General features: G+C 43.6%; 3 protein-coding genes and 3 pseudogenes across 32 annotated transcripts; 3 read left to right on the forward strand and 3 right to left on the reverse strand.

Annotated features, from left to right (window-relative positions):
- The first annotated feature begins 5,445 nt into the window (after positions 1-5,445).
- On the forward strand, positions 5,446-20,247 carry RD3 (RD3 regulator of GUCY2D). Of its 6 annotated transcripts, XM_035281293.3 has the most exons (5): positions 5,446-5,727; positions 8,435-8,669; positions 9,024-9,139; positions 17,215-17,521; positions 19,301-20,247. In XM_035281293.3, the coding sequence occupies exons 4-5, from the start codon at positions 17,226-17,228 to the stop codon at positions 19,590-19,592; spliced, it is 588 nt and encodes a 195-aa protein (XP_035137184.1). In that variant the 5' UTR covers positions 5,446-5,727; positions 8,435-8,669; positions 9,024-9,139; positions 17,215-17,225; the 3' UTR covers positions 19,593-20,247. The 6 variants fall into 6 exon arrangements, with proteins under 6 accessions (XP_035137184.1, XP_017822016.1, XP_035137186.1 ...); XM_017966527.4 differs by lacking the exon at positions 9,024-9,139; XM_035281295.3 differs by lacking the exons at positions 8,435-8,669; positions 9,024-9,139 and having other exon boundaries at positions 17,212-17,521.
- A 5,647-nt stretch (positions 20,248-25,894) lies between these two features.
- On the reverse strand, positions 25,895-43,344 carry LOC103787243 (HHIP-like protein 2). The gene is given in 10 exon segments (XM_078357346.1): positions 25,895-26,238; positions 28,250-28,376; positions 29,463-29,482; positions 29,484-29,792; positions 32,705-32,848; positions 34,211-34,281; positions 34,283-34,899; positions 34,973-35,021; positions 38,695-38,907; positions 43,240-43,344. Coding segments are annotated over 10 exon segments (1,866 nt in total). The 3' UTR covers positions 25,895-26,027.
- On the reverse strand, positions 30,265-32,316 carry LOC144580360 (M-phase phosphoprotein 6-like; annotated as a pseudogene). Its single transcript, XR_013529741.1, has 3 exons — positions 32,266-32,316; positions 31,965-32,104; positions 30,265-31,073 (listed from the first exon to the last, which is right to left on the reverse strand). The product of XR_013529741.1 is annotated as an M-phase phosphoprotein 6-like (transcript).
- Positions 43,345-48,600: 5,256 nt separating the features above from the next.
- On the reverse strand, positions 48,601-89,397 carry LOC100388062 (TATA box-binding protein-associated factor RNA polymerase I subunit A). 24 transcript variants are annotated; one of them, XM_078356648.1, is made up of 14 exons: positions 89,256-89,397; positions 87,644-87,764; positions 82,898-83,084; positions 82,601-82,796; positions 81,309-81,431; positions 76,954-77,123; positions 73,033-73,146; positions 69,834-70,032; positions 61,593-61,723; positions 60,268-60,426; positions 54,590-54,656; positions 53,715-53,838; positions 51,876-52,030; positions 48,601-49,052 (listed from the first exon to the last, which is right to left on the reverse strand). In XM_078356648.1, exons 5-14 carry the CDS (start codon positions 81,427-81,429, stop codon positions 48,940-48,942), a joined length of 1,353 nt encoding a protein of 450 aa, XP_078212774.1. In that variant the 5' UTR covers positions 81,430-81,431; positions 82,601-82,796; positions 82,898-83,084; positions 87,644-87,764; positions 89,256-89,397; the 3' UTR covers positions 48,601-48,939. The 24 variants fall into 24 exon arrangements, with proteins under 24 accessions (XP_078212774.1, XP_078212775.1, XP_078212768.1 ...); XM_078356649.1 differs by having other exon boundaries at positions 82,898-83,087; XM_078356642.1 differs by having other exon boundaries at positions 81,309-81,441; positions 82,898-83,087.
- LOC144580455 (transmembrane protein 65 pseudogene) lies at positions 62,880-63,714 on the forward strand (annotated as a pseudogene).
- A 708-nt stretch (positions 89,398-90,105) lies between the features above and the next one.
- Positions 90,106-98,715, forward strand: LOC118149474 (uncharacterized; annotated as a pseudogene).
- Positions 98,716-118,789: the final 20,074 nt, after the last annotated feature.

A 118,789-nucleotide genomic window follows, 5' to 3' on the forward strand; every position in this document is an offset into this window, starting at 1 on the left:
TCCGTGATGCTCTCTCAGGGTAAGACCATGTTGTCCAGGATGGTCTCGATCTCTTGACCTCGTGATCCACCGACCTCGGCCTCCCAAAGTGCTGGGATTACAGGCGTGAGCCACCATGCTCAGCCTTGTGTGCGTTTCTATTGAAAGACGCCTTACTTACTCCATATTGTTGATTCGTTAGCATTGAACTCCAGGCCAGCAGTGCTAAGTCAGGCTTGAAGGAAGCTGCTCTAACTCATGTAGTGAAGTGTGTCCTGCCTCCCTGCGTTTATGAACACTAGACGGCCCCTCAGCACTATGCTTAGGGCCATCGTCAACATCAAAATCACCAAAGAAAAGCACAAAGTCTAAAAAGTGGGGCAGTAAACAGACTGTGAAGAGGACACGTACGATCATGAGAGCTGAAGCAAGAAGGTAGAGCATGCCTCGTTCAAGCTCAGCAGGAAACGCGTCGTCAGGTCACTACCATTTTTCTAGTGTCTAGAATGACCACAAAAGTATTAGGTTGTTGCAAAAGTAATTACTTTTAATGCCAAAAACTGTAAATACTCTTACAGCAACCTAATACTATGAGGAGGCCGGGTGCGGTGGCTCACGCCTGTAATCCCAGCACTTTGGGAGGCTGAGGCAGGGGATCACTTGAATTTAGGAGTTGGAGACAAGCCTGGCCTACATGGCCAAACCCTGTCTCTACTAAAAAAATACAAAAATTAGCTGGGTCTGGTGGCCCACACCTGTAATTCCAGCTACTTGGGAGGCTGAGGTGAGAGAGTTGCTTGAACCTGGGAGGCAGAGGCTGCAGCGAGCTAAGAGCACACCATTTTACTCCAGCCTGGGAAACAGAACGAGACTCTGTATCAAAAAAAAGGTCTGAGTGTTGATTTTGGGATTACAGATAAATGTCAGTGAGTAAGTACATTTGCCAGTGCTTTAGTGAGTAATGAGGATCAACTCTGTGTACAGCAGTAAGAATGAGGCTTCAGGCCAGGCACAGTGGCTCACGCCTATAATCCTAGCACTTTAGAAGGCCAAGGTGGGTGGATCCCCTGAGGTCAGGAGTTCAAGACCAGCCTGGCCAACATGGGGAAACCTCGGCTCTACTAAAAATATAAAAGTTAGCTGGGTGTGGTGGCACATGCCTGTAATGCCAGCTACTTGGGAGGCTGAGGCAGAATTGCTTGAACCTGGGAGGTGGTTGCAGTGACCCAAAACCATGTCATTGCACTCCAGCCTGGCCAACAAGAGCAAAAGTCATCTCAACAAACAAACAAAAAGAATGAGGCTTCAGAGTGGAGAGGAGGGAGCCATAGACAAAGGAAAATTTACAAAGGTGTCACAGGAAGCTAAACTTTGAGGGATAAGTCAATTCCCCAGGTAGGAGGGGACTCTGGGTGGAGAGGGCACCATGCACAGAGGCATGAGACAACAGGGGATGAAGTGATGTCTTTAAGGCAATAATGAGAAAACCAGACGTGAACATGTCGAAGAGCCCTGACATCCAGGAACCTGGGAAAGGCAGTGCTTCCACACCCACCCCTTCTCACAGGGCTGGCGTGTGCTGGGTGGTGCCAACTGCTGTTACAGAGAACCCCCAACTCAGTGCTTTGATCCAATAAGCACATGATTTTTTGCACATATTAGAGTTCAACATGAATGATCAGTGAGTAGCTTTTCAGAAGTGATTTAGGGACCTAGACTCCTTCAAAACTGTATCTCCTCCATCCCCGAGGGCCTCAGAGTTTTGGCTGATGACCAATAAAGGGGAAAGGTGGAAGGTGGACAGTTGCACAGGGGTGTCTACATGCTGCACCTAGAATTGGCCCACGTCCCTTCCATCTACACCCTATCATCACATGGCCCCACCTAGATGGGAGAGGGGATGGGGAAGGAAGTCCCGGCTGGACAGCTGCTTCCCAGCAGCATATTTACTACATGTTCATGTACTCTGGAGGAGAAACGTGACTGTTGGTGGACAGCTAGCCCTTTCTGCCACAGGCCCTCGGATTAGTCCGTCAGACCACAGGGCAGAACTGAAAAGAAGTGGTGGTGAGTGATTCTATGGAAATGGAGTGTCAAGGTGCCGTCTAGAGAGTCGATAGCCAATGAATGCCTGGTGAGTGAATGAGAAATGCATTATGCCTCATTCCCAGCCAGCTGGCAGGGAAGGAACATTCTCGTTTTTCCTGCAGTCAGACACATTGCACTTGGGCTGCTACAACAGAATACCATGAACTGGTGGCTTATAAATGACAGAAATTTATTTCTCACAGCTCTCGAGGCTGGGAAATCCAAGATCAAGATGCCAGTAGAGTCAGTGTCTGCTGACTTCCTAGTTCATGGAGCCATCTTCTCACAGTGTCCTCACTTGGTGGAAAGGCCAAGGAGCTCTCTAAACCATTTCATAAGGGCAGCAATCTCATTCCTGAGGGCTCCCTTCACCCCAAAAGGGTCCCACCTCCTGACCATCACCTTGGGAGATTCAACGTCGAATTTTGGGGAGGACATATGTTCAATTCATAGCACCTGAAGAGGAAACATGGCCACAGGAATAGAAAGAGGGATGCCCAGAGTGACGAGGTCTAGATAACTGCAAGTCTGGGCTGTACCTATGAATATTCTGTCCATTTATTTCAACTTCATTTGGGATTTGGGCTACACAGAGCTTCTGCAGGACTTGGAAAACCCAGTGCATGACTGAGTGGTTAGAAATGGAGGCCGGGTGCGGTGGCTCACACCTGTAATCTCAGCACTTTGGGAGGCTGAGGTGGGTAGATCACAAGGTTAGGAGATTGAGACCATCCTGGCCAACACAGTGAAACCAAATCTCTACTAAAAATACAAAAAATTAGCCGGGCATGGTGACACGCATCTGTAGTCCCAGCTACTCAGGAGGCTGAGGCAGGAGAATCTCTTGAACCCAGGAGGCAGAGGCTGCAATGAGCCGAGATCACGTCACTGCACTCCAGCCTGGGTGACAAGAGCAAGACTATCTCAAAAGAAAAGGAAAAAAAAAAAAGAAGAAATGGTTTGAAATAGCCTGGAAAGACTCCAGGGAGGAGAGAACAGGAGTGCACATGCACGTGCATGCACACACACACACGCACGGGCACACACACGCACTGCACACACACACACACACACAGCCAGGACTCTTCTTTAGTTTCCATGCGGATTTCAATCCAGCCTTGCCTGCAATCGCCTCGTAACTCCACATTTCCGAGGTATTAATCAAATGCCATCTATGAGGCAATGTTGCAGGCCCCACTGGTGCTTTTACATTTGATGGTTGCTGAATATCTAACTATGCTTCAGCAACTTCCATCCATGCCAAATGAGAAAAAAACAACCACCACCTTTTCTCCCCAGAGCAAATTCACACTCAGCAAGGATAATCACAAACCCTCCACAGGTGAACACATCAGAATAAATGAGCAGTCAACACACCCACCAAGGCATGTGAGTTACGGTGTCAAAGCAGCTGTCGGGGACAGTCCTGGGGTAGGGGATGCCTCCGTCTCCTGATCACAGGCACTACTTGAAAAATGCAGGAGAGGGGCTGGGGGGGAAATTGCTGTAATGTGGATCATCTGTGTGCCTGTTCCCTGGTGTCCCAGGGTCAGGAGTCCTGAAGCTCATCTGGCCTCGGCAGCTGCTGCGACAGAATCTTTCCCGTGGCTCAAAACATTGGCCTCTATGACCTCATTTACATTTATTGTGTGTGCCTTAGACGGGGAGAGATGAACACCAAAGCATGACTGTAGAAAAGGGAGGAATGGTTTTTACTCAAACACAGAATGGTCGGTAGCAGACCCAAGGTTGTACTACTTGGAGACAAAAGTCTTTAACTCTGGGCCCTAATGGCGTCCCTGCTCCTCACCTGCCTGCCAGACTTCCACCTCCTCCTCGCCTGATCCAGCACACACAGGCTTGGCTGGGACATGTGCAGGGGAAGAGCCAGGCTCAGCCAGCTCCTAGCCCCTGTAGAATGGTGCTTTAGAAATCTGTGCTGCACAGATGAGCATGTGACTTGGTCCCTGGCCCATCTCCTCATTGCCTCCAGCAACTTTCCTAAAGGGAAGGTGAAGTCTTGTCATCCCCTGCTCCCTCCCCTACAGTGTGGAAATGCCTCGAATTTCTGCCCTCGGACCTCCAAGCCACGCCCCTTGGGAAAGTGCCAGGAGAGTGTTGGGAGTATTCAGAGGTGGGGACTCCCAGTTACCTGCTTTGGATGACTCTGGCCTTAGCTGGTCCTGAGGTGGAGGCCGCCTGGGAACTGTGGGTCAGAGGAGGTCAGCTTCAGCTCCCCCAAATGTGGGGATCTTCCACCCCCAAGTGACCCTCTCAATCTTTGGGACTGTCGTGCCGTGAACTGATCAAGAGAAGTATATGATTCAGCTCCTGACCAAGATCCCTGCCTGCATGATGAATGGGGAGGGAAGGTGGACGGAACCAGCCATGAATGACAACTCACCCTGGGTCGAGATCATGCAGGCAGGCAGGTGGGCAAAAAATGAGTCTGTTTCATCAGGCATTGTTTAATTTATTCTTAGCTTACTTTCTGCTTTATTTCCAACACAAGCAAAACCAGATGTGTGCAAAAGTCACTCCATACCCAGCTCTATTATGATGCAGCTTCATGCCCATTAAGGTATTCCCATGCCCCTCACAGGGCAGCGTGCATCTGTTGTGGTGCCATCTAATGTCTGTTAGGTGCAAGCTGGCCCACACGTGGCTCCTAGCCAGAACAGTCTACAAGCGACAGCGTGGCCAGAGAGCAGAGACAGGAAGGAGGCCCAGACCTGAGTGTGGGAAGCACAGAACCACAGCAGGATGCTTCTGCTGGCCCCAAATACCTCCACATCAATGCTTTGTGCTCCCTGTTTTCTCTTTTCCTGGATAGCCCCTCCCACCGAAAGTCACAACTGTCTGCTCTTGAGCTTGCATTGAGGGAAGGAAATAATTTAGATAAGCAGAGGGGAAGACAGGCGATGGATCTGGTGGGGCTAAGGCGGAATCCCCCCTCTCCTCTAGAAGGGAGTTGATGGAAAGGGGATCACCATCCAGGAGCCCCCTGCCCCCCAGACAGGAAACATGTGCCAGTAGCAGGCACACCTAGGGCTCTGCAGAGGGTTGGGGAGCATGTCGCCCAGTTTACGCTGCACTGAGCACCGGCTGGAGGAGGAAGGGACCCAGAATGCCATCTGGACACAAGTGCTCCCTTACCACCGGGGCCTGGTCGTCTCAGGCTTTTGTGTCGGCTCAGCCACTCCCTCTACAGATTATGCTGCTCAAGGCAAAGAGGCTTAGGTGGGTCTCCAGGGCAACCGCAGCTCAGGAGCTGGCCCGCCTCCGTGGTTCATCAGGGAAGCTGTGGCTCCAGCCTCCTGGGACACACACACACATACGCGCGCGCGCGCACACACACACACACACACACACACACACGCACACCCCACAAACAACAGCCCAGGCTGGATCTTTCCTCCGGTCTCTTCTCTTGGTAAAACTTCTCGGAGACCCAAAGAGAGGACCCAAAATCCTGAGGCCAGCTGGCAGCAGCAGAGAAGCCGAGGGAGACTAGAGGATGTAGTCTGCCCTGCCCTGCTGTGGCTGCTGAACTTTCTTCTTTTTCCTGAAAACATCCAGACTCTCTCTTCTCCCAGACTGGGAAGCAGAACACAGGCCCCCTGCTGCGACACTGCCCCTGAGCCGAGGCTGACCTCAGAGGTAAGAGGGAGGTCTCCCCAGAAGACACTGTCTTTCCCACCCGCACCCTGGCACAGCTGCACCTTTGGAAGTTAGGGCCGAGGCCTGGAGCTGGGTGGGGTGGCCTCAGAGGGTGTGGCAGACTGGAGAGCATAGAAAGCCATCCACCACCAGGGCCCAGATGGCCACAGGGAGGCCCCTTCAGCCCTCACCAGTTCCACAGGAATTGGCAGCCCCTGCAGCATCCTCGGGGCTATAGCCTGCTCCTTGTGTAAGCCTGTGGGAGGCCTTCGCCTCTGTCTCTTCTGGAACTACAAGTCCCTCGGGGAGGACTCAGTTCCAGCAGGTTCCCTTCTGCCTTTATAGAGCGGACACAGGCCGGGGGGAAGGAAAGCGAAACCCAGATCAGAGACTCTTGCATCGGTTTGTGAACTGTGATTCAAGCACCTCCTAAGTCCAAGGCACAGAGTCAGGCTCTGGGGATGCAGCTGCGCCCAGCGCCTGAGGGTGATGGATGCGCCTCAGTCCCCTCGACCACAGAACAGTCTGTGCGTCCCCGGTAACATGCCCAGGAGAGCCGGGCCGGGCAGATGGGTTCAGGGTGTGGCGCCAGCGAGAAGATCAGGCTTGGAAGGAAAGTCTGGCTGCAGCCAAGGCATGAGGGTCGGTCCCTTCCCACTGTGATCATTCAGACCTGTGTTCACGCCCTCTCCAGGCTGCACCTCTGCCTCAGAATGGGGAGGACTGACTGACATTCACTCATTCACTCAGGAACCGCTTATCTAGGGCCACTGTGTGCAGAAGATTCAACCAGCACAGCTCCCGCCCTTGCAGAGTTCATAGCTGGGTGCGGGAGAGAGAAACACAACCAAAAATGTGAGAAATGTGTTTGCTGGATGCTGTGGTGCTGGGCCCCTGTGCCAGGCCCTGGTGGTCGGGATCAGTGCTCCATGGGTGGGGGCGGTGAGGGGCCGGCTACAGAGAGGAGTTGTTTCTTGAGGGGTTCCTGACAAGTGAGCAGATGTCTGTCAGGTGGGCAGAGGATCCACAGGTCAGGCCCCCTCACACCTGGCTTGGTGGATTACAGGTTATTTTTCTATGATGCCAAAGAGAAATAAGATCAATTTGCAATATGTAAAGTTGGACTTGGGCCTTATCAAACATGGGGCTGGTAGGAAGATTAGCCAGAGAAGCACCTACTCTCTGCCCCTACTGAGAAGTTTCTGTCCAGCCTGAGGTTCTGGGGTCAGCAGAGTCAGCCTGCTGGTGCAGTGAAGCAGCCAGTGCTTTGGGACAGCCTGGCTCAGGTGATGCTCTGTCCCGGGGCCTGCAGATACCCAGCTCAGCTTGAGAGGTGGAGGACCTGGGTGGGATCCCCTGGCCATGGCTCCCTTTGCACTGAGAAATCAGCCTTCCTGGACAAGGTCTGCACGCCCTCACTGGTTGGCTGGAGCCAGCGCGGGGCCTCGGTTCTCACTAGAGGTGAGAGCACTCTCATCCCTGCCACAGGAGATCAGAGCCCTGTTTCTAGCTCCAAGGGCACACCCCACATGGATCCACCATTGAGACATCCCTGGTCCCCCTCTGAGTGCCAACTGCATGGAACCAGAGACTCCTCTTGCCCTTCGGGCACCACGGAGGGTTCTTCTAGCACAGCTAACAAGCCACAGCTGGCAGTGGCGCCTCCCAGGGAGCGCAGGAAAGACTTTATCCTCAGGGGTGTGCAAAATAGGCTGAAAGGAAGGCCCGAGACTGTGTGCGCAGGGGAGGGGGCAAGGAGGAGGAAAGGAGAGAGGAAAGAGAACATCAGAGAAAGGAAGGCCCGAGACTGTGCGCAGGGGAGGGGGCAAGGAGGAGGAAAGGAGAGAGGAAAGAGAACATCAGAGAATGGAAGATAAGGGCCGTGGGTCCGTGATGCCAAGGACAGACACAGAACACACGAGGGCTTCCCTATCATCCGCTCTGCTCTGTAAACCCGAGGCCGCACCACCTGGGCCTCTTGAAACAGGGAGGCTCAGCTCTCCTAGCGCGGTGACCAGAAGCCAGGGCTGGGGAAGGCCAGGAACCAAATTGGGGTCAAGATTACACGAAGCCAGGTGGTCCTTTACTTTGTGTGCCCTGGGCCCCTTTGGGAGTCTGTGAAGCCTGTGAACAATTCTCAGAAAAATGCTTCTAAATGCATAACAGCAAGTTGATTGGGTTACAAAGGAAACAAACTCTATTGAAATGCAGCTCTCCAAAAAAAAAAAAAAACTCAAGGCCGGGCGCAGCGGCGCAAGCCTGTAATCCCAGCACTTTGGGAGGCCAAGGCGGGTGGATCACGAGGTCAAGAGATCGAGACCATCCTGGTCAACAAGGTGAAACCCCGTCTCTACTAAAAATACAAAAAAATTAGCTGGTCATGGTGGCACATGCCTGTAATCCCAGCTACTCAGGAGGCTGAGGCAGAAGAATTGCCTGAACCCAGGAGGCGGAGGTTGCGATGAGCCAAGATCGTTCCATTGCACTCCAGCCTGGGTAACAAGAGCGAAACTCCGTCTCAAAAAAAAAAACAAAAAAACCTCAACAATTTGTGATACAGTAATACGTGTGCTTCCCTATCAACATGTGAAGTAATAAGCCTAGTAGCAAGTCTAATACATGTCACGATTTCACAGTAGTGATGAGCATACCTGATAATTCAAGAATAACGACTTTAAAGTGTGTGAAAAATCTCTGACTTCTGCAGGAGATAAAGCCACTGGGCTACTGATACTGTGATCCATAGCCCTCATTCCCAACTGAAGGAAAGACCAACTTCTGCAGGAGATAAAGCCACTGGGCTACTGATGCTGTGGTCCATAGCCCTCATTCCCAACTGCAGGAAAGACCAACTTCTGCAGGAGATAAAGCCACTGGGCTACTGATACTGTGATCCATAGCCCTCATTCCCAACTGAAGGAAAGACCACATTTCGGTTAAAGGTTAGTGGAAATAAAATGACTTTTTTCCCCATCCAAGTTCATAAATCTCTTAATCTTCCCTAGGACCCCAGGGTAAGAATCTGCACTAAGCCACAATGGTAGCCACTGATCCAGGTGAACCAGCTTCTTGTTAGCTTATAAAAATAAAACAGTTACACAGACGTGACATCACTGGATTTTCGCAGTAACTTGAAGTAACTGAGAAATGTCTGCCCAGACTGAGAGTCTTTATTATTCCCTTATAGACTGGGGAAGCTGGGGCTTGGGCCAATGAATGTGACTTGGACACAGGCAGCATACACGCTAAGGGAAGGGAAGGGTGTAGGGACTGAATTCCGGTTTTCTGTGCTGAAGGCTGCGCCGTCTCCTGAAGCCCAGCCTGCTCCACCTGAGCTGGTGATGAAGTGAAGGCGGAGTGGGGGCGCAGCCAGGCCTCCAGCATGCATCTGAGGTCAACAGCAGTGGAGGCGGTGAGTGGGGGTGAGAGTGGGGAGGGCCCTCCAGCATGCATCTGAGGTCTACAGCAGTGGAGGCGGTGAGTGGGGGTGAGAGTGGGGAGGGCCCCCCAGCATGCATCTGAGGTCAAAAGCAGTGGAGGCGGTGAGTGGGGGTGAGAGTGGGGAGGGCGCTGGACCCCAGGCCCCAGACTCTGTGGAGGGAATATGGGGAGAGGGAACGGAAGGCATCTGTTGAGGGACAGCAGCAACCGTGTCCCCACCCAGGCTCCCAGAGGGAGGAGGGCAACAGCCCAAAGATTCTCACTGCGGACCCCGAGGTGGATGGAGGTCTTAGCAAGCAGGGCCCAGCCCATGCTCCTAGCTGGCTTTCATTCCTTTTCTTCTCGCTTTGTGTCATCATTGGATTTGGTCATCTGTCTCCTCTCCACAGGGTCTTCACCTCTTTCCAGGTGGGCTTTTTGTTTTTGTTTTTGTTCTTGAGACAGTTTTGCTATGTCGCCCAGGCTAGAGTGCAGTGGCGCTGCCTTGGGTCACTGCAGCCTCCACCTCCCGAGTTCAAGCAGTTCTCATTCCTCAGCCTCCCGAGTAGCTGGGATTACAGGCGCCCGCCACCACACCTGGCTAATTTTTGTATTTTTAGCAGAGATGGGGTTTTACTATATTGGCCAGGCTGGTCTCAAATTCCTGGCCTCAAGTGATCCACCTGCCTCGGCCTCCCAAAGTGCTGGGATTACAGGTGGGAGCCACCACTCCTGGCCTTCGGTGAACTTTTTAGCCACTTGATTGTGTCATAAAAATTACAACCCCTGCTTACTGCACAGGATTTTTATAGTTTACTGAATGTTTCCACATACTGTCTTTCACCCAAGTCTCAGAGGAACCCTGGGGAGTGGGCTGAGCTGGTGTCTTTTTTTTTTTTTTTTTTTTTTGAGATGGAGTTTCGCTCTTTTTACCCAGGCTGGAGTGCAATGGCTTGATCTTGGCTCACCGCAACCTCCACCTCCTGGGTTCAGGCAATTCTCCTGCCTCAGCCTCCTGAGTAGCTGGGATTACAGGCACATGCCACCATGCCCAGCTAATTTTTGTATTTTTAGTAGAGACGGGGTTTCACCTTGTTGACCAGGATGGTCTCAATCTCTTGACCTCGTGATCCACCCGCCTTGGCCTCCCAAAGTGCTGGGATTACAGGCCTGAGTCACCGCGCTGGGCTGAGCTGGTGTCTTAACACCACTGTTTAAATGCAGAAACCAAGGCCTCGCTGGTTAATGAGCTGTAATGTTATGCAGAGAATAGTGGGCAGGCACTTCCTGGGCACACCCTGCATGGACTGTGCAGCCAAAGCCCAGGAGTGCCCTTCTGCTCAGGACACCTGTGCCTTTGGCGGCATGGCAATAGCTTGTCTGCTTGTTTTCCTCCCTCTCTTGAGTGTATACTCCTGAGGGAGTCCCAGCACCTAGCACAGCAACAGGCGTACCCGCCCTGTGTTTGCTGAACGAGTGAGTGGATGAGGACTCAGCCCCACTTCAGTCTCCAGACCCTAGATGCCCCACACGCTCCACTGTGCCAGCCCTTGATGCCCAGGCTCGTGGGTGGAGAAAGGCACAGCAGCGGAAATCAGCAGAACCGGAACTGCAGGCAGGGGTCCCAGGGAACAAAGCAGGCCGTCAGGTAGAGCAAATCAGGAAGGCTTCCTGCACAAGTGAGTTTTGAGGTAGGGTCTTTCCAACTTTTAGACTATGAATATGCATAAACATGCAGAAAAGTGCAATAAATATCCATCAACGCCCCCCAGATACAACAATTGCTAGTATTTTGTCATATTTGCCCTTGAAGGGGCCAAGGGCTTGGCCCTCTGAAGATTCACTGAAAAATCGACTCCAGAAAGGCTGATAAATTGGAGAAAAGGCATACAAATTTATAATGAATGTGTACATGGGGAGAATCACAGAGGAACTGCTCACCCCACACTGGGGATCGGAAGCTTCTATACCATCCTGGCAAAGCAGGTTATGGGAGGGGAGGAAGAGCAGTTCTGGCGAGAGGATTACTGGGGAGAATGAATGGGTCAGGGAACAGGAATGAGCCATTGTACCTGTGAGAGGGTCTGTTCAGGTGGGGTCATTCTCGGTCTTCAGGAAGGGAAGAGGCCGTGATTGTATAGTGGGTAGTTCTCTGCGTTGTGGCCACAGCAACCTCAGTTCGTATCCGAGTCACGGCACCAAAAAAAAAAGGAAGGGAAGAAAAAAACCATTGTTCCCTTTGGTGGGTCTGGATCTTAGACAGATACAGGTTTTTGGAGGGACAGTGGTCCCGGGGAGGGCCAGAGAGACCATGAGGCTTCTTCAGTTCAGCGTGTCCAAATGCCGTATCTTGGTATATTGGTTTCTGAGCCCCAACACCCTATTTATTGGGTGTGTGTATATATATTTATGTAATGTTTTCTGAACTATTTGAATCTAAGATGCTGTAGACACCCATAAACACTTTAGCACCTCCTAAGACTGAGCTATTGGCCAATATTCCACACGGATCCTTTTCTTTGGAGATGGAGTTTTGCTCTTGTCGCCCAGGCTGTAGTGCAGTGGTGCAATCTCAGCTCACTGTAACCTCCGCCTCTTAGGTTCAAGTCATTCTCTTGCCTCAGTCTCCCAAGTAGCTGGGATTACAGGCACATGCCATCACTCCTGGCTAATTTTTGTATTATTAGTAGAGATGGGGTTTCACCATGTTGGCCAGGTTAGTCTCAAACTCCTGACCTCAGGTGATCCACCCACCTCACCCTCCCAAAGTGCTGGGATTACAGACATCAGCCACTGCCCCCCGCCCCATGGATCGTTTTCTAACATCCAGCTCATATTCAAATTTCCTTAATTATCCTAATTTTGTTTTTTTAGTTGGAGTCTCATTCTGTCACCCAGGCTGGAGTACAGTGTGGCACGATCTCAGCTCACTGCAACCTCTGCCTCCTGGGTTCAAGCAATTCTCCCACCTGAGCCTCTCAAGTAACTTGGATTACAGGTGCCCGCCACCATGCCTGGCTAATTTTTGTATTATTTGTAGAGACAGGGTTTCACTGTGTCGGCAAGGCTGGTCTCGAACTCCTGACCTCAAGTAATCTACCCTCCTCAGCCTCCTAAAGTGCTGTGATTACAGGTGTGAGCCACCACACCCAGCCCTTTTTTCTTAAAAAAATAAATAAGTAAAAATAAAATAAAATAAATATAAAGGAGGGGCTCTTTCCTGACTTGATAAAGGGTCTTTCCACTTTTTTTTCTAGATGGGGGTCTCACTCTGTCACCCGGGCTGGAGTGCAGGGTCATGATCTCAGCTCACTGCCACCTTTACCTCCCAGGCTCAAGTTATCCTCTAACCTCACATTCCCAGATAGTTGAGACTACAGGCACGTGCCGCCACATCCAACTAGTTTTTTATATTTTTGGTAGAGATGGAATTTCACTATGTTGCCCAGGCTGGTCTTGAACTCCTGAACTCAGGCCTCGCAAAGTGCTGGGATGAGCCATCATGCCTGGCCTATCCTAATTTTTAAAAACAAGGATTCAATCAGCGCTCATGCATTTGAGGCAGGTGTAAGTGCCGTTGACTGAGTAGGAAGCGTTTGTCACGGGAAGCTCTGAGGTCACTATGGCACCGCCACTCTCCAGGTGGTGAGCCAAGTTTGGGGGCCTCGAGGCTTCAACTGAGGAGTTGGCTCTGCCACAGTGGTGAATTAGAGCCAGGCGGTATAGAAAATTGTGCCAGACACTCAGCGAAGGTCGCTTTTGCTGTAATTTAACAGACTCCCTGCAGGCACCGCGTCCTTCCCAGTCTCAGCTGTGGGTCAGGTTCTGGGGATACCCTTGGATGAGGCAGCCCCTCTGGAGTCTGTCTGGCTTGCCCACCTGCCTCTCTGTTCCCATTTTTCCTCCCTCTGTCTCTCCCTCCCTCCTTTGCCCTTAAGAACTTAATCAGACCCACTGAAGAGCCTCCTGGGGGAGCAGCTGGCACCAGGACAGAAATAGCACCAGCAGAAATCTTGTCTCTGCCAAAGCCTCCAGTCCTGGCCAGAGTTGCAGGGAGTGAGGGGTTGGGGAAGAGATGACTCAGAACACCTTCCTCCCCTGTGAGACCCTACATCTGGGCCAAAGAGGCTCAGAGCCCACAGAATTTAGGACTCAGGAGGGATTTCCCCACTCAGCCCCTGCCATCTGAAGCTGGGGGAGGCGGGTGACAAAGCACCTTCTCTAGAGGCCAGCTCAGGTGAGGAGCCGTAAGCCTAGGGAAGCAGGACCCCACACAGGCTGCACCCGGGCTTGCTTCTGGTCTCACTCTGCCTCAAGGTGAGGAGTCTAGGGGTTCAGGAGACATGCCACCCTGTGGGCACTCCCCTTCCAGGTCGGGCTTAGGGACTGAAATCAGAATTCCTTGCCAGACAGTCACCCGCCCACTTCCCCACAGAAGGGGCCACTGAGCAGGGCAGGTGGCAGTGCCAGCGAGCAATGCTAATTCACAGGGTGGCAAAGAGGTGGCTGGTTGTGGGGGTGTGGTTGGGCCTTGGAGGTGGAGACTGGGGTGTCCCCATGCATGTTTGCAAGGCCCCTTACCATGTGAGTGAAGCAGAGGTGGGAAGAGAGGCAGGCAGGCTGGGGGCCAGGAGCTGTCCCTACCCGACTCTATGTGCCAGAAAAGAACTCTGAGGAGTCCAAGAATGCTGTCTGAATCTCACCCTCCATGTTGTCAGGAAGGTGTAGTTGACAAGGAAGGAAATGGCACATGCTTTATTTCACAGTTCGTTAGCTTACGTGGCCATGGCATGGATATTCTGAAGTCCATTTAACCTGGAGGCAAAAGTTATCTTCAGTGTCTCCCATTATCTTCAGTGTCCCACATTTCTCTTGGCCACAGGAGAGCCCTCCATTCCCAAGCCACTCTCTTGCAATCTTCTTTCAGCTCAAATGCAAAACCAGATTAAGAAGAAAAAAAGCTCCTAAGGAGCTTGGAAAAATGCCCTCATGTTCAGGGTCAGGTCAGGTCAGGTCTGTGGGGCTTGTTCCTTGATCCAGCCATATGGCTTCTCCATCACTGATTCATTCCTTTCTTCGGGCACTCATTCATTCATTTGCTATTATTAAGTGCCTACTGACTACGTGCCCAGCAGCAGGGATGGAAAGGTGAATAAGGCACAGGCCCTGTCCACATACCACACCAGGGTCAGGGAGGTAGGCAGTCACACTCCGTAAAGTGCTCTTGAGCTATGAAAAACACCTCTGCAGCCAGGTGTGGTGGCTCATGCCTGTAATCCCAGCACTTTGGGAAGCCAAGGCGGGTGGATCACGAGGTCAGGAGTTTAAGACCAACCTGACCAACACGGTGAAACCCCATCTCTACTAAAAATACAAAATATTAGCTGGGTGTGGTGGTGCACACCTGTAATCCCAGCTACTCAGGAGGCTGAGGCAAGAGGCAGGAGAATGGCTTGAACCCAGGAGGTGGAGGTTACAGTGAGCCCATATTGCACCACTGCACTCCAGCGTGGGTGACAGAGCGAGACTCCATCTCAAAAAAAATAAAATAAAAAAGAAAATGAAAAACATCTGTGCAGAATGCAGTCAAGGGTCAAGGTAGAGAGTGGCCACATCTACCTGGGAGGTGAGAAGGTCAGGAAAAGCTTCCGAGGGTGCTGACCCTAGACCTGGTCTCCACGAAGAATGGGCAGGCATTTCAGGCAGAGGGAGGAACACTGACAAAGGCATGGAGCTGTGAAATGGTCCCGCACGTTGAGTAGCTCTTGCAGGAACGAGTGACTAAGCCTGCTTGTAGTACTTTTCAGTGGCTACACTATTCACTCTTTTGGTGCTGAGCATCGACCTAAGCCATATACTTTTAAAAAGACTCCAGGGAAAGTGACATATTAAGTTACAGTTACAGCCCTTGTGCCTGATGGAATCCTTTAGCCTTAGGCAGAGGCTCCTGGTGCTCACGGCTCTCTAGCCATAACACCCCCAACCCTGCGCTCCTACCCCACAGTATGCACAGCACTGCCCAGCTCCTTTATTCTGGACACATAAAGCAGGTAAGGGCTGAAAAGTAAACCTCTAGCTGCTATTGACCCCAGGAGCAGGGTCTAATGGTCCATTCTTCCATCCCAACCTCCCAGGGAGGGGTCAGCTGTGTAATCTGAACCCTCCATTGGTGATAGGCTTAGGTTGAGTGGAGAATGAAAGTTTTCAGATTTTTTTCTTTTTTTTTTTTTTGAGATGGAGTCTTGTTCCGTCACCCAGGCTGGAATGCACTGGCACCGTCTCAGCTCACTGAAACCTCCGCCTCCCCAGTTCAAGTGATTCTCCTGTCTCAGCCTCCTGAGTAGCTGGGACTACAGGCATGTGCCACCACGCCCAGCTAATTTTTGTATTTTTAGTAGTGATGGGGTTTTACCGTGTTGGCCAGGCGGGCCTCAAACTGCTGATCTCAGATGATCCGCCCACCTTGGCCTCCCAAAGTAGCTGGGATTACAGGCATGAGCCACCATGCCTGGCCTGTTTTCAGATTTCTTAATTCCGATGGTTGCTAAAGGAGTTGGTCATTCAAATCTCCAATGGGAAGTAGGGATTTAGCTGTGGCCTTCCAGAAAGCTGCTGCTACCCCATCGTAATGTTCCCTCTGTGCCTGATTCTCTACCTTAAAAATTCATTTCTCTGGGTTATGCATTGGGGTGCAGGGTGGTGGTGGGAGAGTGGCCTAAAAATGCATGTGTCCTCCAGAGGTGACACCTACGTCATCACCATGCTGTTGAGACTGAGCTCATCTGACCTCTTTCTCTGCATCCGAAGGGTCTAAGCAGGGACAGGATCATTGGTGCATGGAAGTGGGGGCTTCTTGGAGGGAGGAAGGTGCAGAAAGGGAAGTGGGGTACCTTGAAGACCCACTTCAGGCTTTAGCTCGGGAATGTCATTTCCCTTCACTGTTGTTAGAAGCACAGACCACATCTGACAGGTCACAGAGTAGATAATTCACCCATTCATTCATTCATTCATTCATCTATTCAGTCAGTCCTTTATCAAATCTGTATTGAGCAGGCCCGTTTGGGGGCTCCATGATGAGTTAGGGTAGCTGCTGTCATACCTCCTGCTCCACTTAGCTGTCTCACCTTGTGCTATGGCTGAATCCTCCCTCCACCTGGGACCCCTTCTCCATCAGACCATGAGTCTGAAGCTCACAGTCACCTCTCAGCCTGTTCTGGCCCCTTTCACCATCTAGGATCACTCCTTCCCCTCTTACATCAGTGCTGACTCTATGCTTCACCAGAATTCCCTCTCTCCATTGATGTCAACGCATTTACTCATCAAATCTTGCATCTTCTGGAGAGCAGGATCCTGGGATCCTTTCATGTTTGTGTCCCTCCACAGATGTGTACACAGTGCTTGATTAATGCTGAATGGGTGAATGAATGAATGGTGGGTATGTTGGATTTCTTCAGGTTAATGTCAACCCCATATGGTTCCAAGTGTCCTTCATCAATAAGCTGGAGGCATTTAGAAACTGAGAGTGTTTTCCTGGTACACTGACACAGGATGCATCTGTCCTGAGTGTATGTGTGTGTGTTCTTTTAGATTAACATAGGATGTATCTGTTCTGAGTGTGTGTGTGTGTGTGTGTGTGTATGAGAGAGAGAGAGAGAGAGAGAGAGTGTGTGTGTGTGTGTTCCCCTTAAATCATAGGGAAAGCTTGTGCTTGGCCGTAGTCAGTATGTTTCCTGCTTTGTTGGGAGTTAGTGGGGATTCAGAAGGCCATTTCTCTGGGCACAGTCCTGGGGATGCTTTAAGGATTGTTATAACTGTTAGAGTCTCTGACTTTTACATGATCTTACAGTATACCAAGTTTATTCACAACTGCTTCTCACAACAGCCCTATCTTGTCTTACAGAATTAGAAATGATTGTCCACACCTACTTGAGGCCACTCAGCTGTGAGGGCAGAGCAGGTCTTTTCCCCTGGGTCTCAGCTCTCCTCCCTCCCCCTTGGGTTCCCAGGTTCCCCACCCTAACTAACAGAGGGGCCCAGGAAAGGCACACACCTGTTCTGTCTCAGCAGGACCAGGGGCCATGTCCCTCATCTCATGGCTTCGGTGGAACGAGGCCCCATCCCGGCTGTCCTCCAGGAGCCCTGCTGAGATGGTGCTGGAGACACTTATGATGGAGCTGACGGGGCAGATGCGAGAGGCTGAGAGGCAGCAGCGGGAGCGCAGCAATGTGGTCAGGAAGGTCTGCACTGGTGTGGACTACAGCTGGCTGGCCAGCACACCCCGACCCACCTATGACCTCAGCCCCAGTGAACGGCTGCAGCTGGAGGATGTCTGCATCAAGATCCACCCATCCTACTGTGGGCCTGCCATCCTCAGGTGAGCGTTGGGAGGGGGAACCCTGTTGGGCTGCAGGCTCCAGGAAAGCTGCAGTGGCAGGGGCCTGAGGCCACCATGACTAGAGCCAGAAAGCCTGGATGACCTAGTTATCTGTTAGAAGGAGCAAGAGGGGAAAAGGAATCTGAAAGAGACCAGGAATGCTGGGCTAGGGTTAGAGTCCAGCAGGAGGCAGGAGGCAGCTCCTGGAGGCGTGTGAGTTTTGATTCATGAGAACACAATGCCTTTGAGTTTCTCTTCTCGTGCCCAAATTGTCATTGTCCTGGATTTTAATTTACCTGGCTTCTTTTCTTTCATTAGTTATTATCTTCTTGGAGAAATTTTCCCAGATGTCTCTCCAAAATCGGATTCTTAATTATCCTAGCTTATGTTAGCTTTCACACTAGTCTGCCCACAGGTGAGTGAGCGTGCGTGTGTGTGTGAGAGAGAGGGAGAGAGTGTGTGTGTATATAGGAAAAGTTCAGACAGAACCCTGGGGCACTGCTTGGGTACAACAGTGTTCCTGAATGTAAACGTGACCTTACTGAAGTTGTGACCACATGGTCCTGTCTCAGAAGGATTGGTGCTGATGTCAAAGAAGCATTGGATAATTTCCAAATCATTCAAGTTCTTCATCTACACTTCTTTCTGTAAAGGAATATGAATCAAAACATCTTAAAATTCCTGTTAGTCTCCCAAAATCTTCCCTCACCAACATATGCATTAATTGTACACCTTTTTCTTTGAAATTGCCTTTAAAGCTCCTCTCCTTCAGCCCTGTTCACCTTCTTCAGCCCCATCCACATTCCTTGTTTTTCATAGTTGCTTTCACCACCCCTCCCCTTTCTTCATCCGGGCGGAGAACCTCACCCTCCTCCAGTTTTCTGATTCTGCACTGCAGAAGCCTCCCAAAGTGTATCTATTCCAGAAGCACCTGGGGACAGGGGTGGGTCATGGGATGGAGCTGCTGATGAGGGAATCTGGGCTAGCAAATCAATCCTCAAAAGTGAGCGGGAAGGCTGGGTATACATAGGTCATGATTTTCCTGGCTCATTTCCCATCTCATGTCACTGCTGAGAAGACTGAGAAGTCCTGACTCTCAATCTGGTGGAGGAAGTCTGGTATTAAATAGACTTGCTGACCTAACTCATGAGCTCTAAGCAGAGCTAGCCTAGGCAGAGCAAACAGCTTGGGAAAACACACAGCCCCCGGGAGAACCTGGGACATGTGGGGGCCACAAGTGATTCTTCCCAGCTGATGTGCAGGGTCTTCTGGGGAAGTATCAGGGGACCCCTGTGCATGGCAAACAGCTCACCTGGAAGGAATATCACAGGGGCAGTGACATCATCAGATATATGTTTCAGAAAGATCATGCTGGCCAGTGGGTAAAGAGACAGGAGAGGCTTAGCCAGAAGGCCTCGCATCAGTAAGGCTGCCACAGCAAAGGACTCCCCTTAACGCTCTGTCATCAACAACCTTAGGTAAGTGTCAGGATCTTTACACACCTTAGTTCATTATAGCTCACAAAAAGGCCGCTATCATCTCAGATTACAGACGAGGAGGCTGAGGCCCACGGAGGCCAGAAGTGGCAGAGCTGGGTTTTGAACTCAGGATTGGTTGAAGCAGTAGCAACGTGGGGTGGTTCCTGATGCGCTTCAGGAGCAGGGTAGAGTGGGCAAACTGGCCACCAGGATGTACGGGCAGCCCCTGGGGTTAGACACCCGGGGTGCCAGGCTCGCTGTTGCGGGTGAATGGTCCCACGCGCCCTCCCCTCCCGCCCAGGTTCCGGCAGCTGCTGGAGGAGCAGGAGCCAGAGGTGCAGGAGGTGTCCGGGCTTTTCCGCTCGGTGCTGCAGGAGGTCCTGGAGAGGATGAAGCAGGAGGAGGAGGCCCATAAGCTGACGCGCCAGTGGAGCCTGCGGCCCCGCGGCAGCCTGGCCACCTTTAAGACCCGCGCGCGCATCTCCCCCTTCGCCAGCGACATCCGGACCATCTCCGAGGACGTGGAGAGGGACACGCCGCCGCCGCTGCGGTCCTGGAGCATGCCCGAATTCCGGGCTCCCAAAGCTGACTGACCCCTGCCGCTCCCCTGCCCAGAAGTGGAGCCGTCTACAGGGGCATGATAGGCTGGTGACCGGGGCGCCGGGCCCTGGAACCTCCCCACCTAGCCCTGACGAGGAGACGGAAACCCCAGGCGGCCCCATACCAAGACGCTGCTGTACAATGAAGCAATTCCCCGGCCCACCCTCTTCCTCTGGCCACAAAGCCGAGTTAGGTCCTAGAGCAGCACCGCCCTCGCCCTCGCCCTCGCCCTCTCCTGTAGCCTGCAGGAGCACCCCTTCCCAAACTGGCAGATTCAAGACCTTGGAAGACAGACCATTGCCCCGTCCTCATCTCCTGCTTCTGCCTAAAAGGGGAGAGTTGCCCTACCTTTTTACAAGACCTAGAGTCTTACCCCAGTTTCAGGGATGTCCCATTCACTCCCCTACCCCCATCCCCAATGATCAGGGACCTGTTTAATGGTATCCATTCTCGCTAGTGACTGGCTGAGCTCACCACTGCAGGTGGGTCACAGCCTCACGGACAGGTACAGCTGGAAGCGACCAGAGAGACAATTAGATCCACTCTCTTTAGCTAGTAAATTCGGAAATTGAGGCTCAGAGAGGAACACTTCTTCCACCTTTAACTGTAGCCAGCTCCTCATGAACAGTGAGATTGTTCCTGCATGAATAGTGTCTGTTCCTGAGTCTGGAATCCTGGGCTGGGATGGGACAGGTCCAAAGGATACATCTCTACCTACCTGTGGCCTGATCTATCTCTTACCTTGGCACTGGGATGAGGGTCTAAGCTGCTCTCCAGAAGTGTAGCTAGGGGTGGAGGCAGGTTACTCATTACCCCATGCCACAGTGTCATCAGATGGGCTATGGCCAGTGCCTAGCAGCTTCTTCCAGAGGCCTTCAGACGCTGCTCTAAAGAGCCCAGATTTTTCAATTCCAGGATTCCCCCTTCTGCAGCTGGTCACACTTGCTCTCTGACTTTCTCCAGGAAGTGATGCCCAAAGCCCTGACTGACCATGAGGCACCTGAGTGAAATGTTCTAGAAGAGCTTCCTGCAGACTTCACTGTCCTTCCCTTTTCTAACATGGTTAGGCCTTGAGGATGGGCATGTGAATTACCCAATGTGTGGATCACTCGTGGAAAATCTGGAAGGCCAGGAGGCCTTCCCGCCTTCCCATACACTCAGGGGTTGAAGTGGAGTATAAAGGGGATGGGTGGGGAAAGTGTCTACCCTCAACTACCAGTGCACATGCAGAAAATGCAAGTGGATCTTAATAGTAGCCTAAATAAAATGCCAGGAGGAGATATAATCAACAGAGAGTTGGGCGGGGCCAGAATCTCTGTATTCCCTCAGTGGAAAAAGGTTTTTTTTGAATGATTTGGTTTTGAATGATTTTCACTGGAATCTGGACAGAGAATCATAGGATGGTGGAAAACCTCTGATCCAACACTATCAAGGTGGAAGAGTTGATTGGCTTATTAATATAATTGGTAGAGGTTGAGAATCATTTAAAATATACATGTTAAACATCTTACATATTTTATTTGAAGACATAAAAAGTTCACTTGATTGCCAAACTTTTTTTTTTTTTGAGATGGAGTCTTGCTCTGTCACCCAGGCTGGAGTGCAGTGGCACAATCTTGGCTCATTACAACCTCCACCTCCTGGGTTCAAGCGATTCTCCTGCCTCAGCCTCCCAAGTAGTTGGAACTACAGGTGTGCGTCACCATGGCTGGCTAATTTTTGTATTTTTAGTAGAGATGGGGTTTCGCTATGTCGGCCAGGCTGGTCTCAAACTCCTGACATTGTGATCCACTCTCCTTGGCCTCCCAAAGTGCTGGAATTATAGGCGTGAGCCACCAGGCCCAGCCACCAAACTTTTGATTAGGTGCAAGCTGTGCTTTTTTGTGACCTGTATGTTTTGTCTGGTGGGAGTCCTACACTTACGTTTTCTTGGTTTGTACTTCAATCATAACAGTAAGAACAACTGGCATAAAAGAATTCTGGAACAAGCAGAAGTGACCCTTGGTAAGCAGACAGCTCAGCTGGTAGGGGCAAAAGTGTTGGGGAGAATTAGAAAAAGGTCTCCATACTGTGGGCTTTCTGGGTGCCCTGGATGTGGGTCAGCAGATGTTTTAGAGGAAATGGTTAACCTGGAGGGAGATTCAAAGGCGGCTGGATAAGAGAATATCTATTTTTCTTCCCTATCACCCTACACATACGTATTCTCTCCAAAGAAAGGGAAGACCTGAGGCTTTCAACGTGGTGTTCTTTTTTGAGTTTAAGTAACTGGCTGCCAATGAAAACCTTTCCTGCCGACTGCAGGCATGTGGACAGAACCCACCAGCCCCCTCGACACTGGTTGTCCTACTACAGGTAATCCCAGCTGGTGGCTCTCAAAGTCATGAGGGTCCAGAAGTTGTTCCTCTGGATTCAGGTTGTTAAAGGGACTAATGATGTCTGCCTCCATTTCTATTTTTAAAAACTCACTAACCACAAATGAAAGAACAAAAAGTTTGAGAGTGTCCTTGTAAGTATTTGATGAGTGGCTGGTGGTATTTTGGAGGGGACAAGTTGAGCATGTTTAAGACTGCCACAGACAGCCTGTTTGCACCCAGATCACCACCTCTAGCCACTAGAGGGAGTGGGTGAGAGGCTTGGACTACTTGGTGACTACAATTTTTTTTTTTTAGCTTATTATGAAAATTTTCAAACACACGAAAAAGTAGAGGGAAAGTTTAAGAAGCCCCATAAGGTTTAATGGTTACTAACATTTGGCCATATTTTATTTTTGTGTGTGGAGTATTTTAAGATAAATCCCAAGATGTTGTGGCACTTCATCTCTGAATACTTCAGTATGCACTACATAGGCATAAGAACTTCCTATAAGACTATACGGCCGGGGTCCAAAGTGGCTCCCGCCGGAGGTCGTGGTCCTTGCGAAGGCGAGGTCATGAGTTCAAGGCTAACCTGAGCAACCTTATAAGCTCAAACTGATTGGCAAAAAAAAAAAAAAAGACTATACGGCCGGGCATGGTGGCTCAAGCCTGTAATCCCAGCACTTTGGGAGGCCGAGGCGGGTGGATCACGAGGTCGAGAGATCGAGACCAACCTGGTCAACATGGTGAAACCCTGTCTCTACTAAAAATACAAAAAATTAGCTGGGCATGGTGGTGCGTGCCTGTAATCCCAGCTACTCAGGAGGCTGAGGCAGGAGAATTGCCTGAACCCAGGAGGCGGAGGTTGCAGTGAGCCGAGATCGCGCCATTGCACTCCAGCCTGGGTAACAAGAGCAAAACTCCGTCTGAAAAATAAAATAATAAAATAAAGACTATACTACCATAATCACTCATAACAAAATTAACAGTAATTTCTTAATATTATCTAATGTCCTGTCCATATTCAAATTTCCCTGTTCTCAAGAAATGATTCTTGCAGTTTATTTCTTTGAACAAGGATCTAATCAAGCCGCACACGTTGACAAGAAAGTTGAAGTTTATTTTTGTTGTTATTTTATTTGCGGCTTGTTTTAAAGTGGTTATATAGTATTATGTCATTCCACAGTTAAGCATTGTTTAATGATAGAGCGCTTATAGAGCACTCATGTTAACATGCAATAAGTTAATGACTGAACGAACTCAAATGATAAAAATTCTGCAATTTAGCCTAATGATTCTCTTACTCAGATTTTTATTGTGTCATTTGATTAAAATTCTTCCACAGTTGCAACCAAGATTCCTTCATATTTTGAAAAGAAATGTTAAAAATTGAGAGTAGACTGGGCATGGTGGCTCAGACCTGCAATCCCACATTTTGGGAGGCCAAGATGGGCAGATCACTTGAAGTCAGGAGTTCAAGACCAGCCTGGCCAATATGGTGAAACCCTGTCTCTACTAAAAATACAAAAATTATCCAGGCATGGAGACACATGCCTGTAATCCCAGCTACTCAGGAAGCTGAGGCAGGAGAATCATTTGATCCCAGCCGGGAGGTGGAGGTTGCAGTCAGCTGGGATGGCACCACTGCACTCCAGCTGGGCAACAGAGCCAGACTCCATCTAAAAAAAAAAAAATTGATAGTGACAGTATATTTAATATGACTTTCCATTTGATGAAAATACTTGTCACATCATATGTTTTCTTTTCTAGGACATGCTTGCAAATAGCAACCTAAAACCTTCTCCCTTTTTCTTGCCACTTAGAAACAAAACACTAAAATTTATCAAAATAACTCAAGGGAAATCTTAAGAATTCCAGTAACAGATAATGAAAAAATTTTGTCTATTTTTGATGCCATCGTTTATCATGTAGTTAAATTTCAGTCTATGTCTTAATATTCATGTGATCTCCCAACAAAGCACAAAGTTACTTCAAAATGTATTCATAGACAAATTATTTTTATTGATTTGTCACCTTGACTCATTTGTTAAAAAAGGAAATTGGCATCTGTCTCCTTTTACGAATATTATTACATATTGCATCAAATTAGCATTATTAAAGACTTAAACATAAGACCTAACACCATAAAAACCCTAGAAGAAAACCTAGGCAAAACCATTCAGGACATAGGCCCAGGCAAGGACTTCATGGCTAAAACACCAAAAGCATTGGCAACAAAAGCCAAAATAGACAAATGGGACTTAATTAAACTCCAGAGCTTCTGCACGGCAAAAGAAACAATCATTAGAGTGAATTGGCAACCAACAGAATGGGAAAAAACTTTTGCAATCTACGCATCAGACAAAGGGCTAATATCTACAAAGAACTAAAAATCTACAGAATCTACAAAGAACTAAAACAGATTTATAAGAAAAAAACAAACAAACCCATTCAAAAGTGGGCAAAAGATATGAACAGACACTTTACAAAAGAAGACATATATGAGGCCAATAAACATATGAAAAAAATGCCTATTATCCCTGGTCATTAGAGAAATGCAAATCAAAACTACATTGAGATACCATTTCACACCAGTTAGAATGGTGATCATTAAAAAATCTGGAGACAACAGATGCTGGAGAGGATGTGGAGAAATAGGAACACTTTGACACTGTTGGTGGGAGTGTAAATTAGTTCAACCATCGTGGAAGACAGTGTGGTGATTCCTCAAGGACCTAGAAATAGAAATTCCATTTGACCCAGCAATCCCATTACTAGGTATGTATCCAAAGGATTATAAATCATTCTATCATAATGACACATGCACATGAATGTTCATTGCAGCACTGTTTACAATAGCAAAGACGTGGGAACCAACCCAAATGCCCATTGATGATAGACTGGACAGGGAAAATGTGGCACATATACACCATGGAATACTATGCAGCCATCAAAAACGATGTTTCTTTCCTTTGTAGGGACATGGATGAAACTGGAAACCATCATTCTCAGCCAACTGACACAACAACAGAAAACACCACATGTTCTCACTCATAGGTGGGTGTTGAACAATGAGAACACATGGACACAGGGAGGGGAGCATCACACCACACTGGGGTCTGTGTGGGGGAACTAGGGGAGGAGAGACAGCGGTAGGTAGGGAGTTGGGGAGGGATAATATGGGGAGAAATGCCAGATATAGGTGATGGGGAGGAAGGCAGCAAACCACATGTATGTACCTATGCTACAACCTTGCATGTTCTTCACATGTACCCCAAAACCTAAAATGCCATAAAATATATATTTTTTTTAAATTAGCATTATAATACTAAGGTGCTAAAGACAAAAACAAAAATTATTTCTTTATCGTATTCAAGGCAAAAATAATAATTTAAGTTTCTAAAAATGTGCAAGTTTTTATATAACTGAAAAAGGTGTTCACAAGCCAATAGAGGTTGGGAAGTGTTTTCTAGAACATTTGTTGTATTGCATGCCAGTTACAATTCTTTTGCTGGCACAAATATAACATTCTTAAAGCCCTGCAGTAAAACTTGGAAGTTTTTCAACTCAGGCTCCCGTCTCAGCTAGGATTTGATTCAGGGAAAACGACATTCCAGAAACAAGCTGTTCTATCTGTGCGAACTGAGCACTGCCGCTAACTGCTTCCAAGGCACTTCTGGCACCTGCTCAAGGCCATGGGACTTTCTAGAATCCAGAGCAAAGGGTGATACAGTTGAGGTTAGCCTCTCCTTAGTAGAAAAGAAATCAAGCCACTAGGCAAAAGAAAAAAAAAAAGGCTCCAAATTCCAAACGGAATGGGAGAAATATGTACTTTATCCAAATAAGCCATCCGAATAATACTGCTATAAATGGAAAAGACTTTGTTGTCAAGAAATTCCTTTATTAGGCCGGGCGCGGTGGCTCAAGCCTGTAATCCCAGCACTTTGGGAGGCTGAGGCGGGTGGATCATGAGGTCGAGAGATCGAGACCATCCTGGTCGACATGGTGAAACCCCATCTCTACTAAAAATACAAAAAATTAGCTGGGCATGGTGGCGTGTGCCTGTAATCCCAGCTACTCAGGAGGCTGAGGCAGGAGAATTGCCTGAACCCAGGAGGCGGAGGTTGCGGTGAGCCCATATCGTGCCATTGCACTCCAGCCTGGGTAACAAGAGCGAAACTCCGTCTCAAAATAAAAAAAAAGAAAAGAAATTAAATTTGCAATTAAAAGTCTTTTCACATAGAAAACTTCAGGCCCAGATGGTTTTCCTTGGAAGGAAGAACACCTAAGGAAGAAATAATACCTATTTTACACAAACTCTTGCAGATAATTGAACAGGAATACTTATTCTATAAAGCCTGTCTACCCTGATTCCAAACTCTGACAAACACATTACAAAAAAGAAAAACTATAGTTCACTATTCATTCATGAACACAGATTTTAAAACTTCAAACAACACGTCAGCAAATCAAATCCTACCATATATAAAAAAAAAATGGGGCCAGGGGGCAGTGGCTCATGCCTGTAATCCCAGCACTTTGGGAGGCAAGGTGGGAGGATAGCTTGAAGCCAGGAGATCAAGGCCAGCCTGGGCAACACAGTAAGACTCCATCTCTACAAAAATAAATTTTTTTTTAGTTAGCTGGGTGCCATTAGCTACTTGGGAGGCTGAGATGGGAGGATCACTTGAGCCCAGGAGAGCAAAAGCTTGTTTCAAAACATAGTAAGATAATGCATTATGACCCCGTGGTATTCACCCGCACAATGCAAGACTTCTCTAACAATTTTACAATCAATTAATAAAATTCACCATATTAAGAAACTAAAATTTTTTAAACCCACATGATTCAGCAGAAGATGAAAAGAAGCATTTGACAAAACCCAACATCAATATAGAATAGAAATTCTCCAAGGAGTAGAAATAGAAGAAAACATCCCCAGCCTGACAACGGGTGTGTAGAAAACACCTGCAGCTGACGTCACATTGGTGTGATGTCACACAGTGACATCACACTAATACGATGGTGAAAATGAATGCTTTCCCCATTTCTATTTGACACTGAACTGAGATTAAGATAGAGCAGTAAGCCAGTTAAAAAATAAGAACTGGCTTTCAGTTTTTAAAAAAGAAAGTAAAAGTGTCTATATTTATAGACCTTCTAATAAAATGACCTTTCATATAGAAAATCCAGTAGAATCTACAAAAAAGCAATCAGAATGAACAAGGAGTTCAGGAAGGTTGCCAGATATAAGCTCAATATAAAAACATTCTATATACTATGAATTAACAATCAGAAACTGAAATTTTACAAACTAACATTTACCATAACGTCAAACACTATGAGACAGGTAAATATTCAAGATCTCTACACTGAAAACTATAAAACACAGTTGCCATGTTATTCACAACATGGCTATAACTGGGAATAGCCAAAAAGTTCATCAGTAGCACAGAGAACAGATGAATAAATTGTGCTGTATTCATACAACTGAATATTACAAAGAAATAAAACAGACAAATTACTGATACCTGGAACAATATTGAGGAATCCCACAGACATTACTGAATCTAAAAAACCAAGCACGAAAAGGAGAATACATACTATAATGATTCCATTGATATATGAAGTCCCAGAAGGAAAATAAGCTGTGGTGTGCTTATCTCTGGCTGGTGTGTGTGTGTGTGTGTGTGCGTGCGTGCGTGTGTGACTTCTTTTTGGCCTGGATGGCTGGTGTGTGTGTGTGTGCGTGCGTGCGTGTGTGACTTCTTCTTGGCCTGGATGGCTGGTGTGTGTGTGTGTGCGTGCGTGCGTGCGTGTGTGACTTCTTTTTGGCCTGGATGGCTGGTGTGTGTGTGTGTGCGTGCGTGCGTGTGTGACTTTTTTGGCCTGGATGGCTGGTGTGTGTGTGTGTGCGTGTGTGCGTGCGTGCGTGTGTGACTTCTTTTTGGCCTGGATGGCTATGTACATGCTCACTGGAAATGGGGGACAGGCTGGAGATCCCTTTGGCATGTTTGGAAATGCTTAGAACAAGTGAGCTGGATAGAAGCTGGGCCCCTGCTCCTTTAAAGTGAGCCCTTGGTATGTGAGAGGGAGACAGAGAGGGGGCAATAGGCAAGAAGAAGCCTTCTAGGGTGATGGAAGTGTTCTACATCTTGATATGGTTGGTGACAATATGAGTGCATACATTTGTAAAACATCATACAACTGTGCTCTCACGTGATTGTATTTCACCATATGTAAGTTATACCTCAGTCAAATAAAAAGAGGGAGAAGGGACATCGGTCCTTCCTTACCCACTCATGAAGTCTCCAAAGATATACAGGCCATTGAGGTTTGGGAATTCACAACCCCGACAGACATAACCTCCAGTGACCGACTTCCCCACTGCGTGGCCATAAGCATAGATTGGCAGAACATCATCTGTCCAGGAGAGAGGAAAGAGAGTGAATGCCGTGGCCTAAAACTGAAAGCTTCAAGGAGGAAGAAGGGGACTTTTTAATGCAGTTGCCTAATTCAGTGAAGAACACTTTATCTCCTGGTCTTCAGTAGGACAGGCAATCAAGTGAATCATGTTTATTCTCAATAGACCAGCCACAATATTTGCAAGCTTCCTACTTAACCGCTATCTGCAGGCAGAGAGGAAGCCAAAAATTCCCTCCATCTATGAGGCAGTGACCTGGAAATCCATACAGCTAAGCTTTCCCCATAGGTTGATATGGCAGATATCCAGGTTTAAGGATATGGAAAATGTCAGTCTGTAAGACTGTTTTGTAACTTAGAGGACAAGAAAAGACTAAGAAGTAGTGATAGAGTCAGAACACTAGAATTTGAGCCAGGTGGGGTTTCAAGCATGCCTCAATTACTAGTGTTTAAAAAGTGTCCTTGGCTGGATGTGGTGGCTCACGCCTGTAATCCCAGCACTTTGGGCAGTTGAGGCGGGCAGATCATGAGGTCAGGAGATCGAGACCATCCCGGGCAACATGGTGAAACGCCGTCTCTTCCAAAAATACAAAAATTAGCTGGGCGTGGTGGTGCGCGCCTGTAGTCCCAGCTACTCGGGAGGCTGAGGCAGGAGAATTGCTTGAACCCAGGAGGCGGAGGTTGCGGTGAGCCGAGATTGTGCCATTGCACTCCAGCCTGGGTAACAAGAGTGAAACTCCATCTCAAAATAATAATAATAATATGCCTAAAATTAATGTGGGTAACTCATTTAAAATACAAATTTCTGGGTCAATCTCATTCCTCCAATCCACCCAAAATTCACATTCTTTAGGTCTGAGGCAGAGTCTGGGAATTCACTTTTTTAAAACAGCCACGGCCAAGATGTGTCTGGTGCCAGCGAGTGGCTGGAGGACCACTTGGAGAAGTACTATGCCACAGGACACAAACGAGGCATTACGAAAATGACCTGCAGAGCAGGACATTCAGGTTTTATTCCCCACCTCCACCTCCACCTCCACCCCACTCAACTCATCCAAGAAGTCAGCCACAGAGCTTCTTTCTTACCCAAAGAGGCATTGTGACAGTTTTCTGTAGTAACACGCAAATCCTTCCTTTGCTCTCCAGCCATGGTTTCCGCCTTTCACAATGAGGTCAACCTCTTCAAACCTGTTCTGGCCCACGTCCCCGCAGAATATCCGGCCTCGGCCCTGGTGCGTGACGGGGTCCCCTCGGTCTACAGCACAGCGCCACATGTTTCTGATCCCATAGGCATAGATGGCGGGGTGGGCCCCTGGCTCAGAAACAAACGGATTGTCCAAGGGGACTCGGTACCGCTTACCATCTGAGCCCACCCCATTCACATCGATCCTTAAAACTTTTCCCAGCAGGGAACTTCTGAAAGAAAGAAGGCCCAGAAACAGAATCAGGTAAACGAGGAAAGCCACAGGACTGAAGAGTCCACCCAGAAGGGCTGACTCATAGTTGATGCCAAGAGACTGCTGGAGATCACATGGGAAGATGTGACTTCTTATTTTCCTTCATTTTTTTCTTTTTTTTTTTTTTGTACCAGCAAGAATGAGCTTGAAGATTTTCTTTTAAATCTATACAAGATATTTAAGACTGCCCCATGTTTGGCTCAAAGAGAACTACTAGGCAAAGTTTGATGTGATCCTGGCCCACGTGACCCTGAGCAAGCTGCAGCTTCTATTCTTATTTTAATGATGAGGACGGCTTCTCTCTGACTTGGGCCAACATGACAATTTTTTTTTTAAATACTTACGGCCGGAGAGGCATGTTTATTCTTGATAAATATAATAAAGGGCAATTTAAACTTTGGTATTGGTTTACATGAGTCAATTCAAGGTCAGTGACTGGAGAACTGTATTAAGAGAAACCAGAGGTCAAAACACTCTTCAGGAAGGAGCCCTCTAACAACGTACATTTGAAGATTGGGGGCTAAAAATCCACTCTGAATGAACACCGTTAAGCAAAGGATGTACAACATCCATCAACATCTGTTTCAAAAACAGCATGCTTCTAAAATGATACATCTCTTTACAAAGTAAACCTTACAGTATTAATAACTACAGAGACACCACTGGGATGAGCTCCAGATCCCCCGCTGACTTCCATGAAGCACCCGTGGGCCACGGCTTAAGGCATCCGTCTTAATCCGGGGGCTTTAAGAACATCTTCTTTGCTTTAATCGGTTGTACGTCTCCATTTTCATCTTCTTCATAATTGGTATGGTCTCTCTTTCTGGCAAACTTTTTCCCAATTGTCCCCACCAAGGTCTCATATCTTCTAGCCATCTCTTCATCTGACACATCGAGCTCCACTGTTTCATCTTCAACGTCTTCTGCTTTGCGCTTAGCATTCATATGAAGCATCAATTTCTCAACCTCAGGATTAAAGCCTCTGAATGACATTCTTTCATAGAGAAGATCTTCACATAATAAGAAACTCTGCTCTTATATTATGAAACTCTCTTTCTCTTTAAGCTCTGGCAAATCCCAGCACCAGTGCTCTTCACTAATGATTTTCTTTTCTTCCTCTTCCAGTTGTTTCTGGGTTTCGAGTCCAGTCCCCTTTGCATAAACTTCATGCAAAGCAGATTCTTGGACAACTTTGTCTTGCACTCGGCTGCCATGGTGGCTCCCGCCCAGCGCCGTATTCCTATGACAATTTTTTTAAAGAAGCTGGTTATATTGTTTGCTCTTTATTTAACAACATGGTCAGTTAAAAGAATAGAACAGAAGCTTTTGAGAGTCTCTGCCTGTGACTATGCTCTCTGGGGCTGACTTTCCTCATTTGAAAGGCAGAAGAGAGTAACTGAGAGCCTTGTGCCACCACTTCCTGGGAGGATGAGAAATTCCACACTCAAGTCAAGGGTCTGGGATCTAACGGACACAAAAATCAAAGGCTGCTATTATATTTAATATATTGGCCAGGCATGTGGCTCATGCCTGTAATCCCACATTTTGGGAGGCTGAGGTAGGAGGATAGCTTGAGGCCAGGAGTTCAAGAACAGCCTGGGCAATACAGTGAGACCCCACCTCTATTTAAAATATATAGCTAGATAAATATTATTTACCTTGCAGTGTGGTTGTGATGTAAGGGTTAAGTGTTATGTGTATATAGCATTTAATGCAATTCTTGAATCACCATAGGTATTTGACAAATGTTAGCTTTGTTTTATTTATTTATTCATTTATTTAGTTTGAGATGGAGTTTCACTCTTGTCACCCAGGCTGGAGTGCAATGGCACTATCCTGGTTCACCACAACCTCCACCTCCCGGATTCAAGTGATTCTCCTGCCTCAGCCTCCCGAGTAGTTGGGATTGCAGGCCTGCGCCACCACGCCCAGTTAATTTTGTATTTTTAGTAGAGACAGGAGTTCTCTATGTTGATCAGGCTGGTCTCGAACTCCCAACCTCGGGTGATCCGCCCACCTCAGCCTCCCAAAGTGCTGGGATTTCAGGCATGAGCCACCAGGCCCAGCTAGCTTTGTATTATTATAACCTCAATATTTTTATTACTAGGAACACTAGGAGCCAAGTGCTTACTGGGTGCAAAGAGCAGAAGGACAACATGACCTTTATTTAGGCAACTCAGCATCCCTGGGCTCTGGTGCCATATCATGTGGGTGGGGATTTGTTTTTTTCCGCTTACTCACTGTATGACCTCTGTGCCTCCATTTTCCTGTCTGTAAAATAGATATCATTATATGTATAATTCATAGGATTCATTCATTCCATGTGCAATTATGGGGCGACTCCCTTGTGCCAGGCACTGTCCTAAGTGCTGGTGATACATCAATTAACAAAATAGATATAAATTCTTGCTCTTGAAGGTTTTTAGAATTACCTTCTCAGATACATGTAAAGATTTAGACCAGTGTCTGACAAGCTGCAATCCCCCAATACACATTGGCTCTCAGTATTTAATTTCTCATGTGTCTCCAGGACATAGCGCAGTGCCTGGAACACAGTGTACAATAATATTATTGAGTTGAATTGAATTAAATGATTAGTATTGTAAATAATGACCTGCTAATATATATTTAAAATCCTGAATTCTCCTTTCCATAACATTCTGATGGTTATATTGAGCATCAGTAATGCTAACTACCAAAATATACTACTTGTGAAAGTTTTGCAACAGAAAACCAAGTGTTCCTCCCACTGCCCCATCGGAGTGGACCACATCTTGCAGTATGTGATTTGAGTTGGATGCCGTCCCTGCAAAGACGTCATAGCAGCGTCTCACTCTAAAGGGACAGGGGCCCAGCCTCCATCCAGCTTACTTGTTCTGAGCATTTCCAAACATGCCAAAGGGATCTCCAGCCTGTCCCCCGTCCCCAGTGAATACATACATATAGCCATCCAGGCCAAAAAGAAGCTGTCCGCCATTATGGTTTGAGGCCGGTTCTTCGATCTCCAAGATGACTCTGGAAGAGAAAAAAGAAACCATGCGTTAGGCTTTGACACAAGCTGAAGCTGCATCCTCTTGAGATACCCAAAAATGACTAGTCCAAGCCACCAAAATTTGCCAAGCCAGCGAGACCTGCTTCTGAGTTTTCAAGGATCACTAAGTAGGTAGCTTCGGGGCTCTGAGATGCCCCTTATTTCCTGGTTAACTCTTTCATGGCTCATTTTTTGTTTTCTTTTTTTTTTTTTTTTGGGACAGAGTCTCACTCTGCACCCAAGCTGGAGTGCAATGGTACAATCACAGCTCACTGCAACCTCTGCCTCCAGGTTCGACCAATTCTCTTGCCTCAGCCTTCCTAGTAGCTGGGATTACAGGCACAGGCTGTAAACATGCCTGAATAATTTTTTGAGACCTTGCCCTGTAGCCCAGGTTGGAATGCAGTGGTACAATCTCGGCTCACTGCAACCTCTGCCTCCTGGGTTCATGCGATTCTCCTGCCTCAGGGTAGCTGAGTAGCTGGGGTCTACAGGCATGTGCCACCAAGCCCGATTAATTTTTGGTAGAGACTGGATTTCGCCATGTTGGCCAGGCTAGTCTTGAACTCCTGACCTCAAGTGATCCGCCTGCCTCGGCTTCACAAAGTGTTGTGATTACAGGCATGAGCCACCATGACCAGCTAATTTTTCTTTCATGCCATGACTTAATGAGCTGTGGACCTGGCCAGGCTAACAGCTGTTCTTTTCTAGGGTTTGCCTTTACTATCTGCCCTATCAGGACGTTCCATCCCTTCCTTCGAGCAACTTAAGAGGGTTAACCTATCAGTTCTTTATGCTTTTTGCAATCCCCCAACCTGTCTACAATGAGAAAAGAGGCAAGAGAGAAAGAAGAAGGGGAAAAAAAAGGCAGAGTGGTAGAGCGGAAACAGCACGAGCTTTGTATCAGTTAGAACAGTCCTCACCGGGCCATGCATCCAGTAGCTTGATGGCCTGTATCACAGCTTCCAGTGAGAATGAGAAATCCCACATTCAGAGTAAAGGGCCTGGGATCTAATGGCCGCATAATAATCACAGGCTATTATGTTTCATAGGTTGATACTATCTCTCATCTTTTCTCAGATTCCTATGGCTGCTGGTCCTTGCTTACCCTTTGTAAAGACAGGCAAGCATGGCTTTACTTGCGGTAACTGTAAGGTGACGGCTACACCCCATTAAACAGCCTTGACTCAAGACTCTAACCCGGGCCTCCCGCAGTCAGCAGTGACTCCTTTCTCAACAGGTCCGGCTAGTGCTGTAAATCCGGTAAAGCTCCCCTCTGCTGTGTCACCGGCCTGGCATGATTTCCGAACATGGCACAGCTGCAGGCTCTCCCGAGTATGTCTCACCTCTCTGATTTCAGGTCAGCTTTGTTGGGATCAGCCCGAGAAACCTTCATCTCACTAATCCGGATCTTTTCTTACTTTTTTCTTGTCCAGGCACGAATAATAAATGTAGAACTTGCGGTTGTGGTGGAATTTGGGGTGAAAAGCCAACCCCAAGAAGCCCCTCTCATCCCGGATCCACGGGGTGGTCAACACGATGTTCTTGAGGTCCAGAAAGGGTTGCTCCAGGCGACTGCCGTCGGGGAGATAGACCCACACCACCCCTACCTGCTCGGCCACAAAGAGGCGATGGGTGCCGTCCCCAGCATGGACCATGGAGACGGGGTTCCTGAGCCCGAGCTGCAGGCAGCCCCGGGGGTCCTGGGCCACCACGCCCAGGTTGCGGTGGAGATAGTCGTTCCTCAGGACGTTGGGGAAGCAATAGTCCTTGTCAGGAAGGTCCAGGAGGCGGCAGAAGCGGGCGCCATCGGTTCCTGGGGACTCCTGGGGGCCGCGGTCGCTGGTCAGCAGGGAGATGGGGGAGTGGCAGTTAGAATGGAAGGCGGAGCAGTAGTCAGAGCAGAGGCCCGGGAGATTCCGGGGGCGCGTCTGAGGGTGCTCGGCGTCGTAGAGGTGGGCTGCGTGGGGCGAGCACTCCCGGAAGAGAGCGCGGAGCTCAGGCTCAGCATCAGACCTGTCACACCCGCGCTTCTCTCAAGTTTTAAGCAAGCAGAAAGGAAAAATGGTCCTGGGGGAAGAAAAGCAGGATTCTGGAGTTTTTGTTACCAACTGCTGCTAAATCTCTTCTCTGTGATTTTCTGCCCAGTTTATGCTCCTGGAAGTCAGAAAGGGGGGAAAATCTCTCATATTCACTATATTGTCTCTAACATTTCAGCTTAGTTTGTGACTTTTAAAGTTTTATTAAACGATGCATGATTTTTTTTTTCAAAAGGATGTTACTAAATTTCTCACTCTCTTTTTATTTTTTAATTTTAATTTTATTTTTCATAGAGACAGCCTCACCCGGTTGCTCAGGCTGATCTCAAACTCCGGGCTTAAGTGATTCTCCTGTCTCCTCCACCTCCCCAAGTGCTGGGATTACAGACATGAGCCACTGTGCCAGCCCAGCCTCCTTTTCTTATAGATGCTCTATCTACCAAGATTTTATTTCTTTATACAAATCTGAAACAATTTGGAAAAAAAAATTCACATTGGTCCAATCTGGTTGTTGGACATACAGTATTATTTATTTTTTCTGTGCTTTTCCATATTTTTGGAATATTTTACAATGAAAAATACAATTATCAAAATGGACATTGGATGCATCACTCTCAAAGATTAGGTGGCTAGCAATTTCTTCAATTATTTATTTAAAATATTTCAGTGTTTAATATATGCAAAGTACCATGCTGGAACCTATACACATTTGAATTGTGGCAATAGGGATATATCCTTATGCAGACATATGAGGACTATTTGCCCAAATGAGTATCTGCTACTCGGACCTCCCTAGATTATAACATTTTTTTAGGAGTAAAATAGAATATTGTGAGCAGACGAGTGACTCCCAGTAGTGATAAAAGACAGAGGCAACAGAGATTAGGAAGGTAAGAAAGTCCAATTCAAGGCTGTACACAGCGGCTCATGCCTATAATCCCGGCCAGCACTTTAGGATACCAAGGCGGGCAGATCACCTGATGTCAGGAGTTCGATATCAGCCTGACCAATATGATAAAACGCCGTCTCTACTAAAAATACAAAAATTAGCTGGATGTGGTGGCGGGTGCCTATAATCCCAGATATTCAGGAGGCTGAGACAGCTGAATTGCTTGAACCTGGGAGGCAGAGGTTGCAGTGAGCCGAGATCACGCATTGCATTCCAGCCTGGGTAACAAAAGTGAAGCTTCATCTAAAAAAAAAAAAAAGGAAGAAGAAGAAGAAAAGAAGAAAACAAAATCCAATTCAAAGGGTGTTGTTTGGAGCCATGCATTAGAGCAGAGTTCACCCACCAGCCCAGGAGCCCCCTTCTGATCACTAAGGACTCTCCTGAGACAGCCAGCCTGTGCAAAGTCGTCTCCTTCACCTATGTGCTCCTATCACTTCACAAAAGGACCAGCAGCATTTTTCATGTATATGGGAGTTCCCTGTTCTCTCTTATTTCCCCTGACTGTAGATTTCAGAGCCAGCTTTCAGTCATTGCGCAGAGGGGAAGAAGGAGCCCAGAGATTCACAGTGGCTCCCCTATGGCTGTTTCCACTTAAGACACTTATCACAGCAGCTATTTAGGCAACATGACCCGCTCTGAAGTGTCCCCTCACTGATTCTGTGCACTCTCAGGGAGTGGGAAAAAGAGAGAGGGGAGACTGAAATAAGGATGCACTACTGGAGAATAGAAGGGGGCTGTGGAAAGAGAACCACAACTATGGCACACTCTCATGCAGCCATTTAGAGTTTGCAAAGTTGCTTCTGCTCAATTAGCTCAGTAATTAAGCAGATGCTTCCCCACTTTAAAGGGAAGAAAAATCAAAGCCCATAGAGTCTCTAGCCAGGCTCAGTGGCTCACACCTGTAATCTCAGCACTTTGAGGGGCTGAGGTGGGTAGATCACCTGAGGTCAGGAGTTTGAAACCAGCCTGGCCAACATGGTGAAACCCTGTCACTATTAAAAATACAAAAAAATTAGCCAGGAATGGTGGTGCACACCTGTAGTCCCAGGTACTCAGGAGGCTGAGGCAGGAGAATCACTTGAACCTGGGAGGCCGAGGTTGCAGTGAGCCAACATGTGCCACTGTACTCCATCCTGGGCAACAGAGCAAGATTCTGTCTCAAAAAAAAAAAAAAAAAAAAAAAAAGAGTCCTCTGTGACTGTCCTGTTGAGTCTCTCTTACATGCCAGGCATTGTTCTCTGCATTGACTGGGATGCAGCAGTGAGTGAAATGCACAAAATCTGTCTTCTAATGGAGCATATATTTGCGGGGAGCTCAGAAAACTGTTAAGGAAACCAGCCAGTGCTGCTCTTCCTATACTTTAGCCCGGTGTAATCTAAAGGGCGCAAGACTTGGAACCTAAGCATCTAGCTCTGTGCCCCAGCACTGTTTTACCTCGGGTAAGTCATCTAAAACTCTTGAGCCCTCACCAGTAAAATGAGGATCGTAACAACTGCCTGCAGAATCACTGTACCCAGCAAGGATTCTGCAAGTGTCAAGGAAGAAGGAAGACCTTACAAACGTGAAGAAATAAACACGTGAAGGATTCTTTGGTTGAAATTGTTCTTACTCCTCAAATCCCTACAACAACAGAGCTGCTGACTTTGACTTTCTGAAGCTTCACGCAAGAGGGCAGGGTCAGGTGTAGACGATTTTACCGGGGAGATCTCAGAAATAAACATTCTCAGTGCTGCTCATCAAAGCTCAGCTTCTACCCTAATGGGTATCCTAGAGTTAATTCTCCAGGCAACAGTAGAGGGGTGGTACCTGAGAGTATAGCCGCAGGCGGTGCCACCCAGGTGGCTGAACTTTCTGAGCCAGGCTCAGCTGTAATTCTCTCCTGGCCTCTGGGAAGCTTGGTTAACCACTCCGCACCCTGTGTGGGAGTTACGGTGGTCAGCAAGTTCAGGAACAGTGGCACCAGGAGTCATGAAGAGATGCCTGTGGATAGCCAAGGCATTGCGCTGAGAAGCCCAGGAGGGTCTCAGATCAAAAGGCTGCCTGGACTTCCTGTCTCTCCTCCCCATCATCATTAGAGGGGTCCTCCCCATGCCATCTCTTTCATCAGCTTTCCAAATGCTGACCTCTCCCCATTCACCCCCAAACACCTTCTTCCTGCAAAGTCTGTGTGTGCCGCCTGCACCCGTCTTGTTTTCAGGCTGAGCTCAACCAAAACAATGCCTCCCAGGGTTGTGGATTTTGGCTGTTGAGCAGCCAGGAGAAGCAGACACTGTGAGTCACTGCTATTCAGCAGCTTGTATCTCTCTCTCCCAGCTCTGGAGTGTTGGGCAGACAGAACTCTGGGGAGAGTCCCCAACCCCTGCCACTGCCACTGTCACACCAGAGATGATCTGGCACAAATCACCCAGATAAGACAGGACTGAACCCCAGCAGATACCACCAGCCCCTCCCTGAATGCACTTGGTAAATGCCATGGGGATAAGTGCCTAACTCTCTGAGCATGGCAGAGGATGCAAATAATTATTTGCCATGCACCGCAGAGGGAGCGTGGCAAATAATGGCTACTCTGAGAACTCCAGGAAGAGTGTCCCTCTCATTCTCCTGGAGCCTGGGGAAGAATCAGGGCCAGCAGGATCCCAGAGGGAGAGCTCTGGGGAACCCATAGAGATCAAAGACAGCACACCTTCACGTCAGTGTGCCTGTCCAAAGCTGGCAGCTCCAAGGTGAAGCACCCGGCACGTGAACTTCTAAAGGGCTGGGCTCCCAAAGCACCCCTCCCCTCAAGACCCACACCATGCAGCCCAGCACATAAAACCCTGGGGCTGGAAGGCACTTTTACTACCTGACAAAGGATGTCTTTAATGTAATCTCCACACAGCTCATGTCTCTTCAGATCAAAGTATTCCATGTCCCAATACCGGGCAGCGATGCGGCAGTCCTTGTGCTGGTCACAGAAGCCGAAGGACTCATAGTCAGAGCAAAACTCAAGGTGCAGAAGGGGCCGGAAAGGGGGCCCATAATCCAGGCACTGGGGGTGTCCCTGCATCAGGCCCACCTGGCCCAACAAGGATGTGAGGCAGAGGTAGAAAATGCCAGAAGAGAGCCAGGGGGCCCAGCAACACAGACTGCCGCGCAGACTAGAGTGGACGTTCTCAGCATTCTGGCCTTGGGAGCACTCGGGCTGCTGTGTTTGCTCAGGTTGGCTTCCCCGCTCTGCTCAAGGTCCTCCCTCTCTTCCTACCCCAACTCCACCCGGTCTTCCCTTCCTTCCTCCTCTTCCCCTCCTCTCCTACTGAGGTGGTTTCTGAGCAGTGACCCTTCTGTGGGCTCCCTTTGAAAACCGTGAGAGGTGTCCCTTCCCCCTTCCTCAACCCATCTAAACAGGAAGCCCCACTCTAGGCTGCTAGTGTTATGGGGTCACACGTTTGCTCAGCCAAAAGTGCAATGGTGTCAACGGCAGAGGCGCTTCGATTCCTTAAAACTACAGAGAATTCCTACTGTGTGTGGGGAGGTCCGGAAATTTACACTTTTTTACTGATTCTTCACAGGCTGAGGGCCCAGAGTCATCATGAGAACACCATATATTACATCATCCCAGACTTCACACTCCATGGAAGGAAAGCTTCAAGATTTCCTACAGTGCTGAAGGGCACCAAGGGGGTGGGGGACATGGAGGGACCATAGCAGGAGGCACGTGTGCTGCATAGCTCTCAGATCTGGCAAAGTATAGGAAGAGAGGGCATTTCATGAATCTTGCATCTGCAGTAAGGACCAAGGAGAGGAAAGAGGGAGGACACAGTGAAGGAAAAGAAGGAAGGGTCTTAGTCCTTACTTAGTCCATGCTGCTGTAACAAAACACCACAGAGTATAATTTACAAATAATAGAAAGGTATTGGTCACAGTCATGGAGGCTGAAAAGTCCAGGATCAATATGGCAGTAGGGACTGGGTGTGGTGGCTCATGCCTGTAATCCCAGCACTTTGGGAGCCTGAGGCAGGAGGGTCACTTGAGCCCAGATTGGAAACATTGTGAGACCCCATCTCTACAAATATAAAAAGAAAATTGGCCGGGCATGGTGGCTCAAGCCTGTAATCCCAGCACTTTGGGAGGCCGAGGCGGGTGGATCACGAGGTCAAGAGATCGAGACCATCCTGGTCAACAAGGTGAAACCTCGTCTCTACTAAAAATACAAAAAATTAGCTGGGCATGGTGGCGCGTGCCTGTAATCCCAGCTACTCAGGAGGCTGAGGCAGGAGAATTGCCTGAACCCAGGAGGCGGAGGTTGCGGTGATTCAAGATTGCGCCTGTGTAACAAGAGCGAAACTTTGTCTCAAAAAAAAGAAAGAAAAAAGAAAATTAACCAGGCATGACGGTGCACACCTATAGTTCCAGCTACTTGGGAAGCTGAGTCAGGAGGATTGCTTGAGCCCAGGAGTTTGAGGCTGCGGTCAGCTATGATCATGCCACTGCACTCAGGCCTGGGCAACAGAGCAAGACCATCTCTAAAAATAAAAAATAAGAGATGCCAACAGGTTCACTGTCTGGTGAGGGCTCTGTTCCTCATTGATGGTGACTTGTTGCAACATCCTCCCACAGTGGAAGGAACAGAAGAGTTCAAATCCACTCCTTCAAGACCTTTTATTAGGACCCGAATCCTACCCAAGAGTCCTCTACCCTCAAGACCTAATCATCTAGTAAAGGTCCCACTTCTTAATACTATCACATTTCAATATGTGAATACGATTACATTTCAATACATGAATCTGAGGTAGGGAGGGACACATTCAGACCATAGGTGAGGGAGGGTGGTCCAGTGAAAACAAGGAGTCAACAAGGAATGTTTGGGACAATGTCCCCAGGAAGCACAGGACGACTGGGTGCCTTTCTTTGCCAAATCTATACCTGCTGTAGGGACCCTCCTCCTCACTCAGTGTGTGTTCCACATTACTATTTAAAAATGTGTTTTGGCCGGGCGCGGTGGCTCAAGCCTGTAATCCCAGCACTTTGGGAGGCCGAGGCAGGTGGATCACGAGGTCAGCAGATTGAGACCATCCTGGTCAACATGGTGAAACCCCGTCTCTACTAAAAATTACAAAAAATTAGCTGGGCACAGTGGCACATGCCTGTAATCCCAGCTACTCAGGAGGCTGAGGCAGGAGAATTGCCTGAACCCGGGGGCAGAGGTTGCGGTGAGCCGAGATTGCGCCATTGCACTCCAGCCTGGGTAACAAGAGCGAAACTGCGTCTCAAAAAAACAAAACAAAAAAAAAACAAAAATGTGTTTTGTGGCTGGGTGTGGTGGCTCACACCTGTAATCCCAGCACTTTTGGAGGCTTAGGCAGGCACACCACAAGGTCAGGAGTTCAAGACCAGCGTGACCAGCATGGTGAAACCCCATTTCTACTAAAAATACAAAAAAATTAGCTAGGTCTGGTGGCACATGCCTGTAGTCCTAGCTGCTCCAGAGGCTGAGGCAGAAAAATTGCTTGAATCCAGCAGGTGGAGACTGCAGTGAGCCAAGAGCGCACCACTGCACTCCAGCCTGAGTGACAGAGAGAGACTGTCTCAACAAAATAAAATAAAATAAAAAAGGCATAGTGGGGGGCGTCTGTAATCCCAGACACTTGGGAGGCTGAGGCAGAATTGTTTGAACCCAGAAAGCAGAGGTTACAGTGAGCCGAGACTGTGCCATTGCACTCCAGCCTGGGCAACAAGAGCAAAACTCCATATCAAATAATTATAATAATAAAATAAACAATAAAATAAAAATGTGTTTTGCTTTGTACACATCCCTTGCACATGAAGCTTTGATAAATATTTACTGAATGAATGAATGAATGAATGAATGCAGAACATGGAGTCCCAAACTCACACAGCCCCAAACCCAAACAGACATGAGCTGGGCATAGGTCCACGGGGACATTTGGCACTTGAGCTAACTCTCCTTTTAGCATTTTCCATGGTTCTGGTCCACATTGAATTTCCCTACTGGCAAAAGCTTCCATTTGAAATGCAGATGAAGTCCGAATTTCTTCTTATTCCAGATGTGCTTTATAGAGGGCACCCAACCTGGCTGCCCAGCTCATCACCAGGAACAGGGTTTGCCGGGATATCATCAAGAAGGGCCAGTGAACCTCAGTCTACCTAAGCCTATATTCACAATGTTCTGGATTATGAAAGCCCCAAATAGCATTTAAAATACAAAAAAATTGGCCAGGTGTGCTGGTTAATGCCTGTAATCCCAGGACTTGGGAGACCAAGATGGGAGGATCACTTGAGCCCAAAAGTTTGAGACCAGACTGGGCAATGCAGTGAGACCCTGTTGCTATAAAAGTTTTAAAAATTAGCTGGGCACGGTGGCATGTACCCATAGTCCTAGTTACTTGGAAGCCTAAGGTGGGAGAATTGCTTGAGCCCAGGAGTTCGAGGCTGTGGTGAGCTGTGATCACACCACTGCACTCCAGCCTAGGTAACAGAGTGAGACCCTGTAGATAGGTAGGTAGGTAGATAGAAGGATAGATAGGTAGGTAGGTAGTAGATAGATAGATAGATAGGAGGGAGTAGTCAGAATAATTTTCAGCTCAGTCTTGCTTTCTTATTTGTACTGTTCAATATTACACCTAGGTAGCCAGAAGCAGTGGCTCACACCTGTAATCTCTTTGGGAGGCCAAGGTGGGTGGATCACTTGAGGCTAGGAGTTCAGAACCAGCCTGGCCAACATAGGGAACTCTATCTCTACTAAAAATACACACAAACCAAAAAAATTAGCTGAGTGTGGTGGCACACACCTGTAATCCCAACTACTCAGGAGGCCAAGGCAGGAGAATCACTTGAACTCAGGAGGTGGAGGCTGCAGTGAGCTGAGATCACACCATTGCATTCCAGCCTGGGTGACAGAGTGAAACTCAGTCTCAAAAAAAAAGCATACCTAGTTGAGTGGTGTTTTTTAAAACATGGATCACACCTATAATCCCAACACTTTGGGAAGTCGAGGTGGGTGGATGGCTTGAGCCCAGAAGTTTCAAACCAGCCTGGGCAACATAGTGAGACTCTGTCTCTACAAAAAGTAAAAATAAAAAATTAGCCAGATGTGATGGTGCATGGCTGTGGTGCCAGCTACTTGGGAGGCTGATGTAGGAGAACTGCTTGAGCCCAGAAGGTCAAGGCTGCAGTGAGTCATTATTGCACCACTGGACTCCAGCCTGGGTGACAGAGTGAGACCCTGTCTCAAAATAAATAAAAAATAAAATAAAATAAATGTCCATGATTCACTGGTAACTGTTGCTATTTCTTCTGGGTTGTTTGCTCAGATGTCACAGAATGTCATGGTTCTGGAAGCCTTGAGCAGGAGGAGTAACATTGGACTAACTTCCGCCAGTGAACTCACCCCTATTGCCTTCTCAGAATCATCTAACCCTGGGATATGTAAGAATGAGTGCATTCTCTCATTCATATGGGACCTGGGAGTATTTTCTAATCTCATGAAATTCATGTCTCCGTTTCCCCTTTGCCATGAAAAATATGGAAATCTTAATGTTTTGAGCAGAGTCACTGCAAGATTAGCAGGGAAAGATCGGCAGGCAGAATCTGATCAGACATAGTGACAGCATGAGTTTCTGATTATCAAAATATGTAACATTTCAGATGATGCTACATTTTAGATATAATTGTATAATATGTATAATTATGTAATAATCATGCAATAATTTTACAAAAGATTTTGTGGTGTTAATTCAGTAAATACATATTATTTTGTCTGAAGAATGCTGGAAGAGAAGTGTTTAACAGAAAACTAACATATAAAATATTTTCAAGAAGTTTGTGCTCTGAGAAAAAAGGATTAAGTATCCAAATAACACAAGGCAGACATAAGATTAAGATAACAGCCAGGAGCAAACGCTATGAGGGATCACAAGGAGGGAGAGATGACATTGGACTGCATAGGGATTAAGAATATTGTAATCAAAGTTGAGTGGGGCTTTTAGATAAGGAATGGATGCAAAAGAACAGAAAACACATTTTCACTGAGTGTTAGGAGAGCTTATGAAATAACTCTGGAACTATAAGCTAGGACAAGACAGAGTATCTGAAATCACTCAGCTTCCACTTTTGAAGCAAACATAATCCTTTAAAAAAATTATTTAGTTTGCTAGGGCTGCTGTAACACAGCCACAGACTTGGCGGCTTAAACAGAAATGTATTCCTTCCCAGCTCTGGAGCCCAGACGTCTGAGGTTGAGATGCTGGCAGAGTTGGTCCCTCCTGAAGGCCGTGAGCGACACTGCTCCATGCCTGATCTCTAGCTTCGTGGGGTCTGCCAGCAATCTTGCATTCCTGGACTGTGGATGCATCACCCCGAGCTCTGTCTTCATGTTCACATGGTGCTCCTTCTCCCTGTGTGCGTTCATGTCCAAATTTCCCCTTTTCATCAGGACACCAGACATACTGGATTAGTGCCTACCATAATGACTTCATTTTAACCTAATTCTCTCTGTAAAAACTATCTCCGAATAAGGTCACATTCTGGGGTATTGTGGGTTAAGACTTCAACAATTCTTTTTTAGGAGAATTCAGCCCATAGCAGTAGCACACATTCACACACACACACACACACACACACACACAGTTTCATATAGCATGCACATTTTAACTTTTTTTCCCCCAAGACAGGGTCTCACGGTTACCTAGGCTGGAGTGCAGTGATGCCAGTAGCTGGAACTGCAGGTGTGTGCCACCATGCCCAGCTAATTTTTGCTTTTTTTTTTTTTTTTGTAGAGACAGGGGTTATACCATATTGCCCAGGCTGGTCTTGAACTCCTGCGCTCAAGTGATCCACCTGCCTCAGCCTCCCAAAATGCTGGAATTACAGGCGTGAGCCACCACGCCCGATGCAAGTGCCTTTTAAAAAGTGATACTGAGAGTCAGGTGTTTATCCTAAATCACGTCATGGAATAGAACAGAGAAAGTGTAAATAAAAATGTTCTAGCTCTGTAGCTTCTCGTATAGCTTACTCACGTAACTATCTATGTGCCTCCAGCCATCTCCCTCTCTCAGTCTAAAGATGTACCTGAGATTAAAGAAGGTACAACTCATCTGCATGAAGCACTACAGTTTACAAAGTATTTTCTCACACTTCATTTCATTTGATCTTCAATTCTCTCAAGACAATTACGTAAGCAAGGTCGATATCATATTACCAGTGAGCATGAGTGAATTAAGTCCAGGAGGGGTTCAGTGAAATATTTTATGGCCCCAGTTTAGATGAATAGAAATGGCAACACAATTCAGGTATTCTGAATTACAGACCAGATCTTTTTTCATTCCATCATGATGTACCCAAAAAGAATGAAAGTAATCACTTTTACTTGTTCTTCATTTAGAAAAATTTGTGTTGGATGCACCCTACTGAAGTGTATTGACTGAACACTCAGCTCCATTGGTAGGATTATCTGGGAGTCCTTGGTGTAGGCATGATAGCAGTTGTCATTAAACAACTGGCAGTGGTGTTCACAGTGGGACTGATGGGCAGAAACAGAGTTGCCTCTACTCACAGAGCTAACGGCTACCTTCATAACTATTAAAACAACATACACATCTGCTGTGTATTTTTTGTGGGACTGGGTAGACTCTTATTTGTTGGCAGATTAGGTTAGAAGCATGAATCTTGGATCGACTTATTCAGTTGTTAGTCATATTATTTGTAGACCATCCAAGGGTCTTGCTTGTTTCCTTTTGGAATATTTAAAATACAGAGATTCTAATTAAATCCAGCAGGAAAAGCCCTTGTGCTGTAAATATGGGTAAATAACTGGGTCCAAAAGGGCACACCTGTTTTTTTCTTAATTTTTGTTGCTTTTCCTTTTTCAAAAATGTTAATATAAGAGTGTTTCTATTTATTGAGAAGAAGCATTTACCAGGACCCATGCTCAGCATTTTACATCAACCTTTCCAGACCATCCCATTTTACAGAATAAAGGTGAGGCCCAGCTAGGTGGGGGGCTTCAGCCACACTGGAATTTGAACCCAGGCTTTTCAGACTCCACAGAACATGCTTTTCTTTCTTTTTATGAGGGGAGGTGGGATGGGAATGGGGTGTAACAGCTTTACAGATGTAATTCACATTCCATATAATTGATCAGCTAAGGGGCTAATACAAAATACACAAAGAACTCATACAACTCAACACCAAAAATATAATTCCATTTTAAAAATGGCCAAAGCAACTAAATAGACACTTCTCAAAAGAAATTTGAATAGCTAACAGGTATATGAATAAGTGCTCAACAGCTCGAATCACCAGGGAAACGCTAATCAAACCAGGAGATACAGCCTCACACCTGGTAGGATGAATAGTACCAGAGGTCAAAGATAAGTATTGTGAGGATGAAGAGAAAGCACTTGTACGCTGCTGGTGGGGATGTAAATATAGAAAACAATATGGAGGTTCCCGCCAAAAAATTGAAAACAGAAATATCTGGATATACACCCAAAGGAACTGAAATCAAGATTATAAAGAGATATCAGCACACCTATGTTCATTGCAGCATCACTCGTAACAACTGAAACAACCTAAATGGCCTTTGACAGATGAAGAAATATGTGGCATATAAAAAAATACGATTAAATATTACTTAGCCTTAAAGAAGAAATCCTGTCATTCTCAACATGGAGGACATTATGCTAAGCAAAATTAAAGTAAGTAAGACACAGAAAGAGAAATATTGCATGATCTCACTTGTATGTAAAATTTAAGAGCCAAATTCACAGAAGCAGAGGGTAAGATGTTGCCGGGGGCTGAGGGAAAGGGGAAATAGACTGATATTGGTCGAATGATACAAAGTTTCAGTTATACGAGATAAATGATTTCTGGAGATCCAATGTCCAGCATGGTGATGACAGTTCAGTATTATATTACATACGTGTCATTTGTTAAAGACAGATCTTAAATCTTTTCATCACACATACATACACAACACACACACAATGGTAATTATGTAGAGGTAATGAAGATATTAAGTACCTTGATTGTAGCGATCATTTCACAATGTATATCAAATATCAAGTTGTACATTTTAAATATATACAGAGGTTTCAATGAGAAAACAAGACTTTAAATTATCTTTAGTTATTGCTACTGTCTTAAAGTAGTCATGAGGAATGGCTGTAAGTGGTAACCACATAAGCAAGCAGTCCCGTGAGACTGTTCCAGCACAGTATTTCAGCTCACTGCTTCTATACAGGTGGCGGAGTTCCCTACAGTGCAAAATCGCATCAAGCTTGCTCAAAAGCTGCATTCAAACAGAATCTCATCAAGGTTTGGGGGTTAAGAGTACATCTGTGGTTATGGATTACAGAAGCATAATCACTAATCCCATCAGATATTATCTTGTGTGTAGGAAAAGGCAAGGACTGGGGTCATTTAACTTTTAAGGAATGTGGTGACTCAGGCAAGAGGCATGGGGGTGCCCTGTGCTCTAGGCTGTTTTGTTTTTAAGGCATCTTTCCAGAGAGTTGCATGTCATCACAGGGTCAGGGGCTTTGTGAAACGATGCTGGCAAGCAGAAATGAGCAGACCTGGCTACTGCTGTTTTGCCTCACTCTACTTCGCTCAGTGCTCTGCACGTAGTCAACACCGACTGCACTGGGAGGTCATACAGCTACTACGTGAGAGTGTGATCTTTGGAACCACACTGATTGGGTTAGGATCCTGGTGCCAACACCTACAAACTGTGACCTTGGCAAGTTACTTCATCTTCAGACTTCATTTTCTTTATTGGTAAAATAGGAATAATTCATAGAATTGTAGTGGTTATATGATCCAAGGTAAAACCCAAAGTGCTTGATAAATTTTAGCTATTACCATTATTCATAGAAGCAGCTTAAACATCAATGGACCTAAAAAAAGTTTCACAGGTGAACTGCACTACTCTTACTGAACAATTAGATAAGAACATCTAACTGTTCTTACCTAATTGTTCTGATGTACACTTTTTTTTTTTTTGAGATGGGAGTTTTGCTCTTGTTACCCAGGCTGCAGTGCAATGGCGCGATCTCGGCTCACCGCAACCTCCGCCCCCTGGGTTCAGGCAATTCTGCCCCAGCCTCCTGAGTAGCTGGGATTACAGGCATGCGCCACCATGCCCAGCTAATTTTTTGTATTTTTAGTAGAGACGGGGTTTCACCATGTTGACCAGGATGGTCTCGATCTCGACCTTGTGATCCACCTGCCTCGGCCTCCCAAAGTGCTGGGATTACAGGGGTGAGCCACTGTGCCTGGCCTGATGTAAACATTTTAAGAGACAGTTTTGTATGAAAACCAATAATCATATCTACTCATTTCTTTTATCCTCACCTCCATTTTCTTAGAGATCAAGATAAATCATAATCCTATTTTATAGCTTTTGGCTAAAAAAGAGAAAAAGGAGAGGGGACACGTGAGTTCTAAGCATGTCTTAGACTGCTGCGCCAGGCACCAAAAAAGCCAAGAGCCCTTTAAAGTTAGGCCAGTGCCAGCTGAAAAAAGCCAGACTTCTACACTGCTGTGACCCAAACTAGTCCTCTAGAGTCAAAGGTCTCTCTCTAGCAGGAGGATATTTTGCCCCAAACTGTCAAGTCTTTATACTGAAAGAGAAAAAGTATTTTTCTAAATCCTTCTCTCTTTTCAAAATTCCTCAACAGAACTCATCACCAATATAGTTCTTCATGGTGGTATACCTAAAATGGATTAATTAGAATAAAAAGAATGCCAATTTATTTTACAGTACCACAAGTTGTATTTTATTACACAATAGCCAGAGGAAAATTATTTGCAAACAATAACTGCTGTAGAGCTATATTCTCTAAATATTTTTGAATTTCAAGAATTATTCCTTAACAAATGTAACATTTAATATTACAAAAAAGAAAACAGACATATTTACAAAGAGCAAAGGCAGTAATATTGTTTCTCTAGCTATAAATAAATTAAAATATATAAAAATAAGTTTTTTAGACTCATATAAGCTTCTTAATACACTACATAAATACATTCAGTAACTACTGAGCTGCTTACTGTGTAGCTACTACTGTGAAAAAACTAAAATCCAGCATCAGAGTCTTGGATTTACAATACTGTATTTCTTCACTGATCTCTTCATCCGCTTAATTTTCTTCCCTAAGATTTGGTGATCTTGCTTTAAAATATACCGAAAATATCTACAACCTAAAAAGTAAAGCAAAGTAAAATGTTTTAATACTCATCATTTTTTCTTAAGTATATTTCTACAGTTTTAAAATTTTGCTTTAACTTTGGCACATTAATGATTATGAAAATAAATTTGTAGTATCTACACCAATATGGCCTAAGCATATTCTCAGTTGTGTCCAATGACATATAGGTCCTCCTATATACAAAGATGTTTCTAATCTATCATAATTAAAGCACAGACTTTAATTTGTTATCTGCCTTCCTCCTACACCCTAGTGATGGTGACAGGCATATTATATACAGTCACGTATTAAATGAGCCTTCTCTAGAGGTGCATTTGTATAGATTCCTTCTCAATGTTCGCTTATAAATCAGCCAAAGTTACATTTATAACAGTAAGAAAGTTCTCTGTAGAAAATCTTGGTGTGAAGGATTAGAATAAACAAATCATAGGTTAGAAATGGTCAGACATTATCTACTCATTCTAGCCATGTAGCAAGCAGCAAAGTAGAGACTATGTATCTCTGACAGAGGTGCCTCATGCTCATTAGAAGTTCCACCTGCTCTTCACAGTCTTACAACACAAAAAACGGTCAAGTATTTGTCAAATACTTCAGACAAATGAATCATATTTCTGTAAGAAAAAGTAAACTGGATAATGAGTTCTTTTTTAGAGTTGGTCGATGGACAAGACCATAAATCACATGTGAAAAATTAATTTCACTACAGTTTCAGCTTGTATGCAATATCTTCTCGAGAAAATGCAAGAACATATACTGTACCTATAGTAACCATTTTTATCATTCTGGAAACTAGTATGCCAGAATTGCTAATATTTTGTTTTGTTGTTTTTCTTGAGATGGGGTCTCACTATGTGGCACACTCTGGTCTCAAAACTCCTGGCCTCAAGCAATCCTCCCACCTCAGTTTCCCAAGCAGCTAGGATTACAGGAGCACTGCATGCCACTGCACCCAGCTCAGAATTGGTAATGTTTTACTAGCTGAGAAGCAGTGGTGTCTGTAGTATTACTAAAATAATTTGTGTTTCTAAACATATCATACTCACCTTAGTAAAAAACAAAATACTTTGCACACAGAATTTTGCCTCTATCTACACAGAAAGCTGGGAATAACTTGGTTCCCACCCCAACAGAGAAAAAGCTTAATAAACCTCAAATATTAACTCTCGAGTCCACCGGAGAGCTGGAATCTCGCAGGGCAACCAAGTAGTTTCAATCCCAACAAGAAAAGGCCCCTCCAAGGAGAAATGAGTCTAGCTTGCTTTTAGCAGGGCATAGGAAGAAAGAGAGCCACCATACCCCACTCTAAGCACGAAGCAAAGGCAGACCACGACTAGAATTTGAATCCTATAAAGTAAGGTTGGTAACCACAGCAAGAAGAAAACCCAGCTTAACTAATAAATAGACTGACTCAACCCCATACTAACAGCTTGAGAGGAGATGTGGCTCTTGCCGGAGTAACTGATACCTGATATTTGTAAAGTACTTTAGAAATTATGAAGCATTTTGATGCGATGTTCACATGATACTTACAACAATAAGATGGGTATTACAATGCCCACTTCACAGAAAAAGCTCCTAAAAGCTAATTGCTTGACTAAGTTACATAGCAAGTGAGAGAACTGCAAAATTAACCCAGATCTTCCTACTCTGCTCAGAGACTTCTAGATAATTGTGCTAGATTGCCTCTCTACTCATAAGTAGAGAAAATGACAATCCAAATCACCTTTCTGTTCCTTGTCATCAGTGTATTAGAGAATTTTTTTCTTTTTTTTTTTAGAGATGTGGTCTCGCTATGCTGCCGAGGCTGGAGTGCAGTGGCTATTCATAGGCGCAATCCCACTACTGATCAGCACAGGAGTTCTGACCTGCTCCGTTTCCGACCTGGACTGGTTCACCCCTCTTTAGGCAACCTGGTGGTCCCCTGCTCCTGAGAGGTCACCAAATTGATGCCGAACTTATGCGGACATGCGATCAACATAGCACACTACAGCCCAGAACTCCTGGACTCAAGCGATCCTCCCAACTCAGCAGCCCGAATACAGGTACGCGCCACTGCGCCTGGCTTATTTTCTTCTTAATCAAATTTTATTACATTCACTGAGACTACTAATTCCAAAATAATAGAAACCATATTCAAAAGTGAGTTGGAGAATCTCTTCAGCAACCTTAAACTCCACAGCAATGGACTGCTTGCTAGTGGTCACTGAAGATTTACTTTCTTCATTTCTGCACACACTTTGTGGCAGTTTCATTTCAGTACTGGCCACCTTTTCATATTTCAGTGATACGAAGCAGGTAAGAGTTTTACCACCCAAAATATTCCTTTTCTTTGAAGAAAAAATCAATATCCCTTTTCTTTGAAGAGGATTTTTTTCATATGCTAGTAGGAGGTATTATATTCTCTTAAGTGGAGGAAATGTTTCACGCTTTCAGGAACAGGTAAGTAAATATTAGTATAATATGGAGCTATTAAAGAACAATGAGGTCAATAAATAATATTTTCACACATTTAATAAAGTAAAAAATCTCAGTAAACTTTCTATAAAACCAAGGCTAAATGGTCAATTATTGTGAAAAGTCTGTATCACATATCTTAATGCCCCCTAGCAACACTCAAGTCAGAAGGTGAAAACCAATCACAATCAGTAATATGAAATCACTAAATTGGATTCATTCTTTCATCAAGCAGTTATTTCTTAAGTGCCTAGTATTTTTAGGTACCATACTAGGTAAGCTCTAAATGAAGGCCATACTTCGTAATTTCAAATTTAGCCAAAAAACTGTGTCTAGATAAAAAGAAAACAAAAACATGTACCTTTTCCTAACAGTAATCCAGCCACAAAGGCTTTCTCACAGGCCAAAGCTGTGTCTTCCTTCCAATCGCTTTTTGCCCAAAAGTAGCTGAAATGAAAGCTTGGCCACCAGTTTTTCCTGGATTTCCACTCTTCTTGAACCCACACAAGGTGGTTTCTGGAAAAGAAAAATGTGAAAAGAGAAGGTCAATGATGGGAACAAATCTATATTATCAGAATTTAGATTCAATTAGAGTCTATGGAAAGATGACAGGGAAGATGTTTCCAAACTGAATTCTGAATATGGCAAACACATAACATGACTGGCAACAGCAGGAAAGCAAATCCTTTTTTCTTTTGTTCCATCTCCATATCCCACTCTCCAATTCACTAAACAGACACTTTATTTAGCACAGTAGTTACAGAACAGACTCAAAGCCAGAATCCTGGATTCAAATATCAGCTCTTCCATTTATTATCTATGTGATCCTGGGGCAAGCTGTTGAACCTCTCTGAGCTTCAGTGTCCTTGAGGACATTAGTGGTACCGATCTCACAGGACTATTATTAAGATTAAACTATTCCAGTAGTAGGGTATGGCAGGTCTCATATAATGCTCTTTGCATAGTGTCTGGTACATAGTAAATATTCAATCAATTTATCTACTACTATTACTTAAGTAAAACCTTACTTAAAATTATATGCTGCCATGAATTATTATCCAAATCAAGATACCATTACTATACAAATACATGAACACATAGGTTTAACTGTTAAATGCAGGCAATGCTATGGGTCCGTGAATAATTCTTTCACTGCATATATTCAAGGTATAGTATACAACATGTTTTATATACATATAGTTAACTGTTGTGTGTGGTAGTAGTTAACTGTTGTGTGTGGTAGGAGCACCTGAACTCTACTCTTAGTAAACTTCCTATATGCTATACAGTATTATTAACTACAGTCTGTGAGGTACATTAGATCTCTGTAATTTAATTGAACAAGTACTTACTTAGCACCCATGTGCCCGCTATGGTAGAACATCTAGAAGTTCAAAAAGATGAACCTCTTTGCTTTTAAGGACCTTATAATCTAGTAGGAGTTTATTCAGTGCTTGAGATTTAGAAAGGGGTTTACAGGGAGTGCATCCACATATGACACCAAAGCCATTTTATAAACAGCACTGTTCCATCATGACCAGTCAGCTCTGAAGCCTGAAACAAGTTCCAACGGATAATGAATTGCCTAACACCTAAAATGGATATAATAAATATATGAAACCATTTTGTGATATCCCTTCTTATCACACACTAAGTAAAAATAACAAGAAACTCATTTTCTTTTACTCAAAATGTGATGCAAATAAGATTATGATCAGAGGTACATATTTAGATAACCAAGTCACAATGGATTTAATGAGTATTTGTTGAATAAATAGGGTATGATGATCTCGTGAGGTCCTAAGAACAGCCAATGAAAATGATCAAACATATATAGGAGGAAAGCTGCTTCTCACAGTCTTCCAAGTTAATGATGCACAAATCACAGAGTCTTTAGCAGAGAGTGATCCCTGCTAGTCTTTATTTCCAATGGGAAAACACATATGTATTCCTTAGCAAACAGTAGTGCTAAGTATAATATTTATTTTGATAGCATAAAAAAATTGATAGAATTTTTGCATGTTTTCCTTATGACTCTGTATTTCTTTGCTTCAGAAGAAAATGTGTGCAGAAAACAGCTGGACATAGTTCAAGAAATTCAAAAACATAAGCAAGGTTGTTTAAAAATTGATAGATATTAGCTAAAATATTGGGAAAATTATTTATGATGATCTAGTAATAAATACTTCATGTTTCTTACCCCATTAAGGTCTTCTTCACATATTTTGCCAAGTATTTCCAAGCAGTTATATTCTTAGTACATCCGGCAAAATCTAAGACTCCAAATAATACCTCCAACCCCAGTTTATGGTGTTCTTCCTTTTCTGTAACGGTTGTAACAGTTCAAGTTTACACAAGGTAGTAAAGTGTACCAAGCTAAAATATACATGTATGTATTTTATTAATTGTATATGTACTTTACATATATATAGTTGATAAAATACTGAATCATAAGCCTTCCAACAGTTTTAAAAATTCATTATGCTCTTACTCCTGTGATGAATCTAAAAAACTCAGTAATTTTATCCATGTTAATGAGGTCATGGTGATGAGTCTGATCCCAATATGAGTTACACTCTTCTACTGAGAACATTTAAAGTACTTGCCCTGTGTGGGCATTTTATACATGTTCTCTTACATTCAGAGAAGAACCCAGGCGGTCCTAGAACCAGTTTGGGCTTAGCCAGTTGATTTCCTTCTATGAAGGAGTATACTCTTTTCTACGGTGTGCTGAAATCTAGTAGGGATTAAAATGGAGTCAATTCTATAAATTGAAGCCATATCTCTTTTGCAAAGTGCTGCCTTCATTGTATAATAGGAGTACGCAAACCTTTTCTACAAAGGGACAGACAGTAAATATTTTAAGCTTTGCAAGACATACATTCTCTATCATAACTACACAGCTCTGTCACAACAGTGCCAAAGCAGCCACAGACAATACATAAACAAATGGATTCCAACAGAACTTGATTTATAAAATCAGGCAAGGGGTGGATTTGACCAATGGGCCATAGTTTGCTGGTCCCTGGTCTATAGCTTGTCTACACAAGGTATAAAACAAATTTTACTTATTACCTGATTTTCTAAGTAATGTATGGAATTCTAACATCAATTTATGAGATGGCACAATCTGATACAAAATCTGAAAGAAAGAACAGTCTTGTAATTTTTACACACTTGTAAAAGCATTTCTTAAATTTCAGCTACTTTAAAAATAAAGTTTTTACTGTCTAATACACTCTAAGTTTATTAAGTATCTTTAAAATACCTTGCTTTTTATTCTAGTTTCAATCTAAGTATAGAAAAGCATTTTCCGTAAAACTGTTTTTTTTTAAGTTTCTGCTAACAAGATAGGAGACCTGAGGGAAATAGACAGGGACTATTTGCCCCATATACACAACTATACTGTTTACCATGCTTAGGAACTTAAAATAATTTCTTTCAGAAGCCAGAACTGAAGAAAAATGTAAAGAAAAAAGTCAATTATCACACAGAAAATATACTTATTTACTGAACAGAAAAATCACAGGACATTTATATAAAGTAAAAAAACTAAAAAGGCTGGAAGGTAATTTCACAGATTGTGCTCAGGAACACAGTTTACGAAGGGTATGTGAGCAAATATTTTAACAAACTTTTACACAATAAAAAATTTTATGGTTTTTCCTTTTAAAAATAGGAAGGGCTATTTTTATGAATATTCAAAAACAGAATTTAAAGTAAAACTGTATTCTTCATTTTAACATTTAATATTAGAAATGAATTCATTCTGTCTGCTTACTGAAGTACTTTGACCTTACACTGAAATAATTTCCAACAAAATTAAAAGTAAATTTTGTTAATTTCTCTTAATCATTTTTTTTAGTTTTTTTTTTTTTTTTTTTTTTTGAGATGAAGTTTCGCTCTTGTTGCCCAGGCTGGAGTGCAATGGCGCGATCTCGGCTCACCACAACCTCTACCTCCTGAGTTCAGGCAATTCTCCTGCCTCAGCCTCCCGAGTAGCTGGGATTACAGGCACGTGCCACCATGCCCAGCTAATTTTTTGTATTTTTAGTAGAGACGGGGTTTCACCATGTTGACCAGGATGGTCTCAACCTCTTGACCTCATGATCCACCCGCCTCGGCCTCCCAAATTGCTGGGATTACAGGCTTGAGCCACTGCGCCCGGCCTAATCATTTTTAAGATCAATTAAGATCAATACACCAATATCAGAAAGATTACTGCAACTGGGTTCCTAAAAAAGTCACACGTCTCATGATTTTATAGAATTCTGCATATGACTCAATTCACTTAGTTTTTTTATTGAAATATAACATGGCATAGAAATACATACAAATCATGACATCGAATCAGTTAAGTTAAACACTTAGGTAACCAGCACCAAGATCAAATAATGGCACATCACCAGAACATTAGAAATCCTCCATTAGTTTTGAAAAATTCTTAGCCATCAGCTCTTCAAACTATTAGGGTTTTAAAAAAAATGTGTTTGCTTCTGTTCTATTCAGAGGTCCTCCATCTAGGACTCCAATGACAAGTATGTCAGATCTTTTCAGCAATTTACTTGTATGCTTGTTTCTACACCTTTCATCCTTTTTGTTCTCCATGGTTTAGCCTGATATTTTCTATGCAGTTCATTAATCGTCTATTTTGCTATGTTCAATCTGCTATTAACCCCATGTACTGAGATGTTAATTCCAAATACTATATTTTTTAAATGGAAAAACAGAATTTCTCTAAATCCATCTTGTCTTGAATGAGATAAGTATTCGACATAGTTATTTTCTGTAGCATTTAAAAAAATATTTTCGAAAACACCATTAGTGGTTGATAACCTGAGTGAAAGCACAGTCTTGCTTTTGTTGTAACAATCCTTAATATTTTGTAACATAAATGAGTCAAAGTTGTTATCTTAAGAGAGTAAAATAAAAATAGCAACTTTAAAAGTATTATTTAGTCCAGCCTGGGCAACATAGCAAAACCCCATCTCTCCAAAAAATACAAAAGATTAGCCGGGCGTGGTGGTGTGTGCCTGTAGTCCTAGCTACTCAGGAGGCTGAGGTGGCAGGATCATCTGAGCCGGGGTTTGGGGGCTGCAATGAGCTGTGATCGTGCCACTGCACTCCAGCCTGGGCAACAGAGTGGGACCCTGTTTCAAACAATAACAAAGGATTGTTTAGTAAAACAAAGCCTGTTGAAAAATTCATAAAACACAGTTTCCACATCTGAAGGTTTGATAATGCCAATTTTGATCATGAAAGTATAGATTAAAGATAATCAGACTTTTAAAATAAAACAGAATTAACAACTTTTCTCTGTCATTTCTTTAGGTTGAAAAAGATCTTTGTCTTACACCTCTAAAATACCATGATTAAAAACTGAACACAAAATATACAAAGAACTCCTATAACTTAACAACAAAAAACAAAAACCAAACAACCCAATTCAAAAAGAGGCAAAGGACTTTAACAGCCATTTGCCAAAGAAGATATACAAATGGCCAATAAGCACATGAAGGCACATCACTAGACATTAAGGAAATGCAAACCGAAACCACAATGAAACAGAGATACCACTTCACACCCACTAGGATTGCGGTCCCCAACCTTTTTGGCACCAGGGACTCGTTTCATAGAAGACAATTTTTCCATGGATCTGAGGATGGAGGATGGCTTCGGGATTACATTATTTATGCACTTTACATTTATTGTGCATTTCATATTATTACATCATAATACATAATTAAATAATTATACAACTCACCATAATTAGTGAGAGCCCTGTTTTCCTTCATCTGGGGGTAACAGGAGACAGTGATAGATCTTCAGGCATTAAATTCTCATAAAGAGCACAACCTAGATCCCTCACATGTGCAGTTCACAATATGGTTCCCGCTCCTATGAGAATCTAATGCCACCGCTGATCTGACAGGAGGCAGAGCTCAGGGGTAATGCTCACTTGCCTGCCGCTCACCTTCTGCTGTGTGACCTGGTTCCTAACAGGCCACAAACCAATACTGATCCATGACCCAGGGTTTTGGGACCCCCTGCACTAGGATACCAATGATCTAAAAAAGGTGATGGAGAATAGAAGGATGTCAAACTGCTGATGGGAATGTAAAATAGTGTAGCTGCTGTGGAAAACAGTTTGACAGTTCCTCAAAAAGTTAAAGAATTACCATATAATGCAGCAATTTCACTCCTAGGCATACAAACAAAAGAAGTGAAAGTACGGACTCAAAGTACACTAATCTTTAGAGCAGCATTATTTATAATAGCCAAACAACAGACATAACTCAAATGCCTACTAAAAAATGAATGGATAAGCAAAATGTCAGGTACATAAAATGGAATATTATTCAGCCTTAAATAAAGATGGGCGTTTTGATATATGCTACAACATGGATGAACCTTGAAAACATTATGCTAAGTGAAATTAGCAAGACACAAAGGGACAAATGTTGTATGATTCCACTTACATGAGGTACCTAGAACAATCAAATTCACAAAGATGGAAATTAGCATAGAGGTTTTCAGGGGCTGGGAGGAGCTGGTAATGAGGTGTTATTGTTTAATAAATAGTTTCTACTTGGAATAATGAAAACATTCTGGAAATAGTGATGGTGGTTGCAAAAAATATTGAATGTACTTAATGCCACTAAATTATGTGATTTAAAAATGATCAAAATGGTAGCATTTATTTTTCTAAATATTTTGCTACAATTTAAAAATTTAAGCAATATTATATACAACCCCATGAAACAGGGACTAATTTAACAAAATACATATACTAAACTAAGACAAAGTTCAGAGAGAAATGAAAAACCTACATAAATGGAGAGAAATACCATGTTTACACTTTAGAAACCTCAATACTGTTAAGATGTCAATTCTCTCAAACTGGTCTACAGATTCAAACTCTCAGCAAGACCTTTTTGTAGCAACAGATAAGTCAATTATAAAGTATACACGGCAAGTTAAAGAATCTAGAAAAGCCAAAAACAATTTTGAAAAAGAACAAATTTGTATAACTTTCATGATATGATTCCAAGACTTGCTACAAAGCTACAGTAATCATATTAAGGACATATGAGATAGTACTACACAACCACTAATGGCAAGAGCTCAAATTCAAAATACCTGTAATACCAAGTATTGGCAAGGATGTGGAGAAACTGAATTTTCAAGTATCGATGTGGAAATATACATCACTAGAACACGAGGGACTTCATATATAGCCTACTGGTTTTCAACCAAGTTCCAAACGTACTAAATGAAGAAAGGAGAGTCTTCAATATAGTGCTGAACAACCATACGGGAAAAAATAAACCCTGGCCTTTGCCTCACACTACCCGCAAAAAAATAGCTAAAAATCTACCATAGGCCTACACATAAAACTATATAACACATCTAGAATAAAAAAAACAGAAGAGACTCTTCATTAACTTGAGATAGGCAAAGATTTCTTAGACAAAAAGCACTAACCATAAAAGAAAAAAATGTATAAACCGAACATCAAAATTGGAAGTTTCTGCTCTTTGAAACATACCACTATGGAAACCAAAAGGCAAGGCACAGTTGGAGAGAAAATATTCATAATTCATATTCTTCAAAAAGGACTTATATCCAGATCATATAAGCATTTCCAAATCAATAAGACGACAACTGATCTTCCCAAAAATAGACTAAGTAGTTGGACACTTGACAAAAGAAGATATAGGAATGGCCAACAGACATATTAAAAGATCCTCAACATCATCAGTCACTAGGGAAATACAATTTAATGCCCCATGAGAAACCACTACATACACCCACAAGAAGTTATTATTCAAAAGACCTCCAATACCAACTGTTGGCACAGATGTGGACAAACTGAATTTTCATATATTGATGTGTGACTGTCAATGGTACAGTCACTTCAGAAAACAGCTGGGCAGTTTCTTAAGAAGTTAAGCATATACTTTCCTTACTACTCTTAGGCAGCAATTCCTCTCTCAGGTAGCTACCCAAGAAATATCAAAATATAGGTGTATACAAAGTCTTGTACATGAATGTTCTTAGCAGCATAATTCATAATAGCCACAAATTAAAAACTACCCAAATGTCCATCAAGAAGTGAATGCATAAAAATGAAATACTACTCAGCAGTAATAAGGAACAAATTACTAATATACACAATAACATGGCTGAATCTCTACGTTATGCTGAGCAAGAAAAGTCAGATTAAAATGAATACATAAGATTCAATTTATATAAAATTCCAGAAGAGGTAGAAATCTATAGTGACAAAAAGCTTTTCGATGATTGTGTGGGGCCAGGGGGTGTGTGGATAGACTGGCTGCAAAGGGAAATGAAAGGCATTCCGAGGGTGACAGAAATGTTCTATATCTTGATTGCCATGGTGGTTCATGAATGTAAAGCATCCAAGAATATACTTAAGTGTTTACTGTCTGAAAATTAAATTTCGATAAAGTTGATTTTCAAAAAATATCAATGCAAAGCATTCCAACCAGGGTTGCACAAGATTTCTGAAATCCTGATCCTCTCTCCTCAGTCTCACCTGGGCAGCAGGGGATAGTGTAAATGATACTTATGTGGAGATGGCAGCTGAAGCCAACTTTCTCGTTTATCTCAGTGTACTGTACATTACTGTAATTTTCTGCGGATGCTATAAATGTTAGAAAGCATTAGCCTAAGAATGTTTTAATGTAGATTCCCAACCCTGTTCAAACATTGAGATAAAAATCCTATACCTTAAGCACACTTATCAATTTTGATCTTGGTGCCTTCTGTCTCTTTAGAAAGTTGTATAAGTAGATGTGGGCATTTGGATTTGATGGAAACTTTTCATCATATGCATAATTGGTGAGTACTTCTTGGGCTCCATCTCGATCCCCATAGAATTCCAGCATCTATATAAAATAAATCATAATATATTAGCTGAATTCTGTAAGACAGCTATATGAAAGATAGTATACACCATAGTTTACTGATGGATATTTTTTTAAAAAGCACAAAACTGACAGGGCTCCCTTTTTTTCCTGTATTTTGTTACTATTAATAAAAAATGCAACAACTTCAACATAAATACTCTTCCTATAAAAAATAAGAGTCCTCGGCTGGGCGCAGTGGCTCACGCCTGAAATCCCAGCACTTTGGGAGGCTGAGGCAGGTGAATCACAAAGTCAAGAGATCAAGACCATCCTGGTCAACATGGTGAAACCCCGTCTCTACTAAAAATACAAAAAATTAGCTGGGCATGGTGGCGCGTGCCTGTAGTCCCAGCTACTCGGGAGGCTGAGGCAGGAGAATTGCCTGAACCCAGGAGGTGGAGGTTGCGGTGAGCCGAGATCGTGCCATTGCACTCCAGCCTGAGTAACAAGAGCGAAACTCCATCTCAAAAAAAAAAAAAAAAAAGAGTCCTCAAAGGAGGGAATACTAATGCTTGAAAATATGATGCAACTAACCTCAGTGCCCTACATAACTGCAGCCACAAAGGAGTACACAGGAATTATAGTTCATTTCATTCTGTTCCCATCTTTAAACAGGAATTTCCAGGTTATGATTTTGGAGATTATCTTCTGACAACACAATCATCACGTTAGCATTCAATAATTTTCACAAAGGAAATTATTTTGAAGATTTATTCCTAGTGCCTAGCACCAAGGCCCTCAGTCCTTTTACGATGACTCTGTGATGGCAGGACATTCTTACAAACCTCCAAAAAGCCATCATTCTTCATCTCATATATTGTGACCCACTTTTGGATTTTTGTCCTCTTTCCTTCTATATCCCTCCAAATCATAAACTACCTTACTGCATTTATTTTAAGCTCAACATGAATAAGATTGAATTAACATTTACAACTATACTGCTATTTATTTTATAGATATTTGGTCACGATGGCTTACAGAGTAGCGAAAATAAATTCAGAACAAAAAAGAGATGCCATATTTTTGTTTTCTTCTAAATAATTTTTTCCATTAGTTTCTTTCTGATTAATAAAAATTAGGTATGCAGTCTCTGTATAGGCTTTTGACAAAATAAAACCAATAAATTTTATGAAAATTCTACTTACTTCTACATAACTCTTCACAAAAGGGTCCCAAACTCCAGGCATTTTAATCAATGCAGAAATATTTACAGACGTCTTCCAGCTGTGGTTGAACACATCTTGGGCTACTGCGCTGTAAGCATAATCATCCTTATCTGCCCAAAAATAAAAGATCTTTTAACACTGATTAAGTATTGAGGACTTCTATTAAACTACCCACAAGAAAAACTCAGTTCCTGATAGCTACAATGGTAAATTCCAACAAATATTTAAAGGAAAATACTAATTCTTCACAAATTCTCCAAAAAAAAGGACAGAAAAGAATACTTCCCAACTTATTCTAAGCCAGTATTACCATGATACCAAAACCAAACAAAGACAACACAATAAACCTACAGATCAGTCTCTCTTATGAATACAGCTGCAAAAATCTTTAACACAATATTAGCAAACTGAGTCCAACAACATATAAAAAGCATTAAATATCATGCCCAAGTGGGATCTATTCTAGGAATGCAAGGTTGGCTTAACATATGAAAATCAGCTAATGCAAATAATAAAATAGTGACCTACTGATCTAAACCATACCAAAAGAATACAGGACCCAAACGTCATGATCATCACAATAGATGCAGAAAAAGTGTATGAAAAAAATACCAGAACCCTTCATGATAAAAACAATCAATGATTTAGGACTAGAAGGAACTTCCTCAATCTGATAAACGGCATCTATAAAAAACCCATAGATAACATGGAACTAAATGATAAAAGTTTGCATGCTTTCCCCCTAAAATCAGGAACAAGACAAAGATGTCCTTTTTCACTACTTTTGTTCATTATATTGGTGGTTCCAGCCAGGAGAATTAAGCGAGAACATAACAAAATGACATCTAAGATTGGAAAGAAAGAAGAAAAACTATCTTCCATTTGTAGATGACATGGTCTTGTACACAGAAAATTCCTAAGAATCCACTAAAAATTCACTGAACTAATAAATGAGTTCACAAAGGCTGCAGAGTACAAGATCAAAAAACAATAATCAATTGTATGTCTATATACTTGCAATGAACAATCAGAAAATAAAATTAGGAAAACAATGCCATTTGCAAAAGCATCGAAAGTAACAAAATGGGTATAAATTTTACAAAAGAGATGTAAAATTTTACTCTGAAAAGTGATACCGTTAAAAAAATTTTAAAGACCTAAATGAATGAAAAGACACCCTATACTCAGTTTAAAGACTTACTATTGGAGGAGAGAGGGCCAAAATCTGGCGCAAGGAGGGCTGAACAATCATCGTGAACTGTAATTATGCCAACAACAACGGGGCCGGAGCCGCCGCGGGCCTTTTCAAAGGGCAGAGGGACGGAACAGGAGGCGAGAGCTGCGCGGGCCCGTGGATTGCATGGTGCCCAGCGCCGCGGCTGCCTGGCAGGAGGACCTTGGAGCGGGGTCGGGCTGAGACCAGCTACTTTTCCCCTTAGCCACACCAGAAACCGCCCTCTTGGACAGCCGCAGGGGTCCCCGCTGCTACCACAGCTGAGCAGCCCAGCCTGAGGCCGGGCCCAGCAGCTGCAGCTGCGCCCCGCCCGCCCACCGTCCTGGTGCTGCTGTGGACTGGAGCTGCTTGGCACTCGCGCCCCACGGCGGCTTCCCGGGCGGCTGGGCACGCACCCCAACAAGGAACCCAGGGAGGCGCTGAACACGGCACAGGGCGCACACGACTTCATCTATAGCCTGCACTCCATAGAGAGGAGCTGCCTGCTCAGAGAGCTGCACCGCTTCAAGTCCATTTGCCGTCTCCCAAGAAAAATTGGAAGCTCCACCACCCACCCCAGGACAGCTGAGATATGGGAACCCATATTGAAATTATTTTGGGAATTTCAACTATGGCAGCTGCTGCTTTGGGTAATCGTGTGTCAGATTTAGCTGGACTTGGACTTGCAGGCTACGTTGAAGCATTGGCTTCTAGGTTAGGCCTGTCAATTCCTGATCTCACACCAAAGCAAGTTGACATGTGGCAAACACGTCTTAGTACACATTTGGGCAAAGCTGCTAGGGTGACTATTGGCTGCATTCTAGGAATGTTTCCTTTGATTTTCTATGGAGGAGTGAAGATGATGAAGAACTGGAAACGAAAAGTTAATCCTCTTGGAATACCTATAAAAATATGTAAACTAATGTACCTCAGTTATTAAATATGCTGTCACATGTCACAACATTTAGGAATTAAGACAGTAACAGTATAGATATGGGCAAAGCTGTTAGGGTGACTATTGGCTGCATTCTAGGAATGTTTCCTTTGATTTTCTTTGGAGGAGTGAAGAAGATGAAGAACTGGAAACAAAAAGTTAATCCTCTTGGAATACCTATAAAAATATGTAAACTAATGTACCTCAGTTATTAAATGTGCTGTCACATGTCACAACATTTAGGAATTAAGACAGTAACAGTATAGATATGGGATCAAATAATTTAGCATGTATTATGGAAAACACTAACTTATTGTGGTTTGATCTTCTTAGGACATCTTTTTAAAAAAACCATTCGGTATCATTTTGTGTAAATTGTTGAAATGCTTTTTCATCAATAGCAGTCAACATTTTATCTTTTTATATTCATAATGTTATTTAAGTATCAGTCATTAATGTACTGTATTGACTTGGGGTTTGCTTATTTGTTACTTAATGTGTACATGCATAAAAGCATTTTTGGGTTGTTGTTCCTTGGTAGTTACATTTCAATCTTGAGATTTCCCCCAAATTACTTAAGATGTTTAATATCAGTTAAAGATTTTTTTTTAACCCTCCTTTTGGCAACATCAATTTTGTACTGTTATGAAGTAAACATTTATAATCATAATTTCAGTCATTTTCTTAACTCTCACATCTGTAGAAAATAGATGTGGATACAGATTTTAAGTATTTTAAGTATATATCACTTATTTTAATTTTCTGACTTTACTATTTTATGAGCAAGAGGTTAAGAAGAAAGAGCAATCATGTGGTCGGTCTCCCTGCTACATATAACAAGTATGTGCTAACAAGTGTACTATTTTTAATTGACTTTTTTTTAACCTTTAGTTTCCCAGTTTTGAATAATTACATGGTGGGTTCTGACTTCTGAGGGGAAGAAAATGGTTATTTTGGAATCTTTGAAATGGGGATTATGAAATTAGATTGAAGTAAAGGATTCAATATGATGCTTGAAAATTAAGAGGCTAAAGTTTTTTTTTAAAAGAAAATGTTGAAAATAGCAACGGTCAAGAAGGTTTATGGTATAAATGGTGAAGTTGAAATGATGTTTGGAAGGCTAATGAGATACAAATTATATTATTTGGGAAGGTTTCTTTTCTTCCTCCAAATATGTCATCATCTCATCTGAATGGAATGAATCTGAATATTCCGTATTCATACTGCTAATCTCATCATATCTTACTTAGCAAATTTTACTTATGAATAATTTCTTTTGTAGTGAAAATTAGATATTTAATATTTTGCTTTTTTGCTAGTCTACTCAAAAATTACATGAAGGGGAATCCTTCCTCCCTGTTTTTCTTTTTTCTTCTTTTGTGGTATTTAAAGAATATTTTAGGTTGAAGTTACTTATTTCTAGTTTTGTACATCTGACTTAAATAACCATGTAAGAATTATAAATTTCAGTTTTCTGAACCCTTAAACTTTTTAGCATGTAATCTGTTACACATGCTAAAAAATTATTCTTACTTGTAACAGTGTAAATACATCATGGAGGAGAGAAACTTAAAATATAAGTATATAACATGCACAAATAACATTCTTATTGAATCAAATCATAATTCTAGAACTTGTGATCTTAAATAGAATTTTGTTTTGTATCTTCCATATAATACCACACACACACACACACACACACACACACACACAACCAGACAAAAAAATCCTTTGTAAAATTTCAGATTCATAGGATTAGATTAGATACCTATATTTTGGGCAGTGAGGAGGTAAAGTGTAGGTGCTTTCTTCTGTCCCTAACTTGTATATTGATGGCAATCCATTCTGTTTTCCAAAAATGTATGTGGTGCTTAACTTCTTATTAATTAAATCCCATTATCAGAAAAAAAAAAAAAAGGACTTACTATTGTCAAGTTGATCTACAGATACATGTAATTCCTATCAAAAACTCAGTTGGCCTTTTTGCATAAGGTGACAGACTAATTCTATAATTCATATGAAAATGCAAGGGATCAAAGAAGAACAAAGAATCTTTAAAAAGGACAAAGTTGGAGAATGCATACTATGACCTTAAAAGTTACTACGAAGCTGTAGTAATCAAGATGGTGTGATATGGACAGATGAGAGACATATGTAGATCAATGGAAGAGAATTTAGAGTCCAGAAATAAACCTCCACATTTATGGGTAACTAATTTTCTTTTGTGTCTGTGTAAGACAGGGTCTCACTCTCACCCAAGCTGGACTGCAGTGACGTGATTTCAGTTCACTGCAGCCTCGCTCTACCTCCTGGGCTCAAGTGAACCTCACACCTCAGCCACCCAAGTAGCCGAGACTACAAGCACACGCCACTGCACTCAGCTAATTTTAGTTTTTATAGAGAGGCATTTTTGTAGACAGGCATTCTGTAGAGAGGCTCATGCGATTCGCCTATCTTGGCCTCCCAAAATGCTAGTATTACATTAAAAACATTATGCTTTATCAAAATTTTCTGTTAGGGAAAAAATAACCATTATGCTAAGTAAAAGAAGCCACTACAGAAGACCACATACTGTATGATTCCATTTGTATGAAATGTCCAGAAAAGGCAAATCTCTAGAGGCAGAAAGTAGATTCATGGTTGCCTAGGACTGGAGGGATAGGGAGAAACGTAGAGTACAGGGTTTCTTTTTAGGGTCACAAAAATATCCTAATATTGTGGTGATGGTTGCATAACTCTGTCAATATACTAAAAAAACACTGAGTTGTATCTTTTAAGTGGGTGAATTTGTATGGTATGTGAATTATATCTTAATTCTCAATAAAGCTATAAAGAAAATAAAATGAGAGATCACTACACCCAACAAATTGGCTGCTATGAACACTCCAACAGCAAACGTTGAGAAGAATACAACAAAAGAAAACTCGAATTGGATTGACAGTAAAGTACAAATTGGTAACCTCTTTAAAAAGAGTTTAGTATATTATATACTAAAGTTAAAGACGCACAAAACATATTCTATACAAATTCTACTAGAAATTGTGTGTACCAGTATACAGAAATAAGTAGGGGTTAATTTCAAAGCATTATTTATAATGGCCCAAAATTATAACCTAAATGGCCATCAATAATAGAAGGAATAGTGTGTCTATCATAAAATGCTTTATAACTGCAAAAATGAATAAACAAGACCTATATCCAATATCATCTTAAAACCAATGTTGAACAGAATATGCAAGGCCTAAAAGAATATATACAGTATGAATCCAAATATTGCACTCAGATATAGGCAAAACTAAATCACACTGTTTACAAATGTATATATGAGTTTAAAGAGTATAAAGAAAAACAAGGGAGTGATTACCGTAAGTCAGGAGAGGGATTTTCTTCAGAATGGGAGGAAATGCGATCAGGAAGGCACACAGGGAGAGCTTTTAGGTTAGGGTGACAGTATACTGTGTTCCTTAATCTGGGCGGTAGTTATATGAATGTTCATTTTAAATTTCTATATTATACCTCACATTTGTTTCATATGCTTTTTCTGTATCTATTTCTCAGTCTTAAAGGTTTACAAAGCAAATTACTTAAGTCTTTCAAAAACAGTAGCTATTAGAAGCACAGGATACTACAAACCAAACAGAGGCACTGGTATTTTTTTCCCAGTGATCAATTAAATATATATCAATATGAACTTAGAAATGAGGTGATAAGAAAAGTAGATAAGACATGATATGGAACTTTTTTTTTTTTTTAAAAAGGGCTGGGAATGGTGGTTCATGCCTATCATCTCAGCAGTTTGGAGGCAGGATGATTGCTTGAGCCCAGGGGTTCAAGACCAGCCTGAGCAACATAGTGAGACCCATCTTTACAAAAAAAATTAGGCATGATGGTGTACACCTGTAGTCCCAGGTCCTTGGGAGCCTGAGGTAGGAGGATCACTTGAGCCCAGGAGGTCAAGGCTGCAGTGAGCCGTGATCACACCACTGCACTCCAGCCTGGGTGACAGCAAGACTCTGTCTCAAAAAGAAACAGGCAGATCCCTGAGCATAAATTGAGTATAAATTTATTATAGAAGGAGGGTTCTGGTCACCAAGTGCATCAATCCCAACCACAACAGAGCAATACATATAGCAGCAAGATGAGTCACAAGCTGACTCTGAGTACAAGTTCACATGGTAAATGTCTATGAGTCTGGTTATAAAGAAGTAGTCCTACCTTATATTCTCATTAAATAGACATTTGAGGTAAATGATCATCTAAGAGTTCTACACATTATCCCATCTAAGAGTTCTACACATTATCCCAAATGTCTATGAGTCTGGTTATAAAGAAGTAGTCCTACCTTATATTCTCATTAAATAGACATTTGAGGTAAATGATCATCTAAGAGTTCTACACATTATCCCATCAGCTATTGTTGCTACAGAACTGTCAGCTATGGAGAAGTACTGAATCATCTATCCACAGGAGTAACATTACAAATGCCATGTTCCAACAGCTTTAATCATCAAATATTTGCTTGGAGTTTTACCTAACCATGTGTAAGAAGAAAAGTAAACGCTGACTTTAAAACTAATCAACAAGTAAGTTTTTTTTAAAAAAAGAAATATTACACCAGAAAATATGACAAGACTAACAAATAGAGGATAGATATGGCATCAAAAATTAGTCTAAATGGGAAGACCTCTAGACTAATAAAATACACATGAAAAACCTTAGCACAGTTAGAAAGCAAGAGATGAAGATCCCAATGATTCAAGCTGAACATGCAGCTGATATACTAGGTTTAAGGTGTAAGAATGGGGGGTTGGGACAGGGATCTAATGAGTCTTGAAGGGTAGACAGCATTCTGAATGAGGAAACTCTACAAAGACCTCACAAGATTACCATGACAAAGAAGGCATTTCAGAGTATCTTCAAAGAATAGGGAAGGGAATTGAAATTAGTGAAACTACATGCCCAGAGACCAAGGAAATACTACTTTTTTTTTTTTGAGATGCAATCTCGCTTTGTGAAATACTACTTATCACATAAGGATAATAAGGAAATACTGCTTACCACATATGAAGTGATAAATACTAGGGCTAAGATATGGAGCAGAATAAAAACAGAAAGGGGTTAATTTTAGAGAAATTATGGAGAGAACTATACAAGGGAAGCAAATTGCAAAGAATCATACAGCTCCAAAAAATGCAAATCTGGACATAAATGAAGATAACATGCCACTGAAGGTTAACAGAAGGGGCATCAGTTTGAGAACTGAATGGTCAACGTCTGGTGTAGTCAATACATCAAGAAAATTGTCCATTATAACCTGTGTACAAAAATGAAACGACCATCTTGACCTATTCTTTAAACATTATTATTTGGAGAAACAACCTTACAAAACACATTAAACTCCATTCTAAGCACACAGGAAGAAATGTTTATTATATGTGATAATGACTGCTGAAGAAAATCTGCAGCCTTTCTTAGAAACTGGCAAAGACTTTCTTCCTGACTGAACTCCAGCCAGGCGCCTCTGAGCTCTCTTCTGGACTAGGCCTCACACTTGGCCGATACATACTTGAAGAGACACCAGCATAGTTTGTAACAGTTCAAGGCCACATCCCCAGGATGACCCTAGCCCCTCTTGAAATGCTTGCCTGGGAAAACTCCAAAAGAATTTACTGTGGGTTCTGCTTTCTGCTTTTTAAGCTCCCCACTCCCACCCTTTACAACCCTAAGTCACCTCCACAAAAACTGGAATCGAGCTTAGTTCTTTCTCCTACTGTCAGCAGTTACTGAATCAAATCTGTCTTCACTGCTCTAATGTCTGGCTGTTTATCCTTGACTAAATCACATTTGAAACAGCAATGAACCTAAAATGATCATGAACTTAATTATGGACCATCTAATTAAAGGTTTTTATATATCAGAAATATTATAAAGGATGATCAAGAATTTTAAATCCATAAAAAGTCTGTTCTCCATAATATCTGGATGAAGTTGATAGGGAAATTACTAGATTACTCTTTAAGATCCCTCAGCCCCTCAGTCTCATCACAAGAAAAATTTACCTGTATTCACTCACCAAGCTTTGACAATTCCCTCTTTTTTTTAGACCAGGTATAATACTGCAAAAGCCCTTTATAGGCCTGAATAAGGTTGATTAATATTTCCCGGGAAGATGTCTTTTCACCATGTCTCCATGTCTCTGCCTCACTCAGCTTTCTCTTAGCATCTTCAAGCATTCCATGATGCAGAAGATATAATGCGTGTTGTAAGGAGATCTGCAAAAATAGTTAGGGCACACTGCCATTTAAGCCATTAGATAACCATTAGTCAAAAAAGCTCAGTAAATATACAATACATGCGGGGCTAAGACCTTGGTAGGATACAAATAACCTGACACTGAAAATTTTGATGCTGGGGACAATCTAGCAAAGAAGAAAGACACAGGAAACAATTAACACTATGTAGACATGAGCTCAATCATGTAAACTTACCAATAGAAGGCAGTGTGATATAGTGGGGTAAAAAAGGGCTTGGCGTATGAATGCCACTTAAAAACTAAACCAGCCAGGCACAGACTCACGCCTGTGATCCCAGCACTTTGGGAGGCTGAGGCGGGCGGATCACGAGGTAAAAAGATTGAGACCATCCTGGTCAACATGGTGAAACCCCGTCTCTACTAAAAATAGAAAACTTAGCTGGGTATGGTGGCATGCACCTGTAATCCCAGCTATTTGGGAGGCTGAGGCAGGAGAATCACTTGAACTCAGGAGGCGGAAGTTGCAGTGAGCTGAGATTGTATCATGGCACTCGAGCCTGGAGACAGAGCAAGACTCTGTCTCAAAAAAAAAAAAAAGAAAACTAACAAAATAAACCTAGGTAAATTATTCACCCTGTGTGAGTCTCATTTGTTTTATGGAACATTATTGGCCCTTTGGAAGGGTGTTTTCAAGATTAAATAAGATAATATTTGCAATCCACCTAAAACCTAGTTTGACCCATAACAGACATTCAATAAATATTACTATTTTATACATATTATATAAGCTTAGAGAAAATATCTTAATAAGGGATGTTGAAGAATGGCTTCAGTTCACATAGAAAGTGTATCCCTGATACAGGAGAAGCAGGAAGAATAATTACACAAAGAATGAGTCCTAGAAGAAAGGAAGACATTAAAGAGGAGAATAATGAGAACTACAATTAATCATTTAGGTACAGCCAAAGTACTGCAATAATTTGTAAACTGGCCTCTCCATTCCTGCATCCCTATAATCCATCTTTCAAGGGGCTACCAAAGAACTCTCATCTTGTTAGTCATTTACACAAACTCCTTCAATGGCTCCCACTTACTACAGAATTAAAATCCAAGTTCCTTGAGTATGGGATACAGGGCTCAGCCTACTTCCCCTGACCTCTACCCAAGTGATTTTTAGAGCAACTAAAGTATCGGATATAGGGCTACTGAACTCTTTATAATCCCTGCCATGCAGGACTGCCCTTTCCCCTAATCTGCCTAGTGAACACACAATTGCTTTTCAAACTAATCTCAAGTATTACTTTCATTCTTTTCTTGACTCTCCAACCCATTAAATCCTAACCCTCTCTAGTTCCAGAGAACTAGAAGACGTCTTCTCCTTTGTCTTCTCATTATGAGTTGTATTTCTACTATGGTACCCGTAACACTTCATTCCATTTACATGACCTTCCTCTACTATAAGAACCATATCTAGCACCTGGACTGGTAAACTGCAATAAGTGTTTTTAAAATTATTAACAACAAAAAAATGTTTTATTATCTATCCTAATTATCACTCTCACAGACTCTCATGGAGAAATTAGGTTCCCTTTCAGTTTTTTTACTTCAACTGAGTAGATTCTATCAGTCAAAAGGGACCTAACCAACAGTTTAAACTTCAATACTCCCTCCTCAGTCAAATGGCTATCCAGTTACTACCTGAAAAAAAGAGATGCAGAGCACACATCAGGGTAGGCCATTCTCATTTTAGTCAGAAAGCTCTTCTTGGCTGGGCACAATGGCTCACATCTGTAATCCCAGCACTTTGGGAGGCCAAGATGGGTGGATCATAAGGTCAGGAGTTAGAGACCAGCCTGGTCAATATGGTGAAACCCCAGCGCTACTGAAAATAGAAAAATTAGCTGGGCATGGTGGCATATGCCTGTAATCCCAGCTATTAGGGAAGCTGCGGTGAAGAATGCCTTGAATCCAGGAGGCAGAGGTTGCAGTGAGCCGAGATCATGCCACTGCACTCCAGCCTGGATGACAAAGAAGAAAAGGGAAAAGGAAAAAGAAAGCTTTTCCTTATGTAGAACCATAAGCTGCCTCCACTTAATTTCCATTCACAGTATACCTGTCTACCACAGAACAAAATCATAAGGGCACCTGGCCCATAAGCAGACACTCGAAACTTTTTTTTTAAAGCAAAGCATTTACAAACTTGTATTGAAAAAGTACTCTTTTCAGACATACAGGGAGGTAGATACAATATTTTGAAAATGTCTCAATCCTTTTGGATAACACTTTTACAAAAGAACATGTAAACTTGGAGGTAAAGATTCCATCTAAACATTAGGAGCATTAAGATATTTTAATGTGTTTATATTCCCAACTTGTTTAGCTCTTTCCTTTTCCTAAAAATACCAACTCTAAGCTGTAATGACTTCAACAAACCTTTTAGAATTTGGCCCAACATCATAATGAAACACCACTGCAATCTCTAAAATAACTGGTTTTGACAGCCAGAAAAAATATACAAACAAAAGGAATTTTTAGTCAGAGAACACAGGAGGTGACTGAAAACCAGGAAGTAAATGGTTCTCACAACACTCTTTTCTTTCCTTTCCTCTTATTTATCCAGATGTCTTATCCTTGTCCCACATTTTTTTTAGACGGAGTCTCACTCTGTCGCTCAGGCTAAAGTGCAATGGCACACTTTCGGCTCACTGCAACCTCCGCCTGCCGGGTTCAAGCAATTCTGTCTCAGCCTCCCGAGTACCTGGGATTACAGGTGCATGGCACCATGCCTGGTTAATTTTTGTATTTTCAGTAGAGACAGGGTTTCCCCATGTTGGTCAGGCTGGTCTCAAACTCCTGACCTCGTGATCCCCCACCCTTAGTCTCCCAAAGTGCTAGGATTACAGGAGTGAGCCACCGCACCCAGCCTGTCCCACATTTTTTACATTATCTACCTTATCAATGACATGAGCAATTAAAAAAAAATACCACAAGTGTAAATTCACAAAGCCCTTATTCTCACCTTTAAATAATTCATGATGCCAATATTTTTCATCCGGTCAGCAAAAGTATTGAAAGTCTCCACATTGCTTTTTGGATGATAAAATAGAATTTCACTTCCGAGCTTCCAAATAATCTGTCAAATCAGAAATTACTACCAAAATGTAAAATTCTTGCCTTAACCAATTTCTAAGATATTTTTTCCTGATTACAACATTAATAACCTGTCATTCCTTTTCCTAGAGACCACTACTGTCAACATTTTCTCTACCCTGTAAAATTAATATTACCTCTTTATGTGATAATAGTTTTAACCTTTTAAATTTCTAATAAAATATCAGATAGTATGATAGTATCATTATTAATTTAGTAAAGAAAATAGGCAGTTGAGATACATATTCAATATAAAATATTTAACTGATATGGAAGGAAGAATATTAAAGTCAGAAAATTTGGTTCTAATAATATTGGCTTCCTCATTGGTCTTAGCCTCATCTTCATCATCTGCAAAATGAGGGCAACAAACTACATGTTTCCTGAGACCCCATTAATTTCTACAACTATTGACTACATTTATTCTATACTTAGAATGCCAATTTAAAAATTTTCATCAGCTATGGACAAATCTTAACAAAAAAATTTATCCTTAGATCACCAAAACTTTGGGGACAGAATTTGGAGCTCTTTTTTCATGAGAGCAAATCTCTATTTCTCTAACCTATATTTAAAATACATCGATAACACCAACTTCAAAGTAAATTAAACTGAACTGTAAATCAATTATTTCTATGGACATATACACTGGTTTTATGTGTATATACACATACTATCGCTGGTATAATTATATATAATATACATATTATCATTTGGTATAATGATCCTCATCTTCCCAACTCAGAGATATCAAGATTTCATTTGTAGAATATCACACTGTAGTATTTGGGAGCTTAAAGAAAATTTCAATTCTGGACCACCTCCCACCAGGGATGGGTAAATGAAGTGGGGAAAAAGCAGGAATAAGAAAAAAAACTTCAAGATTATTATAGCTATTCTTACACCCAGTTGTACACAAGAATTACATGGGGCACCTGTTAAAAATAAATATTCTGATTCAACAGGATGGGGGTGAAGTACAGGAATGTATACTTTCAGTGAAAGCCCGAGGTGATCCAAATAGAGCCAAAGAAGTGCTTAAAAAAAAAAAAAAAAAAAAACCACTGATCCAATTCCTTTATTTTATGAAACAAAATCTGGACAAGAATCTGTAACTTGTCCAGTGTTTTACATGTATATGTAACTTTAGTCCAAAAATTAAATTTTCAATCAATGGTTAAACTTTTTTTTTTTCGGTTTTGTTGTTGTTGTTTTTGCTCTAGAAGATAACTAACTGATGCAATGGTGACTGTATTAGTAAAAGCTATGGGTAAACTGTCTTTTACTGAACAAATATAGCAGTATATGCCAGGCGCTGTTTTTTTTTTTGAGACGGAGTTTCAGGTGAAGGGGGTATAGCTCAGTGGCAGAGCATTTGACTGCAGGTCATGAGGTCCCTGGTTCAAATCCAGGTGAGGTATCTGACTGCAGATCAAGAGACGGAGTTTCGCTGTTGTTACTCAGACTGGAGTACAATGGCACGATCTCGGCTCAATCCACCTCCTGGGTTCAAGACCAGGCACTGTTTTAATCCTGCCCTGTGACATTTATATTCTATGTAGAGAAACAAACAATAACCAAAAAACATAATTAAATTGTCAAGTGTTAGGGGAAAAAAATGGAGCAAAAGATAAGATCACGAGTGCAATTCTGAAAGTGCAGGTTGCAGGTGAAGTAAGGTAATTGTAATTTTAAATAGTCAACACAGGCCTCATTGAAAAGTGGCCTTGAAGGAGGGTAGCTATAGTGACATCTGAAGAGCTTTCCAAGAACTGGTTAAGGCAAAAGCAATCAGTCAGGAATATGCCTGGCCCATTTAAGTAAGAACAAGGAGGCCAGTGAGGATGGAAAAGAGAAAACAAGCAGGAGAATACAGGTTAAGTAACCCTTACCTGAAATCCTTGGAATCAGAAATGTTTCAGACTGGGGACGGGACCAAAGGCTAAACATGAAATTCACTTATGTTTCATATACACCTATAGCCTGACGGTAATTTTATACAATATTCTTAAGATTTTGTGCATGAAACAAAAATTGTATACACTGACCATCAGAAAGCAAATGTGTCACTATCTCATGTCAGTACTCAAAAAGGTTTGAATTTTGTAGCATTCTGCTTTTCACATTTTTGAATTGAGAATGCTCAACCTGTTACAGGAGATGAAGTAAGAGAGGTCAAACAAGGAAAAGGAGTGAGCACATCACAGAGAAATTTATAGGCAATTATGACTTTGGCTTTTACTGAATGAAATGGAAAGCCATTACAGTGTTTTTAGCAGAGGAGTGGCATGATGTGATATGTTTTAAAAAGCTCACTCTGAATCATTAGTCATTAGAGAAATGCAAAACATAGCCAGGATGATGCCACTTTACATCCTTGTGGTTACAAGGATGGCTATTATCAGTAAGACAGGACAGTAACAAAATATTGGCAAGGATTGGACAAATTAGAAGGCTCAGATATTGCTGGTGGGAATATAAATGGTGTGACCACTTTGGAAAACAGTCTGGCAGTTTCTCAGGAGGCTAAACATAGTGTTACCATATGACCCAGCAATTCCACTCCCAGGTGTAGACCCAGGAGAAATTAAAACAAACATCCACGCAAAAACTTGTACACAAAAGTTCATAGAAGCATTATTTCCAATAACTGAAAAGCAAAAACAACCTAAATGTCTAACAACTGATAAATGGACAAATAAAACACGGTAGTTCCATGTAACAGATTATTTGAGAATAAAAGTAATGAAGTACTTATACATGCCACAACATGGATAAACCATGATAACATTATGCCAAGTGAAAGACACCATTTACAAAAGGCCACATATTATATGACACCACTTATATGAAACGCCCAGAACAGAAAGTAATAGATTAGGCTGGGCATAGTGGCTCACGCTTGTAATCCCAACACTTTGTGAGGCCAAGGTAGACAGATCACTTGAGGCCAAGAGTTCGATACCTGCCTGGCCAACAGAGTGAAACCCTGTCTCCACTAAAAATATAAAAAATTAGCTGGGTGTGGTGGTGCATGCCTGTAATCTCAATCACCCAAGAGGCTGAGATACAAGAATCACTTGAACCCAGGAGCTGGAGGTTGCAGTGACCAGAGATTGTGCCACTGCACTCCAGCCTGGGCAACAGAGCAAGACTCTGCCTCAAAAGAAAAGAAAAAAAGAAAGTAAAAGATTAGTGTCTGCCAGTGTCTGGCAGCTCTGAGGAGGAACAGGGAAAGACTGCAAGTGGGTACAGGATTTTGGTTTCATGGGGGAAAAAAAGGTTCTAAATTTAGAGTGTGGTAATGGTTGGTTGCACAACTCTGTGAATATATAAAAATACATTGAATTGTACAATTTAAATGGATGACGGTGTATTAACAATGTCTTAATAAAACTAAAAAAAGGATCAATTTAGTTGGAAAAAGAATAATTCTTTCAAGAAGTTTTGCTGAAACAGTAAAACAACAACACGTAGTCTGTAGGGGAAGTCGGGGTCAAGAGATGATTTTAAGATAGAATAACAAAATGTTTATATGATGATGGGAAATATCCATAAAGGGGGGGGAAGAAACAATTATTAGAATGAATGAATATTTTAGTCTCCTTTAAAATAACAGGTAAAAAGACATATTCAAAAAAGGTCCCAATAACAAACTCTCTGCCCAAAAGTAGTTTTAATAGCTTTTAGCAAAATCATTGAGATTCTGTAAAAGCTATTGTAGGTGAAGCTGGAGGCAGAAACTCTTGGGAATCTATCATTTCTTCCAGCAAACTCAAACTTTGTTTACCTCAGGTGCAGCCTGCCTTTTGTAGCTATCTGAATCTTCCAAGGTCTGAAAATAACTGTGCATGTATTCTGCAGCTTGCTGCCACTGGTGCTTCAGCAGAGCTTCTTGGATAAAACTCAAACAAGCACTTGTTGTCTGAGCAAAATCCTTCTTCCTTTTCCCTCCAATGGCTATAAAAATGAAAAAGAAGAGTTTTCATCCATAATGACTCCAGTTCAACTATTCAAAACACTTACTTCTGATAAGTTTTAACAAGTAAACTGTGGGTATTACGTGACCCAACCCATTCCCAGTATCAAAGCCAGCTTCACTTGAAACACACTCTTCCACATCGATTATTTTTAGCAAATAAAAAAATATCTAAATTGATGTTTTGGGGCTACTAGAGTCACCAGATCCTTTAAATCTGATTCAATCATTCTTTCATCCTTGTACTAAATGATTTGGGGAAAATCTCTCAAACAGGCCCCCAAAAGCACAGTCCCAGGTATTTAAAATGGATAAAATGCCAAGGTCATTCTAGGCAAACATGGTCTTTACTACCTTCCCATGTTCTGCAAACTCCAAGTGGGCTTTTATTTTTTAAGGACCAAATTCCTAGTAACTCAATGATATTAAATACAAATGAGATTAAAACAGTTGTAAAAAATAGCATTTACATCTCTAAAAGATGTAATTGGCAATCCCCATGTTAAGAAGAGAACATTGGCAATCCCCATGTTAAGAACAGAATGACTAGGTACATAGTTACCTCCTCTTCTCTTCCCATATAACTACCAGCCCCGCCTCTAGTCCAGCTGGGTAACTGTAAGTACACAAAGACCAACTGGTACTTTGCAAAGATTCGACTTGCAGATTTTTGATTTCCTTACATACCCTTTCCAAAAGTTAATCTCCTAGACAGCTGTGCCTATGTAGTAAAAGCTTCACAATCAAAATCATTACACATTATCTGAAGGTGAAAATGAAGGTGTTGAAAAAGTAAATGACATCTCCTTTTGCAAGTTAGGCAATTCCCAATTCTTTGCTTATCAAAACTGCAGAAAAACATAATTTTTTTTTACAATAAATCACTATGTAATTTTTCATGAATAATTTAGAAAAAGTTCAAGGACCTGATACATGGCTATAAATTCCATTCATTGCCATCTACTTACTTGTGTGACTAAGGTTTCTCAAAATTTATGTTAAAACTAAATATAGCAGAATCAATGCTAAATCTTTTCTCATTCTAGAAATACATAAAAGTCACCCACAAATACAAAAATTGGGAAAAAGCGATAGATTATTTAAAACAACACACACACACGAACATGCACACACACAGAGAGACAGAGAGAGAGAGAGAGAAAGAGAGAGACTTGCTCTGTCACCCAGGCTGGACTGTACTAGCACAATCATAGCTCATTGCAGCCTTTACCTCCTGGGTTCAAGTGATTCTTCCTTTGGCCTCCCAAAGTGCTGGGATTACGAGCAAGAGCCACCACACCCAGTCAACAACACTTTTAATATATATGTTATATTGATCAGCTATGTATAACTATTAATGATGACGTCTCAACCTAGAAAAAATTTTAATTCTTAAAACTTACAGGATATAAACAAAAAAAGTATGTTGATGCATACTTTTATTGCAAGAAGTACAACAAAAAGGAACACAAAATTTCCATCTATTAAAAGCTTTTTCATAATTTTTCTTAAAATGACAATGCAAGGCATTACAACCCTATGCTATTTGGACTCCATCACATATAAAGTAATACATATTTATTTAAAAATACCAACATCCTGGAAATTATTTCTTGCAAATATTAAACATATAGTAAAATTTTTTCAGACGATACCTTAAAACTGTGCAAGGTAGTAGTCAATTTTTCAAAAAAAAAAAAAAAAAAAAAAAAAGTAGGGGATACATAAGTGAAAAGTTTGAAGACTACTGACTGCACCAAACTAGTTCTCAAACTTTTGAATGTACATACAAATCACGTGGGGGACCTGACCCTTGCTAGTCAATGTGGTCCTGGAACGTACAGCATTAGTATCACCTGGACTCTTATTACAATATACTATGCCCAGCTCTCTGAATCAGAAGCTGCATTTTATAAGTTCTATACCAAAGCTGCTCAAGATCAGTGGCAATACCAGCCAGCTAGCCTAGGAAACTAACAAAACACCTCGTCCTTAAAACATCTTTTATTTACCTAAAGGAGAGGACTGTTCTCAGGCTAAGCTCCCTTCTCTCTCTTAAGCTTTCACAACTGAGATCACAAATCAACTTTAGACAACTATACCTAAATGCTAGGAAAATACCCTTTTGTCTTCCAACCTAGCCTAGTTACCTCAGGAAAAGTTCTTTCATTTCATTCTTTAATGAGCAAAAAGTAGTCTTACATGAGCCTGATGACTTAAAAGAAAAAAAAATTGTCAAGGAAAATACATTTTTACATGGAATAGAGATGTACAATAAAGAACCACTGTCATCAACCTAACTTCTAATATGCTACTGAAAGAATCTGGAAACGTATCAATCTGTCAACAAATATTTTTTGAGCACCACTGTGTGCCAAGCACTATTCTAGGTACTCATCATAGAGCTTCAATCCAGACTTGTCCCGTCTTCAAAGTTTTTATTATAAGGGGCTTGCTGGGTATGCCCTTCAAAATGCCAAAAGATACCTACCAGCATAAAAAATAAATACAGTAATTGTCAGGCAATTTTGTTTTCCTATTATAGTTAATTACCAGAACAATGTCAATATTACTTGCAAGTATTTTCTCATTGCAGACCAACAGTATTTTGGGTTTAACAGGCCATCTATGACATGTAAAATATTTCTAAGCATGTAAATTTTGGTCTTTGGTTTTAAATGTATCTACTTGCAGACTGACTCAGACCCTCTATAGAACACTGGTAACAGAAACATGCCCAAGTATGGCATAACTAGAGGGAATTTAAATTACTAGTTCCCTGCCAGGGAGGAGGTAGCACTATCTCTGACGTATCATTCATTCAGATCTGCCTTAAGCCATGTGCATTAATTTAGCAAAAATAAAACGAGGAGAGGAAAGGCACTATTATTTTTCAACACTCACTATGCGTAAGATACTATGCTAGGCACTTGAAGTATACTATCTCATTTTAAAAAATATACCTCAGTGATTAAAAGCGTAGTCTTTGAGATCAAACAGACCTGGGTTTGACTCTTGATACCACCACTTAAGAGCGTAATGTCTTTGAGATTCAGTTTCCTTCCACCTAAACTGTCTAGCACAAAAATTATTGAGTATTAACTTACTGAGATCATTAAATGAGATGATACTTAGATTAATATAAAAAAATAAAAGCAAAATTTTAGGAGCCAAGGAATCTCTGTCAAGGGGAGAAAAGGCTGGGCAAAAAATACATATTTAAGGGCAATAAGTAAAATGCTGGTTCAAATGTATTCCCCGGACTATACCACTTAACATGCCAGCATACAAATAATTGCTTCTTTTATTTATATTAAATATATTCTTATAGGAAAACTATCCCATAGAAAAACATGCTTGCATTTACATTAGATAAAAATGTAGAAAATGCTCTTTTATCTAGGCCAGGTAGAGTGGCTCATGCCTATAATCTCGGCACTTTGGGAGGCCGAGGTGGGCAGATCACTTGAGGTCAGGAGTTCAAGAACAGCCTGGCCAACATAGTGAAATTCTATCTCTCCTAAAAATACAAAAATTAGCCGGGCATGGTGGCAGCTGCCTGTAATCTCAACTACTCAGGAGGCTGAGGCCAGAGAATCACTTGAATTCCAAAGACGGAGGTTGCAGTGAGCCAAGATCAGGCCACTGCACTCCAGCCTAGGAGACAGAGTGAGACTTGGTCTCAATATATATAGATATATAGATACATATATATGATATATATAAAATATATATACATATAATATATATATCTAATAAATATAATATATATATATATATTTCATGACCAAATCTATTAGAAATAATGTCAATGCAATTCAACAGTAACTTCTGGAACACTTCCTAGGTATGTTTTCCTCAATGGCAGAGACCGTATCTTCTTCATCTATAACTCTCAAATATATAGTCAATGCCAGAGATAAAAGTGTTCAGTAAGTATTACTAAAAAAAAAATGTGTATCTAGCATAATACAGACTATCTATTATTAATCCAAGGGCAAAAAATTCTAAAAGAAAAAAGATTTTTTTTTCTTTGGCTTATGGCCTAAAAAATACCCCCATATAGTCCTATCTTGAAAATTAAACCAGCCTGGTTATTTTGTATCTGTATGGAATCTTACCACCTTCTTAAAGTTACAATGGTTCAGTGTTATTATTTTACTTACCCACAGTTTCTATGTAGGTTTGAAGCCAAGGAAAATGCATTCCTGCACCAGAGAGCACAGATGTTTCCACTTGTTCATCATCTGTTACAGGCCCTTTTAATTCTTCACTGAAATCACTCATACCTATTACAGACTGAGAATACCAGTTACTCTCTGTACATCTTAATACAGTCTTCTGAGTTGTACAGAAAAACAGCCATCTTTTTATCTAATAAATATAATTAGATCAGCAAAATGAATTACACCTGTGAGCTCTTTTAAAGTAAAAGATGAATTATGTCAGCAACAGCCAAAATAAATGATACATTAAAAAAAAAAAAAACACCAAACTACCAATGTTTCAAGCCTATATAAAGAAAAATAAGATACTGTCCTCTAATTTAAAAAATGTCAAGTCCAGATGAATAAAATTAGCTACAAATAAAGTTTTGTTATTATTTGTATAACAAAACAATATAAGAAGTACAATAATAGTAGTAGTAGCTAATATTAGGCCCCTACTATGTACCAGAAGTATAAATTATCTAATATAATTCTCACAGCAATCCTGAGGTGAGTATATTACTTTCTTCCATGTTAAGGTTGAAAAAACTGAGGGGCTCAGTGAAATGATGAAACCTGCCTAACGTTACAAAGAAAGGTGATGTTACAAAAAAAGGAAATAGAACACCAAACTACTTGGCCATGACTAGAATTCGGGGTGTGTGTGGAGGAGGGGTGCGGAAGGTGAGAAGCGAACCTAGAAAGACAATCATAAGCCAAGCTGAATTTGGACGTACTTCTAAAGATGCTCAGGGCCCCTCCCTCATTACCCTTATGAAATCGAGTATTGGTACCTCTGATATTACCTCCTAAATTTCCCCAATTTCCCCTGTTCTCTGCAATCTTACAGCACTACCCTAGTTCAAGACCCCTTAAAACTGTGTCTAGATTACTGCGTTACCTTTCTAAACAACTACCCTGCCTCGGAGTCTGCTTCTTTGCATTACAGCCAGAGTAAACCTTCTAAAATCAAATTCTGTGGCTAGGAGTATGAGTTATAAGTAAAAACTGAATTTAAATTTGACCCATCAAGTATTTTGAGGAGTAGTTACACAAATCCTCCCTTCCCAAATCCTCAAAAATCCAAAAGAAGCAACCGAAGCTTCTCCATCCCCCTTCTCTCGTTCTCAGACCCCAAAAAATAGTTTCAGTATTAGGAGGAAATATCAGAAGAACATGGATGACTTCTGACACACCCCTTCCCGTTCCATTTAAACGCAGGAACCACGGGCGATATCCGCGGCACTTACCCGCCTAAAGTTAGAGCTCCTCAGTAAAGCTAAACTCAGTCTCTGACCCCGAAACACGTGAAATTTTCTTCGGAAGATCGGTTAGGAGAGCTTTATATGAGCATGCGCAAAACCCGCCTAAGGCCTTCAGGCAACGCGCGGCCTCACTCCTAACTCCTCCAGCAGCTGCAGACGTCTCATTGGCCCCTCCTGGACCCTGGAAATGACCCGGGAAGTGACAGTAAATTGCCCTGCTCCCATTGGTTTTGCCCGAGTTTTACATTTTTGTCTGTCTCAGCCATAAAGTGGAAGACTTACTTTTATTTCAAATGGAAATTGGGGCAAGAGATCGGTGGCTGGGTGAAGGGACCATTCAAAAGAGTAGAATGCAGGGCTGGGCGCGGTGTCTCAAGCCTGTAATCCCAGCACTTTGGGAAGCCGAGGTGGGTGGATCACGAGGTCAAGAGATCGAGACCATCCTGGTCGACATAGTGAAACCCCATCTCTACTAAAAATACAAAAAAATTAGCTGGGCATGGTGGTGTGTGCCTGTAATCCCAGCTACTCAATAGGCTGAGGCAGGAGAATTGCCTGAACCCAGGAGGCGGAGGTTGCAGTGAGCCGAGATCGCGCCATTGCACTCCAGCCTGGGTAACAAGAGCAAAACTCCGTCTCAAAAAAAAAAAAAAAAAGTAGAATGTGACTTTACCCGAGAAATTCACTACAACGGGATCAGCTCCCGGGGGCATTGCACAAGTGGAGGCGTGGCTAGCGGCTGTGACCAGATAAATCCATGCATTATTTTCTATTACAGTTTTAGCTTTGGGTTTAATTGGTTCGACGGCCTTCTCCACAATTTGGGCGAGAATTTCTTTTGCCTTCTCAGGAGAGGTTGTTCTGCAGACCCGTCTGGGGTCAACTTTCATAAGGGACATTGAGACAAGTGAAATATGAGTCGAAAGTAAATGGGTAAACCATGTGAAATGAGAGACATTTGAGGGGTTCTAGGGAAGATGACCCCGGAAAAGGACTAGAGGCCCATGGAAGTACAGTGTGCTGCTCCAATATTTAGAGGGCTGATCCGTGAAAGAAGTATCAGACCCTTTTTCATAGCAGCAGAGAACAGAACTAGGACTAATAAGTGAAAGCTAAAGGGAGGCTGCGTTCAAGTCACAGCAAGAAAGAAATTTGTCCACAAGTAAGGATGCACGAATAATAGCGTAGGCTCCCCCAGGAATCACTGAGTTTCCTCTTTGAACAATTTGAGAATCAGAGTTTGGGGAAGGATGATTAAAGCATCTAGTAAGACTTTGAGCCCGGGTGGGGTGGTTCATGCCTGTAATCCCGACACTGTGGGAGGCCGAGGCAGGTGGATTGTTTGAGCGCAGGAGTTTGAAACCAGCCTAGGCAACATGACAAAACCCCATCGCTACAAAAAGTAAAAAAAAAAAAAAAATAGCTGGGATGGTGATGCATGCCTCTAGTCCCAGGTACTCGGGAGGTTGAGGTGGGAGGATCACCTGAGCCCAGGAAGGTTGAGGCTGCAGTGAGCTGTGATCATACCACTGCACTCCAGCCTAGAGTAGGGAACAGAATGAAATTCTATTTTAAAAAAGTTTGTACATGGATTTCTTAAAATGCTACAAATACTTGATTTTATGTTGTGTTCGGAAACAATATGAAGTAGTTATGGGCTTGCAAGAAAAGTTCTTTCTGCTGCTCTTTCTGTCATTAGTTCTTATCCTCACTCAAGCCTGTGCTCTAACTCTACAGGCAGGGCTACCTAAACACACAAAATAACATACATAATCATTACCTTCTTCTAGTCTAGAGGCTTAGTCTGGCTACTTTTTTCCCTTTGGTCTGAGGTATAAATTCACCAAAAGCAATCCAGAAATGATTTTATATGGCTAAAAGTTTATGTTCTCCCAAAAATGAGGAAGAACTTTCTGATTCTCCTTGAGGTTCTCAAACACCTCTACAGAGCAGTAGGTAACAATGGGAAAGTTAAGAATAACGTAATGTACTCTACCTACCATTTTCTTTCCCGTGCCACAATTCTGACAGAAGTTTTTTTTTTAAGCATTGCTTACAGTGGAGGTCTACTGGTGTTGAACTTTTTGTTTTTATTTATCTGAAAATGTCTATTCTCCTTTCTATTTTGAAGGATTTTTTTCTGGGTAGAGGATTCTGGATTGGCAATTTTTGTCCACCAGCACTTTAAGCCCTCTGTTGATTTTAACCTGTTGTTTTTGATGAGAAGTCAGCTATCACTTTATGATTTTTGTTCAAGTGTAATGTATTATGTTTCTCTGACTGCCTGCAAAAATTTTTTTTTCCAGTAGTTGGTTATTTACAGTTCGACAATAATGTGTCTGGGTGTGATTTTCTCTGTAATTAGCCTATTTGATAGTCACTGAGTTTCCTAGATTGTTCATTTCTTTTTATGTTAATTTGGGATATTTCAGCCATTAATATTTTTTTATGTGCAGTTATGCTTCTGCTCCCCTCTCTGGGACTCCAATTATATGAATGTAAGACCACCTGTATTGAGGAGTAGCAAGGTTCAATTCATTTTTTTCCTGAACTTTAGACTGAATATCTTATATTATCTATCATCAAGTTAACTTTTTGTTATTTTTGTGGTGTCCAATCTACTGATTAGCCCATCTTGTGAATTTTTAAATTCAAATTCTATACTTCATAGGTCTTGAAATGTGTCTTTTTTTTTTAAAAAGTTTTCATTTATTTTTTGACATCCCATTTATTATGACTCTATTCCTTTAAGTCCTTGGAAGTATTTATAAAAGCTACTTTAAATTTTTTTTCTGCTATTCTCAACATCTGGATCATCTCAGAGACTTTTTTTTAATAGACTGTCTTTTCTCTTACGGTTCACATCTTTCTATCTCTGTGCATATCTGATAAAACTTAATTTTATGCTGGACACCTGTAGGTGACAATTATAGGGAATCTGGATTATGCTGCCTTCTTTAAAGGATGTTATGTTTTGTGTGGCATACAGCTTAATTAGTGGATTTTTTTGGGTCATGTCAAATTTGGTATTATTCATTTTCAGTATGAGTCTTATTTGGTTTTATATCCAGTCCTAGCATATTCCCCTTACTCTTTGTGTGGTTCTTTCTCCTAAGACTTGGTTCTGGATTCTCAATTAAGTACTCAAGGTATTAGTGAAATTGCTGCATTGCTGGGCTGGAAATCTAATGTCTCCCAGCACTCCATGACCTTTAGTATCACTCTTCCCCTTTCCCCTACAGCAGGCAAGCTCTGCTAAGTCTTGCAAGGTTTCACCTAGCACATCTGTATCCAAAGTGAATTTCCATACAGGCTTTTAGTATTACCCCTTCTCTCTCTGTCTCTCTCTTCTTTCTCTCCTCTCTTTCTCCCCTGTCTCTTTTGTCTCTGTCTCTCTCTTTCTCTCACAAACACACACACACACACACACACACACCCTCAGATATTCTAGCCTAGAGGTGGTTATGATATGCACGTGGTGTGTATGGGATATGTGTGTGAGGTGGGTATGATATATGTATGGTGTGTGTGAGGTAGACATGGTATGTGTGGTGTATATGGGTTGAATATGTGGGGTTTGAGGTGGGCATGGTGTATATGTGGTGTGTGGGGTGGGTATATGTGTGTTGTGTGTGGTGTGTAAGGGGTATGTGTGTGAGGTATGATATGTATATGATATGCGGTGTATCTGAGGTGGGCATGGTATATATGTAGTGTGTGATATGTGAGGTGGGTATAGTACATATGCGGTGTATCTGGGGTGTGTGAGGTGGGCATGGTATATATGTGGTGTGTGGTGTATACAGGTTAAGTATGGCGGGTGTGTGAGGTGGCTATGATATGTGTATGGTGTGTATAAGGTGGGCATGGTAGTATGTGTGGTGGTTGTGGTGTATATAAGTTAAGCGTATGGTCTGTGAGACAGGCATGGTATATATGTGGTGTGTGAAGTGGGTATGTGTGTTGTGGGGGGGTATGTGCGTTGTGGGGGGGGTATGTGCGTTAGGTGGGTACGATACACGTATGGTGTGTGAGAGGTGGGCAAGGTATATATGTAGTGTGTGGTGTGTGAGGTGGATATGTGTGTTGTGTGTGGTGTGTATGGGGTGTGAGTTGTGTGTGTGAGGTGGGTATGTGTGTGGTGTATGTGTGGGACATACGGGTTAAGTGCCTGGTGTGTGTCAAGTGGGCATGGTATACATGTGGTGTGTGAGGTGGTTATGATATGCATGTGATGTGTATGGGGTGTGTGTGAGGTGGGTGTGATATGTGTGTGGTGTATATGGGTTTAGTGTGTGGGGTGTGTGGGGGGCATGGTATGTGTGTCATGTGTGGTATGTATGGGGTATGTATGAGGAGGGTATGTGTGTTGTGTGTGGTGTGTATGGCGTATGTGTGGTGTGTGTAGGTTGGCATGGTGTGTGGTATGTGTGAGGTGGGTATGATATGTGTGTGGTGTATATTGGTTCAGTATGTGGGGTGTGTGAGGTGGGCATGGTATGTGTGTCCTGTGTGGTAATGTGTAGTATGTGTGAGGTGGGTGTGATATCTGTGTTGTGTGTGGTATTAGGAATGTGTGTGGTGTGTCAGGTGGGTATGCTATGTGTGGTATGGGGTATGTGTGTGGTATATGAAAGATGGACATGGCATGTTTGTAGTGTGTGAGAGGTGCGTATGATACATGTGTTGTGTGTGGTATGTATGGGGTATGTGTGTGGGGTGTGAGGTGCGAATGGTATGTGTGCAGTGTGAGATGGATATGATATGTGTGGTGTGTATGGGGTATGTGTGTGGGGTGTGAGGTGCGCATGGTATGTGTGCAGTGTGAGATGGATATGGTATGTGTGGTGTGTATGGGGTATGTGCGTGTAGTGTGAAGTGGGCATGGCATGTTTGTAGTATGTGACAGGTGGGTATGTGTGTTATGTATGGGGTATGTGTGTGGGGTGTGTGAGATGGGCATGGTACATGTGCAGTGTGAGCATGGGTATGTGTGTGGTGCATATACATATGCACACACATGCATACCTGTGCACTGTAGATGACAGGCAGGCTGGCAGCCCGGGACATGCAGCGGTGACCAGCTCAGCCAAGGCAGGGCTCTGGGAGGGAGTCACCAGGCCCCTGGCAGCTCAGGATCCTGGATACACTAAGAGCCAAGGAGGAGAGAACAAGCTGTGTCACCACCTCCACCCAAGTTCATCACTAACATGAACCTGTAAGCTGCACTGAAACTGTTCCACTTGTGATTAGAACCAGAAACACTCCAGATGGGCTCAGCACAGCCAAGGGGGGTGGAACTGTCCTCAATGTTCTCCACCATTTGTGGCCAGATCTACCACCAGCAGCCTTGCCAGGCAGTGCCTGCCTTGGGGAAGGGGCCTAGCCCACGGCAGGTCCCCGCTGTGCTCCCGGCCCGGCGCCTGCAGTCCAGGGGCAAGGGCGGGGTGTGGAGTCTTTAAGTGATAATTTTTTCCCTCTGGGCCTTATTATAAAAGGAAAGGGAAGGGGAAAAAGATCCTAGCTCAGGGTCTCCGGGGACAGCGAACCCAAAGGCGACCCCAACCCAGTTGCCGTCCGGCACCGGGAGTTGATGCCAGCGCCAAGCGAGGATGGGGAAACGCAACCAGCAGCCCGTCCAGCCCGGCGGCAGGACCCAAGTGCCCCCCCAACCCCCAGACAGCACTTCTAGCCGGCGCCGGGTGGCCGTCCGCCACAAGCACCCCCCCCCACACCCAACCCGGGGATGCGAGAGCACCGCCCAGTACCCGCTGCACCCACCCACCAGTCGTGGGAGAGGGAAGTGGCCGGTAGGAGTGGGGCCGCTGGGCTGCACCCCCAGATCCCAGCAACAGCCGCTCCGCAGCCCCGCCGAGTCCACAGGGCAGTGCTCGAGAACACTGGGGCTGCAACCTCGGGCCGCCCCCACGCATCCGGGTCCCTGCAGTGCCACGGGAGGCCCCAGGCTGCCACCGGTGGCGACTCAGGCAGCCCGGCCCCCCGCCCAGCTTACCTGGCCAGGGAGCAAGGCTGCTTCAGCGCGGTGCAGTCCCCGCCCCGCCGCCGCCCACCGCGTCGGCGAAGCCGAGCTCCTCAGCACGCCCATGCCCAGCAGCACACACCCAGCCTGGCGCCTGCAGCCCAGGGGCAACGCGGTGTAGGGTTTTTAATTGAGAAGGTTTTTCCCGCTGGGCCTTACTATAAAAGGAAACGGAAGTGGGACAGGATCCCGGCTCTGGTTCTCCAGCCACGGAACGCACCAGCGGCCCGGCCAGCCCTGTGGGACCTGAGCGGGAGCCCTTCCTCCCTCACCACTTCCCCCACCCCCACCCCCGTCAGATAGCGCCTGTAGCCGGCACAAGTGGCCTGTCGCTGCGGCGACCTAGCGCGGGATGTGAGAGCCGCCGGTCGTGGGAGGAGGAAGTGGCGGTAGGAAAGGAGTGGGGCCGCCGGGCTGCACTCCCAGATCTCAGCAACAGCCACCCCGCAACCCTGCAGCCCTGCGGAGTCCAGAGGGCTGCGCTCGGAGAACTAGAGCCGCAACCTCCGCGCCGCCCCACACTCCTCAGGGTTCCTGCGGTACGGCGCGAGGCCGCAGGCTGCCACTGGCGAGTCAGGCAGCCCGGGTCCCGCAGCTTACCTGGCCAGGGCGGGAGCTGCTGCAGCGCGCTGCGGTCCCACCGAGTCGCCGCCCGCTACGTCCGCTCCTCAGCCGAGCTCCTCAGCGAGCCGGCGCAGAACCGCACAAACCTTCTGCAGCGGAGTAGCCCCGGGCGCGTCCCGGAAGCGGTGTACGGCAAGCCCGCAGGGCCGCCTCTACCGGGCGCACGCGCACTCACCTAAGCCTGCGCGACACGCTCCGGAACTGCTCCTTCGCCTCACCCGCTCGAGTCACTGGGGCCGGAAACGCTTCCAGGAGACACGGCGCGGCGGAAAGAGATGGAATACAAAGATGATGTGTCGGAGCCGGACGTACACAGGGCCCCGCGCCCCCTGGCCCCGGCGTTGGGACAATCGGCAGGGCGGGGGGGTTCACTCTAACCCGGGTGCGCGGGGCTGATCTCCCGGACCCGGGATGGAGCTCAGACGCTGGAAGGCGCGGCGTCCCCGAATGCCCCGGGACCTGGGGAGCACCCAGATTCCCGAGGCACGTCCTGGCTCTGCTGGCTCGGGAGCTGCAGGGGTCTGGTCCCGCGGGTAGAGCCGGAGAGCACGAGGCTCCCACCGTGCCATGGCTGCCGCACTGCACCCTGCTCACTCTTCCCCGCCCACCACCGCAGTTGTAAGAGGCGACCCTAGAGCAAGGAACCCTCGGGGATCGCCGCCTCCGAAAGCGCCATCCGGCAGGAGAGGCTCCCTGCTGCCTCCCCACCGCAGATCCCCTAGGAGCGTGCAAGACTCCAAGTCTTCCCTACGGTCCCTTCCAAGGACCCCAGCAGCCCGTCCCTCCTAGGGCCTCACTCCAGGCCATTCTCTCCTTGCTGTCCTGAATGGAGAGGACCCTGACCTCCGTGGGGCCCTGGGGAGCCAGTCTTCGCCCCCATAGCGTGAGAAATTCCCTGGAGGCTCTGGAAGGTCGCGCCAGAGACTCTGGTGTCACCTTCGGCCCTCTGGCCCTTTCGTCGAGTCCCAGGCGGATGTGGTAAGCTGTGGGAGATGCACAGGGTGCCTTTTCTGGGCCAAGCTGGGGCTCAGGTGCCTCCCTCCCTGAGTGATTTGCCTTCTTTTCTCCTTGTGGCTGCATTACGTGAAGCTGTGTCCGAAGTGGGGGGTAAAGGACAGGGGACCTAGGGGATGAGGAGAGCCCATCTTCCTGCTGCCTTGAGGGCCCGAGCTGAGACCTTGAGAAGGGGCTGGGGGAAGCTGAATCCTGAGCTGCACTAAGGTTAGATACAGTGTGGACTTGGCCTCTCCACACTCTGCCCCCACCAAACACTCACAAATCCCTAGGGCCGGAGGTGCCAGTGGGGGCTGCTCCTGGTAGGGCAGCTTTATAGCCACAGGGCCAAACAAAGGGGCAAAGGCAGAGCTAGGGCAGGCCAGCGAGATTCGTGACCCCCTCCCTGCTCAGGTGAGCATACCTTCACTGCTTACTTTCTACCTGGATAGACATTCTGTTTACCTGGCCAACACAAAGTTCATCCAGCCTCCTGTGCCCCAGCCTTTCTTCAATGTTAATGGTGGGAAGCAACAATTACAAAGCAATGATTTCAAGAAGATAAGTTCAGTCATCTTTTTGTCTGATCGTTATGTGGTCACATCCCATAGGAAAACAGCTGTGTCTGAAGCTGATCCACGCACCCCCCCCCCCCCCCGCCCACCTCCTCAGGGCTGGCAAGTTGCATGCTGTTCCTTTAACAGCCTCCCTTGAGATCTTCCCGTGGGCAGGCTCTGGGCCAGTCACTGGAAATTAAACCCCCATCCCAGCACAGGGAGTGAGTGGCTGATGTCCACAGTCCACAGGATGAAAGGTACAGGCCTAGGGCTCCCACCTGTAATCCCAATGCTTTGGAAGCTGAAGTGGGAGGCTCACTTGAGCCCAGCAGTTCAAGTCTGCAGTGAGCTATGACCATGCCACTTGCACTCCAGCCTTGGTGACAGAACAAGACACTACTATCACTTTAAAAAATGAAATAAATAAATAAATAAAGGTACAGGCCTACCCCCCAGCCTCACTCAGGACCTAAATCTGGTAGGCTTGAGCCAACTGCCAGTATTCAGAGAATTTTTAAAGAATCATTAGGACAAATAGCTAATACATACGGGACTTAAAACCTAGATGACAGGTTGATAGGTGCAGCAAACCACCATGGCACACATATCCCCCATGTAACCAACCTACATGTTCTATACTTGTATCCAGGAACTTAAAGTAAAATTAAAAAAAAAAAAAAAAAAGAATCACGCTGGGCGAGGTGGCTCACACCTGTAATCCCAGCACTTTGGGAGGCCGAGGCAGGAAGATCACGAGATCAGGAATTTGAGACCAATCTGGCCAACCTGGTGAAACCCAGTTTCTACTAAAATACAAAAATTAGCTGTTCGTGGTGGCAGGTGCCTGTAATCCTAGTCATTCAGGAGGCTGAGGAAGGAGAACTGTTTGAACCTGGGAGGTGGAGGTTGCAGTGAGCCGGGTTTGCACCACTGCACTCCAACCTGGGCAGCAGAGTGAGACTCAACCTTGGGGAAAAAAAAAGGAGGTGGGGATACAAGACATTTGCTTCCTTTCTTGCTCTCTGCCATGTGAGGATAAAGCAGATAGCCCTCTATGAACCAGGAGGTGCGCCCACCGCAAGAACCAAGCATGCTGACACCCTGATCTTGGCCATCAGCTTCCAGAACTGGGAGAAATCAGTGTTTGTTGTTTAAGCCACCCAGTCTATGGCATTTTGTTAGAGCAGCCCAAACTAAGACACTGCCCCAATCATAATGATATCCCCCTATGTTTCCTTCTAAATGCTTTCAAAGTTTTGTTTTTTGAGACAGAGTCTCACTGTCACCCAGGCTGCAGTGCAGTGGGATGATCTTGGCTCACTGCAACCTCCGCTCTCAGCTTCAAGATATTCTCCCACCTCACCCTCTGGAGTCGCTGGGACTACAGGCGCAAGCCACCATACCCAAGTAATTTTTGTATTTTTAGTAGAGGTGGGGTTTCACCATATTGGCCAGGCTATTCTCAACTCCTAACCTCATGATCCACCCACCTTGGCCTCCCAAAGTGCTGGGATTACACCCAGCCCACTTTCAAAGTTTTGCCTTTCACAACTAGATCTTTAATCAACTGGCTTTTATTTTTGATACGATGTGAACTAGTGATCTAGTTGTATTTACTTTGCATGTGGATAATCAATTGTGCAGACACCATTTGTAGAATATTCCGTCCTTTCCCCAATAATCTATAAGGCAGCTTCTGTCTCAAGTTTCCATGTGTCATGGGTCTTTTGCGGGGTTCCTCTTCTCTTCAGTGGCTGACTTGTGCATCCCCTGAACACTTCACTGTCTAATTCCTTTACCATCATAGTATGCACATGAATCTTCAACCTTCCATTACCCACTGACCTCTATGCCGTTCTTATTTTTTGAAAATATCTTACTTTAAGTTCTGTCAGAAACAGAGCCTGAGTCAAGGATTCAGGTACAAGCATTTGTTAAGAAGTTGCTTTCAAGAAGCACAGGTAAGAGGGTGGGAGGTGAGACAGGGAACGGAAGAAAGCCAACAAATGGTGCATTTATGAGCAGGTTGCCACAAAGGGTAACTGGGGCTCAAACTCACTAGGCGCTTCAAAGTTACCGCAGCTGAGGGGCGGGGAAGCTGCGGTATTTATCCACCAACTCCCATTCTTCATGGATGTTTTAACATGGACACAAGATGTACTTTAATCAGATATACTAAGACACACAGACATGGAAATGACTGTCCCGAAGGAAGGAGTTTTTGATACTCAGAGGTCCCTAGAAACAAGTGCCAATCCATGCTATGCAGGGATACATGGAGAGGCACCAGGGTCAGTCAAGAAGTCAAAGAAGCTAGGGGAAAACGTGGGCAAGAGCTTTATTTGTGGCATCCAAGGGAAAGGCAAGGCAAGGCAGGGTGAGCAGGCACAGGATTAGCTATTAATAGTTTGAATAATTTCACTCAGCTCTGGGGCATAGGGCTGTCCCTAGTTGGCTGGTTCATGGCCCTGGGGTGATGAGGGCAGATGGACAGTGGCCCAGTGTAAGAGCCCAACTAAGGAGGTGGTTGGGGGTATGGGCTTTGGATTGGCTGGTTTGCAGATGGAAGGTACGCTTGCAGGTGAGTCCTTTACTGTTTCTAGGAAGTGGCTAACCCCGGGTGGAGCAGTCGCTCCAGGATCAGCAAGGCTCCAGTTATCAACACATCAGGAAATACAGGAAATGAAAAGGCATGATGAATACACTGAGGGTGTTCTTGAAGGCATCAGCCCCTGGCACGTATGTGGCTGGCAATACCGAGGGCCATGGGGACGGCACAAACAGTGTCTGCTGCACTGTATATATGTTTTTTGAGATGAAGCCTTGCTCTGTCTCCTGGTCTGTAGTGCACTGGCAGGATCTCGGCTTATGGCATCCTGGCTCCGCCACCTGGGACAAAGCAATTCTCCTGCCTCAGTTTCCCAAGTAGCTCGGACTACAGGTGTGCACCACGATGCCTAACTAATTTTTTTGTATTATAGTAGAGACGAGGTTTCACCATGTTGGCCAGGATGGTCTTGATCTCTTCGCCTTGTGATCTGCCTGCCTTGGCCTCCCAAAGTGCTGAGATTACAGGTGTGAGCTACCGATGAAGTCTCACTCTGTCACCCAGGAATGCGATGGCTTGATCTTGGCTCACTATCCCCTCTGCCTACCAGGTTTGAGCAATTCTCCTGCCTCAGCCTTTCAGGTAGCAGGGACTACAGGCACACGCCACCATGCCCGCCTAATTTTTGTATTTTTTGTAGAGATGGGATTTTACCACATTGGCCAGGCTGGTCTCGAACTGCTGATCTCATGTGATCGCCCACCTTGGCTTCCCAAAGTGCTGGGATTACAGGTGTGAGCCACCACATCCGGCCAGCTACATTATTCTTGGACCCTTAATGACTACATGAATTTTCAGATCAGCCTCTCAAGTTCCAAAAACAACTCCATTGGGATTTGTCTGGGAATTGCTTGAATTTATAGATTAATTCAGTGAGAAATAATAGGTTTATAGCATTGAGTCCTACCATTCATAATATATATGGCATATATTTCCATTCTTCAAGTCCATGGATAATTTTTATTTTTGTCTTAGTCTTTTTGTAGTGCAAAACACCTGAGACTGAGTAATTTACAAACAACAGAAGTTACTCTCTCAGTTCTGGAGCGTGGGAAGAAGATCAAGGCTCCAGTGGGTACAGTGTCTAGTCAGGGCCTGGTGTCTGCTTCCGAGATGGTACCTTGAATGCTGGTTCCTCTGGAGCAGACAAATGCTTTGTTCTCATGAGGCAGAAGGAACAGATTTACCACCACCTCAAGCCCTTTATAAGGCACTAATGTCATGCATGAGCGCTCACCTTACTGACTTACTTTTTAAAGGTCCCACTTAATACTATCATCCTGGAAATTAAGTTTTAACAGGAATTTTGGGATACACATTCCGGCTATAGCAATACTCTTCATGAAAGGTCTGTGTACGTTTTGCTAGATATATTCTCAGGGTTTTGTTGCTACTGTGAATAGAATCTCTTTGTCTATTACATTTTCTAATTTGTTATTTCTGATGTACAGGAATGCTAATAGTTTTTTTTAAAGTTGATCTTGAATTCAGAAACCTTGCAAACTCTGTTACTAGTCCAAATAATTTATCAGTATATTCTCCTGGATTTTCTGCATAGACAAGCATATGGTCTGCAAACACAGGTAGTTTTCTTCTTTCCAATTAAAAAATTTTATTTTCTTCATATGTTTCTTTTTTTGAGACAGAGTCTCACTCAGTCACCCAGCCTGGAGTGCAGTAGCATGGTCTCCACACACTGCAACCGCCACCTCCCAGGTTCTAGCGATTCGCCTGCCTCGACCTCCCAAAGTGCTGGGAGTACAGGTGTGAGCCACCGTGCCTGTTGATTTCTTTCTCTTTCTTTCTTGCAGAATCTCACTCTGTCTCCCAGGCTGGAGGCCAGTGGCATGATCTCCACACACTGCAACCTCCACCTGGGTTTAAGTGATTCTTCTGCCTCAGCCTCCCAAGTAGCTGGGAATATAGGCATGTGTCATCACACCCAGCTAATTTTTGTATTTTTAGTAGAGATGTTTCACCATGTTGGCCAGGATGGTCTCCAGTTTCTAACCTCAGGTGATCCACCTGCCTCAGGCTCCCAAAGTGCTAGGATTACAGAAATGATCCATCTCACCCAGCAGATTTATTTCTATTATAGAATGACTCACATACATTTCTGATGTTGGGCATCTCATAACCTTAAAAAAAAAAAAAAGACAACTTCCTATGTATCAGCTAAACACACTAGGACCTCCAGTGCCATGTTCCATAGAGACAATGATAGAAGCCAGCCTTGTCTACGTCCTAACTTTGATGAAAATTCCTTCTAAAATTTTACCATTAAGTGTGATAATTGCTATACACTAAGGAAAATAGGGCCAGGTGTGGTGGCGCACACTTGTAATGCCAGCACTTTGAAAGGCTTGTGGGGAGGATTGCTTCAGCCAGGAAGGGGGAGGTTGCAGTGAGCCGAGATCTTGACACTGCACTCTAGCCTGCGTGACAGAGACTTTTTCTCAAAACAAAAAACAAAACAAAAAAAGGATGCTAGCTTGCTAATAGTGCATTATGTGTTGACTGCCGTTGCATTATTGTAATAAAATCTAATTTGCCATGATGCATTATTTGTGTGTATGTACATTACTGTATTCAACTTGGTATTCTTTTATATAAAATTTGGAATTCATGTTCATAAAAGTTAACAACAGCTAATTTCTATTTGGTTAGAAGTTAGAGTTTTGGATATTGTTAAGTTACTTTCCTTGAATTATTTCATTTCATCCTAGAAGACTTATTGTAAAGGTTATTTCCCCTTTATATATGAGGAAGTTAAGATGCAGTGAAGGCAAGTCAATTTCCCTAAGGTCACAGGGAAGGTAGGTAATGGCAGTAGAAATACAAATCCAGATTGTCTAGCTCCAGAGGCTGTGCACTCCAGCGGCTGCCCTGCACCCTCTCCCTGTAACAAAGACCCATCATTCAGACTGTTCTCTTGTGAACTTTCCTTGTACATCCTTGTTCCAGTTTTCCACCAAGATTATATTATTCTCAATAGATAACTAGTTAGGTCTTGTTTTTCTTTTATTACACAAAAATACTCATCAAACTTTTATAAAAACCTACTCCATCCTACTACCTTTGCTAGCCTGACTTCTACAGTTTTGCAGTGGCCTCCAGGTTTTACAGCATTTACAAGCTCCTGTCCTGGGTATACTGGGGAGGTATACACCCCATAAAGCCAGGGGTACAGACACAGATCAGCAGCAGACTCCCCCACCCTCCAGCATCCTTTCTTTTTGTTGAGACGCAGTCTCGCTCTTGTCACCCAGACTGGAGTGCAGTGGCATGATCTCAGATCACTGCAACCCCCACCTCCAGGGTTCAAGCGATTATCCTGCCTCAGCATCCCAAGTAGCTGGAATTACAGGCACCTGCCACCCAGGCTTTTTTGTATTTTTATTAGAGACAGGGTTTCACCTGTCCTCATCAGAATCACTGGATCATGACTGACCCCTAGAGGCGGCATCTCTGCTCAACTGTCAGCCTGTGGGCTGGAGTGTGACCGCCAAAGCTGCTGTAGAAGCTTCCTCCCATCCTGGACCACGCTTGCCAGGGGGAAAGTCCTGTCCTTTGTCTTGATAGCCAGCCAGCCTCACAGGCATTCAGCAGATTGGAAAGCCTAAACATGTGCCGGGCTGGGCAGGCCGCCTCTGTGCCTTTTTTGGGGGGTAAGCTAAAGTGCATTCCAGCCCCTAGCATGCTGCTGTTTATTCCCACCCCTCATCCCCGCTCCCCTACACACTCAAGTACAAACACAGGCACATTCACGGGCACACACCGCCCTGGACAGCACCATTTCCAGCCTTCACAGGGCGGTCTCCTTAATGGGGAAGTTAATGAAAGACTAAAGAAGGCTCAGGGGTCAGGGAGGACCTCTGTTGGAAAGAGGCTCCTAGACCCAGTTCTGCCTCTGACTTGCTGGGGGTCCGTGAGAAAGTTGCTTCCCCTCTTTGGTCCCAGTTTCCCCAGCTGAGAAATGAGGGGTTGAGCCAAATGGTCTAAGGTTCTAGGAACCTCTTTAAGTCAGAGCCCATAGCTGGTGGTCAAGATGAGGGAGAAGCCCTTGGGGTCAGCTGAAACCTGAGAGGCAGGACAGGCCCAAAGGTGAGCAGCCTGAGCACATCAGGTGGGCCCTGAGCTGGAGCATGAGCCCACAGCCTGCACAGCAGCCCTAGACTTGGGAGCCAGCCAGTGGGACTTCGGAGATGTGGGGTCCAGCCTCCCCTAATGTTGCAGGACTGGGGGCTGGGAGCTGCAGATTCTGACCCCACAGTTGCTTTAGACATGCCAGATGAGCTGGGGCAAGACACACCCCACTCTACGAAATGAGCAGTTAGTCCAAATAGATATGCCATGAAGTGCTGTGGAACAAACCCAGCTATACTCTGGGGATAGACTGGCTTCCAGGTACTCAAGCAGCTGGCCTCTGGGGGAGGGGAACCAGGTATGAGAGGCAGGATTCAAAATCTAGGCCCAGCCTCCATGGGAACCCCCTCTGGAGAGCCCAGGGCAGTCCCAGAAGTGCAGCAGGCAGCAGGTGCACTAGGAGCATGTTTGACAAGGCACCCAATATTCCATCTGTTCAGAGAGGCAGCCAGCTGGAAAGTGGATGAAGTAGGCAGGGTGGCGGCTGCTCCCCACGCCCAGGACTCCAGCCTAGCACCCACCCAAGTCCGCCTCAGGCCTGCTCAATTGTATCCATACTCTGGGCCCTCTGGGCCCACCAACAGAGGCAGGGCTTTGGGGTGACTGGGTGAGCTGGCCCTTGTGGGAGGATGTAATTGACTCCTAAGCCTGGATAGCCAGGCAGCCCCTCACCTGCATCACCACCCCCACCTCTCCAGCCCCCTCATTCCCCAATTCTCCCACCTGCTCCCCTGCTCCGGCACTTGCCTCTGCTCACTCTCATCTCTTTTCCTGCTCCCAGGCTCGCCTGCTCACATGTCCTTGACTCTCCTCTGAGTCTCCCTCTTTCCAAGCCAAGCCTCTCTACTTGACACATTCTCCCTGATGGCACCAGGGTACACAAGCTTAAATCCCTGCACCTCACCTTTACTCCCAGGCATGGGAGGGAGATGACATGAAGACTCAAACACCACTTGGCAAAAGATCTGGAGTATGCAAAGGGGCAGATCTGAGACTGTGGAAGCTCTGGGGGTTCCCTGCAGGAGGCTGCATTTAAGCTGGCTCTTGAATGTGGCTCTGAGCTGAGACCTCTCCCTGAAGCTCCGGACCAGGAGCCAGCTGCCAGCTGGACCCCTCCATTTGGTGTCTCAAAGGAAGCTTGCCCTCTGGAGGTCTAACTCTGAACCCAGAAAATTCCCCCATCTCAGCCCTGTTTCTCTTAGGGAAATTACCATCTCATACCCAGTTCTTTACCAAACCCACATTTGAGTAAGGGGGCTCCTGCCCTGCCCTGTGCTGTGAGTGTTCTGGATGAGCCAGTGCCAAAGGGGAAAGAGCTCTCAACACCAAGCCAAACTATGTGAGGCTTAACTCCAACTTTAGCTCTGAGAGCTGTGGGTAGGGAAGGGCCCTAGTCCAGTTTCCTGTAGAAAGACCAGCCTGCCACTGTCTGGTACATGGATGGCAGGGGCAGAGTATGGATGGAGACACAAGGAGGGCCAGGCTGGGGAGGTATGGACATGGCAGCCCCTGCAGGCCCAGCTCCTGCGTCTCAGTGAGTGGCCTCTGCTGGCCCAGCTCGTTCCTCACAGCGGCCTTCCAGGCCCAGTTCTTGGAAGCCTTTTGGCGGGCCCTCCAGGCCCAGCTCATGCTTCTCATGGCCTCTCCAGGCCGAGGTGCTGCCTCCTGGCTTCCTCTCCAGGCCCAGCTCTTCCTCCTGGATGCGTCTACAGGCCCACCTCCTGTCTCCCCTCACAACAACCTCTGTGGACTCAGTCAGCTCCCGCCCAGCTCCTGGTGGCCTCTGTAGGCTCAAAAGGTCCTCAAGTCAAGCTCACCAGGCCCACCCAGCTCATGCCTCATGATATCCTCTCCAGACTCAGCTCCTGCCCTCCGACGGCATGTCCAGGCCCAAAACTTCCTCAAGTCGTCTTCTCTCGGGCCGGCTCTGACCTCCTCCCAGTGGCCCCTGCAGGCCTAAATGGCCCTGAAATTGACCTTTCCAGGCCCAGCTCCTGCCCTCCCAGAGGCCTCTTCAGATGTAAAACTTTCTGATGTGGGCCACTCCAGGGCCAGCTCCTGCCTCCCATCCGGCCTCTCCAGGCTTGGCTTCTGCCTCCCTCATGGCGGCCTCCCCAGGCCCAGCTCTTCTTCCTTGCTGGGTCTACAGGCTCAACTCCTACCTCGCAACAACCATGTTTGTCCCAGTTCCTGCCCAGCTCCCAGCAGCCTCTGTAGACTAGTTTTTTTCAAGTCAGCTTTCAAGGTCTTCCTTCAGCCTACCGGCAGCCCAGACAGATCCAGCACCTACCTGACCACATCCTCTTCAGTGCAGCTATTCACTATATGGGCCTTTTCTGGCCTTGTTACTACCTGTTTTTCAGCCATTTTGGCAGATCTTTCATTTGTCTCACAGTGGCCTCTTCAGCCCCATCCTCAGTGTCACGTCTGCCTCTCAAGATTCAGCTTTTTCTTTTCACAGCAGCCTTTCTTATACCAGCTTGTGCCTCACCATGGCCTCTGCAGGCTTCTCTTCTGCCTCTTAGAGGACATTCCAGGCTCATCTCCTGCCTCAGGGTGTTTTTTTCTGCCCTGCACTTGCCTCACAGTGGCCTCTTCTGGATCCAGCTCTATAGGTCGTTGATCGTCAACATCACCAAAAAGCCCAAAGGTTCCCTGGAATCTCATTTGCTCACTTTTTAGCAGCGTGCCTTGGCTAAACACCTGTCTCTACTTTTAACCTGGAGAGTGTATTTTTGACAGATTTGTAGTAAATTCTGCCTGTGTCTTTTTACAGTTATGTCTCTTTTATTTAGTGTCTCATGGTTTTTATTTTTTTGTCTCCTGGGGGTTCAGAGGGGAATAGGCCTCTGCTTGGGCTGTTTGTCTTTGCCCTGGATGTGGTAGCTCCTCATTTCATGTCCTCTTTTTTTATATTTTTTACAGTTAATTTTTTTTCCTTAGAGTCTTGCTCTGTCACCCAGGCTGGAGTGTCATCATGTCATCATGGCTCCACTGCAGCCTTGGCCTTTTGGACTCCACTGATTTTCCCAAGTCAGCATTTTGAGTAGCATAGACTACAGGCATACTATCTCTGACTAATTTCTCATTTTGTTTGAGATGTTGGTTCTCACTCTGTGGCTTAGACGGGTCTTAAAACTTTTGGACACAAGCAATCCTCCTGCCTGGGCCTCTCAATGTGCTCAGATTACAAGCATGAGCCATAATCCATGGCCTGTCATTTGCTTGCCATGAAGTATTAAGAATTTATGAGACAGATCCAAGATGGCTGATTACAAGCAGCTCAGGATGGCAGCTCCCAGCAAAAGCACAGAGGGTGAGTGGACACTGCATTTCCAGATGGATTTTTATCACCAACAGACCAGGAGATTCCCAGGCAGAAGAGCCCCATGGGTTGCCAGTGTGGCTGTTTTGGCCGGCGCAGCAGGTCTCCATAAGGAATACACAGTCCAAGTGCCATTTTAGCTGGCGATTGGAGCTCCTGGGAGACAGAGTCACCCATTCAACTGATAAAAAAGGGGACTGAAACAGGGAGCCAGGCCAGAAGATTCCTGGGCAAAAAAGCACCACTAATCTCAGTGCAGCTGTTTAGGCCAGTGCAGTGGGTCACCGCATGGGAAATCACACAGATCCCGGCACCTTTTCAACAGGCAACTGGAACACCTGGGAGACAGATTCACCTGTTCAACTGAAAAAAAAAAGGGGGGGGTCTGAGGCAGGGAGCCAGGTGATCAGGCTCAGCTGGTCCCACCCCCAGAAAAACACAGCAATCTGAAAGGTCTGGATTGAGAGTTCCACAGCAAGCACAGTTGAACCCGGAATGGTTCAGCTCTGCAGGGGAGAAGCATCCGCCATTACCGAGGCAGTCTACCAGTATGGAGGTAGTCTGCCATTGCCGAGGCAGCCCACCATTACAGAGAGAGTCCACCATTACAATGGGTGGCCACTGCTGAGGCAGTTCTAACTATACCTATATAAAAAGGCCTGCAGGGAAGTTCACACAGCAGCTGGGCGGAGCCCACAGCAGTTCAGCAAAGCCTCTGCAGGCAGATTGTGACTAGGCTGCCTTCTCGCTGGGCAGGACAGCCCTGAAAAAAGGCAGCAGCATGACAGAAACTTATAAGTAAAGCCCTAACTCCCTGGGACAGAGCACCTGGGGGAAAACAAAAAAGGCATTTATGAGTTCTGCCACAGCAGACTTAAACGTACATGCCCAGCAGCTCTGAATGAACAATGGAGCTCACAGCTCAGCACTTGAGCTCCTAAAAAGGACAGACTGTCTCCTCAAGCAGTCCCATGACCCCCGTATATCCAAAGAGTCACCTCATAATGGAGAGCTCAGACTGACATGTGGCGGGTATCCTTCTGGAACAAACATAGCAGAAGAAGAAACTGGCAGCAACCCTTACTGTTCTGCAGCTGCTGCAGGTGATCCCCAGGCAAGCAGGGCCTGGAGTGGACATAAGCAGTCCTACAGCAGAGGGGCCTGACTGTTAGAAGAAAAACTAAGAAACAGAAATAATTTCATCATCAACAAACTGGATGTCCACTCAGACACCCAATCTGAAAGTCAACAACTATGAAGATGGCAGGTGGATAAACCCACAAAGATGGGAAGAAACCAGTGCAAAAAGGATGAAAACACCCAAAACCAGAATGCCTCTCCTCCTACGAGGGATCACAACTCCTCACCAGCAAGGGAACAAGGCTGGATGGAGAATGAGTGTGATGAATTGACAAAAACAGGCTTCAGAAGGTGGGTAATAAGAAACTACTGTGAGCTAAAAGATAACCCAATGCAAAGAAACTAAGAATGTTGAAAAAAGATTTGATGAAATGCTAATGAGAATAAACAGCTTAGAGAGGAATATAAGTGAATTGATGGAGCTGAAAAACACAACACGAGAACTTCATGAAGCATACACAAGTTTCAACAGCTGAATTGGCCAAGCAGAAAAAAGGATGTCAGAGTCAAAGACCAACTCAATAAAATGAAATGAGAAGGCAAGATTAGAGAAAAAAGGGTAAAAAGGAATGAACAAAGTCTCCAAGAAATATGGGACTATGTGAAAAGACCTAATCTACATTTGATAGGTATACCTGAATGTGATGGAAAGAATGAATCCAGGCTGGAAAATACTCTTCAGGATATTATCCAGGAAAACTTCCCCAACCTAGAAAGGCAGGCCAATATTCAAGTCCAGGAAATACAGAGAACACCACAAAGATATTCCTCAAGAAGAGCAACCCTAAGGCACATGATCATCAGATTCACCAGGGTTGAAATGAAGGAGAAAATGCTAAGGGCAGCCAGAGAGAAAGGTCGGGTTACCCACAAAGGGAAGCCCATCAGACTCACAGCAGATCTCTCTGCAGAAACCCTACAAGCCAGAAGAGAGCAGGGGCCAATATTCAACATCCTTAAAGAAAAGAACTTTCAACCCAGAATTTCATATACAGCCTTCATAAGTGAAGGAAAAATAAAATCCTTTGGGAACAAGCAAGTACTCAGAGATTTCATCACCACCAGGCCTGCTTTACAAGAGCTCCTGAAAGAGGCACTAAACATAGAAAGGAACAACAAGTACCAGCCACTCAAAAACATACCAAATAGTAAAGAGCATCAACACAATGAAGAAACTACATCAACTAATGGGCAAAACAGCCAGCTAGCATCAAAATGGCAGGATCAAATTCACACATAACAATATTAACCCTAAATGTAAATGGGCTAAATGCTCCAATCACAAGACACAGACTGGCAAATTGGATAAAAAGGCAAAACCCAGCCGGGCACAGTGACTCAAGTCTGTAATCTCAGCACTTTGGGAGGCCGAGGCGGGTGGATCATGAGGTCAAGAGATCGAGACCATGCTGGTCCAACATGGTGAAACCCCGTCTCTACTAAAAATACAAAAAATTGGCTGGGCATGGTGGTGCGTGCCTGTAATCCCAGCTACACCGGAGGCTGAGGCAGGAGAATTGCCTGAACCCAGGAGGCGGAGGTTGCAGTGAGCCTGAATAACAAGAGCAAAACTCTGTCTCAAAACAAAACAAAATTAAAAAAGTCAAAACCCATTTGTGTGCTGTATCCAGGAAACCAATCTCACATGCAAGGGTACACACATGCTCAAAATAAAGAGATGAAGGAAGACTTACCAAGCAAATAGAGAGAAAAAAAAAAAAAAAAGGCAGGAGTTGCAATTCTCGTCTCTGATAAAATAGACTTTAAACTAACAAAGATCAAAAGAGACAAAGAAGGACATTACATAATGGTAAAAGGATCAATGCAGCAAGAAGAGCTAATGATTCTAAATATATATGCACCCAATACAGGAGCACCCAGATACATAAGGCAAGTTCTTCATGACTTACAAAGAGACTCAGACTTGCACACAATAATAGTGGGAGACTTTAACACCCCATTGTCAATATTACATCAATGAGACAGAAAACTAACAAGGATACCCAGGAATTGAACTCAGACCTGGACCAAGGAAACCTAATAGACATTTACAGAACTCTCCACCCCAAATCCACAGAATATACATCCTTCTCAGCACCACATCATACCTACTCTAAAACTGACCACATAATTGGAAGTAAATCACTCCTCACAGCAAATGCAAAAGAATGGAAATCATAACAAACAGTCTCTCAGACCACAGTGCAATCAAGTTAGAACTCAGAATTCAGAAACTAACTCAGAACCGCACAGCTTCATGGAAACTGAACAACTGGCTCTTCAGTGTTGAGTGGGTAAATAATGAAATGAAGGCAGAAATAAAGATCTTCTTCAAAACCAATGAGAACAAAGACACAACATACCAGAAACTCTGGGACACATTTAAAGCAGTCTCTAGAGGAAAATATATAGTAATAAATGCCCACATGAGAAGCAAGGAGAGATCTAAAATTGACACCCTATCATAAAAATTGGAAGAGTTAGAAGAGCAAGATAAAAAAGACTCAAAACCTAGCAGAAGACAAGAAATAACTAAGATCAGAGCAAAACTGAAGGAGATAGAGAAAAAAAAAAAAACCTTCAAAAATCAATAAATCCAAGAGCTGGTTTTTCGAAAAGATCAACAAAATAGACAAACCCCTAGCCAGATTAATAGAAAAGAGAGAATAATCGAATAGATGTAATAAAAAAAAAAGATAAAGGGGATATCACCAGAGATTCCACAGAAATTCAAACCATCATCAGAGATTATTACAAACAACTCTATGCACATAAACTAGTAAACCTGGAAGAAATGGATAAATTCGCGGAAACTTGCATCCTCCCAAGCCTAAACAAGGAAGAAGTCAAAACCCTGAATAGACCAATAACAATGTCTGAAGTTGAGGCAGCAATTAAGAGCCTACCACCCAAAAAAAGCTCAGGTCCAGATGGGTTCACAGCCTAATTCTACCAGACATACAAAGAGGAGCTGGTACCATTCCTCCTGAAACTATTCCAAACAATCCAAAAAGAGGGAATCCTTCCCAAATCATTTTATGAGACCAACATGATCCTGATACCAAAACCCGGCAGAGACTCAACAAGAAAAGAGAACTTTAGGCCAATATCCATGATGAACATAGACGCAAAAATCTTCAATAAAATACTGGCAAACCAATTACAACAGCACATCAAAAAGCTTATCCACCATGATCAAGTAGGCTTCATCCCAGGGATGCGAGGCTGGTTCAACATATGCAAGTCTATAAACGTAATTCACCACATGAAGAGAATGAAAGACAAAAACCACATGATTATCTCAATTGATGCAGACAGGGTCTTTGACAAAATTCAACAGCCCTTTATGCTAAAAACCCTCGGTAAACTAGGTATTGACGGAACGTATCTCAAAATAATAAAAGCTATTTATGACAAACCAACAGCCAATATCATACTGAATGGGCAAAAACTGGAAGCATTCCCTTTGAAATCTGGCACTAGACAAGGATGCCCTCTCTCACCCCTCCTATTCAATACAGTACTGGAAGTTCTAGCCACAGCAATCAGGCAAGAAAAGGAAATAAAGGGTATTCAAATAGGAAAGGAGGAACTCAAATTGTCTCTATTTGCAGATGACATAATTGTATATCTAGAAGACCCCATCGTCTCATCCCAAAATCTCCTGAAACTGATAAGCAACTTCAGCAAAGTATCAGGATACAAAATCAATGTGCAAAAATCACAAGCATTCCTATACACCAATAACAGACTTAAAGAGAGCCAAATCAAGAATGAACTGCCATTCACAATTGCTACAAAGAGAATAAAATACCTAGGAATACAACTGACAAGGAACATAAAGGACCTCTTCAAGGAGAACTACAAACCACTGCTCAACGAAATAAGTCAGGACACAAACAGATCGAGGAACATTCCATGTTCATGGTTAGGAAGAATCAATATCATAAAAATGGCCATACTGCCCAGAGTAATTTACAGACTCAATGCTATTCCCATCAAGCTACCAATAACCTTCTTCACAGAACTGGAAAAAACCACCTTAAACTTCATATGGAACCAAAAGAGAGCCCGCATAGCCAAGTCAATCCTAAGCAAAAAGAACAAAGGAGGCAGCACACTACCGGACTTCAAACTATACTACAAGGCTACAGTAATCAAAACAGTATGGTACTGGTACCAAAACAGAGATATAGACCAATGGAACAGAACAGAGGCATCGGAGGCAACACAACATATCTACAACCATGTAATCTTGACAAACCCGACAAAAACAAGCAATGGGTAAAGGAGTCTCTGTTTAATAAATGGTGTTGGGAAAACTGGCTAGCCATGTACAGAAAGCAGAAACTGGACCCCTTCCTGACACCTTACACTAAAATTAACTCCAGATGGATTAAAGACTTAAACATAAGACCTAACACCATAAAAACCGTAGAAGAAAATCTAGGCAAAACCATTCAGGACATTGGCGTAGGCAAGGACTTCATGACCAAAACACCGAAAGCATTGGCAACAAAAGCCAAAATAGACAAATGGGACCTAATCAAACTCCACAGCTTCTGCACAACTGAAGAAACAGTCATTAGAGTGAATCAGCAACCAACAGAATTGGAAAATATTTTTACAGTCTACCCATCTGATAAAGGGCTGATATCCAGAATTTACAAAGAACTAAAACAGATTTACAAGAAAAAAACAAACAAGCCCATCAAAAGTGGGTGAAGGATATGAACAGACAGTTTACAAAAGAAGACATACATGAGGCCAAGAAACATGAAAAAATGCTCATCATCACTGGTCATTAGAGAAATGCAAATCAAAACTACATTGAGATACCATCTCACGCCAGTTAGTATGGCACTCATTAAAAAATCTGGAGATAACAGATGCTGGAGAGGATGTGGAGAAACAGGAACACTTTTACACCGTTGGTGGGAGTGTAAATTAGTTCAATCATTGTGGAAGACAGTGTGGTGATTCCTCAGAGCCCTAGAAATAGAAATTCCATTTGACCCAGCAATCATATTACTGGGTATATATCCAAATGATCATAAATCGTTCTACTATAAGGACACATGCACACAAATGTTCACTGCAGCACTGTTTACAATAGCAATGACCTGGAACCAACCCAAATGCCCATCGATGATAGACTGGACAGGGAAAATGTAGCACATATACACCATGGAATATTATGCAGCCATCAAAAAGGATGAGTTCGTGTCCTTTGTAGGGACATGGATGAACCTGGAAACCATCATTCTCAGCCAACTGACACAAGAACAGAAAATCAAACACCGCATGTTCTCACTCCTAGGCGGGTGTTGAACAATGAGAACACATGGACACAGGGAGGGGAGCATCACACACCGGGGTCTGTTGGGGGGAAACGGGAGGGACAGTGGGGCGTGGGGTGTTGGGGAGAGAGCATGGGGAGAAATGCCAGATATAGGTGAAGGGGAGGAAGGCAGCAAATCACACTGCCATGTGTGTACCTACGCAACAATCCTGAATGTTCTTCACACTTACCCCCAAACTTAAAATGCAATAAAAAAAACTGAAGACAAGGTAGACCTGCAGCGTAACTGCTCCTCAAATCTTATCATTGATTTCTTCTCAATTCCATATTCAGTCAAGTATGAAGTCCTTTTGTCTTTGCCAATATTTCTTCTAATTTCTTCTCATTCCCAATACCTCTTGGCACAGTCTCCTACCTAAATTATTCCCCTGCCACCTAACTAGTCTCATTGCTTTTTCTCACTGTCATGCATTTTTCATATTGCTACCAAATTTTTCTTTTTAGATCTCAAATAGTTCAACACTACTCACAAGATAAAGGCCTTCCACATCTGGCTTTGCTCTGTGTTTTGAATACTATTTCCCTACATCAAGGGTTTTTAACATCTAAGTTTAAGGAGGAGGAGTCACGAATCTCCTAAAATTAAGTATAAAATGTATGGATGTGAATATTATTTCCAGAGCAACATCTACAGCTTTTTAAAAAAATTTATTTTTAGGCTTTTAGGCACCATGGCTCACACCAGCAGTTGGGGAGGCCGTGGCGGGTGGACTGCTTGAGGCCAGAAGTTTGAGACCAGCCAGGCCAACAGATCAAAACCCATCTCTACTAAAGAAACAAAAATTCGTTGGTTATGGTGGTGTGCACCTGTACTCCCAGTTACTTGGGAGGCTGAGGCATGAGAATTGCTTGAAGCCAGGAGGCGGATGTTACAGTAAGCCAAGATTGCACCCAAGTGTGCGACAGAGTAAGACTGTCTCAGAAAAATAAAATCTGTATATATTTAGAGAGTACAAGTGCAGAATTCATAGATGTACATTTTGCATAATGGTGAAGCCTGGGCTTTTAGTGTACCCATCACCTAAATTGTGAGCATTGTTCTCAGTATGTAATTTTTCAACTCTCAATCTCCTCCCATCCTCCCACCTTCTGTAGTCTCCAGTGTTTATATGCATGTATGCCCATTGCTTCTCAGCTCCTCCTTTAAGTGAGAACATGTGGTATTTGACTTTCTGAGTTATTTCAGTTAGGATAATAGCTTCCAGTTCTACCCATGTTGCTGAAAAAAAACAGGATTTCAGTTTTTATGGCTAAATAATATTCCATGGCATGCATACACACACACACACACACACACACACACACACACACACATTTTCTTTATCTAATCCTCTCTTGATGGCAGATCTACCGATTTTATCAGATATTCAAGATGAGAAAAATGTACTCTGAATCCTTCAACCTTGTCACATATCAAGAACATACTACATATGGGGTGGGGTGGCTCATGCCTGTAATCCTAGCACTTTGTAATCCTAGCACTTGAACTCCTGAGCCAGGAGTTCAAGAAGAGCCTGGGCAACATAGTGAGACCTTGTATCTGCAAAAAATACAAAAATTAGCTGGGCATGGTGGTGCACACCTATAGTCCCAGCTACTAAGGAGGCTGAGATGGAGGCTCCAGTGAGCCCTGATCATATACCACTGCACTCCAGCCTGGGCAACAGAGTGAGACCCTGTCTCAAAAAAAAAAAAAAAGAAAGAAACAACAAAAAAAACCTAACAACAAAGCTACAACCTCCACCTCCCTCAATAGTTCCCACATCAGGACAGAGTGATCACTCCTCTCTGAACTTAGATTTATAATATTTTAGTTATCTAGCCTAACCTTAACATTTCACAGATGAGTAAATAAATATAGCACTTATCTGATTTGTCCAAAGTTGCTCTTACACAATTTGTATTCTGTGCAACTGAGATGGGATTTATTTCTATTTATGTGGCCTTTTTTAAGAAGGCCTTTTCATGTTTCTCCTTCAGGTCGAAACTAAACCTCAGAGTTCTCCGAAACCGCAATTACCTTTACTGTCTTATATAAGCTAGCTGCTCAAATGTTTGCTGAGAACAGTGATAATCAGTGTCATATTGAGGGAGAGGAAGGGGGCTGGTTAGTGGGTACTGGTTTAGAGGTACTTTGTTAAGGAAGTATATGCACATTTTGAATAGGCAAAATATTATTAAGTTTAGAGCTTAGATTTGGTAAAACACCACTTAAGGTCTGTTTGAGGAGAGCTCTGAGAAAAGATTTCTCAGAACCCGAATTTCTCAAGAACCCTCTAAACAGCATTAAGGAAAAAAAATTCCTCTGTAGAATCAACTAAAAAAAAAAATTAATGTCCAGTATTTGGGAAAGAGAATGAATGATAATGCCGGATTGAGTCAGCAACCCAGTAAATTCAAATTTCAACCCTACCACATCCAACCCATGCTGCCTTGGGCAAATTATTTAACTTTTCTGTGCCTTAATTTTCTCATGTCTGCCTACCTAAGGACTGTCGTGGGAAGATTAAATGCGTGTAAAACACTTAAGTCAGCGCCTTACTCTTAACACACTCTTAATTGTTATTAATACGAGAAGGGTTTTTTTTGAGAAGGGAGGAAGGGGCGCAAAGTGGAATGGTCTTTGGTACATTTTTGCTACAGGGTGGTAAGATTCTGAAACAGAGGATATAGTCACAGCGAGAACTGGAGTAAGAAGTGGTGGTGGGGGCATCACGTTTTCCCGGTGAGTTATCTGAGAGCCCGTCACACCTGCAGGAAGCGGAAGGCCTGAGAAGTGTCAGAGCAAGAACACACCCTCCACGGTGCATCTGAGAAGTAGGCGGCCGTCGAAGATTAGCGCTAACTGCTATGAGCGCTTTTATGACAAATGACACATCTTCTGGGGGAAACTCAGAGCTTGGGAGCGGCGTCATTAGCGGGGGACGGGGGGGGGCTCCCAACAGTCCCCTCGGGGTGACCGAGGGGTCGCTGAGGAAAGAGTGACGTGAGAAGAAAATGGCGGCGCGACCTCTATCGTTTTGCCTTCACAGTCTTTCTCGCCACAGCCCCGGCTGGAACGGTCACTTACTGGAAACTGCGGAGAAGCAATATATTTGGTCCGGCTTGACAGCCCCAACCTGACCGAGAGTGCCGGAGACCCAGCGCTGCTCGCGCCGGGAAACCCAACGTCGGACGGAGCAGGGCTGCGCACGGATGAGACGCGGGGAACGTCAGAGCGGAAATGTCCCACTTACGCCACAGAGTGGTGCGGGACAGAAGTGGCTCTTCCAGTTGCGCGAGACTTTGTTGGGGGCTGCGGGCACGGTGGGAGGGGAGGGCACCCGGAAGGGCGCGGGACTCAGGCTGCGGCTTTTCTGTCCGCGGCTGTACCCCTCGCGAAGCGTTTTCACGCACCTGTGAGGAACCTCACACCCTGGGCGCCAAATGGCAAAGATTTCCAGGGATTTGTTTGGGATTCCGTAGTTTTGTAGATTTGCCAAGATTTGATAGTAGTACAATATTGAGAATTCCCACCCAGCAATGGGGCTTTTATTATTATTATTATTATTCAGTTCTTTTCTTTAGGTAAGGCGTTGCCGTTTGCTTGGTATTGTGCATGTTTGTTTTAAGTTTTTCGTAGCTATTTTTGTTGTTTTTAGTTTGTTTTACTAATGGACTGTTAACCCATTAGTACCCTTATATAAGTATGGTTTTTGATTGTTGATCTACCTGGACACTTCACTAAACCTTCGTATTCTAATAATTTGACAGGGAATCCTCTTTAATTTGTAGGTAAGAGTTTATCTGTAAATAACAATTTTGGCTTCACCCAAGAATCCAATACTACCCTGAATAGTGGCTACTACTGAATAGTAGTAGCCACAGAGGTACTTATTTCTTACCAGGAGTTATTTGGATTCCATCTAAGGTTTCATTCAAAGTATCTTCTGCAGATTTATGATGTGCGTGTGTGAGTGGATGTATAGACAAAATGTGGTCTTTTTGTAGTTTACCAAGCCATTCCATTTTTTTTTTAAATCAGCAAATGTCAGATTTACCAAATATTTTCAGTATCAGTCTTTGAGATGATTTTATGGCTTTTTTTCCACTGCTCTACAATAAAATAACTACAATAATAGATTTTCTAATAGTGAGCCATCCTTACAATCCTGGTATATTACTTTTTTCAGTATATTGCTGGATGCAATTTGCTGTGTATTTAACTTTGGGTTTTCATGTATGCACCTAAGTTAGGTTGGCTTATGGTTTTTTTTTGCTGTTCTTGTCTAGTTTTGATATCAGGTTGTGCTAGGAGTCAGACAGATTAACTTATTTTTATATGACGTGGAATAGACGTAGCATGTGTGAATGATACATTCCTTAGGTGTTGAAGAACTCATCTTTAAAGTCTTCTGGGTGTGGTGCCATCTTAATGGATAGTTTTGTTTTTTATATAGCTTCCATGGTTGTTGATACATATAATTTGTTCTTTTGCTTCGTGAGAAAAAGAGTTTTAATTTTTCTAGAAAAGTATTTCAGTTACATTTGCTAACATTTTTTTAAAAATCTCATATTGTTTTCAACCATTCTTATATGTTCTTATATATATATATTCTTATATATTCTCTTGGAGTCTTTTTCTTGATCATATTTATCGAACAGCTTTTGGTTTTATAGATAAAATGTCTTAAAAGTAATTTCTCTTTCATTAATGTATCCTTTCATTAATTTATTTCTTTGGGTTTATTTTGTTGTTCGTTTTCTAGAATCTTGAAAGCTTCACTTTCCTTTAAAATGTTTAATATGAAATATTACAAGAATATACAGTTACAGAAAATAATATAATGAACACCTGTGAACCGACCATCTAGCTTTATCCCATTTTAACATTTTCTCGTATTTGCTTCAAATTTTAACATTCAGATAGAGCTCCTTGTGAAACTGTCTGCAATCTCATTCTCCCTTTCTTCCCTTTTGGAATTAACTACTTCCTTGAATTTGGTATCTATCATTCTCATGAAAGCTTTTATATATGCTCCATATACATGTAGCGATGTTAAGTAACATACAGTACTGTTTTATGCTTTTTAATCCTATATAAATGATATTCATGCCACTTGCTTCTGTCACTTATAATTATGTATGTAAAATTTATCCAGGTTGATTCCTGTAGTTCTAATTTTTTTCATTTTAACTACTGAATAGTATTCTATTGTATAACTATACCACCATTTCTCCATTCTCAAGTTGCTAGCAATTTAATAATTCCTGATTTCTGTCACTACAACATAACGCTTGTATACAGCTTCTTGGACATATGGTAAAAATTTCTTTAATATAATATCTAGAAATGGAATTGCAAGGCGGAAGGGTTTGCACAGTTCAACTCTGATATTGCCAAATTGTTCTCCAGTGGTTGTACCAGCTTACCCTTCCACCAGCAATGCAGGAGAGCCGCTGTTGCTCCACTCCATGCCAACACAGGTTATTTTTCTTGCCCTCATTTTTTTTCCATTACAAACTGCTGATAGTAAATTTTCTTGTACATGTTTCCTGGTACACATGTGCAGGAGTTTCTCTGAATATATAGCTAATTCAGTTATTAGCTCCATTTTGTTTTTGGTATGTTTTTTAAAAAACATGTACATGTCCCCCTCATTTGAAATTTCCCTCTTAATAGTAACACTTAACTTATTCATAGATACATCTCACTCATTGTATGTATCATGCTTCTTGTTCTCTTTTCTGCCTTTGGTTTGACAGTTTCTTTTTCCAGTTTTTTCCCCACTTTAGTGGTTTGAAAGTTATATTTGATTTTTATTCTATGAATAGTACTCTTCTAACTCATTTAAAGGTATATCATATATGTGTGTGTGTGTGTGTGTGTGTAGAAGTCATCAGTATCCATATGAGGCAGTCTGTATAGTGGTTAAGAGTGGAGCCTGTGAGGCCAGACTACCTGGATTCACATCCTAGCACTACCACTTTTTAGCTGAGTAACCTAGAGCTTATTACATAAACTCTCTGTGCCTCAGTTGTTTCATTTGTGAAGTGGAGATAAAATAGCATATACTTCATGAGGTTGTTGTAAGATCAATGAGTTAATATACGTAACATTCTTAGGGCAGTGCCTAGTACTTGGATCTCTTTACCAGATTTTTCATCTATGGAATGGGCAGAAGACCTGCCTATCAGAGTTGCAGTGCATTTTTATATGTATTCATTCAGCTTAATACACTATTTGAGCACCTACTATGCACTTTTGAATTAGATACGGTTCTTGGCTTCGATGATCTCATAAGGGAACAGACATGAAACGCAATTTCAATATGACTTAACCTTAAATACTCTTCCCATGTCCTCTCATGTCCCCCTTCTAATCTGTGCTCCAGATTGAGACAAAACATTAATCAGATCATGCATCCTCTGCTAAAAACATGTTAACTTTCATTATACTTTACATAAACCATAAACTTCTCACAATGGCCTGAGCCCTCAGGTTCTAAAACCTATGCCTCCCTCTCTAACCTCGTCACCTATCATTCTCTTGATGTCTACAGAACTCCTACCACCCTATCCTCTTCTCGGTTCCTTGAGCCAACACACCTCAGTGCCCTGTGCCAGATACTGATACACCCTGATAGCTCTTCCCATGGCTGACTCATCTTTCAGATCTCAGCTTGATTAGGTCAGTCTGTTAGTTACGAACAACAGGATCCACTCTGGTTGAGAAAGAAAAGGACTTTAACAGTATCTGGTAGTTCGCATACTCTCCAGAAGAGCCAGAGGCCAAATGTGGAAAACAACAGTACCCAGACACACTAGAGGGTCTTTCAAATTCCCTCTTCTTTTTTAATTCTCCCCAATCCTTATGTAGATCTGTTTAGCTATTCTCCATAAATCTTTCAAATGTGTTTCTGCCTGTTCTCTCTCTTATTTTGCATCACAAACATTCAGAACAAGTCTGAGACTTGTTCTTAATATACTTTCTTAGGGCACTCGGGAAAAAAGTTGAAAGGCAAAGCCTTTTGTCAATCCGGAGGCTGGGAACATTTACACACTGATCATTTTTCTGTACCACTTGTGACTGACCTACAGATTAGAAGTCTGAGGAGGACAGGGACAATAGCTGTTCTATTTGTAACTCACACAATCTGACAAATACATAGTCAACATTTGTTTTCCAGTAAAAGAAAAGTTGAGCAATTGAGGTATGTGCAAGGAAGTAAATAGCACAGAGCAAGGACTCTTGACATAGTGAGGGTGAAACCGAACTTTGCAGAAATTATGACAGCCAATTATGTCAGTGAAAGAGATCTGACCTAACCAACTCCATCTCACTTCTAACCCCTGAGCTGTCCTTGTGCATTTCTGAGTTTAGGCAGAATAACTTTGGGAGGAACTTATAGTTTTACTTTGAAACAAAGATGACAACAGTCCTATCCCAAAACAAACCTCCTTACTGCCTGGGGACCTGACTGCCTTTGTAGGACTAACCAATTAGCCACAAGATTAGAAATTATCATTTAGGAGTCATACAGTTAGAGGCCACAAGAGTCTAAGCCTCCCTAATTGCTCCTAGGGATAACATCACTATTATAAAACCTAGGATTGGTGCTCAAGGTATCTTCAGACCCCACACTGGATGGATCAGCTGGTCCTACCCAGATCGATGGTCTTGTGGCTTCCACTCAGGAACTGACTCAGCACTAGAGAACAGCTTTGACTCCCCATTTCCTGGGGGACCAGTCAGCACTCCCCACTACCTTCCCACCACCCATGAGATTATCCTGAACCCCAGTTTTTAAATTTTCAGGAGATTCATTTGAGCAATAATAAAACTGTGGTCTCCCGTGCAAACCAGCTGTGTGAATTAAACTCTCTATTGCAATTTCTTTGTCTTGATAAACCAGCTCTTTCTGGACAATGGGCAAAATGAACCCGATGGACAGTTACAAAGGGTGAAATGTGGGAGTGGGATTACAGATTAAAGGAACCTTTAAGAAGGATTCCCAGAGAAGATGAGGCCAAAGCAGACTCTTGAAGGGCAAGAATTATCCAGGCAAAGAAGGTAAAAATAGAGAAGAGTATTCCAGGCCAGACATGGGGGCTCACACCCGTAATCACAGCTCTTTGGTAGGCTGGGGTGGGCGGATCACTTGAACCCAGGAATTCGAGACCAGCCTAGGCAACATGGTAACACCCTATCTTGACAGAAAGTACAAAAAAAATTAGCCAGGCTTGGTGTTGTGAGCCTGTAGTGCCATCTACTTGAAAGGCAGAGGTGGAAGGATCACCTGAATCCAGGGAGGTCAAGGCTGCAGTCAACTGTAATTGCACCACTGTACTGCAGCCTGGGTGACAGAGTAAGACCCTATCTTAAAAAAAAAAAAAGTATTCCAGACAGATATGTAGCATAAGCTCAAACAAATGTCAGCTAGTTTGGGGTGGTGTTGCTACATGCAAAGTAGAAATGTCAAGAGGTGAGTCTGGAAGGGTAGATGTGGTCATGGAAGGCCTTGCATGTCACTCCACAGAGGCTGGGCTTTTTCCTATGGGCTATGAAGCCACAGTGTGGATGAGGTCAGTCATACTCAGATTTGAGATAGATCATCAGGTGAGTGTAGAGGTTGGCTTTCAAAGAGGCAAAACTAAAAATAGGAAGAATAGTTATGAGTTAAAAAATAATGTAGACTGAGCAGGGGTAAGTAGTAGGAATACTTGTAAAGAAATTATTTGGAGGTCAACTTGGCAGTGCAGGGTGGGTTACTGGATAGGGAAGGTGAGGGAAGAACCTCAAATAGTGTCCAAACTTTTGGCTTGGACAATGATGTCACTGAGGTAGAAGAAGTGGAGGAGTAATAGGTTGGCAGTCTTGGGGAGGGTGGGAAGATTTCCAGTTCAGTATGGTGAAGTGGTCCTTAAAGTCCCCATAGGGACTTTATTAGATGTTCAGCAGGTACTCAGATATAAGAGTCTATCTCATGGCAAAGACCAGGGTCAGAGATGCAGACTTGAGGAGAGAGCAGCATGGGGGTGATAGTGAGTTCACAAGAACTGTGGGAATGCTCTGGGAGCGGCTGCAATTCCCAGGCTGGCATTTGGTCCTGTTGACATTCTTTTCTCTTCCCACCTTCCTTGGTGTTTATCTTACCTCTGATCATTCCTTCTCAAATGCTTTGCAGGCTCTTCTTTGTCTTCCCATAGAATGTGTTATTTCTGTGTGATTTCACCGCCGGGGACCCCTACTGTGCCTCCATCAAACCTTTACCTCCAGCCAGTTCAGAATACTTAGTGGGTTTTTTTTTTGGAGACTGAGTCTCACCAGGCTGGAGTGCAGTGCACGATCTCAGCTCACTGCAACCTCCACCTCCTGGGTTCAAGTGATTTTACTGCCTCAGTATCCCGAGTAGCTGGGATTACAGGCACAAGCCACCACACTGAGCTAAATTTTGTATTTTTAGTAGAGACTGCATTTCACCATGTTGGCCAGGATGGTCTTGATCTCTTGACCTCATGATCCGCCCACCTTGGCCTCCCAAAGTGCTGGGATTACAGGCCTGAGCCACTACACCCAGCCTCCAGCTCAGAATTCTTATATAAGATTGAGACGTATGTCTCCAACTGCTTTTTTTTTTTTTTTTTTGAGACAGAGTTTCGCTCTTGTTGCCCAGGCTGGAGTGCAATGGCACAATCTTGGCTCACTGCAACCTCTGCCTCCTGGGTTCAAGTGATTCTCCTGTCTCAGCCTCCTGAGTAAATGGGATTATAGGCACCACACCCAGCTAATTTTGTATTTTTTACTAGAGACAGGGTTTCTCCATGTTGGCCAGGCTGGTCTCGAACTTCCAACCTCAGGTGATCCGCCCGCCTCAGCCTCCAAAGTGCTGAGATTACAGGTGTGAGACACCATGCCAGGCCTCCAACTGCTTTCTAAGAGAAAAGAGGTAGTCAGTAGTGTGGACTGATTATCCAGGGACCACATGAAGGGTTTGTACCTCACTGTCCTATTAGCTTGTATCCAGGACTGGCACTTAGAATTGATCCTGGCTGTGACTATCTCTTGTTTCTCTGAAAATACCAAATGTGGAAATCGGGTCAGATTTCAGACCTATTAATAAGCATTAATATGCACCTCCACACACAATCCCACTGTAATCCTTCTGTAACTTTCTCAAGGATATTAACTCCCCCTTTATGCTTAGTGTATTGTTACCTTATCAGGAACCAAAATTAACTCCCCCTTTATGCTTAGTGTATTGTTATCTTATCAGGAACCAAAATTAACCCAAAATGGAAATAAAAATTTAAATCTTATTGATACAGAAGAAAAATTACTGTTTCATTCATAAAAAAAGGAAAAATAGTTTACATGGATATACCTTGTTTTAAACAAAAATCACAACTCTTTTGAAAAAGGGTGTTTTTTGCTGTAGAACTCCTTGTTCTGGGATCCTTATCACTATTTCAATGATGAAGGAACTCTGAACTCCTAGGCAAGCCATGCCATGCCATACTTTCTATACATGCACAAAAGCTGGATAAAACACAAAACCAGCATTTTGACAAATTCACTTTAAAATGTTTTCCACGTCAACTACTTAAAAGAAGTTAGAACAATGTGATCTTCTACTGCCCAGGAAGATAGAGTGAACTTGGATATGATGAAGAACATTAAAAACAAACACACAGAGCGCCTGGTTCTGGCTGTGTGGGCTACAGAAATGTTTCCTGAGTTTGTCTCCGGTGATGTGTTGAGCATCAACTGTGCCACAGTTCACCAGAAGCGACACTCTGGTTCTTTACTATATTCCTAATGTGAACCGATTTCTTTGAGTTTAATCATCTGGGATGATTGCTGCAGTATGAGTCTTTAGCATTTTGAAAATCCCACAGAAAAGATTAAGAAGGTTCTTCTTCCCAGAAGACACTCACAGAACTCATGCTTCTTCTATAGGGCTAACTGTTCAGAAATTGTAAGGTGCATGGTCATCACCAGGTGAGCAGCTCTGCAGGGGCCCATGGACCATACTCATCCTTGCGTGTCCAGGGGAGCCAGCCTGTATATGAGCAGTAGGAAGTGGCATAACAATGCAGAAGGGCTCAAGGCAACTTGGCATTTTTTTGTGGTCAAACTCAGGCTCATCAAGAGTCATACGGACTCATCTCAATTTGTATATACACCTTCAGACCCATACAGATAGATGTATAAAAACATGATCATTTCTGTTCTTCACAAAGTACTTAGAATTCTGACAAGAAATATTACAAGTTTATATAAATGCCCATTTGCATAGCAGCTTACAAATTCAAAAGTTCTCAGAGGCTGGGCGCGATGGGCCGTGCCTGTAATCTCAGCACTTTGGGAGGCTGAGGCAACGGATCACTTGAGGTCAG

The sequence above is a fragment of the Callithrix jacchus genome, chromosome 19 (assembly GCF_049354715.1).
Source record: "Callithrix jacchus isolate 240 chromosome 19, calJac240_pri, whole genome shotgun sequence".
Taxonomy (NCBI): domain Eukaryota; kingdom Metazoa; phylum Chordata; class Mammalia; order Primates; family Cebidae; genus Callithrix; species Callithrix jacchus.

Coding starts and splice junctions, on each gene's coding strand:
- RD3 (XM_035281293.3), top strand. CDS start 17,226: ATGTCCCTCATCTCATGGCTTCGGTGGAACGAGGCCCCATCCCGGCTG. Junction 17,522..19,300: donor TGTGGGCCTGCCATCCTCAG/GTGAGCGTTGGG, acceptor CCTCCCGCCCAG/GTTCCGGCAGCTGCTGGAGG.
- LOC100388062 (XM_035281284.3), bottom strand. CDS start 87,685: ATGTCCCGGGCTGCCAGCCTGCCTGTCATCTACAGTGCACAG. Junction 61,724..69,833: donor GAGGGAATTGTCAAAGCTTG/GTGAGTGAATAC, acceptor ATTTTTGGGCAG/ATAAGGATGATTATGCTTAC. Junction 52,031..53,714: donor GTGAAGAAGACCTTAATGGG/GTAAGAAACATG, acceptor TTTCTTTTCCAG/AAACCACCTTGTGTGGGTTC.